The sequence below is a fragment of the Dermacentor andersoni genome, chromosome 1 (assembly GCF_023375885.2).
Source record: "Dermacentor andersoni chromosome 1, qqDerAnde1_hic_scaffold, whole genome shotgun sequence".
NCBI classification, from domain to species: domain Eukaryota; kingdom Metazoa; phylum Arthropoda; class Arachnida; order Ixodida; family Ixodidae; genus Dermacentor; species Dermacentor andersoni.
In genome coordinates this window covers 333,869,075-334,013,253 of record NC_092814.1, presented here as the reverse complement: position 1 = coordinate 334,013,253, position 144,179 = coordinate 333,869,075, and the positions used below count along the sequence as shown (strand labels likewise).

The window sequence follows — 144,179 nt, the reverse complement described above, 5'->3', positions numbered from 1 at the left end:
CTGGAAGTGTAGGTTGAGTTTAGGGTTGGTCACACGAAGGCTTTTTATGCCTTAGCAGTAGGAGTGTCAAAGGATAAAAAATGCAGTGTGTCAAGCGTGGGAAGCTGCTTATGTGGTAGAGGCTTGTGCGTGTGTGTGTGTGTGTGTGCGCGTGCATGCATGCGTGCGTGTGTGAATTCGCTCCTCACAAGGGAGTGTGTGTGTGTGTAAGTGAGCTACTTCTTTGCTGGTGCTATTTGCCAAAAATTGGCAAGAAAACACAATAATCAATATAACTTGAAATAATAAGCTATGCAAAGCATGCTGGCACAGTAGCGACAGCAGCATATGAGCATACAAACATGCAGCTGTGTGACAATCTTAATGCATGACTGCAACATCTGGAAGGAAGCTTGCTTCTTTTTTAGTAAGCAGCGCAAAGTCCATATTTTTTGCTTTTCTCGCGCAAACCAAAACGAGGCTCATTACCAGTGATCTTGTCTTTCATTCTAATAGCATTTGTTTATCTTAGAGTGTTGTTTCTCGCAGGTCATGCAGATGATAGCATCAATTTCACAATGTCCAGCCTTGGTGCCCTCTATTAAGAGCAAGCCACTTGCGTTCGCCTTCAGGCAGATGGTTGATGTCTTCTAGGAAGCAGTTGGGAAGACTACATTGTAAGTAGATATAGGTGTGTAGTTTAATATAGTAAGTCAAGTTATAATTTAAAACTCTGAGGCTCTTTGGCGGCCTAAGCTTGATATCATATGCAGTAGTGATTGTAGTGCATACTGCAGGTATGACTGTTGATCCAAAGCATACACTTGCATTTTCTTGATGGCCTTTCATAACGAGGATTTTCTTTGTGCAAGAATATTCACAGATGGGGGCATTCCAGCATGATATTCTTTATTGTGCATTCAGTGCTAATTTCGTATGACTTTCCTGCTACCAATGTTTTTGCAGGAAAGGAATATTTCCTTACTCTATGTAATGAGCTTGTTATTCGCTTGTTGCATTACTTGTCTACCTTTAATTTATTCCCGTAAAATTCTCAAAACCTTAATATTTGAGCTGTTTTTATTTCAAATACAATATTAACATACGCCGGATTGCAATCTAGACTGCAAGGGATTTGAAGAAATTACAAGAAACTAGGACCTCTCATGCGTGTTAAAAAACATTTCCGCAGGCATTGCACCTATTTCTTGTACTGAGCTAGCTGCTCATGAAAATTGCAAGCATATGTCATTTCATACAGTTTTGCAGGATATAGCAGGCCTATCATTGTCACTAAGCACAACCTTTCCTCATTTGCAACATGAAAATCTGTCTCATGCTTAATTTGGGACAAGTCTTGAAAAATGAATGCTTCATAATTTTGAAACTACACAAAGTATTGGTTGGGGCTTGGCAGTTTTCAGACTTGACCATGTTGAACCTAGCCATTACAAGACGAGAAAAAAAAACATGCACAGGAGGACTCATTCAATCAAATGCAATGCTGTGGTCATTTTCGATGTGGCAAAATGTACTTTTAGGCGGGGGAGGGCGGGTAGCCAATTTACAACCATTGCGACTCATGCGGGTAGTGGCAACACAGGATGAGAAATGGTTGTGGCTCTGAGGTTCATTGAATATGTGAACACTTATATACAATCCCTCCCCACCCCCCAAGTGAAGGGTAACCGTGCAATATATTTTGGGCGGTAAAGATTATTTTTTTAGGAGACAAGAAGTTTCAGGCTCTAGTTGAGATGCTACACAAAGGAGGACCATGTATGTATTCACAGAATAACATAAACTGCCTAGGAGGGGTATCACAGTTTACAGCATGAAGTAGAAAGTGGGAGCATGACGAAGGATCATAAGTTCATTTAAACTTATGATCTTTGAGAATACTACTTGTCACCGTTTGCCAAGCTAACCTATTGAAAGAAAGGGGCCTGCTCTAAAAAAATAGTTAACACATGCTAAATTTTCAAGGAAAGTATGCCGAACTGTCAATTCTTACTAAATTAGTAAATAAGAAACACAATAAATTTTAGGATACAGAAAGGGTCTAATAAACTGCATTGGGGAGTTGGAGATTGTTGGGCTGGATGCATGTATTGCAGGGCAAATGATAATGCCAGTGGGGGTTCCCTCATTTTCATTTTGTGTGCACTCTGTAAAATTACTCTGTGTCTCCTAGTGTAATAATGTTGTGTAAAAACAGCCATTTTTTAATGTCTTGTGCATGTCAGTCTTAATATGCCATATCCCGTAGGTTCTCAGCTGCAGTACTTATAAAGTGTAATGCAGAGATATATTCCACATTTCATGTCAATTTTATATTAAGGTCACATACACACTCTTGGACAAATTTCTGTTGTTGAGAGATGTCATGGGTAGTGTCCTTAAATTTTATTCACTCTTATTTTCTATGGTGAAAAGGCTACTGTAAATTTATTTGCTTTTGCTGCTGTATGTGCCTTGTATTCACAGTGACATAGTCGTTTAGTGTTCACAGTAAATGCAATTCCTAAATTTGCAAAATAGAAATTTCTCCTACCTTTCACCTGTCTTGCCCAGTTGCCTGAGCTGTTCATTGTTCCCAGTCACATTAATTAAGTTTGTTACTTTCAGGAGCTTGTTGCCTTATCAAATTTTCCACAGTGCACATGTGTAATTGCACAGACTGAACTCTCATGATTCTCTTCTTATTTTGCTAATGCAGGATGCAAGATTCCAGCAATGCCATGCGCTGCATTTATTGGTCAAGATGCTCAGAGAATGGAGTCCCTGCACCTCGTGGTGAAACGTGAACATTTTCTTTCTTTTGGAAAGCTAAACGTCATTTGCTGTATCAATTGCATTCTTGCAGCTCAGATGTGTACTATATTTTTTCTAATTTTGAATCGATTAATATTCACTTTTCAGTATAAAAATGACGTACAGTGTGAAGGACAAGGACTGCGAGAGATGACATACACTGCGCTGACTTCCAACAATATTTTATTGCGTTGCCACATCGTGTGTTTATACACAAGAAGGGCCATGCGCAGAAAATGAAAGGCAGTCACAAGGGGTGTTCTAACAGCAAGTCATTGTACTAAGATCATGGTCACTAAAAAAAATCACAATTTCTATCTGTGGAGATACAAGACTTCACTAGGGGTCAGCGTGATAGAGGGGGCACTAACGCACACACTACCCATTTTTCTGGTGAAATAAGCATCAATAATGTACCGGGTGAGCTGTGTTTCGCTAGAACTTGCGTATCTTCAAAGAGGGGCATGCAGCGGCAGTCCCGGCAATGAATGCCCAAGTGGCCTTGAACAGTGTTATGGACGTTATAGTGCACTTTTAAACGATCATTTAGGCACCTGCCTGTCCGTCCAACATATTTACTGAATTCTGACACGATTTAGGCGCGTTTACACGCTTATAGAGCTTTGCCAGCTTTTCCGGGGCTGAGAAAAGGACTGGGATTCCTGGAGGTTGCCAAATCTTTTTCTAGCCTATCGGAGACATCATGCACATACAGTAGCACTGCGAACCAGTCTTTCAACCGGCTGGTTCCTTGACTGAGTGCGCTCATCACGTTTTGTGCCCTTCAGAAGCTGTTCCGCTATGGCTGAAATTAAGGCCAAAGGGTAGCCAACCCAAGAAAGGCGATCAACCTGTGCAGCAAGACTATCTTGCATTTCATGTGAGCAAGATTTATCGAGGCTGTTAACGAGGCAAATCTTTACAATACCTCGTTTAACAAGCTTTGAATGTGCAGAGTTAAAGGGCAAGAGTGACTTCTTACTTCTCGGTTCAAAGCACTAGCCCGCCTGTTTATTTGTAAGGCACTGCCTGAGATCAAGAAAGCGCAAAGAATCATCAGTGGGGACCTCATTTGTTAGTTCTAGAGGCTGCAGCTCTTAAAGATCTCCAAGTCTTCCAAGCAGCAGGCTCAAAAGCATGATCAGTGCAATCAATAAATACCAGGTAGTCGTCCACAAACTTGCACACTTTGACAACGAGAGACGCATCTAGGGGACCTTAAAATATTTCAATCATGATTAGCTTGATAAATATCACTCAGTGGCGGCGCCAGGCACGATCCTGCACAATATACAAATAAATGGTATTTGTATAGGATCATGCCTGGCGCCGCCACTATGTTATATTTATCTCGCTCATCATGATTGCAATATTGAAGGTCACCTAGATGCGTCTCCTGTCAAAGTGTGCAGGTTTGTGAATGACCACGTGGTATTCATTGATTGCGCTGATCACGCTTTCGAACCTGTTGCTTCGGGAGTCTTGGAGATGTTTAAGAAAGCCTCTACAACTAACGCATGAGGTCCCCATTGATGCTTCCTCGCGCTTTGTAGATCTCAGGCTGGTGCTTCGATCTGAGAAGTAAGACGTCACTCTTGCCCTTTAACTCTGCACACTCAAAGCTCGTTAAATGAGGTATTAAAAGTGTTCCCTCGTTAACAGCCTCAATAAATCTTGTTCACACAAGATGCAACATAGTCTTGCTGCACAGGCTGATCACCTTTCTAGGGTTGACTACCCTTTGGTCTTAATTTCAGCCATAGTGGAACAGCTTCTGAGGGGCACAAACCGTGATGAGCCCGCTCAGTCAAGGAACCAGCCGGTTGAACGACATAGGTTCGCAGTGCCACCGGTGGGTATGTGCATGATGTCTGCGATAGGCTAAAAACGATTCGGCAACCTCCAGGAATCACAGGCCTTTTCTCAACCCCAGAAAAGCTGGCAAAGCTCTGTAAGTGTGTAAACGCGCCCAAATCACGTCAGAGTTCTTGCTCTGTCGGGCACAGAAAACGTTTTGCGATATGTGCAACGAATTTGGTTTACCATATTCCCCTATTTTGAGGCAGTAAATATGTTGGACGGACAGGCAGGTGCCTAAATGACCGTTTAAGAGAGCACTATAACGTCCATAACACTGTTCAAGGCCACTTGGGCATCCATTGCCCCGGGACTGTGACTGCGAGTTCCTCTTAGAAGATACGGAAGTTCTAGTGAGACACAGCTAACAGGTCATCCGGGAAACTATAGAAGGAAATTTCACCAGAAAACTGGGTAGTGTGTGCGTTAGTGCCCCCTCTGTCACGCTGACCCTAGTGAAGCCTTGTATCTCAAAAGATAGAAATTGTAATGTTTTTTTTTTTCAGGTGACCACGTACTTAGTACAACGACTTGCTGTTAGACGCCCCTTGTGACTCATTTTCTGCGCATGCCCGCTCTTGTATACATACACACAATGTGGCAACGCAATAAAATATTATTAGAAGTCAGCGCAGTCTATGTCGTCTCTCGCAGTCCTTGTAATTCACGCTGTAAGTAATTTTTTCGCATTAATTGCTAACTATCCCAAGAAAGCACCTTTTTCAGTATATTTATAATGTTTGATACGACCATTTGCTGGCAAATGTTAACAGTGTGATATTTAACTTGAACTTTTACATGACTGCCTGTGCCTGTGTTCTTTTAGTAACCAGAGTATGGCTAATTTATTAAACCATATTTGCTAATTTGTATACTCACATGCTACAGCAAGCCGTAATCTTGTATTCCTGCATCTAAGTGCAAATAATTTAGAAATTTACTATGTATTTTGAAACATTGTCCACCTTTCGTGTTCAGCAAAATTGTTTAATCAACAGTGGTTTGCTTTTATCAGGCCTTTTACTGCACCTTGCACCCACACCATAGTAAATGTGGAATACTCACTCTTGATTTATGGTAAGAAAAGAACCTATTTTCAAACTGCATATTGTATATGTACCAGTGCCTTCGGGTTACAAGACAGAAATTTATAGAAACTGGAATTGTACTTAGAAAATCTCCTACACAGCACTTTTAGCACAGAGAACTCTCGTTTCACAAAAGAGGACAAACTATGTAGGCACTAAAAAATTCTACATATTTTTCGTGCTCAAGTAATCTTGTTGGAAAGAAAAAATTAGCAGTAATACCGCTGGCTTAAACCTCACTTAAAGCACGTCTATGCTTGGAAAGTATTGTTTCAGTCCGAAAAATGTTGGCCAGATATGCTTACGTCGACTTTCCAAACTTTTCATAATGCTTTGCGATTACGTTACTGTACGAAGTAACAGGTGTCTTGTGCATTTGCTCTGCATTTCAATTACTCCCCTAATTCACCTTTGCAATGTCCCTTTTTTTTTCAAGGCTTCAAAACTTGAATTTTCGTTCATTGAGCCTTATACTGAAAATGTATTCCTTTATGTGGCCCAAAACACTGCGAAGTCAACTCAGGCTCTTTCAGTGCTGCTATACATAGTTTCTTCTCTAATAACAGATTTGATCAATACTTATATTTTAGATACCTTTGTGGGAAATGTACATGTTCTTCTACTTACCGATGTGTTTGGTGATTGTGCATGCTTATATTTCATGTGATTTATGTATATATTGTACTCTGTATTGCAGCATGCAATAAATATATTTACATTTTTCTTGAAAATGCCATATATCGTACCAGTCTGTGTTGCATTTTATGTGGATCTGGAAATCGTGATAACCGTTGGTGTTGATATACATGCTCAAAAGTGACATTTGCTAGGTTGTATATGTGCAGCGAAGACAGGTTTTGCAATATACACCGTGAATTACTAATATGTAATGTGATCCATACGTATACGTGCGTGTGTGCCCATCGAAGCTTCAAAGCCGGCTGTTCGACGGTGTGTTTGGGAGCCGAACTTGAACCTTCTGGCACACGCGAGAGTTACGCGTGGATCGCTGTACATAGTAGTAATTGAAGGCGTGTACTGCCGAACCTGCCTTCCATACACACTAGCAATAAAAGGGTGTACACCCTTCCAACACCCACATAGATGGGTGTTAATATGTACTTGCACCCCTACACCCTAAATTTATTTTGCTGGACACCCTTCCTCTAGGGTGATATAACTGCACCCCAACTGTAGGGTGTAGACAACAGCACCCTTAGGGTGTTCGTCTGGCGACAAACTGATTTACACCCTTAAGGGTGTTAAAATGTTTAGTGTGTACCTGGCTTTGATAGACGCGTTCCTTCACGTGACGTGTTCAAGAAATTCACTCATAATTCCATTAATATACTGCACCTCAATATATTGCCGACTGTAGCAACTAACTTTTTCAATTTACAGCTAAGCCGACTACCTTCTATGCAGGTTGTTCCGCAAGCAGGTGGCGTGCACATTCGATTTCTCGGAGAGGTGCCTGGAAAGTGGACTTCCACGCGTAGTGGCATTGGTTGGTATGGAAGCGGCGGGCGATGACTTTGAAGCAGCTTGCACCAAAGGCACTGACGAACACGAAAGTAAGTTCACTCCATCCCGCTGTTACAATGGACCAAGAAGGAGATACTAGCGCCCGCGCGCGCGTGAGCACACACACACACAGGCACACGCACGCACACCCACCGAGAGTGACAGAGATAACAGGAAACGCAAGATAGGGAGCGCAACCTGATCATATCTTCGTTTCGATACCCTCTACTGGGGAAGGAGAAAAGGTGTATGAAAAATTGAAAGAAAGAAGAAAAGAAAGCAAACCAAAGAAAGCAAAGAATGAATAATGTAGGATTGTCTGTGTGGACTGCCACATAGTCTGGAAAGGTGTCACGTAGTCATAAACAATGTCAATGTTCCACTGAATGAATGAATGAATGAATGAATGAATGAATGAATGAAACCACGTTTATTCCACATTAGAATGCGCCGAAGGCGCAGCGGTGGAAGGGGAGCGGTATTATGGAAAAAGGGGAAGGGTGAGGCTGCCTCCGTGTTATTAACGAACGTCCTGCATGGAGGCAGCTAAGTGGACGCCGCATGACTCTTGTGGCTGTCGTGGAGCCGATCGCCGACCGGTGGTGCCGCCGAGTCCTGGAGGAACAGCAGTGCTCGCCAGAGCTCGATGGCATGGTCCGGAGGCGTGGTATCCACTGAGATATAAAACGCCACACAGTGCACCGTCAGAATTTGTCTAACAATGACACTTGCACAGGCTAATTTTCTCGTTATACGAAGTACACACTCTGTGATAAAACGAACATGCTGTATGATCCGAATGAAAGCGCGGAACAAGCACAGGGCACTGATGCGTGCTTGATTTATTACCCATATTAATGCTGTTCTCTCTGCCATGGAGCTAGTCACAATATTTTTTTAGCGGTGCGTTTTGACAGTCTGTGGATGCAATTTATTTCGGAGTGAGTTTACTGCAGACTTCCTTGCCTAAACTTAGCTGGAAGCACTGGCAAAACAAAAGGAGGAACTTTCTTTCTTTTTTTTTTTTACTAAATACTGCAGTCACTCTACTAGCCTACTTCAAGCAGACATTTGAAAGCTCCGGTGGAATGTAGCGAAGTTCCCTTTCTACAAGTGCATCACTCAAGGAATAGTAAATTACCAGCAGGACAAATTTCACGCAAAGTACAGTTAGCTACTGGTGAAGTTGCTCTATAATTGCTTGCTCTTACAGAGCATACGGTACTATCTCAAAATCAAAGGTCGGCAGTAAATATTTCCCGTCTTTTGATCAGTAATTCCTGAAACTAGCACAAGAATTACTACGTTCTTCCTTGAAATATGTTGTCCAAGAAATCAGAGTTGAAATTATCATTACTATAGAATTCCCCTATGACACTTTTTGGGAAAATGCAACTGGCATTGTATATCGTAGCACATTCGGTGAGAAATGTATATATTAAAGAAAAACATTGACCTCACAGCAGTTTTCTTCAATGACTGTAACTTCACTCATTTACACGAATTCATCCTTTCGAAAGGTGCCAATTGAAATGCACATTAGGTAAAACACGATGCTTCAGTTATGGCTAAAGAGCTTGTTGTTGCGTGACTAGTGCGTTGGTCTTGCTTCCCTTGGTTTCTTGCCAAAATATTTAACGCATGAAAATCAATATCAGTTCACTCACCTGCCCATACTCACCATAATAACGATAAGCTGGCCATTATAATTTGGGCAGTTACGAAATGCATGAAAGCCACCTCGTAACTTTCTTCTAGCGTGTTTCCCTACGTGTGCCCTGCGGTCATTATTTCAGCTTAACTAGCTGAGCATTGTTTCTTCTATACACCACCTAATATAGCTACTTCTTTTTCTCCTTTTTTGGCATTATTTAAATGAATGAAATTCTGGTACCTCACGTGCAATAAACACGATCTGATAAGGAGGCACGCCGTAGTTGGGGACACCGGAATAATTTTAGCAACCTAAGGTTGTTTAGCGTGAACCCATTGCGCAGGCGTTTTTGTATTTCGGCTCATTATAAAGGCAGCAGCCATGGCCAGGATTTGATCCCACGACCTTGTGCAGCACTTTCTGGTATATCAACAGTCTCGCAAGACACGTGGATATGGGGTGCAGATGTGATGTGATGATGCGTACGCGCGTCTGGACATAATCATCATTGCTGGCGCCCTATCGTTCGCTGTCATTCACGCTGCTTTGTGCATGCGCAGTGTACAAGAACAGCATCAAGTGCATGAACGCAGCCGGGATCAAGTTGAACCAGTGCTTCGCAGTCCTTCGTGATGGTTTGGGTGACAGCCTTGAAGCTCCGCCAGGAAGGACCGTCCACTACACCTGCTGGTAGGTCGTCACGCATCGCGGCTTATTCTTGGACTATTCTCATTTGTGGACTGCTAAATGCGACATTGTAGTGTTGTGTGACAACCGCTCTGTTGCCTTCTTTCAAACTGATATAAGAATTGCGCCATTCCTCTGCCACCCTACGTACGCTGAACTGCTGAAGCTGGGTTGCGTGGCTTTCTTTAGAATGGCATGTACCTATATTCACCGATAGAGAATCAAAACGCGCCGTAGCTCAGTTCATCTTATTTTGCTTACTACATGAACATACATCGGGAGGTGCCAAGCAAAGTTACTGTAAAAAATACCAAGATACATCCGCATTTTTTTTTCAATAGTTTACACACTGATGCTGTAGGCAACAGCCAACGGTGATGATATATTCGGTGGCAAAATGGGACAGTTACGCGTTATCATTGTGGTCTCTAAACTCTCTGACTCGCCACACTCAGTGCTCTTCCAGTTCTCACTGTCTGCATTGCGATGTGCGTCTACTACCCACCATTTATCGTACTCCACTGAGCGTTAGAGATAAGGTGCCTCTGTTCACTCTCTACTACAATGCGGTTCTGTCTCGCTACCAAAATGCGCTAAAGTAGCCCAACGACTCATCCGAGAAACACTGTGGTGCCATCATAATGTGAAATCGCCCGATATGTGAGTTGACAACATATACACTTGCATTGCAGGGAGGGGGGTTCAGTCTACCTGCCATGAGACGGCTCTGCAAATTAAGTTTGGCCTCTTTTATGCTTAGCTGCTTTGCTAAACTGCGGCGAAACCACTCATTACTGAAATAGGACCTTGGGAAAGTGACATTTGCCGCCAGAAGTGAAAATTCAGATACCAGGGCTAGACAGAGCTTGGTCAAGCCTAGTATTTACAACGCCATACGACTCCCAGGACTACATGCGCCTACGATTGCATACACGAGGATATGAGCCCTAGCAAGTTCATACATAAATAACAGCACCTCGAAGTCCTCCAGCCCGGGACTCTCCAGACATAATGGTTATGTTTACTGTAATACAATTGTATTATTTTCTGTGTTCTTTCAGTATAACAAGTAATGTAATCAATTACTTTAACAATTAAGTGAGTCACCTAAGTTATGCGATGAATTGCATAACACCACTTCTTTTGGTAAAAACATTTCTAATTGTTTTTGCACGATCACCTGAAATTTTGCAATGCCCACATAACATGCATCGGAAATCTAAAGCTATCATTAACTGAGACGACTTTTTTCAGAACGAGCATTTCTATTAAACAGTGATATCAAAACATTCGAGGGGGAAGGCCTCCCATTAGTCTACGTGAGCATCGCCTCAACAACGTCACTATTTATGTAGTGTTCAGAGTGTTCTCGCGAAAAATCGGGATGGAAAGCTGATGAACTTCAGGAATTATTTGTTACGTAATATAAGCAATACCAACGTTCTCGGTGGATTCCGCCTGTTTTAACACAAAGATTTATTCTGCGGCGGGAGAAGACCGCGAAATTCCTTTGCATGTTGTCGGAAATAAAATAAAATTGCACGCATCATGTATCTCTTTACATTGCATTTACTGAAACGCTTTCACAAAGCTTCACCTAACGTATGTTGCAACTAGAGCGTTGAATCTGCCGTCTTCTAGAACTTAAAGTATTATCCTCCACCGTCAAGCTGAAAATGTAAATATTGGTGATTCGGTAAAACCTATCTGTGCCGAAGTTCTTCACGCCCAGGTGCCGAATATTCTGTCATTGGATGCGGATTATTTTATTATCGAACGTTGCTTCTTTCGTTGTCTGCCGAATTTTGCATAAGAAGGTCAACTTCCGAATCTCAAGGTGCTCAGATTGAGGGTCTTATATAGACTCAAAAATAAACAAGGTTCACGTATTGTGGCCGATTTAAATACGTCCACATGATGGTGAGGAATTGTTTTTGGAGCTACAGCCGGTACTGCAGGTACCGCGGAAATACGCTGCCATTCCAAGCGTTCGTTTGTCAAGCAGCGTCATGCAAATAGCACGCTGTTTCGTCTTCACAGACACCCGCCCTGGTTGCTTAGCGGCTATGGTGTTGTGCTGCTAAGCACGAAGTTGCGGGATCGGATCCCGGCCACGGCGGCCACATATCGATGGAGGCGAAATGCGAAAACAGCCATGTGCTTAGATCTAGGTGCACGGAAAAGAACCCCTGGTGGTCTTCACAGGCACCCTTATGTCTGCAGCTGAAGTAATGAATCTGCTGTAAGGCACACCTGGTCAGAAATGCTCAAACTCAAGATGTGTAAATTCAGCGGTCCAGTAATGGTCGGCTCAAGCGACATTGTGAGTGCATTGCTCCCACGCTTGGTGTTCTCGGGATTGCATAAGGGGGCCCGCGTGCAAAAGCTCGGGATGCCATCGCACATTTCATTGATTCGCGTTTCTCCATAATTAGCATGATGGCATTGTTGTTGTTTTCTAACGTCTAACATCATAAGAAAAAAAAAAGAAAGAAACGAGAGCTCTGGTGTTTGTGTAGATGGTTCATACCAAAGTTCATACCAAGGTTACGGACTGGATTCCAAGGGAATGGAAGCGTAGCAGGGGGCGGCAGAAAGTTAGGTGGGCGGATGAGATTAAGAAGCTTGCAGGGACGACATGGCCACAATTAGTACATGGCAGGGGTTGTTGGAGAAGTATGGGAGAGGCCTTTGCCCTGCAGTAGGCGTAACCAGGCTGACGATGATGATGATGATGATGATGATGAAAGCGACAGGTGTGGGCTCCTTATTACTGCCCTCCCCCCACCCTTGTTCATTAGGCGGAAGTGACATCCAGATAATAAAGCGTCAGCTCGCTCAAGATTGCACTTGAGGGTGCCCTAGAGGCAATCATTCAGTCAACAAATTTTATTAATGTCCTAAGGAACTACTAAGTCGCAGTTGCGGGCCACTCCCACGTTGAGGCCGGAAGACCATGGTCCTCCGCCCGTTCGCGAACCCTTTGGACAGCCCATAGTTGGTCCTGGGGATCGCCGCTTTTAAGGGCCTCACCCTGGAGGCAATGACGCTCGCGAAAGAGTTACCGTATTCACACAGTAGCACAGAAGCACATGGACGAAAGAAATGGGCGGGACACAGCGCTACAGGACACAAGCCATGTGCTTCTGCGCTACTCTGTAAATAATGTCCCACCGACTACACCACCAGTCTGTCCTATATAAACGTTTACCTTAATTACGCGTCGATTGTGACACACTGGAAAGCTGCGTGACTGCATGGCATCACATGACCAATTTCAGCAGGGCCATCACCAGTGCACGTGTCCTGACCTGACTACGTGCTACAGCATGTAATGACCGTAATGCTTCAAACGTTACAAATACCTTTTGCCATTCTTCTAACATTGCGTGGTTCAGTTTGCTTTTACATTGTTCCAGTGCGTTCGACAGAGGGGAAAATTTATCAGCAGCGAAGTTTCGTGCAGGGTTCACTTACTGCGTACGCATACCGGAAACCTACGGTGTTTTACGGAACGTGGACAACGTCGGCTTCGGCTAGACCATTCAACTTGTTTATTTCTTTTTTAGACTGCACGAATATTTGAGTAAACTTAAGGTCCAGACCAGCCGATAACATTTCGGTCATGCACATGGCACCAGACGATAGCAGACGACCACCTCAATCCTCGGCGGAGCGTGGAACGTCAGCCCGTGGATACGAGAAGCACACACATGCACAAAAAAAAAAAAAACATGGCTTACGTGGTACATTGCGTGGAACCACTCAGGTGGCATTTACGTATATAACTTTGAAGTATCACAGCCCTGATTTTACAGCATAGACCACTTATTTTTTCTTTTGCCTGCGTAAAGCAACATGCTTTAGAACCAAGATAAAGACGCGAGTAAACCGTTTTGTAGGCGAGAACTCGAGATGGGGGGGGGGGGGGGGGTCAGAAACATTCTTGGGCGCATTCCGAGAAACTACATAAATAATATATGGGGTAATCCTTTTCAAGTTTCCCGGAACTTTTTTTTTAATATCGCCAGTGGCATTGAGCTAATTCTTCTCCTTGAGCTGGATTTTTCCGAAGAGGTGGACATTACTTGCACTAGAAAGCGAAACATTTATTCAGCTAATTAACAAAAATTCACCAATCAACTTATTAATTAATTACTTCACGGCACATATGGCAATTTACAAATTTTAACCGGGGAGTTTGCAAGACTTATCCACTTGAAATTATTCTCTAGGATGACGTCGGTTTTGAGATATTTTTTCCCTGAGCGTGGGACAAAGTACAACGACGTTCAAGTTAATTTTGTGCTTCAATGTATAGAAGAGCGGTTTGGTAAAAAGTTTAGTGGAACAACAGCGGATTTTCGCGGCGAGTTTTATGGCGCATATCTCCAAACTGGCATCGTTCTGGAAACTCATTCCAAGGGATTAGGCCTGGCAATTGCACCGGCTAGAATTCATTAATTGCAGTGCGTACGTGTCGCAAAGTAATGAATGAAGAAGTTCATTACTTAATTTTTGGTAAATAGTTGAATATGCATTTCAATTTCTCGTGCTAATTATGTCCGTCCCTCTGAATAATCCATCTCAAGGAGAAGAAATATGCTATCGGCCAAAGGAAATATTATGAAAAAATTCCAGGAAAACACGAAAATTATCACCCCGTTTGCCGCAGCTTTGGCGGAAACATTTCGACAGCGTTCGTGTGCCTACGATAAATGTCATGTTTGTGCAAATATTCTCCATCTGCCTTCCTAAAATTTTAGATAAGAAATCTCTTAGTAATGAATTATTTAAAGTGCGCAGTTCTTTGTTGACAGATAACCTAATTGTCTTGAGAAAACAAGCGCTTTCAATATTGCGAAATGGACCGGATGTTTTCATCTTTTTTTTTTCTACAGTACGTATCATGACTTCCTGGACTGCATGGAGCTCTCAGTGGACACATGTGAACCGGGATCGAAGGCCAAAGAATACCTGGCTAACGTCATGGATCGCATATACGGACAAATGTTGAGTCTCGTGTGCGGACGGTATACCCGGGGTTCCACGCACTGCCAGGCCCTACCGAAACTACCGCCTCATGCCGGGCCAAACCAGAACCTCATCGACTTGCTCATCGAGATATCGACTGCCTTCACGAATCCGAATAACTAGGCTGCGTATCCACCAGCAATAAATTGCACCTGTTACTTCCAAGTGCGCCATCTTTGTTTCAGTTATCCATTCTTATAGCGTTTTTTTTTTCTTTTTTCTTCTAGCTCTTTCTCTTTGTTATGAGCTCAAGGCCACCTCGTGCTTGTTGGGTGTTTTGCGTAATGTGCTTGCGTGCGCCTCGAGCGTTACGCAACCACTTTTTGCGGATCGTACCCCGAAAACTGCCTTCCGAGCAGCAGGTCGGCGAGCTGCCTGGCAGGCGGCAAACAAGTTTACTGCCGCGGGCATGCCACGTGAGATGGCAAGGCGGTATACAAACGAAATGTGTTCCCAGTTTTCCTGACTTCTGCGTTTTAGCTTTTGCAGCGCCTAAGACGTAAACAAGTGTTAAACGAACGTGGGCGTGACGTGTGGGTAGTTTCTTTGAAGTTCGTCACGCGCTTTACGCGCGCCATACGCATCGCGGAAATTACGCCGGAAAGACAATTTAACATTCATTAATCGACCGCGTGGCGTCAACGTCGTTCCTATGGTGTCGTTTCCGGATGTCGGTGCTCCATTAGGCTGCGTTACCATTTTTGCGGTCGCCAGATGCAAGCGAATAAACTGTCGCTATGCTAGCGCGCGAGATGGATGAAGCCGCTGGCGACACAGTCGAGCGAATGTTTTGAAAGCGTCATACGCCGCCGCCGCCGGTCGGAGGTTCTAGCGACAGGCGTAAAGCATAACGTGTCTACATGTTGCGCGATGGCACAGCTCAAGCGCTGTTCGCCATTTTCGCAGTAAAACAAAGCGACGCCAATAACACCCGTAATCACGCCCAGACATCCTGCCATGGATATTCACCAGGGGCTGCAAGCTGCAATGCGCGCTGCGGAAACTACGCACGTTACGCAACACGAAAGTAAGTATGCGCGGCTGGAAGCGGTTCTGGCGCGGGCTTGCAGCTTCCAACTTTGCTTCGCTGGCCTCGAAAGCGCCTTTCCCGCTGGCAGGTGTCACGAGTGATTTACCGCGACGAAGGGTTTATCGTCGGGGCCTAAGTGTCTCGCTTCGCGTACGTATGGTTGCTGCAAGATCTTCACTGCTGCGCGTAGCATTTTGCCACGCTAATGCCCCCATATTGCGGTATAGGTCCCTTGGTAGTTCCGAGGGTGACGCTCTTCTGTTTGTTGTTTGCGAGGCTTTCTCTCTTTCCCGAAATTATTCAAGTGTACGTGTTGCAACTCGTCTTGCTGCTCGTCCGGTGAGTGGAGGCTCACGAACTCTAACGTGTTCAATGTGTCTCCTCACAACATTCAAGTGTAGAATATTAAAAGGGTGAAAACAATGAAACGAAGAAAAATTTTTATTTTTTACTTAAGCACATTTTTGTTTCAATGAAAGAAACTCATTTCATTTTATATTATGATTTGTTTTTGTTTGTTTATCGTCAATGACAAAACCTTTCTTAAATTTAACAGACTCGGTCCCGATACGGTAAAGTGAGAAATTTGTCGTCAACACTGTGAGTAAAATGGAATTTTAGCACCTCTTCACTTTCCTCAATTTACTTTTCTGTGCGGCTTCACCAGTCACGTACGTATAGGCGGTTATATTTCCTATGCCCGAGTCGATTGGTTTTGTGTTTCCGAATAAGATACAGCTGTAATCAAGGGCGAGTGAGACCGCACATTGCGTGGCTATGTATAAGCTCGGAGAGGGAATACTTGGATGCTGTCGCGTAATGCCGAGCTCCAGGGCGCCACATGCCTTGCCAGAGGGATCACATCTCGTGTATGTTTCGTACGTGCCGTGCTTATGTGTATATGTATAATCTGTCGCAGCCGCATTCCGGCCATTTGACTCTCGTACTACATAAAAGCTGTTGTCATGAGGTCAATAAATGTACTCTCTGAATGAAATAAACTATCGAACAATTTTTTTTTGTAAGATTACAGAAAAGGACAGACAGAATTTTGCTGAGAAATCAGGAAAACAAGCTACCAGAAAATAGGAGAGAAGGGAACATATTTCCTTTTGTAGTTTTCTTCCTTCACAAGCAATTTTAAGCGTAGGCAGAGTTCTTTTTTATATATAAAAATATTGGGAATTGATGGCATAATCTTTATTAGTACTTTATTTAGCTGCATTGGGACTGATCAGTTATGCCAATCAGCTCGAAATGGTCGTACCATCCACCACTAAAACTGCAGAATACGGGAGCTTGCCAGCTGCCTCGGTCAGGCCCGTCTTATTGAGCTTTTCACAGCGCGTAGCCGTCAAGTGACGGAGATGGTTTAGGCCGGTAGCTTTGAATATAATTTTATTACTTCTAACAATATTATAATCTCCACAATTTTTTTCATTTTTAGAGTACGCCAATAGACAAAATGAACGCTCGCTGGGCCTTCCTGTCAGCTATAGGCGGTGAATTACCTGAGAGCTGATATTCCACATTTTGACAGCTTTCTAACAATTTTTTTTTATTTCGGTGTGTAAATTTAAGGTTGTGACATACATAACACAGGATGTGAGAATGACATCGTCTTTATTATAAGAAATGACGATAGCAAGCATCGCTATATTGAACGAGAACGCAAGAAAAGGATAACGAGAGCAAAGTAAATAGAAAGAAGAGTTGTGAAAGTTTTTCTTCCAGCTTGGAGATGACCCACGCACAGTTTCTTTTAAATATTTAACGGACATGCAGTGTCATAAAAACTACAAACAGCCGCAAAAGCAAAGCCTTGAAGTCACCTTTTAACAGCGGAAGTTGTTCCCTCGCTGGTCTTCTGAAAGGCCCTTTATTATTATTGTTTTCGCCTCTTCCTCTAACTCATTGATGCGGCAACCAATGCGGAAGTCTAGTCATAAATGGGAATACAGCTTCCGCTGTTAACAGCTACACCAAATCTTGCTTCCGGGGTGTTATGTTTCTCATTTTTTTAACCGGCTTTAAAGATTACCTGTTTGCTATATCGTAATGTTCTCTTCTAGTTCTCTGCAGTTATCAGCACTGTTCAAAGAGCGGCGCAGGTGTCCCTTTCGACCGATGTTGAATTTGAGTTGTAGGCACTTTGATTATCAATTGGCGCCCTTCTATGATAACATTTGTTAGGACAGTATAGAGCAACTACAAGGTGATCGTTTTTATGTACTTATGGAATTTTTAGAAATTGCCAGTTGAAGACAACATATTTCCATTCCTTGAATTGGATCGTTCGGAGATGCGGACATTACTTGAACGATACATTGAAGCACATATTCACCAAATTAACAAAAATGACTAAATACCTTGACTAAATAATAGTTACCTTGCGGCACACATTGCAATTTACGAATAGTAGCCTGTGAATTTAGAAGACGCGTCCACCTGAAATAAATGCCCAGGATGACACCAGTTTCTAGATATTATTTCCCAAAGTGCGGGACGAAACAGACGGGCCTTTAAGTTACTTTTATGCTTCAATTCGTCTCTTTTAACAATCCAGCTCAAGGACTCGAATTATGTTAAGCAACAGGCTATTTTTGAAAATTCCATCAAACTTAAGAATTATCGCTCCGCATAATGCGGAACAGAGGTATAGATTTGCCGCCAAGGCGATGATAGGTTCGAGAGAATAGAGAGTTACAGCTCCGCAGGTTTACGGGCCAGCGGTCGAGCCGAGACAGCAGTGGGACGCCGCACGAAAGGTGTCATTTTAGCCCTGCGATCCCTCGCTCGGTCGTGGGATCGTTCGATCGATCCCTCGCTCTCCTTCGTCACCTGCGGAACAAGGTTGGAGTTACTGCGAAAATATCAGTACGCTCGCTTCAGCTTTCCGATCGCCGTCACCCACTTCAACCGGTGACGAAACGGCCTCGTTGCTGAAACCTCGCGGGATATACAGAGGTCCTCTTCAGTGGTGGAACGGCTCCGAGGGTTTTTCGCCTGCAGGTGGGCCAGCGCCCTGTTTAAGACGACGCCGCCCGCATGCCGATGTTCGTGCGGGTGGTCGCCATGTTTGCTTCGCAAAAGCGCTGCTCCGCTGCGCACGCTCCGCTCGGGAGACGATACCAGCGAGCGAGCGACTCGCTCCGTATACACGCTGCCCGCCCAGCGTACCGCACATGCGCAGTAGCGTCTTCGCTCGCCCCCTGGGCCCGTAAACCCACTGAGCTATAAGTCTCTAACGTATGCGTGGTCGCATTTTTTATGGCTAGCTTTTAGAGTTTCACAATGCATGCAAATATTGAAGAAACTTTCGGACAACCTTAGCCCAAATGCGGGAAGCAACGACAGAGAGGTTGTGTAAGGTAGATAGTTCCGTCACTAGACCCAACGATTGGCCCATGGAGATGCCAGAGTTAGACGAATCCATATAACCTAACGCTGTAGAATATGACCATAAAGCCATACGGGGCATCCCAGGTATATTTAGCGAAACTTTAAACGTGTAAGTGCCTGTGCACCATGCAAGAAGCGGAGTATAGAATCGCGTCCTTGGCTACTGTGTTGAGCAAGTCACACTTTTTGCATATTTCTCCAAAAGTATAATTTAGAGAAAGACTGTCAACAACGGAGCTCCAAGAAAAGTCCATCTCAACATTATTTATCTTTGTTCCCATTACGCCATTCTAAATTCCGAGGCATTAAGAAAGACCGTAATATAAAGAAGAAAAGAGCTGGGAGCTATCATACACGGCACGGAGCCACACGAGGTGATTATTGCGCTATTACCCTAGTGAGATGTTTAAAGGAGAGTAGATGAATAGATAAATAAATAAATTTGGCACGTATATTTTTTTATCTTTTTTCGGGTGACCACTTTTCGCCAGCAAATAAATGGTAAATGTTATCGCTCGCTGCAGGGCGCCCCGGCATGTATCAGAACATTCTCAATTATTGTAGCCGATTATACCTGTTGTGTGGGCAGTCGCCGAAACTTATGTAATCAGATTGCATGCGCGACGCGAATAATGTTGCACATTCTATTACGTGTGCGCACACTAGAGATTACGCTGGAACTTTCTATAAGTCAGGCGTTAAATGTCAACGCGTCTAACGTGGATATCAGATATGAACGATCGCCGACTGTGCTCGCCCCTATCGTTGTGCAGCAAATATAGGGGTGTGTATCAGAGGTGCAGGTGAATTCAGAATGTTGGAGGTTTTCATGTTTTTAAATTATGGGGTTTTACGTGCCGAAACCACTTTCGGATAATGAGGCACGCCATAGTGGAGGAGTCCGGAAATTTCCACGACCTGGGGTTCTTTGACGTGCGCCTAAATCTAAATACACGGGTGTTTTCGCATTTCACCCTCATCGATATGCGGCCGCCGTGGCCGGGATTCGATGCCGCGACCTTGTGCTCAGCAGCCTAACACCATAGCCACTGAGCAACCACGGCGGGTGAAGTTTTTATGTTTCACGAGTTGGTTCTTGTTTTCCCACAGGACTCTATTACCTCTATATAATTTTCACACTCTTCTGGGAACAATATAAATGGAACCTGGCTTTACTTTTTATTTTTTAAGAAAATCTTTTCAACGAAGTGTTACGAGAAAAAAAATGTGCGGATCCCACGCAGTGTGGGAATTCCTTTTGAAGCTGTCGTTAGTGTTTGCAAAGAAAGTCGTGCTTCTTTAGGGACCATTACCAATTGTGGTAATGGAAATGAGAAAATTTGCAGGCGCAAGTCGGTATGGGCTAGCGCAACACAGGGGTGATTTAAGATCGCAGAGATGTCCTGGCAGCTGGCAGGGGACATAAAAATAGGCTAATGATGATGATTGTGATAATGAAAAAAATGACCAATTATAGAACACTCGACCAAGTTGGACACATTTTCGCTCAGAAATGCCATAGTGAACATAAATTTGTGCCACTCGAACTTGCGGATCCCCCGCATGATGACGAAGAAATTATCACGGAGCAATGATAACGAAGTGATAACGACAATGAATTGACGACCACGGTACAACCCTGATGGCGTGATGACGATGACATGACCACAGATTGGCAACAATGGAATGACCATAGAATCGCGATGACGGAACGACCGCGACGGCATGACGACTACTCTATGACGACTAGGCGATGGCACGGTTGCCATGGCGACGAAGAAATAACAACGACAGCTTGCTAACGATGGAATGACGATGACTGTATGGCGACCACATGAATACGGTGGCTTGACTTAGGCTGCATGATGACCAAGATAACGAAGAAGTGACAAAGCAATGACGACGACGGACTGAACAGTGGAATAATGATCAGGGCACAATTACGAAGAAATGATCATGATGGAATAAAAGCGATGGAGTGATGCCTACAGAATGAAGACGACCGCATGGATGCGAATGCACGTTTCTGTTGGAGCTCATGTGCACAGTTGCGAACATCACCTTCTCTCGTGGGCTGCTTCAGTTCATACTATATCTGGTGGAGGTTTCCACTACGTCCACTACCGGCCAATTATGCAAGATAGCAGCTAACAGCCAGCACCGTCAAAGTCGCCGTGAAATCAAAGAAAGGTATGCTTCTCAAGCAAGAAAAGGATGGCGACGCCGCAGTCAGCGATGGCTGAAAAACACGTTGGTCACGCGATCTTCTGGTACACGCAGGAGTGTTTCGTGGGCAAATATCCCAGCCCCACGCTAAACTGAAGATAGGCAGGATGCTGCATTGTGTCCGCTTAACATGGAAGTAGCTCACACAAGCTCGGTGACTATTTGTCGGCATTCCAATACAAAGAAGATACTTTTAGAAATCATGATTGCAATCACAGACGAATAGTGTCCCATTGAACCCTACTTTGGTAATGAGCCGTGAGCGTTACGTAGGCTTAGTTTATTGCGCGAGCATTTATAGCACAGTGCTATAATGCCTTCGAAGAATACGGACGTTTGTCGGAGCTTTGACGATGTTGACCGTCACGTTTCGCTGCGCAATGATATAGACTTGCTCGCTTTGTGCGGGCTTTCAACTCTACTTTTTGGTTCAGTAGGTTGGCCTCAGGCTGCCTGCAGCCCTGTCAGACGGCTACGCAGGCAGCCGTCAGCTTGCAGCGATGGATGATGATGCTGGTGTTGGTGTCCATGTCTGCTTAGTCTTCTTCTTGTCTGTCACCGCATCTGCTCTCTGCTTTGGCTCCCTCCGCAGACACAACATCTGATGGTGTGCTCCAGTGACCAGTGTCGCTGGACACGACTTACCGCATGGTGGCGTCAGCTTGCGCTAAGGAAACGCTCGCCGACCGAATTTGAACCAGTGTGCTTGTTAACGCGCGCTTTGAAACACGGGATAGGCAAGGCTGTCTAAACAAGTTATTTCATAAACACACATATGCGCTTATATACAGCAGACACGCAAACGGGATGATGAAAGCCAAAGAGATTTTGACACCTCCATGATGAAAGCTAATCCTCGAACATTAAGTTGCATTTACATGCGAAACCGCCCGGTTCTTCGCCAATCCTCCGTGGTGGCTAAACGTCAGCGTTTTTACACCAAACAAGCGATGGCTGAAAAACACATTAGTCACGTGATCTTCTGGTACACGCAGGAGCGTTTGGTGGGCAAATATAACAGCCCACACGCGTTCACACGCGCTGACAGCTTGTTGTACGCCGATTTGGTTCGTTTTTTTTTGTGTATGCGTGCGTTTTGTTCGCCTCCACCGAGTTGTTTCATCACGCAAGCGAGTTGTTGCGCGGTTGGATGCGTATATCGTTCATAAAAAGGCAGAGGGATCAGCTTTCTTCTTTTCGCAAGAGCCGAGGAGCAGCGACAAACGTAATGGCAGGAAATGCGCCACGACAAAAATGCAGCCCTCAACGCCGACAGAGTGCGCGGAATGAACTTGCACTTCTCTCGGAGACGTGAACAAAGCGGCTGCTGCATTAATTAGCAGTGTGCTGCTGCTTTCATGCCGGATGATGTTAATTCAGAGCGCAAAGACAGGAGGCAACCGCGGAGGAAAATGTGGTCACGTTCGCGTTTACGTTATCGAAACAGCACATGGCACGTAGCCAGCTCTCTACTTAACATATTGTATTAGATCAGTGGGAACTTTGTGAACACCAGTTTGCTACTGTTGCGAACAAGCATTTGAACCTCCTGCCGCATCAACTGATGCCTCTGTCACACGGGTACGTTCGATCGCGTCAGAGCCGGATCCGGATAGAGTGTTGCTACACTCTTAGTCAAGTCCTGCATAACGTCCTCCGCATAAGCGGTATGTTCGCGGTTCAGCATACACCACCGCATGTAAGCATACTTTCACAAGTGATCATGCGTGACTAAAATTTGGAGGACGCTTAAGCTTCCAGTTTAGGAGTGAAATGCGATAGCACACAAAGTTCCCTGACTGCTTCTCACGGTTCACGGTAACGGGAACGTTTTTAATCGTAATGCTTACCGGGAAACGCTGGTCGCGAACGCTATGCACCAAGGCGGGCTTCGTGGTAGAAACGCAGCCTCTTGCATGGGCCGCGATGCGGCGGAGGCGAGCGCCAACTGGAGGTATTGCAAAGAACCGGGCGCGCCGCTCCGTGGGCCCCAAGAAAGCCGCGCGCCGGCGCGAAATGGCGGACGCGACGGCCGGTCTGTGAATATTAGAAACGCTGGAAATGGGGCTTCTTCGAGTTTTTGCGCTACAGAATTATGTTTTCTCGTATAGCGAAATTACAATCCGAAAGCTATCATGTCTGTGGGTTGTGTGAAAGTCGTAGATTACGCTTTTTCCGCGTATTTTAGCTTGAGAAATTCAATTATTTCTGTAAATTCCTTGCGTCTAATGGAGAGTCTGGGTATGCGTGGTACGAAAATCTTTTTGCCGTAACGACGTCCGACTACGGATGTGGGGCGCCGAGGCCGGATTTTCTGCGACACGGCCTGCTTGACGCTGTCGCGTTAAAACGCGACGGATCCGCAGCTCACGGTTAATTAAGGTAGCGTGAATTAGGGCACCTGATCCCACGGCCTTTGTGGGAGAAAACAACTAATAAGAGGTAACAAGGCCTTGGATTGAGAATGTCACGCGATTTAATGATTGTCTCTTTAGCGCGCATGCTTTCGCCTTCACCCTCTTTTCCATGTGCTAAAGTGACTGTCAGTTTTCCGCGAGCATTTACAGCTGATTGCTGCACTGCCTTCAAAGAATAAGGGCGTATGTCGGAGTCCTGACGATGTTCGCCATCACATTTCGCTGCGCAACCTCAAGATATAGATGTGCTCCCTTTGTGCGTGCTTTATTCTCCATTTTTTTATTCAGCAGTTAGGCCACAGGCGGCCTGCAGCCGGGTCAGACGGTAGGAAGCCATCAACCTGCAGCGATGGATGATGCTGTTGGTGCCCACCGCTGCAGAGTCTTCTTCTCGTCTGTCGCCGCATCTGCTCTCTGCTTTGGCTCCCTGCTCAGACACGACATCTGATGGTCTGTTCCGGTGGCCAATATGGGTGGACAGGGCTTTGTCAGAGTTGTCGCACGGTCCTACCGCTGTCGACCAGATGTAGGAGTCGTCAGACTATCTCGCCGCTGCCACCATTTGAAGGAGATGAAGGTCGTAGACAGGAACTCGGTGAACAGGATTTATTTACATATTAACAGTTTAAGCAGGATACATTGCCAGACTAGCGCGACTCCCATATGGAGCCCGCAAAACTAACATACAGCAAACAGTTTACGAGCACACAGCTCACTAGTACATTTCTAGTATGACAGAGCACTCAGCTCCCGACAACGAGCACGACACGAGCACACACTAGCAGCCGGCAAACGCTGCTTATAAGCCCTTGCTCGACGTCATAGTTCGACGTCATTCAAGATGACCCGCCTTTTTGGAGGATGAGGTGTGTCGACTTGGAGGATGAGGGCTCACATACACGTGCCGCACATACACACAGGTGAAAAGGCCGGACAGTTCTCGGTACCGCCCAGCTTTCAGTGCCGACGTCAGAGGGCTTCGTAGAACTCTGCTTTGTCCCGTGTGGCTCGGCCAAGTACCAATTTCCTGAGTTGATCGCGCGCCACGTGGCTGCCGGCCCTTCGCAGTTCTCCGAAGGGCGCCCCGTCTGGTGGGCTTGGAACACGTGCAGCGGGCTGAAAGCTGGCACGTTGCCACCCCGTACGGCCATTCTTAACAGCTTACAGCATGGTGGCGTCAGCTCGCGCTAAGGAAATGCTCGCCGATGGAATTTCAACCACTTCTAAGCGCGTGCTGTGAAGCAGGGGATCTGCAATGCTGCCTAAGCAAGCTGTTTCATGAACCGGCGTATGCGCTCATGTACTGCAGATAAAAGATTCGGCACAGACACTCAAAACTGCTTACGTGTGGGAATGCAAAAGCATCGTACCGCATGTAGGCCTTGGAATATCTTGAACACGCTAATTTTATACACGCATGGCGTGGCGACTACTCCTCACCATTGGTTGCGCCGTCACGTGCACAATGACGCACGCACAAGGCACACCTTTATTGACGCACAACCGTGGAACCGCAGGAATGTCGGGGAAGTGGGCTCGTCTCGCACCCTAGAGCCCCGGCTTCAATTCTTACCCACCCTAAAATGTACAAAATGTTTTTTTTTCGAAGCCATTAATTTACTTTATTCGCAGGAACCTCACAGAAAGTTCACGTCAATTCGAGCAGTTCCTTTACGTGTTCTTACTCTTTGCGCCGTCGGCCATTTTTTGCTGCCATCTTTCGGTCACGCCGACTACGACGGATTGTTCGCGTAATGAGGTATACCATGCTTTCGCATTACAAATTCTGCGGCTGCCAGAGTGTCACGGTGGCAATACTTTCTGGCTCTTCAGTCTGCTTGTCGCTATCATTTACCTCCTTGTTCGTGGCCGAGACGCAGCGCACTGGCATAAAACAGGTGTTCTTTCATGCGGCGCAGTGTTAAAAGCATTGCCATTGCCGCTGGCTAGCCTGCAATCACGTTTTATTACGATCGCAATTATAGAACGTTTTTTCGGCGAGGAGGAACCTAGCCTCAAACCAGCGCGCCGCGCCGTTCTCCTCCTCGCAATGTTATGTGCTGATCGCCATTTCACCCAGCGGCAACTTGGAACGGTACAGCGCTGTCGTTGCGAATTAGTGCGATTCCAATGTGTTCTGCTGTAATTGCTTATTTGTGAAATGACTGAAGGTAGACGGCCTACCACTATGCCATATTCGACAGCAAACAGAACTTTCCGTAGCGAACGTCTTCATCTTCAGCCCCGGCGACTCCGTGGACTAAGTCGCTGCACATAAGCGTCAGCTTTGGATTGCCAACATAAACAGAAAGGACTTGACGCCATCAGCTTTGTCGCGTGTATGTTCAGGAGCTTTTGTTTTCAGCAAACGTATGGCGATGAATTCGGCACCCATTATGAAACAGAGATACGAACGCTAGGTGCGTATTCGGGTCGAGCAAATAGTGCGATTGAAAGAAATCAACTATTTCTTCATGTAGCCACATTACAGTTATTTTGTTGAAATGTGTTCTAAGCTTACCATGTTTCGAAACAAACATTCTGGTGGGTGTTGACCGCGAACGTGTTATGAAAACAGAACGTGCCGACGAACAAAATGAAGGTGTGTTCTTTTTTCTTCTGTAAACAGAGCCATGTCTACTGTGTGCCGGTCGTCCCGATATTTTACATGGCTCTGCCATGCGTCCGAATCCTGCCAGCAAGCCGTTTCGCCGATGCCACGCATCGTGTGCTGTATTCAGAAAATGAAGTTGCTGTTATGGAGTAGTTAGTTTTTCAGCCCTCTCGAGTCGGCGAGATGCCCTTGCACAGGCGCTACCTGACACCGTGCGCATAATGTTTCAACGCGTCGCGTGCGTCTGGTTGATCGAGGCATGTTCACAGCTATCAAGGCAGAAAGCTGGGCTAGTTGGTGTGTCATCATTATTCAAAAGACTAGCGCAAAATAGCAGGGACAAAGACAGAGAAGACGACAGGACACTGTCTTTGACCTGTCTTTGTCCCTGCTGTTTTGCGCTAGTCTTTTGAATAATGTTCACCGCTACTGTCACCGGGTCGTTTTCTACTGTGACAGCGCTGCGTACGTCGCGGCTGCGCGGGGCTGCGCGGGCTGTGCGGGATGTTGAAATTGATCTACGATGGGTGCAGAGTCAGGGCGCGCCGAGGGCTGATAGCTTCGTGTGTGCTGTATTTTGGCCGATTAATTCGCGAGAAGCACCACGAATGTCAATTCGCTCGCTGCTTGTGTGGCTTTTGCTCACGCCAACGTTCCGACGGTCGTGTGTCCGCGGTCATCGAGAGAGAAGTGTTCATACTTGCCTGTTCGCGTGCGACACCCTAGTTGTAAATTTAGTGTGTAAGCGAATGTCGTCAAGTTGATACAGCCGACATAAGTGCTATCCTTACTTCGTATAGCTGTCTAATAATTGCTATTGCAATCAATGATTTGACTTTCGGGCAAAGCTGCGACGTTTTCTAAACACCACGCAACAATTTCTTTATCGGAGGTAATGCACATAATTTAGAACCTTCATTGTTTGTGAAGCATAGTCGACTAATTATAGGAAATATACCGAAATACACTGTGACTTGCTCCATAAAGTGGCAAGCAACATTTAATTTAATTTCTTGATACTGTCAGGCCAATGCGGGTCATTACAGTAGTGGGGGTTTCATATAATACGCAAATTAAGCAAGTAGCTGCTGTCAAAAAGAAATAAACACATCTGAAAACACCTCAATTATATACTACGCTACGTCCGTCCACGTCCTGTCCTTCCTTAATATCGTCTGTGTAAAACTGAGCGCAATATAACCATGAACGTTCACCAACTAGCCCCCTTCATTGCTTCACTAAATACTAGAAAAATTATTTCGGGTTACAAGGAAGGTGAAAGAAACTGACAAAGTTTTTCAAACTAAATATGTAACTTCCCAGTTCGTAATGCGTCTTAACGCAACTTTGTAAGACTCATATTGATGCGTCTGATGTTTCCTTGTTATTCAGTTTTGGTACAGACAGCGAGGATCTTGAAACTATAGGCAACTTAGCTTTGTCGGAACTGCATAAATGGTCTCACGTAAAACTTTTAAAATAAAGGTGAATAAACCGAAGGCTGTATTATATTAGCACGTAGTAGTGACGGTGAAAAAAACCCAGCAGGAAAACTGTCGAAAGCTGAACTAACTTATTATTGGATGAACGTGTGCCCACAAAAGCAGGTTACACTCAAAGCCCAACGATAGCGGAGAAGACAATCGGCGATCGACGAAAATCTGATCTGTGGGGCGAGCGCGTCGGCTTTTATACGTGAATCACGGATGGTTCCAGAATAATTGCTGGTGCCCGCATGTGCCCGTGTGTCTTCCAGAAATTACTGCGCAATTCACGTCGCATACAGTCGTATTACACAAGGTTCGGTGACAATAGGATCGTCGATACCATTCGAGAAACTTCTGATACATGCAGCCGCGTCCTGAGCAGAGCGATAACGTGTCGCCGTTGTTAGCCGGTGAAAAAGCGGTCATCCGATAAACAAGCACAGATGCAAATACAGAGAAAAAGGCTAATGCAGGGCAGCGCTAACAATGTGTAAGGAGAGACCGCTATGGGCATTATGAGCAACAAAATGTTGGAGCTAACTTACTTCGTTGGGAAATATTACTTGGTATGATCATATTAAATATCTCTGTTAAAAAATGTCTCATGTCATTGGCATGATACGTCGGTGCAAGTCATTGCCCTCGTCACTACAAAAACCTCATAATTTTTCTACTGGTATATTTACTACTACCTTCTAAGTTGGGGTACCACGACCTTCCCAAACCTGCCAAAAAATTTCTCCTTGAAGAATGTTTCCCAGAATACTGTTTAAAGTTTCCGATGACTGTCATATCTGTAATGTACTTCTGTAGGCTTATGTAGCAACTAGATTTGACTGATACGAGCATCAACTGGCTATAGCTTTTAACAGACGATTGAAGAAAGACTGCAGATTGTGCAATGGTAGTTATAGGTTTTAATAAGCGCAATGTCATGTTCCAACTGCCAGAAAAAACCTGAAAGTGGTCACTGAATTAAAGCCAACTATTTTGGGTAAAGGTTATCAAACGCGCTAACAACACTTCTGAACGAACACAGGAGGTTCGGATCAGGTGAATGAATCACTGGAACCAATCAAATGTTTAATAACTATAACTAATTAACAAGCGATTGGGGTACAGTCATGTATGTTATTTAAAAAAACGATAGCTTAGAAAAAGCTATGCCATCTGTATAAACCATTTTCCATTTTAGAAATACCAGATACTGGTGTTACCTTTGCTTTCTTTTGTTGCAAATGAGTTCTTTCTTTTCTAGGCATCTTGTTTTATTTTTCCGTCTAGCTTTTATTCTTCACCTAATTTTGCTAAGTTGTCGAGTGCATGATGCTGTCAGCGATTGTTATTTGTGAAGTGGAGGCTAGACGCTTCACTCGAGTTGCCCACTTACGGGCAGCCTTTGCCCAGTCTCCTTCATCTTTCTAATATGAAGGAAATGCTGTGTTATGACACTGAAATTTGTCTGGCGAGAAAAGAAACTAGCACGATCAGAAGCGTAAGCGGCTTATGTTGAGTTTGAATGTACGATAACTAATCCTTGCTTTCATGTGATGGTAATTGAGGTAAGCCCACGGCTTTCTTTAGTGTCGTGCATAGAAAATTAGAATTTCCCAGGTAATGACAAAATCATGTCTAAATTGAAGAAGATAAATTTTCGTAAAAGCATTTCTTTTGGACATATGTTCTCGCGTCTTAATGGCTAAGAAGCATGTTTTTTTCTTTTCGCTTCCAACGCAGTCCTTTTACACTTCCCCCCCTCTCCCCCCCCCCCCCCCCAAATTCGTCGATACCTCGCAACACGCCGGTTCAATGTTCATTCTTCGCAGCAGTGAAGTAAAATTCAAGAAACACATGCAAGAGGTACGACCGCATCTGCTAGATCCTTCTGTTTCAGTTATGCGTATTGCGGCGTATGCTCCCGCAATATACGGTTCTGGAGAAGTTGGTCGTATGAAAGAAGGGCAGTGGTAGTGGACCACATATATATGTACCTCTGCCAATGAGCCGTCACCAGCGCCGGCCAGCTGCGTCGATCGCATTAGCACATAAAACAATTGCAAGCAAGCCGGCGGTAGCGCTAATTTGACAGGCCTTGTCACACGACCACAAATGTATGAAAAAAAAAAGCAACACGCTTGCCGTGTCTTAAGAAGAAATTTAAAATAAAGAATTTCAAACTCGCTTCAGGTGAAAAAAATGAAAGGAAGCCGGCATCGACATCACGGGTCCGCGCTTAGAAAAACCGATTGTTCTGCGTGAGCCGATAAGGAATCATGACGTATATATATATATATATATATATATATATATATATATATATATACTTGCCCAGTTTCTCGCAACAGCCTTCTACTTCATAAAATTGAGAAATTTGGCAGCTAACAGGCGATAGCAGCGAGATAGACGAAGCAAGAAATATGGCATATGAGAGATGAAGCATACAGTAGTGGAAAATGGAAATATGCACAAGTAAAGGCTACCTAGATTGTATTTGCTTGTTTCTGCTTTTGCCTATGGGTGTAATGTTTCAGAATGCGTCTTGCGGCTGAGCAATATGGCCTATAATGTGTCCCTAAAAATATCGGTGAAAGGTTGTCCTCTCAGGTTACTTCTCACTTCTTTACTTATTGTTCGTGCTTTATTTCTCCATGACTGTACACTTAGGACAATAGTGACAGCCATCTGCTGCCATCTCGACAACTACGATGATCTCACTGGTCGCAGTTCATAAAGCTTGATTCTTGGGTGTTGATAGCGAACCATAACGTAATTGATGATGGGTGGGCTATACAAATTTGGCTTTGGATCGTGGTCACCGTCACCCCACCGTGGTGGCGTAGTGGCTTTTGTGTAGCTCTGGGCTGCTAAGCCCGAGGGCGTAAGTTCACACCTCGGCTGCGGTGGCCGCATGGCGGCGAAATGCAAAGCCACCCCTGCATTGGGTGCACGTGACATAACCGTAGGTGGTCAAAAATACTCTGGACTCCCGCTTAACGGCGCGCCTTATATTCATATCGGGGGTTTGGCACGTAAAACCCCCGAAATGTATGTAAAATTTTTAATGGCGAACGTCTTACAGAGTGAAAAGGTGAAGGGTAAGTCAGACAAGAACGGGAAACAAAGGGACGCTGTGTTTGTCGCCTTCTTGTTCATGACCTTCTTCTTTTTTGCGCTGTAAGGCGTCCACCATATTGCAATGGCGAATCATATTGTGTTTGCCGACACCGTAAAGAACATTCTCAGGATTACAAAAAAGCCTGCTGATAAAATGTTGCCACCCTCATTTCCATATACTATAAAACAGTCCCTAACACGTAAAGCATGTTGTAATATAACGCAGCAGTTACAGTGAGCAAACCTGACAGACACGGACTCCAGTCACTGCGCTGCTTCAAGGATTCATGATTGCGTCAAATGCTGCAGTGCGGTGGCAACAAATCAAAACATCGTGAAAGGACGACACCCGGCACTTCACTACACGTACCAATCATCAAACCTGCTCGTAGAGACAGCCACGCTCTGATTGGAATTGACTGACCCGGTGAGCAACTGTATTTTTATTTATCAATGGATGGCCGACAGTCACGTGCGTGGTAAAGCTGCACACAGGTGTTTACTGAGCCTAGTAAAAAAAAAAAACAAGAAGAGTAAGTTTTCGCGCAGCATTTATGACAAAATTTATTACCACTTCTGTAAAAATCAAGAAAATGTCTGCCATATTGCATGCAAGAACATCATCTTTATAAACGAATTAGTGAATGAACTTTGCGTTAAAAGTACGCATTTGAATACTGAAATAAATAGTTCAGTTTTCTCCCTAATATTTCGTTTTTCCGAGAAGAATTTTTGGCAGCGCTGTCGGTGTATTCCCGTGCTGCGTATCCTCATTGAATCAATTGTTCCCGGGCAATGATTGGCATTCTATCATTTTGATTACCTCAACATTCATCAGCTCTACGTACGCAAACTCGTCGCGCACACCACTAGTTTACCTTTATTATTAAAAGAAATAAAATGCATTCAATTCATGTCGTCGCGAAACGGACCCAGGATAGGTTTCTAAATTAAAGACAGAACGTCCGCTTCAGAAAAACAAGTATACTTCCGTTTAAGGGAAGAAAGGTCCGTGCAACACTCTAAGAAAAATATGTAGTAACAACTTGCCTCTAGAACTTTACTCTCGTCGTCTTCACTGAGGACCACTTTTGCGCAAGTAGAGTCACAATATAAGAATCAGCTTTTCCGCATAGGTCAATTGATTCCCAATAGCTCGCGGTGATTCTTCGTCAAAGATTGCGACTCCTGTTTGCCTCAAGTTGACTCTCAGCAACAAAAAAGATGAAAATCCAGGAGGAGAAATGTCATACAAGTGCTCCTGGTTTTACGCTTGCTTCTGGCTTAAGCCGACTTTCTGGCTCTATTTCCCGGTTTCTAATGCGGGATCTCAATCTTTCGTCCCTGTCGTGTTCTGGAATGACTTCGAATTCGTAATGTTGAGTTTCCAAGACGAAGCCTGCTCATATCTAACACGGTTAAGCGATAGCTGGTTTACAGTGCAAATGAAGTTCCGGATGTGTCACAGTAAATTCTTACCGTGAATAAGTCTTAAGGAATGTTTGGCTGCTAGATATAGAGCACAGTAACGCGATAAAAAGTTAAGTTCTATAGCCGCACTGAACAATTTCAGTTGTAAATGTATTTCTGTGATATAAACCAAAATTCCGTTGTTTCACGCTGTTTCACGCTCCGTTAGACTGGATTGCCTTCGGCACCGGCCGACTTTGCCCAGCCGTTTACTCGTAGCAGCTAACGCTACGTAGAAGCTGTGATACGTTGCACCGCCTTCATGATAGGCCCAAGGTTTGAACGCTCCTTCGCAAGAGTACAAATTCCATTGCCGTTACAACATTGCCCACATGGGTTAGGCGTAGATACATACGAGCGTATAACACGTAATCACAGAAGACGCCACAATCCACGTTTCTCTCTCTTATGCCCCTGCAGTGTGCCTATGTAAAGCGCAACAACTGACGTGTTGTAAAGTTGCGCCGAACGGCCGAAGTAGAAATCATACCGACGCCATCATCCGATCTTCGTCTTACTGCTGTCGTGACGCACAGCCTCGCGTCATGCCCACTGCTGCTCGCCTTAGATTAGTGTTCCCGTATATGCCCCCGCAGGGAGCAAAGTTGCGCATATGTCCGGAATTATGTTCCAGCTATGCAATGAAGCTACTCCTCGCAAGTGCTCAGCAAGATGGCGAGAGAGAGAGAGATGCAAATGAGAGGAAGGCAGGGAGGTTAACCAGACTTAAAACGTCCGGTTTGCTACCCTGCACTAGGGGAAGGGAAAGGGGAAGTAAAGACGGAAAGAAGAGCGTGACAAAAATGAAAGCGTTAGAAAAAAAATATGAAAAGGGACGAAATGGGGTCATTATAGTCTTTCAAATAGGCCACTGTCACGTAGAAATGTCAACAGAGCCTTGACCGACTTTTGCTGCGACGACAGTTCATGTCGGCATTCCAAAACTGACTGTTCTGAAAGTGGCCTGTCGTCAAGGCGTGCCAACGCGGTCGCTAGTGACAGCCGGTGCGCGCTGTATCGAGGACAGTGGCAAAGCACGTGTTCGATAGTCTCTTCGCCGCCGCAGTGTCTGCAAGCCGCGCTGTCGTCCATACCGACTCGGAAGGCGAAGGATCTTGTGTAGGCGACACCAAGCCACAGTCGGCAAAGTACTGCTGTTTCGAGTCGAGAGAGTCCAGGTGGGGGTCGAAGTCGAAGGGATGGGTCCAGTCGGTGTAGACGTGTATGCTTTAAGCTGGGTGTGCTCCATAAAGTTTTGTGGCTTCATTTGCAAGCACACGAATTTTCGTTGCAGCGTCTGTTCTTGAGAATGGAATGGAGTCTTGCAAGCCCTCCTCGTGTGCAGATCGTGCTGCTGCGTCGGCATGTTCATTGCCCATTATGCCACAGTGGCTTGGAATCCACTGCAACGTGATGTCGTGTCCTTGCTCGACGAGGTGGTGAAGCAGCAGTCTGATTTCCATAACTAGTTGTTCGTGGGGTCCTCGGCGTAAGGCAGAAACCAAACAATGAAGAGCAGCCTTGGAGTCAGTGGAAACGCTCCATTTCCTGGGTAGTTCTTCAGAAATTACACGAAGTGCACAACGAATAGCAGCAAGCTCCGCGGCAGTCGATGCAGTCTGGTGAGATAGTCGAATCTTTATGGTGGAAGGTTTTGCAGGAAAGATCACCGATCCTGCAGACCCATTCACCGTGGTTGAAGCGTCAGTATAAAGATGATGATGCTCGTTGTACGTCTCATACAGCAAGAGCAGTGAAAGCTGCTTGAGTGCTGGAGACGAGAATTGGGCTTTTGTTCGTATTCCTGGTACCATTAGTCGAACATTTGCTTGAGCCAAGCACCATGGTGGAAACGGAACTTTCGCTGGAGCTGTATAACCTGATGGAAGGTATGCACGATAAGGCAGGACTGTTTCACAAAAGGAAGCACGTGGTCGATCCTCTGGCAGTGAGGCTAGATGATGGGCAGGGGCTCGAGCAAGGTGTCTTACGTGTGCTCTGAGCGCTTCCATGACTATATGGGTCTTGGCTGGGAAATCGTGTGCAATGGCAATTGTTTCAGCCGTTGACGAACACCGCGGCAATCCAAGACACACTCTAAGTGCCTGGGCCTGGACGCTTTCGAGTGTACGGATATTACTTCTGCAGGTGTTGGTCAGCACAGGCAAGCTGTATCGCAAATACCCAAGAAAGAGCGTCCTGTACAGTTGCATCATTGTATGTACTGAAGTACCCCAGACATTTCCTCCAAGAAACTTAAACACATTAGAGATATCTGTCAGGCGCTTCTTTAGGTAGGCCACATGAGGACTCCAGCAGAGGTCACGATCAATTATTACGCCTAAGAATCGGTGCGTCCTGACATAAGGTATGCTTTGACCGTCGATAGAGACATCGTATGTACTCATTGGCTTTCGGCTAAACGCGACCAATGCGCATTTTTCTGGCGAGATCTTGAGGCCTTGTTCATTTAAGTATGCCGATGTTGACGTGGCAGCTTTTTAAAGCCTGGCGCGTACTTGCGGCCGTGTCACACCAGATGCCCAGACGCAGATGTCATCGGCATACATTGATATTTTAACTGTGTTCGGAAGTCGTTCCACGAGACCAATGAGTACAAGGTTGAAAAGTGTGGGACTCAAGACACCGCCTTGTGGAACTCCATGGTGCGTATAGTATTGCGAGGTTGGGCCAGCTTCAGTGTTAAGAAAGAGAGACCGCCTATGTAAATAAGTGCGAGTCCAACGATATAATGGACCGCCTAGGCCCACCGATTCCAATGCTTCAAGTATGGCGTCATGAAGAACGTTGTCGTAGGCTCCCTTTATGTCTAAGAACATTGCGACAGATAACCTCTTACACGTCTTTTGGTGTTGAACATAGGTTACCAGATCGATAACGTTGTCGATAGAACATCGGTGACGTCGAAAACCAGCCATGGCGTCCGGGTAGATTTCGTAATGTTCAAGGTACCACTCAAGTCTGGCGAGAATCATTCGCTCCATTACCTTCCCAACGCAACTTGCCAGCGCAATTGGTCGGTATGAAGTAATCTCTAAGGGAGACTTGCCAGGCTTAAGAAGCGGTACCAGGCGGCTGATCTTCCAATCTTGGGGAACGTTGCCCTCCTGCCACGACTCGTTATAGATATTAAGGAGTGCTCTTCGTGCCCGTTCACCAAGGTGACATAGCATGCGGTAAGATATGCCATCCTGACCAGGCGACGACGACCGATTGCATAGGGCGAGCGCCGCGTCAAGCTCTTGCGTCGTGAAAAGTCGATCCATGCGTGAATCTCGTGAATCTGGAATACGGTTCAATGTAAGCGAACCTGTACGAGTTGGCTGGCCCGCAACCATAGCACAGAAGTCTTCCGCCACATCAATGTCTTGTCGGCGCTGGAATAGTGCTAGGGCCTTAAACGGGAAACGCTGTTCCGGAACAGAACGTAGACCTCGCACAGTTCTCCATATTTGAGATAGCGGTTTGCGGGGATCTAGCGACGCACAAAATTTCGACCACGGCTGAGCCTCTAGTTTGTCCATGCGGCGTTGTATCTTCTTTTGCATTCGCCTGGTTGTTCTTAGATCCTAAATTGACTTAGAGCAAGATGACACCTTTTAATACAGGCTATACGCTCGAACCATTGCCACAGCCGGAGCGAGGTAGGGTTGCCACCACCCGAAATTCTTAGTTTGTATATGTGCACACACACACACACACACACACACACACACACACACACACACACACACACACACACACACACACACACACACATATATATATATATATATATATATACAGGAGGTAGGACCCGTGTATATAGGACGTAGGACGCCCCTCGTTCCACCAAATAAAAGCCTGACTACAACCGTGGCTGTGACAGCTCAGAAGTTCGCGTACAAACACGCCGTACCTTGCAACAAAAAGCGGTGCTATGTTTTTCAGCATGCAAATGAAATTTTCTCGCCGATGCTGGAGTGCAAGAAACGCTTTAAAGGATGTTTAAAGAAAACACACCCGAGAAGTGGACAATTATGCGAGCGCAATTTTGCTGCCGAAAAGCCGATTAATTATCGTCGCCAAGCGAACTATCGTGCTTGTAGTTATGTCAGGGACCATTATCAGAGCGTCATTCATCACTAACCGTCGTTCACAGCAGCTGCACGTTTTCGATATATGCGGTGCAGACACGTAGACTTAAACGCATTTCAAATGTTCACATGCATACACTTTACGAAAAGCTAATTTTCACGATTCATTCATACCGCACACTAAACAGCTGCTTCGTAGAAGCAAATCTGCAAGCAGAAAAAGATTCAAGATACAGGAGCTTCTAGATCAAATTTATTTCGTACAAGGGAATGGTTGACCAACGGTTGCTGGTAGCAGGGTAAGATAGCTGGTTTTTGGAGCCTTGGGGGCAGAATTCGAATCAACTGGAAAGGGAACAGGCTATTAACAGTAACAAGAGGTCATTTTTATTGCACTAATCACATCAAAATGGCAAACTTGCAAAGTAATTATTGACACATTGCACTCTGTAATATGAAAGCACATATTTCTTGACCTCTTCGTACCACTCAGGCAAATTTACTACAAGACAGCGCGTATTAAGCATACATTCCGAATTTTCCATTTCTTATGTTGACTAAGGTCGATCTAACAAGAAAGATATTGCGGGCAGTAAATGCTGAAGCTATCACAGCTGTCTCATGAGTGGGAGCGCGCGATGTTTTCGCTTACTACAAATAATGAACACTAGCACATCAACGTTACGTGAAAATTAGAACACCGACAAAAATAGAACAAAATACAGAGGAGGTAAAAACCAGGCTGCAGCCGGCACATTGCGTCTGCTAGTATTTACTCTGTTTTAAAAACACAGTGTTCCAGACCTGCATAGTCACAAACCACCGTACAAGCAACACAGCTAATTGGACTACTTGGTAAGTTAACGTTCTCGGCGTATATGTGCAGCGCGACACAGACGTGTCGTTCATTCTTGTCCAGCGCCTGTGTCGCGCTGCACATATACGCCAAAAACCGTGCAGCACACTGTCATGCCAGGCATACTCATCTCAGCGTCAACAGGGGTGTTACTCGAGATAAATGTTGCTTTAGTGTAAACATGCCGAACTCACCTCTGTAAACAAGGAGAACGCATCTCGCACATCCTGGTCCCTTTCGCAACCGGCTGGTCGCAGCCGACGCAGTAGCCATACTGCAAGTCTGTCTGTCCGCATGGCACCGCGTAAAAAGCTTTACCTCCGTCCGTGCGGTTTGTGCGCTTTACTACGCTGCACCCCGTCATACTGGGGCACAAGTGTCAATATGATGTGTTTCATATCAGTTCAACAAGGTCGTTGACTTTATATTGTCCAATACCGTACCTACAGTCCGGAACCGATGCATTCAACGCACGATCGACGGTCCGCTTATTGTATAATGTTGATGACACGGGCGGAAATGACGAGTCGGCGTCGCGCCAGTAAAGTTGGCTTCGCAGCGGCACAGTTGAACATTTGACGTCATTTTGCGCAACGTGATAACGCTTGGCGAATAGCGGTGCGAGCGGCGCCGTAATAGTTATGCGCAACTCTGCTCCCTGCGGGAGCATATACAGGCACACTACCTTAGATAAACACCTTGGTCCACCTGGTAGCGCGTTGTGGAACCTCAAAAGACGCGGTATAGCCTGGTATACTGAAAATGCTGCGCATGATATAGATTCTCCATAGGGCATGGAATTGATATCTGCAAGCATTTTTATTGCGATAGCAATTACATGGACACTCCAGCCGCATTTTTACAGTCGCCGTCGATGTCGGCGTCGCCATGATGCTCTACATATAAAGTCCAAGGGCGATAAAACTGTCGCCGCGCGTCGTAAGCTGTATGTATACGAGTGAAAGCTCGCGAGGGAAGCCAAGGAAGCTGACGATCGCGGCTCGATCTGGCGTGCGCGAAGAAAGCGGAGTACAAACGCGCCGCCTTACGTCGCGAGAATGGCCGTGGGGGATGGGCTGGAGGAAGGGGAGGGGCGGCGTTGTGCTCCGGTAACGCCGATCCACACGACGAACTAAATTGCTCTTTTGGACCGCGGTCCGCGCATCACGTGATAGGACGTCACCAGTTCGTGCGGACCGCCGTTGGCCCGCGCAAAACAGCGGCCCTCGCGGTCCAACAAATCTCCAAGGCTTTTCCCGCTTCAGCTTTGGCGGCGGACCTCATTCAAACCGCAGCGATTTTGGCGTAGCTAACGAATGTTGTCCGGCAACAGAGTGTCTTCAGACAAATCGAATCTAGTTTTCCACTCAGCAAAAGCCAGTCGTTTCATGTCCGCCTACACGTGCGCGCAGCAGATACCATGTCCTCTTGGAGTGACGAAGCGGTTTTTTATTTTGTGTACCTCGTTGAGCAGTTCCCGGCTTTGTGGGACTCGAGTCGGAATGATTACAATGATAACGCGAAAAATCGTTAGTGTAGCTGGTTGGTCTGCTCTGCCGTCTGCTATGGCGGTCCGCCATGCGGATGTGCTCTGAGCCAGACCGGACCACGGCGGGCCGTGACGTCACTTCACGCGACCGATCGGCCCGCAGACTTTGGTCCGTCGTGTGGATCGGCCTGTAGCAACTGCGCATTTCGCGACCGGACCCAAGGGGAACTGACGATCGCGGCTCAATCTCGCGCGCCATATATGGAGGAAAGCAAGGAGCCGGCGCGGAAGGGAGAGGGGAGGGGGTGGCTTCTACTCCGCCAAGTGCGTGTTTTGCACAGCCCCGCGCGGTCGCGCGCACCTGTCTTAATTAAAAGCGACCTGCAGAGGGCTCATTCCTTTGCATTGCTTTGAATAGCTGCTGCTGCCGCGCATGCTCACATCAGCGGTTTGACAGCGAGTGTCCACTCTAAGTGAGTGTGATGTGTTCATATGTGCTCGTGCTAACTAACACCATGCTTGTTAATTCAGTTAGTAGGCAAATGATTGTAAGTTTATACGGCCGATTAAACTACTATCCTTTCTTCAGATCATCATCATCATCATCATCATCATCATGAGCCTGGTTATGCCCACTGCAGGGCAAAGGCCTCTTCCATACTTCTCAACTACCAAGGCCAACTGCTCCGGTTCTTCATATAGCTGTCTACTAATTTGCCATCGCAATCGAAGTTTTGCCTTCGAGCCCTAATTATTAAAATGCTACTCCTCGTATGCAAATAAGCAAAGTTAGCTGATGATCGTGACACGTCGGCGTTACCTTCGGAGTCCGCTTTTCCTGAGAGCCTTAAGGGATATTTCTCTGAACTCATGAAGATGATCGACGCTAGACTGCAGTCGTGGTCAGCATGCACCCGAGTACTGTATTCAAACGGAAAGTCGGCCGACTTAATTTTATTTGTATTGGAACCTCCAAGGGGGAGGGGAGGGGGAGCGTGTGTGCACATGTAAAATGAGTGGCGGAGAAAAACTGCGATGCGAGGAGCTCGTTTGGATCTTTACATCGCGTGGCATGTGCACAATTCCCTCTGAAGCTCCCTGGGCGTCGTCACATTAGCCTCTTCACAGCTGTAATTTTCCGTGACCCCCCGCAAGAGCATTGCAGAAATTGCTGCACTTACCCTTCTATTAACGTGCAAGTCCTGAGGAGAGGTAGATAGAATGATGGAGAGGACTTGGGGAAGGAGAGAGAATTGGTCGAACCGACGCAGTCACTAAATGAGTGAATAACAGCCTTGCTGCTCTTCGTCCATGGTTCACATATATGGGGGAATGGCGGGAGAGGGAAAAGGCGACGTGAGAAGGTAAACACTACTAGACGCGACAGCGGGTGTGGGCAAGCTGAAGGTATGGTGTGGTACGTTTCTGCTATTCCTGAAGAATAAGCACCACGAAAATTGTGAAGCGGACAACTGACGATGGGCGTGCATACGCAAAGCCGAATTAAATCGCCGTTGGATCTAGCGGTCGCACGTCAAATCAACTACTATGCCCGAGAACTGTCAATCCGGGCCGAGGACGAGCCAGAGCTACCGCACCACGTGACAAATTACAAAGACATCACCCAAATGTACAGAAGCGGCAGATGTAGGCTTCCCCGTCGGCATCCGAAACTCGGCCGAAGGCAGCAAACGATCTTGCGGCGCACGCAAGCGGGGTTGCTAGCGCATCCCGTGCTCTTACACAAGATGTTCCCGACAGAGCATGACAATTCATGCCCGTTTTGCAGACGATGAGAAAGCACTCTAGCACACATCCTTGCAGAGTGCACTAAGCTCAAGAACCCCTCACCATCCCCAGCCCCAACCCCCCCGAGCGATGGGAGACCTTGTTGTCCAGCCCCGACCTACCGACCCAGCTCGCACTGGCGGTAAGAGGCCAGGAACTGCTGGACGCATATGGGACCTGAGAAGAAGGTTCCACCCCGTCTGGTGCCAGCGCGCACCAAACTTTACTAAGGGCTCAATAAAAGTTCTCTTTCTCTCTCTCTCTCTCTCTCAAATCAACGCTTCTCTGACCACCGCGGTAGTATTGCAGCTATGGCATTGCTCGACGTCGCTGGTTCGATCGCGAACGCTTAAGCCGCATTTCGGCGGGAGTGAAAAAACGTACTGACACTTAGATTTAGGTGCACGTTAATGGTGGATCCACACGACGGACGAAATCCGTCTTTTTCGCGACGGACTGCGCATCACGTGACTACGCGTCACGGATTTGTGCCGTCCGCGCGTCGTCCGCGACCCCCACGGACGGAAAATGCCGAGCTATTTTTCGCATCCGGATTTTGGGGGTCGAATGCTGCGGATTTAGCCTAGCATGCTCTACAGTCTGGCAACAAGCGCGGTTTTGGGATCTTTCTGAAACAGCTTCATCGCTGCTGACACCATTCGTGTCCAATTCGGACAAAACAACAGCCACTGCGGCCAACCGTCGTTTCCTTTCGATCTCCATTTTCATTCAGAGTGTAAACACCTATGACAATGTCTTTGTTACACCGATGGCGCCATCTAGAGTGAGTAAAAACAAGCAATTATATTAACTTACGGCCACTGAGATCCGCCCGGGCCGCCGCAACATCTTCGAGGCCATGTTCAGCCAATACAGCCACTCTAAGCCTACACGCCGAGAATCTGAGTATCGCTTTCGGAAACGGTGTCCATTCATCACGAATACATTGCTGTCGAAGCTTCTGGACACAAATTTAAACCAAATACAATCCTCAGTTTGAAAGTTACGGGCCACACAGTGGACGACGACGACTTGACAGGTTCGAGGCGGATGGGAGTCGCTTCGGGCGTAGCCGCCATCTTTATTTTTCCGGCGCGGTCGTCTACTCAGTCCGTCCGTCGTCTGGATGCGCTTCGCAGCCGGACGGGCGGCGGAATAAGCGTCCGCGGCACAGATTTGCGCGGAGCCGTCCGTCGTGTGGATACACCATAAAGAACACCAGGGATTCAAACTTAATACGGAGTCCGCACTACCGCGTGCCTTATAATCCGATTGTGGTTTTGACTCCTGCAGCCCCATAATTCCGCCATCACTTCTGTCACAATGCGATGTGCCATGTGGGGCAATCATAATTCTCACCCCTTTCAGAGGTCCTCAACAATGGAGCACAACAATACCTCAGGCGAACACGCCCCCCTGTGTGTTCTGTGCGCTAGCAGACAAACAGCAGTGGTGCACGCAAGGTAACGACTAACATCAGCTCACCACTCTCGTATTGAACATTGAAGAATATGAACAATCGCCGTCGACATCACTGCTAAATATTGTCGATCAAAACAAACACCACAGTAAGCTTCGCATACATCGGATCGCGCAGTGCGTGGTATCCGTACTGTGTTTTGTGTTCTTTTTTCGTTTTTTCTTTTCTTTTTTGCCTTTCACCATTGGTGTGCTGTGTGATTTGTTGTTTTTCTTGCTTTCTTGAGAGCGTTTCTTGAGAACACTGGAGAAACGTGATCGTGCGCTTTGCGTTCATGCCAGAAAGGCGAATTGCCGTGCGCAGGGATGGGACTGCTTAAAGTCACTTTGGAGCAATTTTTGGTGAATATAAAATTGCGTATTGGAGCACTTTGAAGCAAACAAAATTGTATTTTGGAGCATCTTAGAGCACTAAATTTCATCTTGGAGCAATTTAGAGTAGATGTCGTTTTGAAGCAGTTTGGGGCAGGTCAATCTGAATTTTGGTTGAACATACGGAATGTGGTGGCGCACTTCGAAACCACGACGGAACACAGAATAAACCAACACGAGCGGTGCCTGCCTTAAGCAGTGTCTAAAGCTGAATTTTAAACACATTTCCCGTATACTGAAACCATCTAGTGCATGCAAACTTTGGTACTAGTGCCTGAAGATTTTCACCAACATGCCACACAGGGAAGCCAGAGTTATGAACTACTGTGCTTTACCAAAAGCCATTCCTACATAACAGAAATAGTTTCGCATTGCCGCAAGCCAGTTAGAACGCGGGGAGGTAGACGCGCGCTTTGTAGCTATTAGACCCGAGAACGAACTACAGGGGCGCTGCGAGCGCCGCTCGCGGGACGTCAGGGCACGGACTCGCGCCTGTCGTCTGCTATAGTTCGGGCGGTGTCCGTATGGTCCCTGGAATCCGAGCGCCTGTTGCAGTGCTTTCGTTAGTTCGCCCTCGTTCTGTCTGCTTGTATACTTATGGCGGCCGTCTCAAATATATTTTTGCGACGTCTTCGTTCGCGAAAATTTATTCAGAGAGCTTATTTCTTAGACGACAATACAGTTCTGAATTGCAACGCTACAGTACCAGCCGAAAGAGCGCAGACCAGCCCATTGCGGGCTTTTCATACGCGAATCGACAACCGCAAAAACATAGCATATAAAAATCCACTTATTATACCATACCTGCCGCGGTGCAACAAGTATGTCACAAATGATGGCTATATATGACTTCTACAATTGTTACTTTGGTTTTAATCAGTTGCTTAGTGGCTATGGTGTTGGGTTGCTAAGCACGAGGACGAAATCCCGGCCACGGCGGCCGCATTTCGATGGAGGCGAAACGCGAAAACACTTGTGTACTTAGATGTAGGTGCACGTTAAAGATCCCCAGGTGGTCCAAATTCCTCAAAATCAGAAAGTGGTTTTGGCACGTAAAACCCCATAATTTATTTTTAATTTATTTTAATCCACTAAAACAGGTTTGCTCACAACGATTAATTTATGGCATATTTTGAATTTTTGCATCTCTTCATAGAAACGCTCGGCAGTAACACGAGGACTTAACTAACACTGTAGTTTAGATTCTACCAGCACCACTTGCTTTTGTAACTGCTTCTCAAAATTAGGCATTTATACGCATGTTTATTTTAAATCGCGGTAATTTGAAGTAAAGCTAATGGAGGCCTACAGCTGTTTGCAGAATACGAAAAGGATTGTACCAATACATATTCCCTTTTGCGTGCTACATGTTCAACTGACTTGAGCAATTTACTATTGTTTGTTGCTTAAGGAATATACATGACGAATCTGTTTGGCGAACTGATACAGGCCGCTTGGCCCAAATATTTTAGTGAAATATGCCTTTTGGACCGTATCACTGCAGCCAGAAAGAAGCCGAAGTGTCATTCATTAGTAGTATGGGACATGTTGAAGATATCATTATTCCCCGGTGGAGGGCCAAAGATCACGTGAGATATGTAACGCTTGTGCTAAATCCCTTATGAAGGTTTGCAAGTTCTCTTTTATGTACCGACGAAGCTAATACTTCTCCGTTTGTATAATTAAAGAACGCTTGATCGAGACATGGTGAGGCAGAAGGTGCTTGAATTTTCCTTTCCTAGGCACCGTAAGCTGCGCCGTAGTACCTCGAGTACTTTTTAGGCATTGCGATTTACGCTCTAAAAACTGCTTCATGGTTTCAGTTCGAAGTTGTAGTGAACTGAAGGGTTTCGCGAACAATGCGTGCCTCGCCATAACGACAGTTGGTTGCTACCGTTGCTTGAGGGGTGTGTCATATTGCCGGTAAAAGCTACTGAGTGCCACTTTTTTGCACCACGAAACATTTCATCGCTTGCATTTGATGGGCTCTTGATCTTAACCACGAACCTTTTCTTTCAAGTAATTACTGCAACGGTACTTGTGAATTATTCATATATGTAAATACTCTACATATGACGCGCCGTCGTGTTAGCAGCCATGAACAATTCGTCTTATGGGGGCGTTTCAGAGAGCGGTAAAGGTAGGAGTAAACTTTTTCATATGAAATGCGCGCCTAACTATTTCTTTCACACATCAATAAGTGGCCTTATTTGACTAGAACATCTCATCAAAGTAATAAGAAGCATGATGACAGCTTCGCTGGCCAGTGTTTTTTTAATACAGATAACATGTTGACAGCAATTACCATGATTTTTCTTCCATGTAAAATGCAATGTCTCTCATAGCTAACTACTGTGGGAATGTTAAATGTTTAGCGAAGCATCATACACAACTTCGACATTATTTTTACGCAAAATTTATGGACCGACACGGCGCATATATGCATTGCAAAATCAGTATACCCCTTCAGCGCTACATAGCTTGCAATATCCAAGTCGCAAATTTTCATGGCTCGCAGGATTTTGAAGAAGAAGCTGCAGTTAAGGCATAGCAGAAATAATCCGAAATATTCTTCTGTAAGTACGGCTCAAGCCACCAATACCCCAAGCACCAACAAAGGGAACACGCGCTCGGCAGCCGAGCGAGCCGGAGCGAGCAGCGTCCTGGCCGTGAAGTCACTCGCGAGAGGGCGCCACTCCAAATTCTCTCCGCTAACAGTGTACTAGTATGTGGAAGAAGTCCGTCGAGCGACGGGACTGCGCCTGCTTTCCTGTAAAGCCGAAAACATCGTTGGCACTACAATCGAACTGTACATTCCCACGCCGACGCTCATGATGATAACCCGAAAATGTCCTCAAATTATGCAGTGCAGTCGACACGGTAACACTTTCCGTGTCGCCATATCTCATCGCTGTTACTGTTAGCCGACGGCGTAGTGAGCTTCTATGCAGTCATGCTAGACTTATGACACGTAATGTTCTGCACTCCTCATGTAGATATTGTAAATAAACCCAGTACTCCGAGCTCCTTCTCGTTGAGAACATGCTCTTCCCTTCAACAACGTCCTTAGCGTGGATCAGTCGGACGACGGCATGGGCCAGCTACCCCTTTTAACATGCCCGACCCCAACTCTTACACCACAGACCCAGAGAGGCGCAACCAACCCTGGGCCGGTATAACGTAAAACTATTTCAATCTGTTTTTATTCCAAATCCACCACCAGCCCTTCGTGGTAGGTCAGGCCGTGGTGGCTCAGGTCTCTCCCGTATGGGCATGAAAACAGATTGGAATGGCTTTATGTTATACCTGCCCAGGGGATAGAGACGCCCACCCGCTGAATCCGCTGCAGCGCGCGTCTCCATAATGCAGGATTCTTTCGAATTCCACCAAATGAAATCTTTGGCTGGCACATAATTTTCATTATGCAAGCAGATGTACGGTCACGGACAAATGAAATGCGAATAAGAAATCACAAAGCAGAAATTCGTTCTTAACGATTAACTTGATAGCAAGATCTCGTACCGCTACGTAACAGGTTGACAAAGGTAGCATAGGGCTCACACTAAGCTTGAAGCCAAAATTATGCCGACAATACATATGGGCGAGAACCGATAGAAAATAATGCGTTCTAGTTAGCCCAAACTTGTTTATCTACCATACAACCTTATCATTATCTTTCTAGGTATTGGTTTATGAGGTGGTTTTACTCTACGCAGGAAGTAATCACATGAAACTAGCTACCAGTCAACGCTGAATTTTTCGGGCTGCCTAGGGGCTGCGAAAACATCCGAAAAAATTTATGCATACTCTTTACTGCCCCAAAAGCTCTAATCTTCACAGGCACGTCCGAAATAGCTCTGAAGGCTTACCAGTATAATTAGGCGTATCGTAGCTCGTACTTCGACAGGAGACGGTGGGTGCTTGAGTGTGTGATTAAAGAATACTTACCATGCCCCGTCACAGTTGTCCCTTTAAACTCTTAGTATGCTTCACCGAAATAGACTGCATAAGCTTCATCCGTGTTGCATTGCTGTATTGCGGTGAAACTAACATTCGGGAATCGGCATTATGCATTCTGGCATGATTACTGCGCTTCAAAGCCATCGGCCAAGATTACAAAGGTGGAGTCGGCGCGTTTGCAGACAGCGGCGAATTCCTGCAATGAAAGTAACGCCACCGAACAGCGAAAAGCTAGGCAGTGAGAAGCAGCTAGGCGCAGCGTTCCCGTGGTAGTGGCAGCTAGCGTAACCAAATGGCGCCGCCGTCACGCAACCGAATGTTGGCTATTCGGCTAGAACGCACGATCGAGCTGCACCAGCAGCAGACGGCAGCTTCGATCAGGAAAGTCCGAGGCAGTTCGCAAAGAAAGCATTGCTTTAAAAGAGCACCATGCTTAATGTGCCCGCCTATCTGACAGCATAGCGAACTCTTCCTAATTCATCGGACATGTTGCGATGGTTCAGTGACTACGGCTGTTTGCTGCTGAGACACGAGGTCAGCTGTCCGCAGTGGCCGCATTTCAATGAGGCGGCGAGCTAAACCTTTCGCGTACTTTGATCTATGTAAACGTTAAAGAAATCCACATTCAAGGAACCGTTACTGTGGAAAAGAACACGTACTCTCGATTCGTTCTTGTTATACCTGCAAATAATGAACATTGAGAACTAACTTACATGTTCAGACGGCAATTCCTTTGCCAACGTAACAACGAATTTCTCGGGAAGTTTAGCCACGTACGACGTGAACCGCAGATGGTCACAAGCGCTGCACGCAAGTCGTATGGGTCCTTGAAGAAATGTTTGCTGAAGTAACGATCCGCATCCGCGGTAGAAGCCTGCTCAGGAGCAAGGTCGCGGCGTCCTTCGCGGCGGCGATTGATACTTTTTTTTTTCTTTGTGCTGCACAGTCCTGCCCTCATATTCAGAAATACGCCCTAACATGATTCCTATGCTAGACTTGATCTGGATTACGCCTGTCGTGACCGCACCGAAGGCAGCGGAATGGCCGTCTTGAGCACGTTCATGCCAGGTGTCATATAGTTCAAGTCAAGCATGGGCTTGAAGCTAGGGCGCATTTCTTAATACAGGGTTTAGAAGCGCCACGTTCACGACAACCCGCACTGCAGGGTAGCAGACCAGAAGCTCTTCCGGTTAAACTTCCTACCTTTCCCATCCTGTTTCTCTGTCTCTCTCTCTCTTTCACGACGAGACTGCCGCATTCTGTCTTTCTCTTCTTCACTTATCGCTGCTTTACGTTTTTGATTAACGTTTATGTCTATGCCGTAGACCTTGCTTCTTTTCTGTACGTATGTTGTCAGGTTGCAGGTATGTTGTCAAGCGGCTTCGTCAACACTTGCTTGGGATTTTACCACAAATGGTACCATACGTGCGCAGAGTGTCGGATAACTTGAATGTTGTGAACGTATACGGATCGTCATGGCGTTCTCTGCACCATGAAAATTCGCGAGGTTGTGTACGGGTATTTCACGCTATGATCATCATGCTAGTGGATCCGGTAAGAAGCATACAAGGCCGTTTGTGTGCTGAAGGTATAGGAGTGGTGTATGAGATCCCGCTGACATCTGGCAACGTTTATGTAGGTCACGCATGATGCGACGCAAACTACAATGCACGGGAACATTAGTCGACTATCAAAAATAATTAAATGTTTAATTTGCCCAGTCAATGCTCTTTCTACACTGCCTGTCTGAACCACCGATTCATTTGATCAAGATATTGAAAGGAGTGATAACGCATGTACCTGAGAAGTTTTGGAACCATATTGTATTAGGAAAAGAAGTATTGTATGCGTCATCGACACAGCTATATTGATGTTTTGATGTTAGGCGAGGAAATGTCCTTTCTGGTTAAGGTGCCTTTTCCATAAATTCCGCGTGTTTGTGTGTGTTGGTTGGGCGCATCCCTATTCATTATCATTGTACGGGCTCGTGCTATAGGTTTTGACCTTACAGTTTTTGTGACAGCACAGGTAACCTGTTAACAGCCCAACAAGCCACCTAAAATGTTTGATCTCATCCTGACAAATTTTCTTCACTTACTCACATGTCCAACCTTAGCTTTCACTCTATACTTAGTGCTTTATTTAATTCTGAAATCCCTGCTCCAGCAAAAAAAGAACAAGGAAACTAATACACTTTGTTATCAAGGAAGTTATGCAGATATGCATATAGAGCTCGATGCTTTTTCCACGTGGTTTCTTTGACTTCTCGAACTCTCTGTAGAGACTGTCTTCTACATGCAAACAACAATGCAACAATACAACACGGAAGGGATTAGCGAAAATGCTGCCACGAGATCAGACGTGAACAGCGCACGTTACTGGCCACCTCTACCACAAAAATGAGGCTTCCTTCTTAGCATCACAATGTTGCGCTTCTTCCAGTCTATAATGATAAAGTTAGCGTTCTTTGGGGACCCGCTGTTGTGGCGCAGTGACTTTGGTGTTGCGCTGCTAAGCCGAAGGGCGCGGCATCAAATTCCGGCAGCGACGGCAACATTTCAAAGGGGGCAAATTGCAAGAACGTCAGTGCCAGTGCACACACGTATTTGCATTGTTACACGTTACTGAACCCCAGGTGGCCAAAATTAACCGGAAGTCCCCCATCTAACTAACCTCTCTCACGCCAACCTGGGTCACAGGATATCAGCTGCTCTTCAGGGAGCCTCTTTTACGCCATCTTGGGTCACAGGGTATAACAAAACGAAGTCCTTTAAAGCTTCTCCGTTGTTCGGTGCCAGCGAAGCCTTTTTACATACGATGGTCAGGCAAACTTGTCTGAAACTCTCAGCCTACCTGATTAACTCAAGCAGGCTAGGCGGCTATTTTTCACCGCCCCGTTTCAAAGGGGATGTCAAAAAATCATCATCAAAGTAAGAGAGGAGCTAGGCTGCAGTGCCTGCCCCATATACATTACGCATTTCGGCGGTGTCAACGCTGTGTGTCGCTGCCTTGCTTGAATGCCAATCGCATTAACGTTGACAGCCATCGTGAGGTGCAAACATGACTTACAGCGGTTACATAGATAGATGGGCCGAAAGAACGACGAGGACAAGCCCTCTGACAAGGTCCCTCTGTCTGTTGTGATGTTTGTGATGGAATACCAACTACATATACCCAAACCCTGCTTCAGAATTGTGAGGTGGTTCCTGCCTAAATTTTTTAGCGTTCTTTTTCTTGCTCCAGGTCATCTATTATGATGTATAAACAGCCGCAGATGACCCGAAGTTGTGTACTATGCCGCTTTGCATTAGCGACTTAGGAATAACGTGGTGGACGACACTGACGGCGAGTACGAAGGGATGCGGTGGAGGAGGATGTCCTTATTTTTTCAAAGCACGCGAGTATATTCAGGAACCTTACTGCTCTCAAGATGGTGGTGACCATGTTGATTTCTACTGGCATCCCGTTTCAAGCAGGGCTGTGACAAATATTCGTCTAGCCTGCTTGAGCAAATGAGGTTTGAGTACATCTCTTATTGCCTAGCATTTGCCTGTTTATCGATGTCCTCCTCTTCATTTATTAAAAGCTCTATCTCTATATTGGGCAGTTAGCTGCCTCTGCCTGTAATGACCCCCGCTCTATCAATTTGTTCCCTGTTTTTTTTTTTTCAACAATATTCTGAATGTTGCTCATCTCCACCGCTGAACACTTATTGCTACAATCCACTTTGAATGCCAGCGCTTCTAGAAGGCGGACGTTTCCTGCAGTTGCTGCTGGGTAAATATCTTATCACCCCATTACAATGGGCTGAGTAATCTCTGAAGTTTAGCTGCAGCAGACACATATGCCTCATCCTGTTACGAGTATTTGCCTCGGTAGATATTGTTCTCAAGCAATCAACTCGGGCCTCAAATATCAAGGCGCTGGCTTTCTTTGGTATCGTACAGATTTCGTCTCACAATTTCTTTTTTTGCCGTATCTTTCACATTTATGATTTTTTATGTGTGTATCCTTTGTTTCTCTCACTGTCTTTTTGATGAATCTGTGTTGTCTATTTGCGCTTTCAATTACTGTGTAGTTGGTTGCCAAATTTCTTGACATGGGCCTAACCGATGTCGCCCTGCAATGTCACGGCCGCTGCCGCTATCCGGCACACACACACACGCACACACACACACACGCACGCACGCACGCACACACACACACACACACACACACGCACACACACACACAAACACACACACGCACGCACGCACACACACACACAAAGACACACACAAACACACACACACACACACACACACACACACACACACAAATACGTGTTGGTTTCAGTTCATTACTAGGTGCGTTTTGATCCTCCAAAGAAATTTATAATTGAGAAGTAGGAGACCATGTTTGGAAGCTATTTTTCTGCCTAGTACAAGCTATCAGATGACATCAAAGACTTTCTCGAAGGACACAATTGTTGTGGTCACCAGCTATTTTAGGGCCGCCGGCTTTTGAACATCTGAGCCATGATGTGATTTCTATTGCTAGGAAACACCATCTAGAGAAATAAAAACGTCAAAGATCAAGCTTCTCGTCTTGGACGGTTTTTCTTTGCTTGATAGGTGAGAACGCTTCTGTTACCTATGTCGACGTGGCTTTCCTGTACTTATTGCATGTGCCACCGTCAAGACTAGACTTCGACATTCCGAAATATCTTCATGGGCTGTACTACACGTTCATATGGTTATTGTTTCCACCAAATCACAAAGGAAATACGCCCTCCACTAGTCGTTTACATGAACTCAGATGCTCCCGTAGCACAGTCCTAAGACTCAATGAAGTGCTACTTCAGCGAAATTCAGTCACCGTGCGCCAAACGCAAGCACTGTCGCGTACGTATCAGAAATGGCCAAACACCCCTTTTTTCAAGGATATAACAACAACAGTTACTTTATTGATAAAAACAGCATATTATACTTACGTGTGGGCAAGGCAATTGACTATTAACATTGAGATAATTTTTGGTGTCAGTGATAAAGTTTTCACACTTAATATCAACAATCAACAACTGAAATCACAAAATATCCTCTTGAGCAAATACAGGACAACTTGCGTGGCGTAAATAATTGTCTGAGCTGTTGTAAGTGTATAGTGAGCATCGGACACGATTACGTGTAGGCCGTCACATTACAGAGATATGTTTTATATTAGAAGGAACAACATGTGAATCATTTGTTTTAGATGCGGAACAAGAATATGCGCTTATAATGAGGAGTGTTACATAGTATGACATGCGGTTATTCTTTTGCTGACAACACACGCCAAAAATATCGCCTTCTACGAGAGAGCCGCAGCGTTAACACTAAGAATTATGCTGTCAGTTGGTCCCTGGAAGGCAAAAAGGTTATATGGACGGATCTGACCGGTGAGTGGTGGTCATGCTACGCTTGGCGAGAACGACAAATGGCAGTAATTTGTATTGCCCGTGTTTCCTCCGTCCCTAACTTTATAGTGGACAGGAGCTGCACAACGCTCATCAATTCTATTTGACCTTCCAGTCGAATGTAGACGGAGGATTATTAGGCCTTAAAAATAACTGTATTGCTTGTGCACGGGAGGGTAGTAAGCCCGTGCTCGTAAATCCCTGTAGAGGCCCCACCGTTACCCCATCCATCCCTGCGTTACATGCCACCATCGTAGAATGCCTCTAGAGATCTGCAAAAAAAAAAGATATTCTAGGGTTTTCTAGTGACGAAGCCTTATGGTGAATATCAAATCGGGGTTTTAGGACTGTTTGGAGCTATGTAATAATGAGGCATGCCATAGTGAAGTACTCCGGATTATTTTCAGCACCTGTTTTTCTTTTTTCTTCTTTTTTAGTGTGCCCCTAAGCCTAAGCATATGAGCATGTTTGCATTTCGCCCCCATCGAAATGGCTGCGGCTCGGACCGAATTTGCGAGCTCGAGCATAACAACACAACGCCATGGCTACTAAGCTACCGCGGTGGGTATAGGGATAGGAAGGGGCGTCGCACGCGACCGTGTGGTTATAGCTAACATCCAATCTTAATCTGGAATTAAATTCTGTCTGGCCAATCGAGTGCTTTTTGGTTCCCACCTTCTCGTCAACGTGAAAAAAATACTGTACCGTTGCTTTCAATGCAAATTGAAAGCTGATCTGGCACAAATAATTGCCAGGAATATTATAATCAAGTTTCCAACTCACAACATTTTCCCAGGTGTTTTTTTCCTCGTGTTAAACATTGAAACATTGTTCGGGGGCGCTGCTGTCGCGTGCGTAAAGCGCGCCTGCCCACCTTTACTTCGCATTCTCTTAAAGACAAAGTCTTTCTCAGTGAATTACCACCACTTTTCCATATCGGGTATGTTTCTGGCCTCTATCCTGGATAGATCCCGGAAATAATGCACCCCCAAAAATGTGGGCCCATATGCGCCAAGGTACCACGGGTCACTGTGACGTATCGGTTTTATATATATATATATATATATCTTTTTGGGTGAAGGCAACTGGTCATTAAACCCACACATGCTACCTGAAGGCGTCAATAGAGCATCGCACGCGAAATGCGAAGGTTGTGGGTTCGGTTCCCACCTGCGGCAACTTGTTTTTTCATCCACTTTAATTTCCATTAATTTATAGTTTCTTTCTTTCCTTTATTAAGCACAAGTAATTTCCCCTCTGTTGTCCTTGGTGTCAGTTTTTGTTGGCTTCTTATGACATGACTAATAAAAATCGGGCCCCTCGGTTAACCCACTTTCTTCTGGTTTATATATATATATATATATATATATAATCTACATTCGCCAGCAGCATTCGTGCATAGAAGCCCGCTACTCTAACCATTACGCCACACTGGCATGCCAGACAAAAACAGAATACAACCGTTAGAATTTCCCACATGAAAACCAGCGCGTGGAGATGCTTGGCGCGTTTTCCGAAAGCGGAATGTTTGCCGTTAGTTTCAACTCATGTCCTGTCGATGTGCGATGTCGCGTGCAACAACACTTACGGCGCTATTCGTCATGCCAGCGTTGTCAGACGTAATTAGGTAACGGGGCGCCTGGTACTTTTATGCAGCAGCAGTCGCCTTAATCGCTGCGTCGCGCCAAGATGTGGCCGCCGCATACTATACTTTGAACGTCGTCCGAGCAGTCCATGCACAACGTTGAACTTTGCTGTCGATGTCAATGGTTAATCGTCGTTTTCGCATGTAAAACCTCTCAATTAAAAAAAAAATTACCACGTTGAATCGCCTTCAAACGTTTTGACATTTTAGGCCGAAATTAGAAACGCTGAAAAATAACTGGGTGACAATGTAGACTGTTGGAAACTGTTGGATATGAAGTTTTCGAATACGATGCGCAATTTCGCATTTGAACTTACGCAGTTGTGCAAGTAATTATGCGAGCAGGCAATTAATTTCGGCTAATAAGTTCATCAATGATAACAGAAAAAGTAACCAGCGCGCGAAAGCCGATTGCTAACGAAACACCGTTGGTCAATCGCCGTATCTCGTAGCTTGTGTTTTTTTTTAATTTTTTTTATAAAGCTTGGTCCGCATCAACTGGGACACAATATACTACATACATACTTTGCTTTTTCTAGAATAGCTGTTAGCTACGCCTGTGTCATGCACATGTGTTCTTTCCATATTTCCGCATTCGCGATGCCAGGAACGTTCTGAAACATCTTCTGGGTGCTGAAGAAATCTACGCGTAATCAGACAATCAGCATCACTGAAAATTTAAAGAATCGGGGAACCATAGTATGAAGCTAAAGCGCATGAAGCGGAGTTCTGGACATCGACGCCTCATTAGAGCAATCGACAAAGTGCTGAAACGCTGGTGCGCTGCAATTTTTGTGCTTCATAAAGGAACGTGCACGGCTACGATTCTCATTCATAACCATCCAATCTGCGCAAGAACACAAACTCGAAGAAATAAAAACTTAAAACGCATTTTTCATTTGGTATTTTGTGACTGTTCAGAGTGTTGACCCCGTCTTTTTTTTTTTAGCGAGATAGCGAGATAAAGAAGCACAAAAAGCGAGCACTTTAACTTTAGCACACATCTAATGTCACCTGTTCCTTTAATCACCCCCCCCCCCCCCCCATAGCGGTGGCTTAGGGGCTATGGTGTTGGGCTGCTAAGCACGAGGTCGTGGGGTCAAATCGCGGTCACGGCGGCCGCATTTCGATGGGGGCGAAATGCAAAAAACGCACGTGTCCCGTGCATTGGGGGCACGCTAAAGATCCCCTCATGGTGAAAATTAATCCGGAGTGCACCACTACGGCGTGCCTCACAATCAAATCGTAGTTTTGGCACGCAAAACCCCAGTATTCATTCTTGTGCCACGCCATCAAGCCTCAGCAACTGTCGGCTTCTGCTAAGTATTTCTTGTGGTCACAAATATGAACCCTTCCTAGATTTGCACTTTCGGAAGGGGCGCTTTGAGCGTCGTCGTCTGGTGGGCGCCGTGGCTTCCTCCGCCTTCTCTTGAGGACACACACCAGGTAACCCGTTAGCCATGCCACCAGAGTGAAGGCGAAGCCACTCGTCAGCACGACGATGCTCAGGGTCAGCGTCCAACGCCTCCGTTGAGTCGACTTCTGGAAGTCTGCGCACAAGTTTAGAAATTTTCGTTCTTTGACAAAGTCATCGAGTATGCCGCGGAATGCACTGCGTAACTAATTCGACCTATGGCCTTAGTGACCAGTGTTTTATAGAGTGGAATAAAACGTATTGTGGTTGATCTCCGTTTATTGGCAGTTGATCCGTGCGTAACCAAGAGTGCATCCTGTGTAGGTTGTTTGGCAAGTTATCTTGCAGTGAATATACTGAGCTATTATTAATATTTTACCAGTGTCATTTGCATACCCCAGAGACATTGGAATGTCTAACAGTAGTAGTCGCAATTATACCAATTCACAGATAATGAAGCTACATAAAGCACACAGGGAACTTAATTATGTTTAACTTATATGTACAAATAATAATGTAAAAGAAACTGAAAGTGGACGAAAAGATAACTAGCCGTATGTGGGTACAGAACCAATATGTCCGCATTACACCTATGTGTGTATATATTGCAAAGTTAAGCACAGACAGGAATCTATTTACAAGATATATATACAGTGTCGCTGCAAGCGGACTCAAAATGAAGACTGACAGAGATCAGCACCCCTTCCTCTTCCTCCTCTTCACTGCAGCCACAACAAGAAGAAGGCCATGGCCATCATGGTGAAAGCTACAGTGGTATGAGTTCCCATCCTTGAGGAGGGACATTCGGAGGGAGAAACCACCAGGCGAAGACGTGAGCCGGTCGATCAGATCTCGTAACGATGGATAGTAGCGTTGCTCGTGGCTGATAAGAAGCAACTGTGACGCAGAGAAAACGCAGAAGGCTACGTCGGTATCGGCATCCGATTCTTCAGGGTAGAGGGACAAACAGTCTGCATCCTGGCGCTGGCGGCACGACTTGTATGCAACTGAGTACGTACAATCTTGCAGGCTTAAAAGCCAGCGAGCTAGTCGGCCTGCCTTGTGATTGAGTGAGGAAAGACAGCAGGGAGTGTGACTGTCTGTGATCACACAGAAGGGACATCCGTATAAGCATGGGCGGAACTTAGCGACTTCCCCCACAAGGATGAGGCACTCACTCTTAGTGATATAATAATAGCGCTCAGCGGCTGACAGGAGCCGGCTGGCGTAGGCTATAACGCGGAAGTGGCCTAAGATTAGCGGTGTGATAGAGAGATTAGTGAGCTGCCAAAAAGCGGCGGTGTGACCAGGACACCCCAAAAACGGAACGTCTTCATTTAAAAGGTCGGTAAGGGGGCGTGCAATGACCCCAAAGTCTTTCCCAAAACCGCGGAAATAAGGGCACAGCCCTTGAAAGCTGGGAACGTATTTGATGTACTTCGGGACTGGAAACTTGGTGACTGCAGGAATTTTGTCCGGATGGGGAATTACTCCACTTGCGTCCGCGAGGTAGCCAACGACGGTGACTTGGCGGCGGCCAAGGTGACCTTTGGTGGAGTAACAACGGAGACCGCCCCTGCAAAATACATGAGGAATTGCTGATAGACGATCTAGATGCGTGTACCGAAGGAGAGAAAACAATCTCGCCGACCATTTTAACCCTTGAATCATCATTCGTTCGAAGCTTGCTGGTGCATTAGATAGAACGAAGGGCTTCACCTTGAACAGATAAATGCCGTTAGGTAACAAATGAGGTTTTCTCCCAGTCCATGTCGTCGACGGGAAGCTGCCAGTACCCGGATCATAGGTCTATAGAGGAAAAATATGTTGCGCCGTACGCGCAATCTAGAGCGTCATCAATGCGTGGCAAAGGGTAAACGTCCTTGTTTAAATTTTCTTTAAGTGGCGATAACATAAACAGAAGTGCCACGTCCTCTCCTTTTTCACGAGTGCGACAGGAGTAGGCCAGGGATTACAGGAAGACTCGCGATAATGTTCTTTGCTAGCATCTTCTTTACTTCCCGTTGTATAGCGAAGCACTCCGACGCAAAAACACGAGAGGGGCGTCGGTGAGTGGTGTTCGCATTGCCGATATTTATTCGATGGCGCACGACAGAAGTTTGGCCCAAGGATTGATAGTCAAGGTCCAAAATGTCGTGGTAACCTTTAAGAACGCGGCAGAGGGCTTGAGCTTCAGCACGCGGGAGGTCAGTGGCAACCATGTTCCGAATGTCGGTGCCACCACAACGCGATGACGTCGACTCATATTGTGATCGGCACGAGTCCTGCACGTAAAAGGTATCCATTGGGTGGTCTTCAGAGCACAAATACGGGCCAGTGATATTCCTTGAGGAAATCACAGCAAGGCAGGTGCGGTTGCTTGTGAACATTAGGACTGTGTGCGGAACGGTGAAATCGTGAGTAAGCATAACGTCCGTGATAAGTGAAACCACGTAGTCGCCATGAGGCACAGCAGACGCGGAGCACAAATCGACGTGTTTCCCAGCTCCAAGGGGCAGGCGAGTGAAGTGCAGGCAACTTAGGTGGCTCTGAGGTGGGTCACTACCGTCGGACGCAAGGGGCAAGGCAAGGCGAAAACAGCCTGGTGAACAGTAGTTGAGAGCAGACTGGGTCGCAAGAAAATCTATGCCAAGTATCAGTTCGTGAGGGCAGTAGACTATGACAGTAAAAAAGAGGAGCGTGTGTCCACTGGTGACGGTCACTCGTGCAGGGCACATGCCAATAATAGCGACTGTCCCGCCGTCGGCAACTCTTAAAGATCGGTCCAGTGCAGGCGTAAGGACTTTCTTGAGCCGACGGCGAAGAGTGGCACTCATAATAGACGCGTACGCGTCAGTGTCGATCAACGTTCTTACAGGAATGCCGCTCAAATGAACGTCCAAGCAGTAGCCGGTGCCAATTAAAGGCGACAACATCTCTTAAATACCATATAATAAAGAAATGAACGTCGAAGAGGTTGGGCTTAGTGGGTAAAGCCCAGCGAGGATTTGTCGCTACGTCGTCAATGTCGCTCCCTTCTGCGGGAGCGGCAGTGACCGGATATATGTCTAATTTGGCGGCAACTGAAGCAGATCGGTCTGTCATCTGGGTTCTCCACTCAGCTGGGTGGCGGAAATGGCACGGAAAGTACGGGTTGCTGCGGGCCACATTAATCCGGTCCGGTCCGGTGTCAGGTCGGGAGAGAGAACAGGCCGAAGGCAAACCCAGGTTGACAAATTCCTGCCGCACAACTGCTTGAATAAGAGATATGGAAGGGACAGAGTGGTCAGCGGCATGGTCGTGTGGTTGGAGACGAAGTGGGGCACGATACGCAGTCTCAAGCTCACGTCAACCGACGCGTGTCTCATTCTCATATAAAGGGGGTGTACTGACAAAGTTGGCTCAAGATGACGTCACAGCCATATTATAGAGACGAGAAAACTGAGCAGTTACACAGCGACTGTTGGCCTGTTCGAAGCGTTGGCATTCCTTGATGATGGCGTCGATATTGTAGAGGTTGGTGTAGATGAATAAGCTGAATGCATCATCCGCGATACCTTTCAATATCTGGCCAACTTTGTCACGTTGAGGAATTTCTCGTCTAGTTTTCGACAATGATCGAGGGAATATTATATGTTGGTTACACATGACTCGGTAGAAGACTGCGCGCCTCTAGCGAGTTCTTTTCTTGCAGCCAGTTGGCGACCTGACGAGTTTACAAAGAGATTGCGGAGCTCCTGCCTGAAAACTTCCCAGGTGGGGAGTTGTTCGTCCGTCTGGAACCACACACGCGGTGTTCCAGCCAAGTAGGTCGCATTAGCCAATATTATAGTAGGGTCTCAGTGGTTGTTCTGACTAGCACGCTCATACATACTGAGCTAGTGGTCAACATCGAGACCAATCCGGCCGGAGAATATGCCACGATCACGGGGTTGAGGAAGCACGAAATACGTGGTAGCTGGGACTTGAGTTTCAAGTGGCGACGAAGTGCCATCACCGGGAGCCGAGGCCGAAAGCTGGACGGTGCGGCCGCTGCGGTATTCCGTTGTGAGGTATATGGAGCGTCTACCTCCAGCAAAATGTTACGTGAAGCACAAGCAGAATGTTAGTTACAAGATATATTTACAGTGTCATTGCAAACGGGATCAAAATGGAGATCGACAAAGATCGGCACCACTTCGTCTTTCTACACTTCACTGCAGCCACACTGAGGCAGTATCTATATACGGTGGTCCCGTATTAATATAATGCACAAATGTTGGTTCGGTCCCCGCCGGCGGTGAATTATCTTTTCGTCTACTTTCATTTTCTTTTACACTATTATTTCTAAATTTCAATAAACATTACAGTTAACTTCACCTGTGATTTCTCTGGCTTCATTATCTGTCAATTCATATGATTGTGACTGAAAGACGTCGAGCCCTTCAGTTCCCTCTGTTATTGTCGCTTATTAAAAGTAGCAGGTAACTGATTAATATACGGTGAAAGAAAACATAGCTTCCAGAGCATACTTCTGTGTTTCGTCACAACTTTCTTCTCCTTATTCCGAATAAAATCATAAGCAATAACGTCGTAATATGTTCAGATTGCATCTCACTATAAAATAACTCGTTTAATGAGCTGTGAGAGCCTTAGCTTAGACGCTTGTTTTGCAGCACAGAGTGGCATATGTACAGTGATTTCCTTATATCTAAAAATACAAGGGCTTTGTAACCAACATGTAACATCGGGCTTATCAGGACTGAAAGAGCTGTCACGGCTGTTGTCCTACATCTATTTCAAAATCCCGTTCATTGTCATGGGCATTTCATTTGTCTCTGCCATGGACGGCGGTGCGTGTTATACACGCCATCCCGAGCAAACGGGATGGAAAAACGGGAAAAAAACTACCAAGATAGGGTTGTGCTTGTTTTCTTTTCCTGTAGAGGCTGCAGCTCCTCAACGTGTCTTGGATACAAAGAGTGAAAAGGGGAACCACAATTGCAACTTAGGTGCCTCCTTTGGCACAGCGGGCTTCTGTTAGAGCAGTCACTTCGCGTGGAGTATGCAGCCACTTTATTAAAGCGGATCAACTCAAACAAGACGTGCGCCCGATCATGGCGTGTGCGAGGCTTCTGACGCGGCGCAAACGAGTGCGCGCTGTTCCTATAATTTTAGCGCTAACAACACTGCTGTAGTCGCGGACAACTTTCTTGGCTATGAAGCGAAGGCTACGGAAACTAAGCGCACCTCTTTCATCACTGCTGCAAGTAGCCCCGCAGTGTTGTTGACGTTTTCTTAGGTGGAAAATTGAAAACAATATTATTTTTATTTTTTACAGCACCTAGTTTGAAATGATACCTAACCTTCACCAGTCAGCTATTGGTATTTTATTGTATTTTTAGTTTGCTCTTTCGAGTTTTCACACGCCCGAAACCGTCGCACCGTTTTACACATTCATCAAACGCGAAATGGCGCCCGTGTTTTCTGGCATAGAGGTAATATAACCAGTATAATAACTGTGGCTTGCTGCCCCGTCAATCAACTCACCTGAGAGGCCGTTGACCAACCTCAGCAACAAAAGACTGTTACAGCACACACACACACACCCAAAAAAGCGCTTGCAGCGTCTGTGCAGAAACCAAGCGAGCCTATCTGGAAATCCCAACCTGCGGCATGTGCAAACGAGTGAGCGAGCGAGCTGACTGCTGCGCCGGCTCTACCAACGCCAGCGTCGGTTGCGCGACCAAGCCCTCACCGACGCCATACGGCTGTATGGGAACTCCGACGCAGGCTGCGATGATCACTGTTCAGAACTTGGTACGTATCGGAAGCGAATAAACATTGATTCACGCCGAGTTAATTGCATCTGCCGTCACAAAAAGGTTGTGCGAGGTTGGCGAAACCGAAACCGGTGCCGAGCGCGCCCGGACTGCATTGCGTACGAATACAGTCACGTGCAGAAGCTCCGCCCCCATAGCTTTCGCTTCATAGCCAAGAAAAGCCTGCGAGTATAGTAAACACATTCTCACCTCCTTGGCCAACCAGTGTCTGGGCTGGGCTGAGTGTGCGGACGTAGGTGCGGAATGTTGCCTGCGAATGCATCCGAACCGTGACCAGGTAGTCGGTGGCAGGGCGCAGCCGAGTAACAATTATAGGGCCCATAACTCGGCTCCAGAAGCTGCGCTCGGAGCGGTTGCCCTGCCCAGTGTCGAATACGTCGACCCGCAGTCGCCGTGAAGTTGTATCGCTGACAGCCACCGCCGAGCAAGTCAGCGAGAACGAGGTGTCTGTGTAGTTACCGACGCTGCACACTAGGCCGGGATCTTGGCCTGCAAAGAGCGCACATGTGGTTGCCACTCCATGGTTAGCCCGCTTGATTTGTCGCTGCTGTTCATTGAGCGATGAAAAAAAAAATGTTGTTCCAGAATATTCGTGTCAAAAGGAGAAACCGTTACCATTACATGGTGGCTAAATATTTCATTTGTCTTCCCTTCAATAAAATAAAGGAGGCGCGGAACACAAGACAGGAAACGTTCAACTATAATATATGGAGACTTCAGGATTCGCCGGCGCTATTGCGCAAGCGCATCCCTACGCCATCCCTACGCCTCACCCTCTTCTCACTCCGAACCGGTTATCAGTAGTGGCACTAACGAAACGTTAATTTGAGGGATCGCCAGCCGTTTGTACGCAGGCGCGAGTAAGAGGGGGCGTGAGGGAGAAGATCTCGGGCTTTTTTTCCTTGAATATATGACTCTGCTAGGCACTACGGAGGAGGTTTCTTAGCGCGTTTCTTTTCCCCTAACGTGCCGGCAATGCGGAGCGCGGTCGAGTTTGTTTGGCTCTGACGGTGGCTGCCCGCGAGGTGAGCCAGTGGGCACGGACGCACCATTTGAGGATTACTGTGTCTGAAGGCAAGGTTGTGACTGGTGTATAAGTCGCGGGTCGCTTTTTTCGTCGCGACGATAGATTGGATTTTTTGCAAGCACTGCTCCAGGATGGCACATGTAACCGGCAAACGGAGGCTTCAGGAGAGCACCTGAAGTTATAATAAAGCAGACGGCGCAGAATCTCCAGGGGCCCCAAGGGGTAGCGGGAGGATCAAAGCTGGAAGCAGGGCGGCCCGTCGGTTGGGGTCGCGGCGGCCGAAGCGTACCAGGGGCTGTTCGCATAAAAAATGGCTCTTAAGCCGATCTTATACAGCTCTGGCACGCACAGGCCTCGGCAAGGCCCAACCCACGGACCAGTCCGGGTTCTAGCTTTGGTGTCCTAGAGGCGCCGCCAGTAATGCGAAATAATGACACGTTGTTGCAGTTAGTAAAAAACACGATTTAATAAATATAGTTACGTCCAGTTGCTAACTTGTGAGGCTAAGTTCAGCCCTACCGCGCCCCGCGACTTCTGCAACACCAGTCAGAACTTTGCCTCTGAAGGTACGTCGGACAGACTTTCTCGCACCTGCAGCGCTGGTGCTGAGTCAGTCATTGTCACCAACGGCCTTTCACCCACTTGCGTTCAACCGCGGTTGCTACGCCGCTCTGTTTTCTAGATTTCCAATATATGCGGTCCGGGATCTACTACCGTCACTACTGCTCCCACAGAAACATCTGTGATGTTATTTACAAGGTACATCACCGTAAGGCGCGAGAAAGCTATGATCCGCCACGACTGACTTAGCAGAAGCACCGGAGGTGCGAGACACGGGCGTCCGACACAGCGGTCGTCAAATCGGGCGTCAGTGCCCGCTGCTTCACCTATTTTACCGCGCCGGTAGCCACCGCCCGAGCGTAAGCAAACTCGACCCCACTCCGCAATGCCGGCACGTCTAGGGACAAACGCCTACAACACGCGCTAAGAAACCTCCTCCGTAATGCCTAGGCAGAGTCATATATTCAAGGAGCAAAAGCCCACAGATTTCTCTCGCGCTCGCGCTTACTCGCGCCTGCGCACAAACAGATGGCGATCCCTCAATGAACGTCTCGTGTGGCAGTGGCACTCCACTCGTGATATTTGCGGTAGGGTGGCCACCCTATTTTCGGTGAGTGCGGGGGTTCTGAAGTCACGAGGTGGCCGCTGGCGGCTGCTCTACTGGCGGGAGCGTGTCCGCGTCTGCCTTTGGACTGCTCCGTGTTGCATATTTCCAATTACTAGTAGGTACAGTGGGACGTGGCACTTGCGGAGACGACGGACGTTTGCGCGCATGTGCGAGTAAGAGCGGGTGCGAGAGAGGAAATGTGGGGAGGTTTGCTCCTTGAAAATACGACTCTACCTAGGTACTACGGAGGAGTTTCTTGGCACGCGTTGTATGCGTTTGTCCCTTGGCGTGCCGGCAGAAGTCGCGGGGCACGGTAGTGCTGAACTTAGCCTCACAAGTTAGCAGCTGCACGTAACTATATTTATTCAATCGTGTTTTTTACTAATTATAACAACGTGTCATTATTTCGCATTACTGGCGACGCCTCCAGGACACCAAAGCTAGCACCCGAACTGGTCCGTGGGTTGGGGCTTGCCGAGGCCTGTGTGTGCCAGGGGTGTATAAGATCGGCTTAAGAGCCAATGTTTTTATGCGGACAGCCCCTGGCACGCTTCGGCCTCTGCGGCCCCAACCCACGGGCCGCCCTGCTTCCAGCGTTGATCCCCCCGCAACCGCTTGGGTGCCCCGGAGATCCTGCGCGCCGCCTGCTTTAATATAACCTCAGGTGCTCTCCTGAGGCCTCCGTTTGCCGGTTACATGTGCCCTCCTGGAGCAGTGCTTGTAAAGAATCCGATCTATCGTCGCGACGAAAAAAGCGACCCGCGACTTATACAACACCAGTCCGAACATTGACCCTTCAGACACAGCGATCACCAAGCGGCATGCCCGCCCACTGCCTCACCGCGCGGGCAGCCAGCGGCGGAGCGTATAAACCAACTCGACCGCACTCCGCAATGCCGGCATGTCTAGGGGACAAACCATGGGACAAACGAATACAACGCGCTCTAAGAAACCTCCTCCGTAGTGCCTAGGCTGAGTCATATATTCAAGGAGCAAAAGCCCCCAGATTTTCTCTCTCACGCCCGCTCTTACTCGCACCTGCGCAGAAACGTCGAGCGCCGTCAAAAGCCCCACGCCCCGCTGTGCCTACTAGCAATTGTAAAAACGCCGCCGGGTACATGCTTCCTCTAGTCCGCTGACACCTTTGTGCCTAGCACTTGAACTCACGCACAGTGAGCTAAGCCGAAGAACGGGCGCCTAATGCTGTCACGAGGTCGTACCACGCCGAGCCGCACTTATCGGAGACCCAAGCTGAAGGAAATTGCCGAGCTCTCACGAGTTGTTCCGTTGGTTATCGCGACAGCAAACAGCATAGCCGCCGGGACTTGTCTTAGCGATGTCTCCCAGCTTGACCCTGTGACAATGAATGGTTTCCATTAACTCAGGGCAATACTGTGTTCTTGCGCGCGTTGCTCGGTAGGCCCTTGCGGTCAGAGATCGCGCGAAGTGGCGTGCTAGAGGCTCACGGCTGACGCGGCCCTGTGGCTTTCTGAGCTTGAATCCGCAGTGATCGGTATTCCTGTGAGACCCGAAGTTCCCACAAATATTGTCATGCGAAATGAAAACACACATATAATATGGACAGAGAGCGGAATAGGAAGGGAGCATGCTGGCAGCTGCCACCCAGAGGGGCACAACGCCTGCCTATTCTTTAGAAACGAGGAGATAGAAATAGGAGTTGAAGACAAAAAGACACATGATGCCACAAACACACGTTCCACTATGTGATCGCCATACCTTTGAATGCCAACAGGTATTGTTATAAACCACAAGATTTAATGCGCATGAGTGTTTGAAAGTACCATGATAATCTCAGCGGTAGATTTTCGGTAGACATCACTACTATAACTATGCGTTAGTGAACGAAATACGACCATATTGTACACAATGGTGAAACTAGAGACGCTTGACGCATTCTTTGTTTTCTTTGATGGTATCCATTCGTGCATCTCTCCCTTAATATTGACTGGCAGACACCACAAGCTTGAGCGAGTTTCATTTATAGCCTTCAACCAAGCACTGAGAACTGGCAAATAGAGCACCAGCGTAACACAGAGTACCCTATAACGTAAAGCTATTCCAATGTTTTCCATTTCAATTCTATTAAAATTCCAAGCTATTCTGATTGTGCAATCAGTCCTCCGCAGTCGGTCAAAAACTATTTTGAAGCACTCCCCCTTCACCTGTTTGTCATGTGAAGTCGCGAAAACCGCGCTAGCTCCCAATCTGACATGACGTGTACAAACTAATTATGTATGATTCGTCCGAACAAAAGAACAATAATTATTTCTCATTCAACACCGTTTCGCTATTAACCCCCTGCTATTGGTCAAAAAGTTTCAGGCTTCACCTACTTCACCTGTCTGTCACTAGACGTCACAAAACCGCGTGAACTCATTGCGTCAAAGTGACGTGTACGCGGTGAAGATGCATTAATATGCCAATAAAAATGGCTTTTTTTCTGAATAGCCGGAAGCTGCCCCATTCCGAAAGGAATAAAAGATGGCTGCCGCCGATAGCTCAGGCACTGGCTACTCGCACCTGCCTGAGAGCATGGATTTATTTGCGTATAATAAACCTTTAAGCGCGGCAGTATAGCGCTATCGAGCACTTTCTGTACATATACGACATCGCTCTGCCAAATATTTGGTGAGGGACCGTTGAGCGGCTTATTTAACTGTCCGTTGCACGCCGCCGCGATTTTAGACAAGCCACTGCTAGCTAAGTACGGGGAAGCGGACCAATCGCAGAAGCCGGCACTTCCCTCTTTATCTGCAATTTTTTTTCCAGTGCGCTGGTTGGGCCCCATCGAATCCCTCTCCACTTGAGCGTGCTCCCCGCCTCTTGTTAGGCAATTAGATAAGCAAAACCGTTCAATGCAGGCAGTGCTATTCGTTTTGAAAGCAAACAAATGTGACCTCCTATAAACAATGGCAGCGTTTAATTAGACAATTCAGGGGACGCTGCGGCTCACCGCCCGATGCTTGCGTCGGCGCTTGCGTAAATTTGACGTCAGGGTATTAGAATAAAACATATTGGAATAGTTTTACGTTATAGGGCCCCTGGCACGCACTATTCGGTTTCAGACTGAGCATGCCGGAAAACGCGGAACAGCAGAATACACAACTTTTCACCTATACAGATCCACCTTGTTTAAAAGCGTTCTGTTTTAATGCACTCCTAATATTACCTATGATATTGCAAGAACTCAATAATGTTTTCCTTATCTTGCCAACCTGTTCATTGTTAACCGGAACCACTCATATCACGTTGTCTTACGTTATCGATGTTGCTCTGAGCCCCTTAAGATAAAGCCATTTGTGCACAAAAATAGCGCCGTCACTCATGGTTTGATGTCTATATATATATGAAGAAGTTTGTGGCACATTTTTTTACTGACCTTCCGGCCGAAATGTCCGTAAAAACATTTGCCACAAATTTCGTCTTTCTTTTTCGAATGTTATATATATATATATATATTTATGCATGTGTGTGTGTGCGTAAACCGAAGATAACCGCGAAGTTGTGCTTCTCACATTCTCTCACCTTTATATATATATATATATATATATAATATATAATATATATATGTCTTTACTGACGTTTCGGCCGGAGGTGCGGCCTTAACTTCAGTAAAAACGCGCCACAAACTTTTCGTTTCTTTTTTTAATGTTACACCTTCGGGTCTAGCGTGAAACCCTTTGTCTTGTATGCATATATATAGGCAACAAATAGTGGCACCAAGGATAGCATAGCGAAATTATCTGCTGTTCTGAATTATAATTGGCTCCGGTAGTATAGTCGAATAAAAAAAAACGGGGATAAGACGTAAGTATATTGTCGTGTACAGTATACTTCTCTAACGTTTCGGTTGGTGCAGCCTCCAATATATGTATATATATATATATATACAGGTACACACGCTGTTCTTTTGCTCGGAGTGACATCGATTTACGTTATTCAGTTGGCACGATAGCCTCCGCGTAATCCAGTCACGTTCCGCATGGTCATGTTTTCGAAATGCTGACGAAACATCTTGTTACAAGAAGCAGACGTGCAGGGAATAATAAATGTTACCGGTCTTAAACAACCTAGGAGCCTTGTGGATAGTTCTCAGCGCCGTGCAATAGCTGAATGCTCCTTATGTCCTCAAGAATGTGCGCCACAGGCGTTGCGTGGAATTGTAGCGCGCTGCAGGGACAAGGCTTAGCAAACACGCGCGACTCGGGATTATTAGTTCGTAGGTGTAACAATCCTAAATAGCCATTGGGTGCGATTGCATTGCATACACGTCGCATATATCGCGTCTTCACTGAAGTACACGTGTAGCGAATACATAAGTTTTGTTTAAACGTACGTCAACGGCTGTGGGGTGATTCAAAGGCTATGATGCGCAAGGCATACGTAAACGTACGCTACGTACAAGTGTGGTGACTCTCCAGTAGGCACTACAAACACTGGTGTTAAATGATATGCTCGGCGATGCAATTATCTTGCGTTGTGGAACTGCTCTAGCTTATGAAAAACCTTCAAAGTGTTGCGTTTGACGACAGCGCCGCAGTTATACACGCTAATTAAGAAACTTATGTCCGGTGTAGGATACCTACCCTTAGGTGAGAACTTGAAACGACAGCGCTTTCTCTGTGTCCCCACAGCATTCTCTGCCCAGCAGGCGAGGACAACGTCGAAAATCGATGCATTGGCGACAATTGCTAGGCGTTCAGAATAAGTAATCTGTGGGCTCTTTTGGAGAGGTTTCCCTCTTTTCTTGTTCGCCACTTGTGCGGCCTCCGTGTCGTCCTCCAGCAGCCAGAAATAGCGCAGTGGTTCGCTTGGATCGGCTCGGACGTCGCAGGTGACATTGACAGGCTTGTCTTTTTCCACGTGCAATGTTTGGTCACCGTCGGACTCGCATCTCGGTGAATCTGCATGGGGGTAGAATAAACAGATTTTGGGATATAAAAAGCTGAAGGTATGTCCTGTCTCTCGAGCTATCTGATGTACTGTGCACAATACGGAAGAAGAGCCTTTACCATATGTACTCCACGGTGCTGTCCGACACTCAAAAGGTTTAAAACATGACTGGGGCTTAAAAATACATTAAAAAGTGGGTTATTATACTGTCACCCAAGATAAACTAAAGATGCCGTCAATGCCCGAAAATTCTATCTGCGGCCTTTGCCTGACGCTTGTTAAGACCACCTGATCATGCTTTATGACATATTTATAGTTTTAGTCCACTGAGGAATGCGAACCGTTATGCAGACTGGCAAGCCGGCGATGAGGCTTCATTGGTGACTGCATCAATTACAGGCGCTGCCACAGGAACAGATTTTCCTTTTACCACTTTTTTTAGGCTTGCTAAGAAGTCAGTTAAGTTCGTTGAAGTTGAAAGAAATACTGCGCATGGCTATTTTAATTATTTTCGCTTTTACAAATGAAGCTGCGAACAAAGAATCACGTTTTTCGTGCATCCAGAAACACCGCCACAAATATCGAACCTGCCATACCATGCTCACCTTACAGTTGCACCTTACAGTTACGGTGGTGGCGTATCGCTCCTGTTTTTCTATTGCTTCACCAAAGGCAATGCTTGTTACTGCGCAGTGCGATCCGTTATAATATAATCATCATTAACAAGCATGCAGCGATTATTCTTCCAAACTGGAGAGTGGTTGTTCGTTTTCCATATCTGGTAAGCTATCATCGTGTTGCAGCATCAAGCACCGGACTGCCTTTTAGGCACTTATAGCTTTCAGTCATGAGTGCCGTTTCCGCGATCCTTGTTGTAATTCACAGTACTACTATTGGCACTAGAGCGCACAGGTTGCAAGCGTTTTCAAACATGTGCATTCATGCGCATTTTAGCCCAGCTGCCTGCTAAATATGGGAATGAAGTGTTGATCACACATACAACATGCACGGTGTCCGAGCTAAGGTTAACGAGAGTTTATAAATATGCGAATGTTACGTAGCTAGACACAACCAAGGTAATGCTGTTTGCCATCGCTTGCAGGTACCCATATTATTTTGTTATTCTGCGTATTAAATAATTAGTCTTTTATTTAAGCAATTTCTCAAATAATAGCATTAGATCAAAAGTGTCAATGATAAACTTGTAGAGCGACATGAAAAACTCCCGATACAGCTTTCTGTTGATCAATACTAGCTACATAATAGTGTTTTTGCAAGCGCGAAAGGAGCCCGCAAATGCACGCAAAATTGCCGCGTGACTGGCAGCTCGAGGCATTCTGCGTGTATTCGCTGGCTTCTTTCATCCTCGGAAAAAAAACTTTATATAGCACGTATTAAGTGACAGAAAGCTGTAAACGGGATTTTTTCATGTCGCTCTACAATTTTCTCATTGACTCTTTTCATGGAAACATACTACTTCAGAAGTTGATTAATGAAATGACTAATTATCTAATAGGCGGCATGAAAAAAACATAATTTGAGTATCTCCAAGCGACGGCAAACACCATTACATTGGCTCTGTTCAGCTACGTGGCATTCGCATATTTTTAAACTCTCGCTAAAGTTAGCTGGGACACATTATTAGCTGTAAGCAGCAAACGCTCAGTTTTTTGTAAGATGGAAAACCTAGATAGCACTCCCGAAACAATGTCACTTGAAAAGATGAGCTGCATTCGCAGGAGAAATTGACTGACTGAGTAAGTATTTAGTGATAATGATGACCCAAAGCTTATTGAGGTGGGAGGTTACAGGCGGCTCAGGGTGCCCGTCTCTTCAGTACGTGCTAGGAGGGAGTCTAAAACATTTCGATGCACTCAGAAGCGCTTGAAGAGTGCCGGCACTCAGCGCGCAGAAGAATGAACATGTGTCGAAGGAAAGGCATTCAAGCAGGATGCTTGCTGGATCTGAGTTTGCGGTGGCACCGATCAGATACAAGCGCGAACCGCGAAGCCACTACTCACACCTGACGCTGAGGAAGAGCGGTGTGCTCTCGACAAACTCGCCCTCAGTGCTGGTCACTCGGCACGTGTAGCTCCCCGTATGACCGGGGCTGACGCGACGAATCACCAGGTAGCGCGACGTCAGCACCACGCCTTCTTCCGGTTGGGCCACCAGCTCGCGCCCATCGTGACTCCAGGTGACGTCGGCGACACTCGAAGCCGCCAGCACTGAGCACTCCATGTACACGTCGGCTCCTTCGGTGATGTAGCTGGCGTTGAGGCCAGCGCCTAGTCTGACATTCACCTCAGGCTTATCTGCGTGACGAAGCAAAATTTTGAAATCTTGGAAATAATTAACTGGTTGGACGCATATAAAGTTAGCGACACATAAAGCAGATGTGTGGTAGGCGACTGTATTCCTCTAGTCTGAGCGTTTGCACGCTCAGACTAGGGAAACACAGCGTGGAAAAGCTCAGGCTAGGGCGAAATTCCAGGGAGAATTTTCAGTAATTACAGTAATTCCAGGACGAAATGTGGTAACACATTCGCAGGGCTGCGTTGCATGTCATTCAGAGCTGTCGAAAATACAGTCATGTCCTTAGTTCCAAACATTTTATGTATGACAAGGAGGACACCAGCAAAAAACTTTCCATAAACTGGAAGTTAACTTACTCGAAATGTTAACCCATAAGACTCCACTGAGAACGCCCCGACTGTCCGGCATGTTGACGTTGGTAGCGCGGCACTCTAGAAGCTTTCCCGCATGCTCCAAGAACGGCAGGAGCAGTACGCTCGTTGTGGCGTTGCCCTCGACGTGGGTGTAGCTTAGGCGATCGTCCAGAGGCCGTCCATCCAGGAACCACGTGACATTGGGCTGCGGGCGGCTTCCGGTCACCTCACACTCGAAGCTTCTTGGGGTGTAGAAACCGGTGCTCATAGCCTGTTGGGATTCATCCGCAGCGGACCAAGCGGCTGCGTGTGAGTCATGTGACTTGTCCTTCGCTTCCTGGGCCGAAAGCTCCGCTGCAACCCTGCCAGTGGAGCGCGTGGGTGCGGCGAGCATCAGCCAACCGGAAGCTTCCTGCTTGTCGTAGGGCCAGCTCCAGACGGACACCTGCGTTGGCGGCACTGAAATGAAAGTAAATAGCATTCGTGCTCCTGCAGAACTTTCTGACGGATCCTTAACCCAACAGTTAACATGAGCAAGATCCTGGAGAACATTAACATTATTGTCATATGATCTGGCAGATATCAAACTATCACAACGACTAAAAAGAAAACTGTGAAACAAATAGCCTATAGCAAATGCCACCAGCACGGGCTCAAAGTCTTTCCAGAAGAGCAGAATAATGAATGATAGAGAAACAAAACAAAAATGTAAAGAAAGGAAAGCGAGAGAAGGAAGGAAGGAAGGAAAAAGTGGAGAAGGAAAGGTAGGGAGGTTAACCAGTTTAGCTTAACCGGTTTGCTACCCTACACATGGGAGAAGGATGGGGGATATTAAAGATGGGGAAGGGGGAGAGGGAGAGAGAGCACATAGCACAGCACACGCACATCGTCCGTTGGAGTCCATCAATCTGGCATGGTACGTGACATCACTCTCACAGCCGCTTGTCCAATCCAGTCTCTTTCAAAAACCGAAATAGTCCCTTTGTCGCCTTCACCTGCGATGTCTTCTGTCGGCGGCATGTGAAAATCGTGTCGAGGGACAATGGTCTACTGTCAAGGTGCGCTAGAACAGATGCCAGGGACTGTTGCTGAACATTATATTCAGGACAGTCGCACAGAATATGTTCCAGCGTCTCCTCGCAAAGACAGGCATTACAGAGAGCGTTGTCGGCCATTCCAATGCGGAAGGAGTAAGATTTCGTGAAAGCCACCCCTAGCCATAAGCGATAAAGCAGGGTCGCCTCTCTTCGGCGGAGTCCAGTTGGCATATAGAGATGCATCAACGAGGGCAGATGGTATTGACGGTTGCTCTGGTTGTTCTGGCTGTTTGGTGTGCACCATAGAGATAGCGTGATCTCCTGTGCAAGCACTCGAAGTCTGCTAGCTGCGTCGGATCGTGAAAGCGGTATGGCCTCTTCTTGTGCGTCTTCAAGAGCTGCCCGAGCGGCATTATCCGCATCTTCATTTCCAGTGACGCCGCAGTGACTTGGCAGCCACTGAAACGTCACGTGGTGTCCTTTCTCTTGTGATGTATGTAGTAGGCATCTAATGTCGAATACGAGCTGTTCGAATGGCCCGCGACGCATAGCTGATAGTACAGATTGTAGGGCTGCCCTTGAGTCGCTGAAGATTGACCATTGTCGAGGTGGTTCCCGATTGACGAAACGAAGTGCAGAGCGAAGAGCAGCTAGTTCAGCAGATGTCGATGATGTTGGGTGGTCAGTCCTAAAGCTGATGGTAATAGCTTTTGCTGGGACAACCACAGCACCGGACGAACACTGCATGTTTGTGGAACCATCAGTATAAATGTGTTCACTGTCCGCGTACCTCTCGTGCAGAAGAAGCAGAGACAGTTGTTTCAGCACAGGCGACGACAGTTCAGACTTTTTCCCGATTCCTGGTACACTGAGATGGACTGTGGGGCTGATAAGACACCAAGGGGGTATCGATGGTTTAGATGCAGCGGTGAAGCCCGATGGAAGTTTGTCGTTGTATTTGATGATAGTTTTAGAGAATAATGATTGGTGCCTGTCTGAAGGTAGTGCTGCAAGGTGGTGATAGGTGGCACGTGCAAAATGTCTGATGTGCGTTCTCAGGGCTTCCACCGTAATGTGAGTTCGCATTGGATGGTCCCGAGCAATCGCAAGAGTTGCCTCTGTTGACGTGCATCTGGGCAAACCAAGGCAGACTCTGAGTGCTTGAGCTTGTGCTGCCTGCAGAACACGAATATTTGTCTTGCAGGTGTTGGTCAGTACAGGTAGACTATATCTTAGAAAACCGAGAAAGAGAGCTCTGTAGAGTTTAAGCATTGCGTCTACTGACATCCCCCACGTCTTTCCTGTCAAGTATTTAAACACCTCGGAAGTTGCTGTCAGGCGCCGTTTCATGTAGGCCACGTGCGGGCTCCAACAGAGGTCTCGGTCAATAATTACGCCATGGAATCTGTGGGTTCGGACATAGGAAATGGTCCGCCCATTGATTGAGATGATATAAGGCGTAATCGGTTTGCGAGTAAATGCTACTAGTGCGCATTTTTCTGGTGATATGCTGAGACCCTGTTTACACAAGTAGTTCGCTGTCAAAGTGGCCGCTCTTTGAAGTCGCGCACGTATCTGAGGACGTGTGACTGCCGAAGTCCAGACACAGATGTCGTCAGCGTATATTGAAATTTTGATGGTAGTTGGCAAGTATTCAGCAAGTCCAACAAGAGCGAGGTTGAATAGCGTCGGGCTGAGAGCACCGCCTTGAGGAACGCCCCTGCTGGTATAGCGTCGCGTAGTTGGGCCATCGTCAGTTAACACAAAGAATGATCTTGCAGATAGGTAACTTGCAATCCACAAAAAAACTCGACCACCGAGGCCCACCGTCGCAAGGGCGTCGAGAATGGCCTCATGTAATACGTTATCGTATGCCCCTTTCACATCTAAGAATAAAGCTGCAGATATACGCTTACGGGACCTTTCGTGCTGGACATATGAAACGAGATCAACTACATTGTCGATGGAAGAGCGGTCACGTCGGAAACCAGCCATGGAAATCGGATAAATCTTGTAGTATTCAAGGTACCATTCCAGGCGGCCAAGGATCATCCGTTCCATTATCTTTCCTACACAGCTGGCCAGCGCTATTGGGCGGTAAGAGGTGAGTTCTAATGGGGATTTGCCCTGCTTTAAGAGTGGCACCAGGCGGCTTACTTTCCATTCGTCAGGAACATTTCCCTCCTGCCATGAGGAGTTGTAAAGGCTCAACAACTCTATCCGTGCGGACTCTCCGAGATAGCACAAGGCCCGGTATGATATACCATCCGGACCCGGAGATGATGAGCGCCTGCAGAGAGCTAGAGCCGCTTCGAGCTCCTCCATTGTAAAAGGAAGGTCCATGCGGCAATCACGGGAATGGGGGACGTCAGCTCGGGCTGGAGGATTTGGACGAGTCGCTTGGTCTGCGATCCGTGCACAAAAGTCTTCTGCGACATCGATGTGTTGCCTCCCTTGGAAAAGCGCTAGCGCCTTGAATGGGAAACGCCGTTCCGGAAGGCAACGCAGACCTTGCACCGTTTTCCAAATGTGAGACAGTGGCTTGCGGGGTCGAGTTTCTGGCAAAACGTTGCCCAACGTTCCGACGCTAATCTATCCATACGACGCTGAATCTTCTTTTGCATCCTCCTGGCTGCCCTAAGGTCATGGATTGATTTTGTACGCCGATATCGACGTTCCGCCCGGCGACGAAGCGCTCGAAGTCGCTCTAATTCTATGTCGAAGTCATTTCGCGTGGAAGAGATCGTCATCATGCGAGTGGCGTTTTGCACCGTCATTTTAATCGTTTGCTCTAACCCAGATGGTAGGCCCTCGCGGCAGGCATCTTCCATCTCAGATTTGAAGTTGGCCCATTGAATCGTCCGAATGGTACTCCGTAAGCCTGATCTAGACGACAAGCCTTTGATGTTCAGATAGGTGGGAATGTGGTCACTCCCATGTGTCTCAATGTCTGGAAACCACTTCACACATCTGGCGAGAGAGTTGGAGACGAAAGCAAGGTCGAGGCAGCTGCCGTATGTCACGCCTCGAAGAAAGGTGGGGCTACCATCGTTCAGGAGAGTAAGGCCATAGTTGTGGGCGATGCTTGCTAATCTTCGTCCTCTTGCATTTGTCCTTGTACTTCCCCATGCTGGATGGTGTGCATTGAAATCTCCTATGATGACCCATGGGGCGGGACAAACACTCAAGATATCCGTAAATCTTTTGGTATCGAAATTGCTGGAAGGCGATAAATACACGCCTATGAGAGTAAACAAGAGTTTGTTCTTTTTAACTGTGATGCATATATATTGATTGCCGTCGTGGGGCGCAATTGGTTGCAAAACATAGGTGAGTTCACGACGAACAAAAATGATGATTTTGCTGCATGCACCATTTGTTGATGACATGATAAATTCGTATCCTGACAGTCTTATTGATTTCGACATGTTGGGCTCACAAATGACGATGAGTGGAAACAGATTGGTGTACACAAACTGAAGAAAATCTGAAATTCGGGATTTTAGCCCTCTGGCGTTCCACTGGATGACGGACGCTGCCTTGACTTCTTTCCGGAAGGATGGGGTATGGGTAGCCATCTTTCTAGTTGAGGGATGCAAGCACTGGGCTTAAGGCGTCCAGCACTTTAAGTGCGTTTTGAGCACAGGGTGTCCCGATGTCCACTAAAATTGCTCGAATGGCCTCCATGAGAGAACGTAGCATCGAGATGACTTGGCGGTCTGTTTTAGGTGAATCATCCATGGCCGGAGAAGGATCAGGTGGGGCCCCGACCTTCTGAGGTTCCTTCGCAATGGAGCGGCTCGGTAGCGTAGGCCACTCCTCTAAAGATAGAGTCTTTTCTGCTTCCTTCGTGGAAGTGGTGGGCCTTTTCGCGGCGTGACTAACTGGCACCGCAGTGGAGTGGGTACTGTCACTTCGCGCATGCGCCTTCTTCGAAGACGTACGATGGCGCCTACGTCGACGCCGACGCCGGACTACTTCGGCTGCCTCCCTGTGGGCCGAATTGTCTCTTGCCATTTGCTTGAGAACCGCGCGCTCCCTCTTGATGCGGGGACAGTCCTTCGACGAGGCCGCGTGAGGGCCGCTACAGTTGACGCATTTCAGGACCGTGGCACCGCAGGTCTGTTCTGCATGAGGTTCAGCGCAACGGGGACACAGTAGCGAGTTGGGACACACGCCTTTGACGTGTCCTAGCCTGAAACACTCATGGCATTGAAGCGGCTTCTGGATGAATGGTCGAACCGGATGTCGGAAATGTCCGACTTTAACGTGGGATGGGATACAATCCCCCTTGAATATTACTTTTACGCAGCACGTATTCCCAAGACGGCGCACTTGCGTAATGATCGTGCCTTCGTATGCCGGCTTGATGAGGCTAGGTAAGTCATCATTGGGAATGGCAATGTCAATGTCGTAAATCACACCGGCTATGGATGTGTCGTCGATCGGAATAAAGGGGCGCATTTTGATTCCGTCTAGCTCTGTGATTTCTTGAAGTTTTCTAAGCGCACTCGCGTTGTACACGTCTATGGCGAGTATATTCTTGCGTGGATTGATTCTTATGTCTTTAATTTGATCCGGCACCGCACATTCCAGAAAAATGGATAGGGCTTGCCTGTTCAGCAATCGTAGGTTGCTTGACGGTTCTTCCGGCATAAAGATGATGACTTGTGGCCAGCGCGCAGGCCTTGACTTCACAGTCGTTGTGCTCGCAGGAGTTGACGGCGCTGTGTTGGCGATTTTTCTCCTCGCCCTCTTACTCCGGACGGGTATGAAGCCGTCGTCGGATGAGTCGTCTTCCGACATAGAGTACAGCTCGGTGTCTTCGGTGTCACTGGGGGAGCCAACTCGCTTCCTTGCGGTTGACGGCCATGATGACTTCTGGCCAGGCGGGCTTCTAGCATGCTCCGCGTCCATGGCCGCAAGACGGGGAGGCGAGGCACCTCGAATAGCGAAGATTTCACCAAAAATTCACAGAGCACAGAAACAAGTGTTCTGCCAAGAAGACACTTCGTCGTCTTCCCAAAGCGAGAGAAGAAATCCTGAAATTGTGAGGGACGATAATCACTACTATACATTACACATGGTAAATAAGCAACACGGCCTGCAGTCTTCTACTGACTAAGCACAAGAGCAAGAAAGGAAAATAAGAAAGAAACAATGTGAGCTACATTGAAATGATGAGATTGAAATCAGAAATAGAAATTGAAATATGCCCCTTTCGGCTGCAGTAAAAAAGGCGCAATATAAGACGCAAGGCCACTTAGGAAGACAAGTTTTCAAACGAAACGAAAACGAACCTGAGCAGGTGCTGGTGCCTGTAAAGTGCACCGCGTGTGAGGGAGATTGATGTTAATGGCAAAAAGTCTGTGGGACTGCAAGTAGCGCAACTTTGGTCAGGACCCCATACTCGTGAGTATAATATGCAATTGGCAGCCATCACGCTCCTTACGTGTGGTTTCGCTAGCTTTCACAGGCTCGATTGCGATGGTATATTTAGGCTGGAGTAAAAGCTTGCTGTAGAATGCATAGTCTTCCAATGTGGTAAGATTCTAAGAAGCCTTATAAATGATACACTGTAACTCTGATACACGCCAATATGCCGCGATCAGAATCGTAACCGGAAGCGAAGATAGAAGATGACGTCGCGTTTAGCGTCATTACTAAAGGTGGTTACGTGTACTTACGAAAAAGGTCTAGGAACACCGAGCTCGCAACGGGCATGGAGATGTCACTGTTCGACGAACAGGTTACGTTCGCGAACAAATGCTCTCGAAGAAGCGGGCCCAACTCGAGAGTGTTCTCCCAGCCCCCATCGGATGTCGGCACTGTACCGAACGTTGACCTCAGCGGTTCTTCCTTTAGCCACCAGGAGAGTGTCAACTCGTGGTCCACTGCAGATACGAACAGCAATTTCCCTTAACGAGGTAATCACACAAAAGTCTGCAAAATGTTCGTGAAGTTGCTTGTTAAACCTGGTAGAAAGGAACACAAAACGAAGGAATTCCCTGGAAGAGCTTCTCCGTACTCCACAGAGCCGGATGTAGCTACGGCTTGATTAAGTATTGGATTCATTTAGTCAGAAAGCAATTCTCACTTCTCCAGAATAAGGTAAATATTTAGAACGGTCTCGGCGCCTTGGGCATTGGTTTCTGCCCACCCCCCTTTCTTTTTCACGGCTTAGCGCCTTTACGAAGACTTCATTTTTTATCGCGAAATGCACAGGAAGTTTCGCCCTTGTTTCTTCGTATAGCCGAAGCAGTCTCGCAAAACGTCTTCGCGCAGAATTAATCCCACATGAATGAAAGTAATAAAAGGGGTCGGTTGGTAATTACCACGACGCGTTCTGGCAAAAACTCTGTAATATTCTAAGTAGACACAAAACTAATGACATGTAAAATCATCGAACGGTTTCTCATACCTGGAGGAACTCGGCAAGTGAGCCGTACAACGTCACCTTCAGCGTAAGGGCCAGCCGTTGAATTTATTACGCTTCCCTGATGATCCGTGATTACTGGGGGCTGTAGTGGAACTGCAGACAAAAAATATTAAGAGCAAGTGTGATAATGACAAAACTATCAATTTCAATGTTGCAGTGTTATCGTGTTCGCTGCGTATAATATGAAAATTTCGCATATGCGCTTCAAAAGATGTACCATATGCGTAGGTTTTGTGTCGTCATGTATTGGTTTATTATGCGGAAGAGTTGTGCTGTCACTGGCACAATACGGACGGTCGAAGCCCGCCTCGCTTGCCTAACAAGCCGGGAACAGACGACCAATGCCAAACAGTGGAAGACTGGCGAAGAAGGTTATGCTTTAGAAAGTTCAGAATAACTACACCTGATTGGACTAGCTAGCACTTTGCGCTTTTCGCGAGCCGATGATGGCCACATCCCACATCATTTCGTTCGTTAGCAAGGGCTACACAAAAGGGATAGCACGATAAACAGAAGAATTGTACACAGCTCCGTATCTGGTGCGTTCCTTTGCTCGATAGTCCACCTCGACTCAAGAAAGTGGGTGGAAGCCTCTCCACTGGAACGGAGTAGTGGGCATGGTTCAATGGCGCTCCGCGGCGATTCTTGAGCAAACCTTTGTAGCCAGACACTCCAGGCGATTGCACAAATGCACCTGACTTAGGTGCAAGCAACTCCTCGTAGCGGAAATCAGCGAGGAATGTTTATTGTGCGCAGCGTCTTCTTCATGCGAGGTGCGGCACTGTCCTCTACTCGGTAGCCTAGGGAAATTGCTTCGAGTCGGGGCTTGTGTTAGCATACGGGAGATAGTTCGCCCTAAAGAAAGCGAACCTGAAGAAATGGAGCAATTTAAATGATAAAATAAGCGAAAGAGAAACGACAACCCACTCCGGAGACTGATATTCAAGAGCTTTACGGAAAACTTTTACAAGCGGACATCCGTCGTTTCGCCGGTATAACGGTGACGCAAAAAGAGCATTTTTCGAGCGTCACTATCGCGGACTCGCAGCCACCGCAAATGCTTAATCAAGCGCGAGGCTGGTGCGGGCAGCGAGCACGCGTGGCCCAACGCTCAATTTATAACCGTCTCGCCGTCTGGCCGTGCCCTGCGTTAAGAGCGTATAGAACCATTCAGTGCGCAGTTTTTTTACCCCCGCAGCTTTTCTTTCTCAGTGCGATACAAGCGATGCTCCGACGAAGTTGGATGCATGCTGCACTGGATAGGGATTTCATCCGCCCACACACTGAGTACACGCTGCACATTTACGAGGAAAAAAAGTCTGCAGGCCGCAGCTGGTTAATTTGGATTCGAAAGATCTGTCCAAGTGCGGGACGTCCAACTGCCTTCTCCTCCTAATGCATTAAGAAGCGGGGATTCACATCAAAGTGGAGTTATTCAGTTTTGAGCTTTCTCTCTCCATACGTAGCGTTTTCTCTGCTGCTACTATGAAAGTTTCTCTGCTTGCTGGTTCATGCCGAGGAAGAACTTAAAATCCGTCCGGAGCAAAGGAGTGCAGCAGCACAATGTGGGTTTTGGTCGCTTACTTTATTGTACCAGTTCGGACCCGTGAATATTATTAATTTTTGCTTTTTAGGTCTGCGCTCCCTTGTGGGCAGTCTAAGACCAAGAAATGAGCTTTCTGCTCCGTTTAAGAGAGGCCTTGGTGTATGGACAAGGCTTCGGGATGAAGAAAGTAAGGCTTGGCTTACTTTCGCTAACTCCCTCTCCCCTATTGCCGTCGAAATGCGCCAGCGGCCGCCCGTCTGGCAATGCCAGCTTTTCTCCAAGACAGTGCAAACACCGGTCGGAACTGGCCACAGACACCACAACCGCAATCTACACGAGTGCAAAAGGGGATGCAGGCACAAATAGAAAATAAAGAAAACCAGCACTGTCTAGAACAGTATATTGCAGTGATTCACTTCCTTCCCCGTTATTATCTCTTATCGAGAGGTTGGCTAGCGCCCCGTCGCTATCGCCGGGATCGACTATGGGTGTAAGCTGTGATAGTAGATGCATATAATCAATCATAAGAAATGAAGTCTTACGGAAATGTGGCTTCTAGGGTAAGAAAAGGAATACAATGACATGTATTTTTTTGTAATCAAGCCAACTGCACGTGTTACAAAGTCCAGCTAAGCTAGTCTTTTTTTTTCTCTCCTACTACCATGTGATTACCTTCTGTCACAAGTATGTCTAACACAATCCGCCATCAGAAAGTTTTGCTCGAACGCAGAGTCCTCCAACTAAAGTTCTAGCTGCTATTAGAGTTAGACCTTGACATAGGGTATAGTTACTGTTGCCCTTCTACCGCGATAGCGGACACACAAGCAAAAGTAACGTCACTTGTGGTGACATCGCCTGAAGCCATAGTTTACAAGAAGGTAAAAAATTTGCCAAATTACCTTTTAGGCTTGAAAAACTTATGGCGACGTGTAGGTCCGAACAGAGAAAACGTTTCTCAAGCATTCTGGTCGCACACTACACCGAAAGATGACGCCACTACATTTACTGCTGCTTTCTTCATTCCGTTATGCTCCACTTTCTTCATTTTCTCCACTGTCTTCATTTTGTTATGCTCCATTTGGTTATAGACCTCCCATTATAAGAACATTTTTCACATAGTTTGCTCTCAGTGTTTGCCCACCTTTCACGCAACAAGCCGGCTCGGGAGACTCAATCGCGTCAGCCACACGCAGTGGCATTCACTGTACGTATTCGGTAAAGAGATGGTGTCGGTAAACGATTCTTTGCTTTCAGTTTGCCCAAGGTAATTATTTCGACAGTAAAGTAATTCCATCATTTTAAGAGTGCTTACAGAAATGTGCAGGAGGGCTGCCACGTGGTGTTTTTCATTGAGGGCCATAAGCAAAACCTACGAGGAGCGCACCGCGTGATCCCTCATACTACGCAAGGGAGGCGCTTCCAACAGATGGCGACTCCGTACGTCCTCGCCCCCAATAGGCTGTTGCGAATAGTATGCGTTCAGTTCAATTCGCTTCCGACGCGTCTTTCATTTTTAAATTCTTAGCTCAAGTTATGTTAGACACCCTGTATATATATGTATGTGTGTTTGAATGTGTGTGTGTGTGTGTTTGTGTTTTTGTTTGTGTACGGGCATGGGCACGTGCGCGTGATTGCATAGAGTAGGATTACAGCGCGGAACACCAATCATACACCTCATGCTGGAACCACATGAATCATATGAGCTCGATCACCGATCATCGGAATCACTCCACCAGGACTGAGTGAATGCGTGTTCTCACGAACATACCTATATCTAAGTGAAGTACTGCTGTACCTTTTTGATTAGATGATCCACAACTGCAATCTTAATGCGGGGTCTTTAAAAACGGAACTCTGCTTGTGGTATCCTATAGATCTGGGAGACTTCCATTTCGCCACGCCTTCGACAACAGCATTAAAAAATATTTAGAACAAATTAAGGACAGCTGACGGCGTGCTCCAACTATGTACCGTACTATTCTCGGTTTGTCTATTTCGGGTACATTGTTTTCAGTGCGCGTTGCATTCACTAGATGCTAGCAGACACATCGACAATCCCACCAAAAGGACGCCGCACCACACAAAAGCGAAACTATCTCACAAAAGCGATCCACCAGTAATCCGACGTCGATTAATATATCACCCTGTCTTTCTTTCCACTCCATGTTTTTTTTTGTGTGTGTGGCAGCATTAACCAAGTGTACGACATATCACTTCCTCATGTAACAAAATTTGTAACCACTCGCGCGTAACCCCTTCGAGCGTAAAAGTAGATAGATACAATGAAAGGAAGCCATGCTGATTACTCGCTTACACAATCTTAACGATCACTTGTTCAGGGAAATGAGCTGTGCAGAAGCCCGCAAGGTGGGTAAATGTTAATGAAGGAGAAAAAGAACTTATCATCCACTCGACTGTACCAGACAGCTACAAAAAAAAAGAACTCATGCGGGTTTCTCAGAAAGAAATCTCCTCAGTTGAGCAAACTTTGTCCGGTCCCGGACCAGGACGAATTTTTCTTCAACTGCAAGAATTTGTTTCACAGAAATCCCCGTGCGTTTCCTTTATAGCTTTGTGGTAAAATCGGGTGGATGATAATTTTTCCCTTATCGATAACTTGTTCTCTATTTCCTGAGCATTTAAATTTCCGTATTTTCTTACGGACTATCCCACACTTCTAGGCCTATATCTCCCGCAGTGAGATCATGTTATTTTTAATGCACAACCACTCTGTTCATTGCATAACAGCGTATGAAATGGACGGGTTGCAATAAAGGAGAGTAAACACAGTAGGCCATCATAATAGAATGTGGACGCCACAGAGGCACTGCGAGTGACGCCCACTGCTGTTAAGACAAAATGTCTATCGTTTGTCGCTGACGTCTTTCACTAGGGTTGCAGCTTGATGTGGTAGGTAACATTCACTTCGACATAAACCAACAAGCCCAGTTTATTACCCTCATTGCTCTTAGCTTCTTTTTCTGTACAGTGGCAGGTTAAGTCGGGCGCATCTAGAAACTCGGAAAAGTTGTGAGCTGTCGAGAGTCGATGGCCTCGCACCGCTTGTGTGCAAAACTGTGTGCGACAATGCTTGCTCATCTTTTTCTTTTTTTAGATATTGCAGTCGCGCCATGGGGAGTACACAGGATTTCGTAAATTAGTGCAGCGTGGTACTTCGCACGAAGTTGGCACAATCAGAGCAGGATTTGAATCGACAACCGCCGCATGAAAGACGAGTACTCTAACCACTACACCGCAAATCCGTATATATTTAGACGACCATTTTAGATGGTTAAATCAAATTCTTGTGCATGTACGTGCGAGAGCCGCTATATGATTATGAGGCACGCTGCAGTGCGGGACTGCAAATTAATTTTTACCACCTGGGGTTATTTAACGCGCACCTAGTGCACGGCTTCATGAGCGTTTCCGCATTTCACGCCCATCGCTACCTGGTTTATGCATGCAGAAATAGTCCATTGAACTTTCAGTGGATGGAGATGCTTGCTATATGGACTGGACACATTTTTCTTCCATCAGAAGTGGCTTTGCATCTGCGTATATGTCCCACCGACAACAATTGCGTGCACTGTATGGATTGGGTGTTCTACGTAACCTGTTCCAAAATTTTAAAATTTGCAAGTGCGACGTAGCTGGATATAACCATGGTAATGTTGTTTGCCGTCGCATGGAATAAGTCAGAATAATCTTTTGTATTTCGCCTCATTACATAATTACTTATTATTAATAGCGTCTCACATATAGTCATAGAAAAAGTGTCGGTGAGAAAATTGAAGAACATCCAGAAAAATTACCGAATCAGCTTTCTGCTGCTCAATACGTGTTACATAAAGTGTTTTTCTAATCCTGAAAGAAAGCCTCCAAAACACACACAAAGAATTTTGCCGCCGGACAAGTCGCGCAGAAATTTTTTGTACGTGCACGTGGGGAAAATGGTATAAATCGATGTTGGCGTGTAAACACATTTATTGCTACAATGTGGTTGTGCAATAGGCAGGGTGTTCATCGACTGCTGAGCGCTTACTTCTTTAGTTTTTTTTTTTTCCCGTGGTACAGCAGCCTCATTTTGATGAAGGCCGAAATGTAAACACGCCTGTTTGCTGTTTGTGTGTGCTCGTTCATAGCGCCCATTAAAAGCCTGGTGTGGTGTCGCTATATAGTGTGACCCGAGCCTTGGTTCGGGACGTTAAACCCCAGAAATCGGTCTCTTCAAGGTTTCGTGTGAGGGCGCTTCAAATGTCGGCGATACCGACGCATGTATATTTCAATTGTGATTAAAATGTTTAGGGTACTTTACGCACTTTTCCGTGGTTGCCTGTCATTTTATCTGTATGTCAGTGCTTCTGACCGTCTTCCCACCAACTTGGGTCACTGGATAGTCCTCGGTGTGCTTGGTCGAGCGTCGAGCTGCCTTGATGAGAGAACCGGGTTCGAAACCGGTGGTGTGGACAATTTGGGTCATGGGTATATGTGACATTGCTTATACGCCACTCTTGAGTGGAGCCTCTTTAACATAACTTGAATCACTGCGTTTGTGAAATTATAGGCACAACCTCTTTGATGTGATCACTGGGTATGTGCCACTGGGCGTGTGCCTGTTCAATGTATCTCCTTCAAGCCAACTTGGTTCCGTGGGTGTGAGCCACTGTGTATGTGACGCGCTTCCCACTGACAAAAAAAAATAATTACATTTTTCCAGTGCAGGGCGGAGTCGAACACCCGTCACATACACTCAGACAATCTTGTCTGAATATATACTTACATACGCGTCAAGCGTGGCCCTCGAGGCACGGAACTGCATGGCGAAACATGTTCAGAGAAAAACACGATAGTGGAGCCCGGCTGCACATATGGAGCATTCATGACGCGTTTTGGCGGTGGCAATACAGTGCTTCACTACGTTGGTTCATTTCTAATCGCATGAACGTCGACATTCATCGTGAGACGGGTCCTGTAGGTTTTTTTTTTCCTTAGGTCGAATGTTTGCCTAGTGGAATATAAACTTGAATCGCGTCATTTGAAAGTATAGTATACGAGGTTTTACGTGAACTAGACGTTGGTGGCGGTGGTGCCCCTGCAGTCGGGGCCAGCCTGGAAATGCTGGCCGGAAATTGCTCCGCCTCCAAGCGCGAAGGAGCTGTCAGCGCTTCATGCTGTGGAGCTTATCGTTCGATATGTTTTGGACGTAATGCTGCAGCCACACTGTCCAAATAGCGACACAAAGCAGAACAAAAAAAACATGTTTCATTTAAAGGTAGACGCGAAGAATCACTTCATTTGTGCCACGGCATGAAGCTGAATCAACAGGGTCACACTGATTTTTACGCCTAATTGGTTCGTACGGCTACCTTGTTCATGTGCCTATTTGCCTGTGTTCAATAACTGCATACGCGAAGTGACGTAGAGACTACTTATGTCTGCTGCCGATCTAAATTCAGAGTGCGTCGGTGCGCGTTAATTCCTGCAGCACACTTATCACACTTCGCAAATGAACCATTTCAACCATATCGACCCCATATTTTAAAGCAAATCCATCTGTCTGCACTCCCAGGTTTGCCGTGGCGGCTGGCTGCTGTTGAATCGGTCGGTATCTCAAGGATACATTTGGGAATATACACGGTGTTAGAGTTAGGCTTTCCGGGTTTTTAAAAGAAATGTGAGGACGAGTACACAGAAGCCATTTGTGTACCTAGGTTATGCGGCCAGGCGGTCACAAAGTGTGCGGAGAATTGTCGTCGTAATCTCAGTATTTAATTATATTCGATAATTAACTTTTTATTTACTGCAGTTAGCTTTATGTTTTTAGTGAAAACTCACAGGCGGTGCGATTTGGTGAATATTCCATTTTGTACAATTTTAGTAACGCGCCTGTGTCCTGAGATATGCACGTCTGAAATTTCAGCCCAAGCCGTCTAATTACGCATGCGAGGCCCCTCCCTAGTGTGACGCAGCTGTTGCGTATGGCGCTACGTCTGAAAAGAATGTGGGGTGATAGGCGACGGTGATTACTTTTCGTTGTCGGCCAGCGTATCCGTTCTTGGCCAGTGAAACCGAAGAAAGACTGTGCGGGCGAGGTGAGACGAGCCCTGTTTCTTTGAGCGATTGCTATTAGAGTGGGTGACAAGACGCAGTGTCACTTAACATTTCTTATGCACTCAGGTGCAGCGATACGGCTCTGCTTATTTTTATAATAATGGGAGCTTTGTTTGCAGAATTATTGAAATTAATGCCATCTCACAACATAGAGCGACAGCGTCAGCTGCCATATATACAGCACATTATTAACCACTAAAGTTTCCAGGGCGCCTTGCACATGCGTAAAGAGAATTTACGACCCTGCATTGTCTGCGCCTAGGAAACGCGATTTAATGGCCCGTATTCTCTATGTCACCTTTTTAAAATTAGAACACATCTACCAGTCCTCCTGACAGAGCATGAAATTGTGTCAACATAGTCAAATTCATTTTTATTTAGCTACACACAGCTCCGATTCCGGCATTACTTTGGGAGAAGGGGGAATAAAAGAACAAGAACAAAAACAAGCACAGTGTGAATCAACGATCTACATACAAACAAAACCTAAAAACATTTTAGAAATTTGCTTCAAATATACCATTGTTCACACAATATTATTTTCGAGTGATATGAAATAATACTCAACTTCGAATTATGACAATCGCCAAGAAACCAAAGGTTAAATAATGTTCGAAATGCTTGCCTTCCACCGCAACAGACCACATGAACTGCTCTCGCGTCGACTCGACAACTCTGCGCAGCATTTCCGGGTCGATGCTTCAACAGCCAGTAACTATTCTCATCTTCATGTCGTTGACACTGGTGGGCTCAACTGCGTAAACGCGATCTATCAAAGAGCCCCACAAAACGAAGTCCAGTGGAGAGAGCTCAGGGGATCTCGGTGGCCAAAACATCTCTCCTTCGCGTGCAATCCAATGCCGTGGAAAATTGCAGTTTAACCAGTTCTTTGCAGTGGAGGAGAAATGTGGTGGGGCCCCGTCATGCTTGAACCAAACTTGCCGCAGTTCGTTAAGAGGGAGACTCGAGGCAAATTGATCGGCGACCCCAGCAAGAATTTCATGCGCATAATTCTTTCCATCGAGGTTCCCTTCGATGAATTGAGGGCCAATGATTCTGTCCCAGTCAATTATCCAGTCATGGAGGTATTACGGAATCAGGGTGTAGACGAGCCGTATGTAAAAATACTGAAATATATCTATAGCGGCTCCACAGCCACCGTAGTCCTCCATAAAGAAAGCGACAAAATCGCAATAATAAAGGCGTCAGGCAGGGAGATACGAACTCTCCAATACTATTCACAGCTTGTTTACAGGAGGTATTCAGAGACCTGGATTGGGAAGAATTGGGGATAAGAGTTAATGGAGAATACCTTAGTAACTTGCTATTCGCTGATGATATTGCCTTGCTTAGTAACTCAGGGGACCAATTGCAATGCGTGCTCACTGACCTGGAGAGGCAAAGCAGAAGAGTGGGTCTAAAAATTAGTCTGCAGAAAACTAAAGTAACGTTTAACAGTCTCGGACGAGAACAGCAGTTTACGATACGTAGCGAGGCACTGGAAGTGGTAAGGGAATACATCCACTTAGGGCAGGTAGTGACCGCGGATCCGGATCATGAGTCTGAAATAATCAGAAGAATAAGAATGGGCTGCGGTGCGTTTGACAGGCATTCTCAAATCATGAACAGCAGGTTGCCATTATCCCTCAAGAGAAAAGGGTATAACAGCTCTGTCTTACCAGTACTCACGTACGGGGCAGAAACTTGGAGGCTTATGAAAAGGGTTCCACTTAAGTTGAGGACGACGCAACGAGCTATGGAAAGAAGAATGATAGGTGTAATGTTAAGGGATAAGAAAAGAGCAGATTGGGTGAGAGAACAAACTCGAGTTAATGACTTCTTAGTTGAAATCAAGAAAAAGAAATGGGGCACGGGCAGGACATGTAATGAGGAGGGAAGATAACCGATGGTCATTAAGGGTTACGGACTGAATTCCAAGGGACGAGAAGCGTAGCAGGGGGCGGCAGAAGGTTAGGTGGGCGGATGAGATTAAGAAGTTTGCAGGGATGACATGGCCACAATTACTACATGACCGGGGTAGTTGGAGAAGTATGGGAGAGGCCTTTGCCCTGCAGTGGGCGTAACCAGGCTGATGCTGATGATGATGATGATTATGTCCCCAAGTATGCCACACCGTACATTTAGACCCCAGTGAATTCTGTGGTTGTGTTGGCGCAGCCAGTCAGGATTTCCTTTGGTCCAGTAGTGAGCATTGTGAATGTTCGATGTGCCGTTCCTGCAAAATCGAGCCTCATCAGTCGAAATCACTCTTTGTACGAAATCCGTATCTTGGTCAACTTTTATTAGGGCCCAATTACAAAAGTCTGCCAGTTTTTCAAAGTCTGCCTCACTTAGGCCCTGATGAAGACTCACATGGTATGGATGAAATTCGTGCTTTTGTAGAACGTTGTGCACGGTTCGCACGCTTTTCCCGCATTGCACGCAGGCAAGGACATAAATTTCAAAGTCCTCATCAATGAGGCTCTTCTTGGGCTGTCTTTTTTGGTGAACTGAGCCTGTTGTCCGAAAACGTCTCAAAATGCTAACAAATGTTACTTTGGTTGGAACTCGCCGATCTGGATGGCGAAAGGCGTACAGACTCATTGCTAATGAGGCATTGCCGTTCATCTTCGCCACTGATAGAACTACATCATTTTTTTCTGCCGTAGAATATTACCTCGACCCAGACGAAGCAGCCATTTTTCAACGCAGAAGGTCCCCGCGCAGGGCTTGCTTCTTCCAACGGCCCAGCTTAGTAGATGCAATCAGTGGCAAAGGCAAACGCACATAATCGAAGCTCAGGGGTTCACTCGATGCGCACGCAAGGCGATGCCTGATCTGTTCGGCACATTCGCAAAACCGCGAAGAATAAAAAAATATTGTCAAGCATACACCAATGAAGAGCACTGCTCACGCCAGTTCACAGTCGCCCTATTTCACAGTCGTTTTTCAGGAGTAGGCAATGCATGGCCCTCAAATCACACAGGACAGGTACAGCGTTCCTGGAATACCACTGGCAACTAAGGTGCTGCCCGGCAGCTGCCACCTTTGTTTCATGCTTATCGCTTGCATGACTTTGAGCCTCCGAAATGCAAAAAAAAATAAATGAAACCAAAGCTAGTATCGTAATCCTGCACTTGATTTCTTCGACAGTACGTGTATGGTGGCACCGCGCTTTGTCGCCAACTCTGCAAGTCGTTGCTTCAGAAAAAGAGCTCTGTCAAGCCGCCACGCATAGTCATTCCTCGGTTTCGCTGGTCACGAACGAAAGCGGTGGCAAAGAACGAAAATTAATCACCGTCGCCTGTCAGCCCGCATTCTTGTCAGACGGAGCGTCATACGCAACAGCTGCGTCACACTAGGGAGGGGCCTCATAGCGGGTGCCGCCGTCTCGCATGCGTGATTAGACGGCTTGGGCTGAAATTGTAGGCGTGCATATCTCGGGACACAGGCGCGTTACTAAAATTGTACAAAATGAAAGAGTCGCCAAATGGCACCACCTCTGAGTTTTCAATATAAACATGCATGCTAACTGCAGTAAATGAAAAGTTAATTATCGAATTTAAATAAATACTGACATTACGATGACAATTATCCTCACAGATTGCGACCGCTTGGCCGCATAACCTACGTAGAAGAATGGTTTCTGTGTACTCCTCTTCGCATTTTTTTTAAACCCGGAAAGTAACTTTGAACATCTCGTATACAGGGTGCTTCAGCGAACACTCAAAATTTTTTGAAGGTTGCGTGTAGCAGATAGCTCAATTCTAGTTCATGAGCTGGCCTACTCGAAGCGGCGGACAACACTTGCACGAAAAATTGAAATGCAATATCGACTAACAACAATTCACTAATTAACTTTTCAGCTAATTATCTTGTGACCCATATTGGAATTTACAAAGTCTAGCAGTGGACTTCGCCAGGCAGATCCACTTGGAACGAATTCTCAGGACGACACCACTTTCGAGATATAAGTTCCAGAACTTTGTGGAGAAATGCATTGGCGTTCCAGTTACTTGTGTGCTTCAGCGCATGAAACGACGTTTTGTTAACAAATTAGCTGGAACGCCAATGCATTTTTCCACAAAGTTCGGGAATTTATATCTCGAAACTGGTGTCATCTGGAAACTCCACGGCTAGAATTTGTAAATTGCAATATGAGCCATAATGTAATTAGCTAAAAACTTAATTAGCGAATTTTTATTAATTCGTCGATCTTGCATTTCAATTTCTGTGCAAGTATTGCTCGCCGCTGCGAGTAGACCAGCTCATGAACTAGAATTGAGCTATCTGCCACAGGCAACCCTTAAATATTTTTGAAAGTGTTAGCTGAAACACCCCGTATATAGGCAATTTATTTTTTCATTTAATGCTGGTGGAAGCAAACGAGCCTGTGTTGAATCAAATCAATCTAATCAATTTTATTCTCTAGTTTACGTGCTGGATGATCATTTTGGACTAAAAGCAACATACCTAGCTTGACGTGACCGAAAAGACAACGCAGCGGTACAGCAAACAGTATGTGTACATGCACAATAATTCACGTATAATTCCAGCAACAGCTGAAATTCCGCATGAACGGAAATACTGAAACATAATTTCCATCACGACGAGTTACCAGCATTGGAAAAAAGTTTTAGCACAATGAATTTCATACAACACTGCCATACCAATACTAGATATACAAAACAATCTAACAGGAGCTGTACAGCGCAGCATGAGATTGATTTTTCGAAGTTTAACATTTGCTAAGAAAACGAAACAGGTTGTGCAATATATACTCATAACTATACACAAAGGCAGAATAATATACTGTAGAAGGATCGACATTAATCATGTTAATCGACATTATACGACTTAATAATAATCACGTCGGGGACGTTACAAAATAACAAAGTATGAGCGGAGTTCTTTCCTACCTAAATTCTCAATATGTTTGTATTTGTTCGGTCATGTATTAACAACTAAATTATAGCTAGAGCATTCTCAAGTGCGGAATTGACCATATATCAGGATTTCTCGTATTCACATTAATGCGATGACACTCTAAGGAGCCTAATTGTTTTATGTAGTTCCTAGCAAATTCTGAAGAATATCGTGTAATATGTAATAAACGAAAAGTGTATAGTTGATCAATTCTAATAACGTTATACTTAGGGAACGCCTCCCTGGTGCTTGAATTGTAACCAATATTCACAACATAGCGAATTATCTTCTTCTGTAACATAAGAACTGTATCTATGTTGGTTTTGCTGGTTGTACGCCATACTAAAGCGCAATTATATAAGTGTGCGTTAACTAATGCATCATAAATCTGCACTTTGGCTACACTACGACATCGTGATACAACCCTTGTCCCAGTAGAAAGCTTTTTACAGAGATAATTTACGTGCATGTCCCAAGATATGTGTGCAGAGAAATAAACGCCAAGAATTTTATAACTGACAACTATTTCAATATTTTGACCTTCAAATGTTATGGCATTGTTTTACTGGAGTAACTTATTCTTGGAGTGAAAAATAAATATCTTAGTTTTAGTTGCATTAATTTTAATTTGATTTAGCTGGGAGCATGTAGACCATCTTTCACGCGGTTCATTACATTCTACTGTTAAGTTGTGCACATCATTTCCATATAATATGATAGTGCTGTCGTCGGCATATATAATGAATTGAGCTTAAGTATAATTTTTTACAATATCATTGATGTAGACAACAAGTAAAAGCGGTCCTAGTACGCTTCATTGTGGTATGCCAAATCTGTTCATTAGGAAAGGCTACATGTTACCATTCACGCTCTGGAATCCGTCACTTACATAAGATTTAAGCAGATATAAACAGCTACCACGTATTCCGCAACACTCCAGTTTACCTATTCAGACGTCATGCTGAGGTAGACAAATGCTTTACCATAATCTATAAATAACGCACGCGTATAGATATTCCTTTCTATGTTTTATTATGTTTTCCTTTATCGACAGTAGGGCTGTTCCTGTTGGCCTATGGTTCCTAAATCGATGTTGCGCGTGAGTTATAACATCAAATTTATTGAATAAATTGACCATACGACAGTGTACAATTTTGTCGTTGGCCCTCGAAAACACAGGCAACACCGAAATTGGCCTATAGTTGTTCGGATCATTAGGACTACCGCCTTACAATATTGCCGAAACTTTAGCATACTCCATTGCTTGGACAAAGACTCCCGATTGAAGCATTAAGTTGAATATATGAGCAAGGGCAGGGCAAATGAAAGTTATGCAGTGATTAATGGGCCCTAATTGTAGGTTATTGATGTCTAAGGCCTTTCTGTTATTTAAGGAAATAAATGTGGTACACACTTTACATTCTTCGGTAGGCTGGAAGTAAACGCTAGTGGTAATAATACTAGTATTTGCCGTTCCCGAAGCTGCTGCGCGAAGGAGGTAAGCAGAAGAAATGGGAGCGTTAATGAGGTCTTCATAAAGAGTATTTGCAAGGGTCTTACCCCTTAATTCACTACCGTCATGAAGTATACTGTGTGGAATGCTCGTTTTGCTCCGACGGCCAAGAACATCACTGATTATTCTTCATGCCTTATTAAGGCGCTGCCATGTGGCATTTAAGAAAAGGTGCGCATAATAAGCCCGTCTTGCACGCCTAAGTCGAGAATTTAATTGGTTTCGAAAATGTTTTAATTCTTTCAAATGCAATGCAGGACGTGATTGGAAAAACGAATGATACATGAAATTTTTACGTCAATTTTACCCGCGTATGCTGACCAACAAAGTGTGACGGGTAGATGCAGCTTTCTCGTGCGTAATTAACAAACTGAATTCGAAAGCCTCTACAATAACGAAAGTTTCTACAACGAAATGGCACGCATAACGAAGAATTCGTTATGTACCGGCCAAATTCGTACCTTTGTTATCTATTGTGAACGGATCTACAACGAAGACCGCAACAACTAACTTGCCTTCACCACTAAATAATTTAGGTCTCCCTGAAGTCCGATTTGTTCATCGACAACGAACTCCACTGCCCATCAGGAGAGGACACTGAGCTGCGCTCTGCTCCATAGCGCCAACGGCAGCACCAGCTAACGCACAAGTCGAGGGTGCCGTTGCCAGCGAGCATTATTACACTCCTGCTGCACTTCTCCAAGAGTCGCCCACTTCGTCCGCTGCTTATAACACGGCAGCGGATGCTGACAAACAGGCCGCACATGCAGCTTGCACATGCCACTTACTCGTTAGCGTTGATTCGAATAAATTATTTTTGACTGAAGCCTAGCCTAATGACTTACGACGTACGATTGCGCCTAATTTACAGGAGCCGGTCTCGTACATACTGATCGCACCAATATTTTTCTTCCCCGCACAAAGTTTAAGTCGGTTAAACACAACGAGAATCAATCACCTAATGAAACTTGAACAGTGGCTGAACACCCACAGACTAACTTTAAAGGTTAAGAAAACTAGGTACATTATTTTAAACCTCATAACAAACGATGCGACTCTGAAGTTACCCTGAATTTTCAAGGAACTGCTCTGTAGCGCGTTGCATCAGGCAAATTTTTAGGTGCTTGGTTCGAAGAAGCAATGTCTTCGAACGCAGACGTTAATAAGCTCACGATTGAATTAGGCAGAGCTCTTGGTTGCCTCTGCGAATTGAAAAAAAATACCAGTTAGGCTCAAGGGGGCGATATATTATGCTAATTTTTATTCGCGTCTTTCATATAGTACTTTAGTCTTGTGTACTACAACAACCACAAGCTACTACTACCTACTGGGCCCCTATTCATGAAAAATAATATGCTTAACGCGTCTAAATTATGCCACTGTAAACTCACTCTCTGTAGGCCCCCAGGTTCAGTCAAGCTGTCTGCTACAGCTTGTTGCCTGGGAACCCCAAACTTGTGTGCTGGAAATAAAATGGATCTACATTTCTAATTCCATCATTCGATATAATAATTTTCCACCATGTCTATTCTCGTATGGGTTGCGAACATGTGTTGCGTATATCTCATTTCACTAGCTGTCCGCTAATATAATAAACAATTTACTAATAAGAATCCGCATTTCACAAAATGCCTTGAAATCGTATCACATAAACACGCCAACAGAACTAGCATAACAAACACCAGACCTGCACTTCCTCCGCTATCGCTTTCCCTGCCATAGCCACAGTTTCGTCCAAAAGGCAAAGCATGAATTGCGACAGGAAATCATTAGACAGCTGTACGACGTAAGGTTAATATAGTTTTACCGGCTGTATAAATTGCAGTAAACATTCGCTTACAAACTCAATTGCAAGGATGCTGTCGCGTGCGCACAGGCAAACACGAGCGATCTGTGCTCATAGATTATTTTGGTGTGTTGCAGTTAATGAAAAACTTGAAATTGCTTCCGTCATGCGGAACGGACGGAATAAATTCGAAATTTTTGAACAACACTAGAATACATACCCGTATTATATTAACAGAACTTTTTTCTCAGTCCATCGTTTCTGGCCAGGTACATGGTGATTCGAAGGTGGGCAAACTGGTACCGCTTCAAGACAACTGACGTTCATTCATCATATAATTACAGACCGATATCATTTATTAGCATTCATTGCACACTATTAGAATATACTATTTACTCATGTTTACTTAATTTCTTCGAGTCTAATGCATTCATTACGATGAAAGAACGTGTGTTTCGTCGACTGTATATTTTTGAATTTTTAGAAAGTGTTTGACCTTATCTTTCTCCCTCTACCTCGTTTAAACTTAAGCAAATAAAACATCGACCCTAACATTCTTGCCTGGATTGAAAATGTTCTTTCTAATGGAATGCAATGTGTGACAGCTAACAATTTTGACTCTTCTTCCTGTCCAGTTACTTCCGATGTGCCACTGTGTTCTATACACTGTCTTCCGCCCATTTTTATTTTTAGGCTACGTTAACGACCTGGCTAACGTAATGCAATCATCCATCAGGCTATATGCTGATGATTGCGTAATTTATCGCATATCATCTTACACGGATCTTACAGCACTGCAATCTGACCTCAACGCTATAACTGATTGGTGCAACACGTGGCAAATGCATTTGAACGTCAAAAAATGTAAAGTGATGAGTGTCTCCCGGAAACCTTCTACTTGTAACCCTCGACTTTATCCCACTGATGGCTCTGTACTATACGAGGTTACTACGTATGAGTATCTTGGTGTTTACTTAACTGATAACCTTTTTGTCAAACCCATGAATGTTAACTACGTCGTTAAGAAGGCTAATCACACGTTAGGTAACTTATGCCCGAACTTGTAAAAGGCACCATCCTATTCTAAATTAACGTTATGCAAACACTTGTAAGGTCTAAGCTTGAATATGCATGTGCTTTGTGGGATCCCTGTAAAGAATTTCTTATTAACCAATTAGAATCAGTACAAAGCCGTAGTGCGCGTTTCACTGTGTCAAATTATACCCTGTTTTGAAGTCTATTATCGACGAAACACATTTTCACACTTCCTAATCTTTCTCTGCCCAGAAGAGTATTTCATATTCCACATCTGAAAAATGAACTTCGTAATGAGTCACCTCATTTGTTTTGTACTTATCACCATCATAAAGTTGAAGTCCCTTTTTTTGCCATACTACCTAATTTTCTGATTCATTATTGCCAAGGACATCGAAGGAATAGAACCACCTGCCCACCTCCCTATTTACCATTACAGGTGCTTTGGCGTTTAAATTCGCTGTCGATTATTGTTATTGTGTGTACTAGCGGCTAAAAATCATAACAATATGTCGTTTTTTTCCTCGACTCCCTTCTGTAATACCTACAGACACTGTGTGTAAAGAAATAAATAAAAATAAATAAATCTCAATCAACAGTCGCGGATCCTCGCTGTCAGAGCGCTCCATGGCGTGATCAACAGCCCGAGAAGCGGCGAGCTGCCTTTAGCTCGCACGCGTTTTGAAACTTGACATTACGCTACCTCCAAAACTAAGTGTGCGAGAACACAATGCACACGAAGCCACAAACCCTCTCGGCCCTTGTGCCTTTGTAACCGTCGCAGGTTACCTCCTACATCAGGCGCGAGCGGCCGTGATTGGCAGGGCAAAGAATAATAGCATTTTGGGAAAACTTCAGAGTGGCTTCAGAATAGGTAGGCGTCTGGACGATAACTTATTTGTCCTTACTCAGTGTACTGAAATTTCTAGAGTAGAAAGGAGACCGCTATATGTGGCCTTCTTAGACATTACAGGAGCGTATGACAACGTAGACCGCAACATTTTGTAGGATATTATGGAAGGGGAAGGCTTGGATGACGATTCTATACAACTTTTGACAGCAATTTAGCTAGAAAATACCGTTTGCATTGAATGGGAAGGGATGAGGAGCGAGGAGAAAGTATATATCAAAAAGGAACGGAGGCAGAGGTGCCCTTTATTCGCACTGCTGTTTATGGTGTACACAGTGACGATGGAAAGGACGCTAGAGGGAAGCAATATCGGGTCTAATCTCCCATACAAACAGGCGGTTAGAGTAGTAGGACAGGAGCTTCCAGGTTTATTTTATGCGGATGACATTGTGTTGCTAGCTAAAAAGGAAAGTGATATGCAACGTCTGGCTAATACCTGTGGACAGGAAGACGAGAATTTAGGTCTGAGATTTAGCGTTGAAAAATCAGGTGTCAGGATATTCAATGAAAACAGTGAACAGACAGTGTCGATACAGGCCCAGGAAATACTTCGCGTAAGAGAATATAAATAGCTTGGTATATGGACAAACGGAGGCAATAGATATATGGAAGCACTGGAAAGAACAATAACAGTAAAGGAGAAGAGAAATACAGCCATAATGAATCACAGAGAGCTATGGGGATACAAAAGGTACGAGGTGCTCTGAGGTAAGTGGAAAGGTGTAATGGTACCAGAAATCACATTTGGCAGTGCGCTTGTTGCTTTGAAATCAGAGGTGCAATCAGGACTGGATGCAACCAAAGGTCGGTGGGACGCTTCGCCTTGGGCGCTCACGGGAAGACTACAAATGAAGCTGTGCAGGCTGATATGGGCTGGAGAAGTTTTGAAGTGAGGGAAGCTCATAGTAAAATTGATTATCAAGAATGACTGAGGAATATGGAAGAAATTAAATGGGCTGGGAGAGGATTAAGGTATATAGAAAAACATTGAGTTACACTGGAGGATAAGAACTAGGAAACTTACCAGCAAGTATACGACCTGTATGGTGAACAACATGGCAACAAAGAATGTCAAGCGGAAAATCAGAGAGGCTGAGATAATGTCATGGATGGCACCAATGGAAAGGAAACCTGCCATGAGTAACTAAAGACAAAAAAAAAGCAAATCATGGAAAAAATCTATTTATGATAGCTCAAAGGGGAGCTCATTACTTTCCGAAGCGAGATGAGGATACCTTAGAAATCGAGGTATAAGAAGGAAGAAGAAGCATGTGCTTCCATGCCGTAAAGCTAGGGAAACGATGGAGCATGTTTTATTAGAATGTGATGATATCTGCCCAGTGGTCTATTTAGGCGCCACTGGCCTCCTTGAAGCTCTTGGGTTCAGTGAGAGCAAGGGGAAAGTAAACATGTCCACAATAGGGATTAGTAAGAGGCGACTGGAAGACAAGTGGAAGAAAAGTAGGGAAACGACAAAAACGGAGGCGTTCAAAAACAAAGTTCACGATAGGGGTTCAGAAAATTTGCTTTGGGGAATTCTTCGTGTTTTTTTTCTTCTTTTCTTTTGCCTCCTTTCTTTTTTTCTTTCCTTTTTCCTTCTTTAACATAGGTAGGACATTAGGCAATATAGTAACAAGAGCTTGGTGGCGCAACCCACCACCCCGTTCCAAGGGTGACGCTGATAGCATCCATCCATACATTTAGCAGGGCTAGCCCGCTCCTCTGCCTCCCTCCTTCCCGCTTAGTGCGCTATCCCCCTACCCCTCCCCTTTTGCATACAACAATAGGTGAGCGGGAAGACGGCGTCCATCAAGCCACCATTCTTCTCGGTACACCCTTTCCCGCTTTCCCTCACACTACAGTAAACGGCGCCACAGGAGGCGATAGGATTTTATCGCACTTTGACTTTACACGGAAACTCACGGTGACGGCGAAAATTTGCCTAGGGTACCCCTCTAATTGATATCGCGATAATAATTCTTTTATTGATAATATCCGCATTCCACAAAATGTCTCAACACTGTATCAAAAGAACGCGCGAATACAACAAAGCGCTACAACGCGCACCATATGTGAAGGCCATATCTTGCTGTACTCCCTGCACGTCTCATTTGTAGTAATAATACTATTACATTTTGTTCTGGGTCAAAGCAACACACATAATGCTGGAGACCAGGGGAAAAAAGGTGCCGAGATTGAAACTTTGACGAAGCCGTAGGCCCCCATAAATGCCTTCACCACAATTACGACACCATTCACAAGCTGCACTGAAATGGTGGCAGCAGTAACGCGCGAATGCGCACTGTGAGGACGTCGACGCAGCACCGACGTCACGAGAACGAAGGCGATGTTTGTCGAGGGAAGAACGGCGACGACAGGTGTACGGACGTGAAAGCCAGTGGCAAGGTTGACTACTATTGGACCCTTTGATTCCTGTGCCTGTTTCGACACTGAAACTGCCACGCGCGCATGTGCTTTTGCGCAAACGTTCACCCAGGTGCACGTTGATGACGACATGACGCACGCGGCTATCGTCTGAGGGACCTCCTTGACGTTGGGACGACCGAACTATGCGTTTAGTTGCGGTCTGGTGCGAAATCATCAACTTGACTGCCTTAACTTCCGACTGTATATATATATATATATATATATATATATATATATATATATATATATATATATATATATATATTCAAGCGAAGCTTTCTTAGCGAATTGCTTCGGACTTTGTTAAACGTGGCTGCAAATGTTGTTTTGTCCGATGGCTTACGCAGAAAACAAAGTAATTAGGTGTCCCATAGTGCAGTAATACCTCGCTCTGCCAGCACAACAGCCCGATGCCCAACCATCAGGTCGCAACCGCAAGCATAATTCTCTCGCGTCAAGGGCAGGTTAGCGCGTTGAGATGACTGTCGGCCGCGCCACGTCTCGTGCGGGCTGTTTTCCATTCGACTTTCGTCCTGTAGCGCATCAACTATGAGGCGCGCGATGTTTAGATGCCGTTGTCGGTGGTGGATAGTCTTGTGCGTAACAAATTACGTGCAACTAATTACTCGTGATCAATTACAGTTTTTTGGTAAGTTCGTGATTTAAAGATAGCCTTTTTCTTCTCGGTATTACTTAGTGTAATTCAGTTACTCTTTTCAGTAACCAGTTACATGTAACGAGTTTCATTGTTCATGAAACAAGCTATAACAGGTTACGCAGCATTGACCACTTAAATCTGGCAGGAGCTGCAGTAAAGGGATGAAAACATGTACGTTGGTTACGCCCTTCTCTCAATCAGCGTTGTACAGCAACGCCTCCATCCGCTGAATAAGGCAGGCTTACAGATTTCTACCTCCCGTGGAAGTTAAACCTCCAAGCTCTTATTTTATTATAAATTTATCTCTCTCTCTCTCCCTTCTTGAAGCGCTTTTCACGCGGCCTTCGTAGGCCGGGATGCCTGCTTCTCAATTCTCCTTCTTCGCTTAGCGCACTCTGTGCCTTTACTGCGCAGAAGCGAGCTCTGGCGAAGCGATCGGCGGCAATGGCGCCACCCGCCACAACGAGTCGAGGACCAGCGGCTTGCAGACCTTCGGCGACAGCACCCTCCGGCAATGTCCACAATAACGGTGTTCTTTCTCCCTCGGGGTGCGTGCATAGCGTGCCGCAGTCGAGCCAGGGTGAGAGCGATGACCCACGCCCTGTGAAGGAGCGGCTTTTGACGAAATCTCCCATTCGCGTAGCGGCGCTGCCCCGCTTACAGAATGCTACCTCATTAAAAGAAAGTGCAGGCGCAAAAATGTATTTGGAACGAAATATACCATAGATCAAGGATAGCCTGCTGTACAATTATGTGGATAGTCAAAAGAGCCAAGTATGTATCACTCACACGCAAACGTCCTATCGTGACGCGCGGAAGCAGAGCCGTACAGTATAAATAAAGAAATATAAATAAACAAATTCCGATTTTCAACGATAGAAGCGCATTATATAGACTGATAATGCGCGATTCTGAAAGTTGCCCATGCAACCAAATGTTTAGAAATGTCCGAGTCGCTCATAAAGAGCGGTTTTGCTATTCGTATGGCACGTTTTATGCATATGCAGATGTACGCCGCTGGGGGCGTTGTTAAAGAAACGCATGCGGCCTCGTTCTAGAAATAGCGGCTTTCTCAAACGGCCGTCAGCAAAATGCAAATTTCGGGCTAAATCGGTACGACCCAGCTGCATTCCTAAATAACTTCTAGCCTCCCCAAGGGCTTAAAAACATGCAATGGCGTTTCAGTGAGACTTGCTCCTTGTTATAGAGTCACTAGAAGAAAGGATTCGTACAGGAGCTCGGCCGACTTCCGAGTGCCCTAATTGAGTGTAGTGAGTTTTCTAAGAACCTAAAAGAAGGAAAGTTCACCTTAAACAAGACCCCGCGTTTCAAAGGTGCAAGAGCTCATAAGGTACTCCGAGAACACTAATTAGGTGGCGCGCAGAAAGAACAAAGCCCGATCAATCACTTATGCATGAGTTTTATTTTGTACAGCGTTGTTTTCTACCCGTTTCCGTAGTTTCACCTCTATTTCAACTTCTTCGGAGGCTGTTACTTTTCGCTCGTGCTCTGCACATTATCCAAGAATTTAGGTCAACAAAAGGAGAGAACTCGTAACCACAAGCAAACGCTTCTCAGCCTCCCTCGATTCACCGCGGTGCTGAAGAAAAAAAGAACGGCATTTTTTTCATAAGGCCTGTGTCCGCCTTAGATACAGATGGGGTCTTCGGAGCGCAACAATCACCAGGCTAACTTTACGTTTAGTATACGGTCAGGCATAAATAACTTAATTTATTTATCGTATTGTTATATTGAATGAAGGATTTTGGAATGACATAGTCCTCCAGCACGAACGCACGAACGCACTCACTATTGTCGATGTGATATACATTTTCTAAAGGGTTAAATTGGATATGTTTTCAGAAGGACTATTGGAAACAAGTCCGTTTGACAAAGCTCTTTGTGAATAAGTTAAGTCTGCAAATAGGTGATCGGAACTAATGTTCCCAAACGTACAACTTTAATTAATTTTGAAAGAATTGTTATTCTAAAAGGACATGTTCGTTGTAGATAACACATTGATATTGCCTACACGCCAAGGTGTTTTGGTTGTAGAAAAATTCACTGCACAGTGCTATGAATACAGTCGAACCTCGATATAACAAAGTTGTAATTGTGACAAAAATTTGGGTAAATCTCGCATTTCGTTAATTCGAGGTTTGAAAGTTTGAACACTAAAAACAACTTCACAAATTCCCACAACATTCATAGTGGGTAGTATCTTGTTAGCAAGCGCTTATAAACAAATTGCAGGAAGGTCGGGCCATAATGCAAATCGCACCGGTAGCGATGCATCGACGGGGCTCACGGCGTCCCAGATTTGCGCCCGTTGTGTCTCGCGCTGCCGTAAATCTTGGACGCCGTGCCTGACCGCGCTTAGCGCGCCCAGTCTACGCCCTCCTCAAATTAAAAAAACAAAAGTGGAAAAAGATGCGGGTATTCGTCCTGAGCCAAAACAACAACAAAAAAAGTCACAGTTTCGACAGAAAAGCGCAGTAATTGACGACGATAGCAGAGGGACAAAGGTTAGCTAAGTTCGTAGTTTTATCGGTGTCGCGCATGCTCAGGCAAACATTAACAGATCGCACTCGATCAGTACGAACTTCGCAGTTGCAACTCGAGCGCTTCACACCGTGTCTTTGAAACTTCAGATTATATGCGACCGTCAACACTAGACGCGTAGGAACAATAAAATGCGCGTGAAGGAGGCATCAACCATTTCGGCTCGACACTTGCCGCGGAGGGATTACCTCCAAGATATAGCCTGTACTCGTCAGAAGATGAGACGCCCGCATTGATCCCCCCCCCCCCTACCCCTCATCGCGTGCTTGAGTGCTTGAGCACGTCACCATGCGTTCACTCCCTCCCCGTCCCTGTTGCGTAGAAGGCATCGTCAGGTTTCACGTTTCTCCGAGTGCTCTGAGCTGCCGCGCGCCCTGCTGCCGCTGCAAGTTGTTTAACAATGCGACAAATGGGTCAGAATGTTTCCTGCCTGCCGCGTGCCAGCACGCGCGCTTTGACGGTGGTTTTGCCGCTCCAGCTCTCCATGCAGAAGGACACTTGAAATAACTTTTGTCTAGGCAGGCATTTCTTATAGTTTTTTGCTAGGTTAACAAGCCATACAGGCTCCAAGTTCATGCTTGAGATGGCCGAAAGCTTCGTTAAATCCAAACAGTGTAACAAAATTAGTTCGTTAAATAGCAAAAGAAAATACACGGTTTTCAATGCAACTAAGATGGGGAAATGAAAATAGTTTGTTACACAGCGAATTTCGTTACGTCGAGGTTCGCCATATCGTGGTTCGATTGCATCCCAAAAATTGGGGCTACATTGAAAAAGAAATAACCGGAGAATCACTAAAAAGCTTTACTTAAATTTATTCGCTTATTGAAAGAAAGGTTGATTGATCCGTTCATTTACCGTAATGCCCTAGTTAAGCAACACGGGCTTCATGAGACACGCCACAGTAGAGGTCTAATTAATTTTTGACTACCAGAGTTTCCTTAACGTGCACCAGGAGCTGGGTAGACGCACGTTTTTGTGCTTCGCCCCTCTCAGATTCCGACCGTCCAGGAGTCCGATCCGCGTTAGTGTTGTCAGCAGCAGAACGACATACTCAATGAGCCGCCACTGATGGCGAAAGCAGGCTTAACAAACAGCAGGGTAGGCAATGTACGCACGTATCCTTTTAAAATGTCATGATGATATAGCGTTACGGAGTATGGTACAACATTGTTTCAAATAAAGACAGCTCAGCCTCCTAACGAAGACCATTGAAAAAAGAAAAATGCTATAAATCTCGAGCAAACTTCCCCATAATGCTTGCTTGTGAACACTATTTAGGGTAGCGTAGATACAAAATGATATTGTAAACTGCACTGTGAATGTCTCTTACGAGAGCAAACAAGCAAAAGGGGCTCATGAAGGGGATTTAGCGGACCTCGGTGTCACTTTCAAAGAATTCCATCGAGGCTGATGCCTCACCGAAGGAGACAGTAACGGGAGAAATAAAATGCAGTTGTTAAGTCCCAAGAACAAGAGGTATAGGATGCAGAGCAAGATCAAACAATAACAAAATAAACGAAAAAAAAAACTCCACGTAGCGCCCACTCGCGTCATCCGGTTCAGCAAATGGTCTTCGTTGTCTCGAAAGGAATTTCCCCATGTAGGTCGTTTTCACCCGAAAGAGGCACGTTCATCTCTTTAGTCAGTCGGAATCGCAAATCGCTACATGGAGTCCGTGATAAACCTTTTAGAAGACTAGAACCTTCTCCTACGCGTGCCATGAAAAGTGGGGGTATCTAAAAAATTGGAAAAAGAGACGACAGACTTGAGTGCACGTGAGCGAAGGAAAGGAAATGTCATTCTAGCCTGCATTATTATTTTTTTTTTTCGCGTTCTGATCCTGGAGCGACGATTAGTTCGTCCGAATGAAGCAGGAAGCATTAAAAGAAGGTCTTCTCTCATGCCTCTTCTTTTTATCTTCACTCAGCTTCGTCTGGATGGAGAGAAATTAATCTTTAAAGAGAGATAAAAGAAAGAAACAAGGCAGGGATGTTAGCTATAGAGGTGTCTGGTTTGCTACGTTACGCTGGTGAAGTGGAATAGAAAAATAGAAAGGAGAGAGATAGAGAGAGGAAGGTAGTCATTGTGTTCACGTGCGCAAACAGCGGTACGTAGTCAAGGGCACTTATACAAGGTAGTGATTTTCAAAAAGCACAGTGTCTTTACTGCCTTCTGGTGCCGATGGTCAGTAGGCACGGTCTTCCAGCATTATCTGAACGCTCAGTGGACGATCATCTAGTCGGCTCTATTACATGATTGTCTTTGTATGCATAACTGAGGACAGTGGCACAACAGATGGTCAATGTTCTCATCGCAGTCCCAGACATCACATGCAGGTCTTTCACCCATTTCAATGAGTGATGAATAAGACGAGTTCTTGAAGGCAGCTCCCCACCACAACCGACACAGAAAAGATACCTCGCGTCGGTGCAGTCTGGGTGGAGGCATGAGTTGTATTGAATGGTTTAGTCAGTGCAGTCTGGTTCGGCCTTATATGTGCGGTATTCCACTCAGCTAAACAGTGCGTGCCTGCAACAAGGCGACGCTCTCTCGCAGCGTCTCTCCTAGAGGGTAATCGAGAGGCACTGCGCTTCTTCATGTGACGCCCGAGAAGCCTTGTCTGTGTCATCAGCTTCAGTAATACACGAAGGGATGGATGACTCGTGAACAGAAAACAGGCCACGAGTTTCATCTGCACATATAAGCTGACACATAGTTGCTGTTTGCCGCTTGGCCCGTATTACCACTGAGGTGTAAACAACCAAAACCTCCTACGCACGTTACAGCCTGGGCTAATATCATAATGATGGCATTGTGAAGAATGCAATGGCAAGAAAAAAAAATAATGACTTCACCCAACTTTCGAGTACGTTTCAGACGCAGCAATTGAAACACAGGTTCTGATTTTCTTACAGCATTAAAATCAGTTCATATGGACGTGTAAAATGTCTGTGGCGAAAGCCCTCAATTAATTAGTCTTTTTTGTTAACATTGCTTTGCGAGGCTTCTTCACTTTCGGCTGAGTTACGTGGTACTGATATGCTTCTTTCCACTTGGCATTATTGATTAAAGCTGTTGTACGGAGCATGTTGTACGCCTCACCATTCCGGTCATTCAATAAACGGCCGAGATGACTGCCTTGGTTCTAAGGCGAATGTGTATGCCTATGCTGCAAGAAGGGTACGGCGACTGCGTGCATATTTACACTGACGAACAGACGAACTGCTTCACCCTAAAAGCTGCTCGGGTGTCATTATCATTGCTCTGAAATTAGTCACGACAACTTTTGCAGCGCCCAGCACCCAGAAACTCATCGGCGAGCGAGTTTGGTGCACTGCTGACCACGAGTAATTACGTCCCGCACGAGCTATCAACAAAAGCGGCCGTCGTTTGTGATGAGTCCAAAACTCTCGGGAGCCTTACCAACATGCTCTCGACTGGAGCCACAACGTCGTTTTTCACTGGCTGTCGGGTCATTGCATCATTGTTGGTAAGAATTAGCTGACGGTGCCGCTCGGTCCACGCGCCCCGTTACTCAGGCAGTTTGAACAACTCTTTCTAGAGTGGACGCTGCAAGAGAAATGACTTCATTGGCTTGCAACAATGTAGGCTGGATAACCGGGACTCCCCCGCCTCTCGAACTGTTCCCTGCGAATTGTCGACCGTTGGGCCAGTCTGCTGCAATGCATTGTATCTCTTGTGAGTCGGTGTGGTGTTCGCACTGTCCATTAGTTGTTCACTGGGATGGGAAGCCCACCTTCATGCAAAAGTTGCGGATGTGAGGGGGTCTCGGACCAGTCTGCACCTGGCACCGTTGCGACGATCCTCGTCATCTACTATGCCTCGTGTTAGATCCCGTTGACGTGAAATGATTTTTTGCTGGCAAAGATCCTTGAACCGCGCTGCCACATCCGTCGTATGCATTTGCCCCCATTTTCTCTCCCGGTCTTTCTCCCTCCCTGCGGTTGCTTACAAATGGTTGAACATGTACAGGCGCGACCACTGTTAGAGGTAACACGGAGCGGGTGGCCGCGCTCCGCAGAGTGCCACGACGGGGGCCGCGCGAAGTATTGCGGCGCAAGCGCAATCAGTGCCAGAGGCGGAGTTAGCTGCGCGTCGTGTGCTACGGTTCCTCCCGCTTTACTTATAGCGTCCTCGATCACCCGCACCGGTGCGCACCGGGGCGCCTTGGTGCGCACTTTCATCCTCGATCAACCGCACCGGTGCGCACTGACCATCCTCGATCACCGGAAGCACACCCTGTTGGAGCGGTTTTCCGTTGCCCCGTCTCGCACCGAGAAAATCGGCGGTGCGCCGGAGTGCAATCCCAGCAAGCACTGCGGGACGCGCGACGTGCGCGCGTACTGCCGACTGCAGAACCGCGGACGCTCTGGCCCGATAGCTGCGGTACGTTGCAACGGAGTTGACGGAGTTAGCCAGCGGATTTGTCGACAATGAGAAAGGAAGCGCTGCTAGTTGCCGCAATCGATGAGCATTCTTCAAGTTCGTCTGACAGCGAAGACGACATGCTGCTCGACCTCGTCCAAAAACAGTGTGGTGCAGAGCGGCCGAAAGTGGACAGGTTCATTGAACGGGTCGTCAGGATTAATTATAAAATCCATTGGTGTTTGCTTGCAACCAGGTATGTCGGAGCACGCAGTTTGACAAGGTTCGAGCGCTTGCCGCAGATGCTCAGCATCTGCAAACAATAAAATATGCGCGCGCGTGTTCGCGCACGTTTTGCGCGCCAGGGGCACAGTAGCGCTGCATACAAGCACCCTGCACAGGGTGCAGTTTTGTCCTCGATGTTGACGCTCCGCAGTGCGGCACCACGGCGGGGCAAAGCGCACCATTCTGGTTTCGAGGCAACCCCGGGGCAAGGTGATCGAGGACGCTATTAGATTTAGGTGCACGTTAAAGAACCCCAGGTGGTCAAAATTTCCGGAGTCCTCCACTACGACGCGCCTCCGAATCAGAAAGTTGTTTTGGCACGTAAAACCCCAAATATTTTTTTCCTCCCACTTCGCCACGAGCGGCGAAACCTAGATTGCGCGGGCGCTTTGGAATACCCAAACCCTGTTGCAATGGTGCGTCAACAGGTAGTATTCTAAATCAGCTATGAAAGCACGCAGGCACGCTGTACACCTAAAATTTTAACTGCACCTCTTACTTCTAAAAGGTCTCTTTTGTCACAGAGGGTCGATTTCAGAATTCTCTTGCTAAGGAAGTAAAAAATCACACAACAAACAAGGCATATTTATAAATCTATGCTTCAGATTTATTATATGGTACGCACGAAGAAGCCCAGACCACGACTGCAAATGAAGCTTCATTCCTTTCGAGTACCACGGCTACACTCTTTTGTACCAGAGCGCATATGGCTCAGTGGGAGGAACTGTAGCAGACGACGCGCAGCTAACTCCGCCTGTGATTGCGTGTGCGCGGCAATACTTCGCGCGGCGCCCGCTTGGTGGTCCGAGGAGCGCGACCACGCGCGCCATGTTACCTCTAATGCCCCAACCACTGGCATGCGCCGGAAAGCTTCGGCGCGCGCCGAAGGGTCAAATGCGTCAAAGCGTTGGTCGGGAACTCGCCGAAGCGGAACGTCGCGTAGCGATTATGTCTACTGCCGATGCTAGAAGTTTGCCGACGCGCGGCGAAGCAGCGCCGGCGTGCACCAATGAGAGGCTGCGACGCCTCGCAGGCGTCAACCAATCGTAGGCTGCGGAGCCTCCGGCTGCTAGGCCTGTAATGGCCGACCGTGCGAAGGCGCCGGCACCGACGATCGTCCGAGTTTTTTGGATGCACGACGCGCGCGACAGTGTTCCTGAAAGACAGTGTTGTAATAGTAGGCCGACAACGACACGACCGACCGACCGACGACCGTGGGTTGTGGCAGTGCGACGTGGATCCGAAGCGACTTCGAACGACGCCGACTAATCCAACCTGCCCACTGGGTTCCGCCGGGCTCGGTACGATCGTCTGCTAAAACAGCCAACCGAATCAAGATTGCCGCAACGTCTGTGCTTGTTGTGTGTGTGCATTTTGTTGTGCTCAAAACGAATGGAAACACGTTTACGAGCTCCGAAGTCTGGATCATCAACACTCGCCTATCGCCGATGTTGTTTACGTTACGCGTAGGCCTAGCGCGTCCATCGAGTTCGTAACTGGCGAGTGAACGAACTCACCTGAGAAATTCTGTCGAATGAAATGAATTTTCAGGTCCGTTTGGTGCTGCAGTGATTTAAAATATGGCACTCTTGACTTCGTGTGACCTGTGATATGTTGAATGAACCGTGTGGAAGTTGGGTTGGTCAACCACGGCGTGTTTCGTGTGGTGTCGGTTGACTCAAGTTTAACGGGCAAGCTCTGCGCTGTTTCCAGTGGTAAAGATAACTTCCGAAAGCGAAATACACTAGTAGCCGAACTATTGGAAGTACTTACATAATCAGCCGTGCCGCCTGTTTCAGCTGACACTGCGCTCTTCTATTCGGCATGTGAATCCAGTTCAGTACAAGTTCACTGTACTCATTCACTCACTTCTTTCTAGTGCGTCCGTCTTTTGGGCTAGTTGGGCATAAATCGCTCGTGTAGCAATCAAGAACACTGACGCACTGAAGCATACGTGACAACGCAGTCATGTTTGAGTCAGTGTGTCGTTATAGTTGAGCACTGCAAAAGAAATTATCTGTTTGCAACGTGTGCCCTGTGTGCAGTGCATAGCAGGACCTGCATCATGCAAGACCTATGCATGTAGCAGCGTATACCACGATTGCTTCGATGCCCGCTTCAGAAGCAGCAAGTACTGAGTCAATGAAACTGTAATTGATTTTTTATCTCACTTTTTGCTTATGGAAAGTGTAGATGGTGTGAGTGTATTGTGGGGAAGGTGAAAAGGTGTCATCAGTGTTTTATTCAGTCAGTATGCTTAAACTCCTGGAATCCCTTCAGCCTCTAGTAAAATGTTTCTTGCTGCGATACTATAAATTGTAGTCAGGACAAAGATCTACTCAAAACCAAGTTACTAATGCATCTGCGCAGAATGTGTTTGATTAACAAGTTAACGCTTCCACAACAACAATATGCCGATGCACAGCATATGTGCTTACAATAAATACATTGCGTAAAGGTGAACGACTGGGCCTACAATATCAAACTTTGTAGTAGCACCGTAAAAAGTGCTGCCATGCGTATCAGCCACAACGAAACTGCTGCACGTCCAACCTTCTTCCTTGGAGGCACTTCTATAAAGACTGTTCGGGCCCTTCCCATTCTGGGTGTAGCATTTAGCTGTTCTCTCAACTTTTCCGCATATGTCACCAGCACTGTATGTATATAAGCACCGACCCTTTCTTGGGTTTGTGTCCCGTGTCTCCCTTCCCTGATGACCTAAGGTTTTCCGAGCACTCTACACTTCTATCATTCTGTCACGACTTGAGTACTGCTCATCAGTATAATTCCCGTACCAAACTCGCGACGCTAACAAACTTAAGCTTGTTCAGCGCCGAACAATACGCACCCTTTACTCCCGTCTTTTCGGTTGTCACAAGCTCATGCCAGCCTTAGAGGGTTGCCTCAAACCCATCAAGTAGCACACCCTGCAATACCAACGCAACATTGCACTAGTCTATACTGCAAGGTGTTTGACGTCTCTCTGGACAGCACTAATCTTTCTTCAGTTCGTCTGAACAAGTGGTCAGCACAGCCTGAGCCCTCATCATGCCTCTATGGCCCGACACCACAACTCCATGATTATATCTGGCATGCAGAGCTTTCTCTCCACCCCCCTGGCGATTTGGATTCTCCTTCCTTGGAACCAGACTTCATTGGCACTCCTGTGTGTTGTGCACCTGTCGAATGTGTGCGTGTGTGCCGTGCTGTGTTATTGAGCAAGTGTGTGTGCACGTGGAGGGGGAGAAAGTGTCTTCTGCATCCTGCAAATTCCTGCTTTAGATGGCTGGTTATCAGATGCTCTAACATACAGGCATCAGCCTTCTTTTTAGTCTAGTGTGCCAAGTTACCACTAAGATTATTATTATTATTATTATTATTATTATTATTATTATTATTATTAGAATCATCACTTTGACCACATTGATTGCGTTGAAGCCAGTGTGACACATAATTCAAAATATTTCTGGAGCTTTGTGGGCACTCTCTTCTAAAAGGAGTGCCAAAGATGTACGTCTTCTTCATGAAAATAGTGGTGTTGTCTCGAACACTGCTGATGCCTTTGCAGAACATTTCTGTTTGCTATATGGTGTGGAATATGCTTCAAGTAACCTTCCTTCTCAGTCTGGCGCAGTGTATGCTAACAGTCAATGAAAACCTCGTTTCCAAGTATATGAAGTGCCTTAAACTTTGCCTTAAACTTTCCCTTTCTTGTGGTGTTGATGGTATTTCCTCCACACAGCTTAACCCTTTGAGATGCTGTCTACACAATTGGGCACAGCAGGAGCGTGCATCAATAGCAAAAGCACTGATGAAAGTAATGGTATTTAAAATGTGTTTCATGCATCTTGAAACACTTATTATTGGAACTGTGCTGCAATTTTGAATAATGTGCAGAATGTTTTAACAAAATGAGTGGGAAGGTAGACGGCTGGGTGTTGTTACTCTGTGTCAGTATGTTGTATGTAGCGGGTTCACTTCTTTCATTGTTTTTTACAATGTCGTGCACCAGGCATAATTGTCAAGTGGCTGGATAAGTGCTTTTCAAGCTTTTCAAAACACGAAATAGTACATGTTTTCATATTTTGTGTTCCTGTAGTGAGTTTTCGCATGGAGTCGAAATTTTGTAAACTTGACAAAACTCGCTAAACAAATGAAAATTCTTAATATTTGCTGCAGCTGTACACTTTCTACGATTCTGAGGATGCAAGAGATGTGGTGAAAGCAACTTTTCAATCAACGGGATAAAGTGGTGTCTGAAAGGGTTAAGACGTATGGAAGCATACTTGTTCCTCGTTCTCACAAGCATCTTCAATAGTTCCCTAAAGTCTAGTACCTTTTCTAGCACTCGGAAGGTAGCATGAACATTGCCCATGCACAAATCAGGTGCTAGATGTGCAGTTACTAACTGCCGACCTATATCTATCCTCTTCAGTGCGTCAGGTGTTTGAATCGATATGGGATTCCTCGCTTTCTGTTAGTGCTAAGAGCATTTTAATAAATGAACAGCATGACTTTGTGTGCCGACAACGTAAAACTATTTCAGACTGTCAAGAGTGTTCACCACTGCATCGACTTCCAAAAAGACATTTTTTCACTCTCAAACTGGTGCAGAAGCAATAAGTACTCTTAAATGCTTCCAACACTATGGCATTAAGTTATATGCACAAAACGCACCATGTGAAATTTTGATACACCCTACGTGATGCTCCACTCCTTAGGGTCGATGAAATGAAAGATCTTTGTGTGTACTTCGACAAAATGCTAAGCTTCTCTTCACATAGATGATTACACAAGATGCCCTTCACGCTCTTGGAATTGCATGCCGTATATTGCATGATTTCCACTCACCTGTTGTGTTTCTGAAATTCTGCTGTGTGCCTCCAACTACTAGAGTATGCCTCTGTAGGAGAGGGGTGCAATGAGCAAATCTAATTCTGACCTCATTGAACGCATCCAGAATAAATTGATGTCTATCTTCAAGCACCACTTTTGCCATTCTGGCGACCACAGTTGAGCCTTCTCAAATATACTTCAACTCGCACCTCTAGATTCAAGTCTTAATTGCACCTTTTGTTCCTGTATAAGGTGGTCCATCACATTATACATTCCTTAAAGCTTCTTGATCATATGCATTTGTTTGTGCCGCAACAGTATACCAGGTAGCATTCCACATTCGTTGCCTGGGCTTGTTACAAGATTGTGCTAATAAGACTCGACTCCAAAACATACTTCAGAGTTGATTTCCTGTGTTTTGTGTATCTGTAGATAATCACGTAGGATTAACTCCCTTTTACTTTTCCGCGTTTCCTTTTTTCCCTATTTGTTTCTCTATCTTCCATTTTTTTGTCTACTACATTCATGTTTTCTCTACATTTTGTCTCACATAGTGCTCGTTAAGTGCACCAGTACGAAGGCTCTCTAGCTGTTCCTGGGCACTACAATAAAAATTTGAATGATTGATTATTATCGTAGTATAAAATTGTGCTTTTTAAGTATGTACTAGTATACTATTTTAGTGAAGTAGCTTTCGTGCAATTAAAAAAAGGGCATGAATTAAGAAGAGAGAGAGAAAATGATAAATGAAAGATAGGAAGGTTAACCAGGACTGAGCCCGGTTGGCTACCCTACACTGGGGAAAGGGAAAGGGAGACGGAAAGATTAAAAGAAGAGAAAGTCCACTGGGGATATCAGTCGGTCACTCAGTCTGGATCACAGACGCTGACTCAACCCTGTATCTTTCAAATATCGCAGCAGTGCTTTTGTGGCCTTTTGTAGCTGCGATATGCGAGGCCATGGTCCCAAGATCTTGTTCAAGGTGAACGGCTTCCCATCTAGCTGATTGAGAGCTCTGCAGAGGTCTTGCCTTTCATCTTCAAAAGATGGGCAGTAGCACATTAGGTGTTCTATGGTTTCCTCGACACCGCAGGCATCGCACTCGGCGATATCAGCCATTCCAATAAAAAATGCATATGCACTGGTGAATGCGACACCCAAATGTAAGCGGCACAGCACTGTTTCCTCATTTCGCAGAAGACCTGGTAACAGCCGCAGTTGCATAGAGGGATCGAGGGAATGCAATTGATGTTGAGTGAATTCAGGTGTGTGCCACTTTTCCAATGTCAAAAGAGTGCGCTAGCTTGCCTAAGTGTCGGGCTGCGTCGGCCCGCGATAAAGGTACAGAAACAAGGGTTGCTCCTTCGTGGGCTTTCCTAGCAGCTTCGTCAGCGAGGTCGTTGCCGGAGATACCGCAATGACCAGGCAGCCACTGAAACACGACGTCGTGTCCTTTCATGATCATGTGATGGTGCATTTATCGTATCTCCGACACGAGTTGTTCACATGACCCGCGAGGAAGAGATGACAGAAGACATTGTAAGGCCGCCTTTGAATCGCAGAATATTGCCCACCGATTAGCCGGTTGGTTATTAATATAATCAACGGCACCTCGGAGGGCAACAAGCTCCGAACCGGTCGATGTTGTCAAGTGAGAAATATTGTATTGGATGCTTAGTGATCGTGATGGTATAACCACTGCGCTGGTGGAGCTGGTCTGAGTGGAAGAACCATCCGTATATATGTGGACTTGATCAAAGTAGAAAGTGTGCAAACAATCCAGAGCTGCTTGCTTCAAGGCCAAGGTAGGCAGGACGGTCTTCTTTCTTGTCTCTGGAACCGTAAGACGCACTTGACGTTGTTTTAAACACCACAAAGCTGAGGTTGAACGTGCTGAGGGTGTGAAGCCCGATGGTAAGGAGGCACGATGGATGCTGACCTTGTTGGAGAAGGACGCCTGTGGTCGTCGTTCTGGCATGAATTAAGAAAGTGCAATAATATGCTATGTGCCTGATCATATGTATTGTGCTATTAATTTCTTCTGAGTTTTAATAATGGCTGGCTACTGTATGCAGTGTTGTGCAATAAAATAATATGCCACAGCAATTATTGCGTGCCTAGCAGAACAAATTGAATATATCTTTCTCAGTCAAAACATCATAGCAGGCTGAAAACAATAAACTGCAATCTTTCTTTTTGTGGTGACGAAGTGTATAAATTGTGAAAATAACCTGTTTATATATTTCTTATACTATGCAAATGAGCTGCTCCCATACATTCGAATAAGTGCTTCAATAGTACGACTTGGCAAAGGGCAACGAAATACTCCTATTAAAACCCTCTAATTCTCAAGCTTGTATTATCTGACGGTATGTCATTTCATTAATGTAAAGAAAGGCAAACTTGATATGTGGAAACCAGTTACAATAGAACATGGCCCTTACACTGTGAAAATGTTTTGTAGCAATACACTCAATGTGAAGGCCTCCGGATGCGGTGTTGATGCATCAAAACAACCTAGAATAATAGAGGTGCTCCATGGGCTAGATTTGGCAGAATCCAGAATTGGGGGGAGACAAGATACGAATTACATACATTTTAGCTATTCTAGTTTTTTTTTTTTTTTTTGTGAGTGCTACAGGTGTTTCAATTCTGTTTTGCTGATTTTCTCAGAACCCACTTTTTCACATTTCTCTCATGCACCAACAAGCATAATTATATTGACACGGATGCTTTATCTGTATCCGGTTACCGTATTTCACCGGCTAAAAAATGTTAAACGTTATCGCTCGGTGCAGGATGCGCCTGAACGTATCAGAAGTTTCGCGAATGTTGTCGATGGTTCTGTCTGTTGTCGACGAACCTTGCTAATCTGATTGCATACGCGACACGAATTGTGTTGTAGTTTCTGGAAGGCGCGTGGGCACCAGCGAATAAGCTGTAACTTTCGACGACTGCCGTATGCAAACCGACGCGCTTGACCCGCAGATGAGATTTTCTACGATTGCCGACATTGCTCGCCGCTATCGTTGCGATTGAGCCGGCACTATTTATTTACAGTCACTACTTCGTGGCAATATTTCCAACACAGATTTTTTTCAGTTATACATTGCACGCCTAATTCTTACATAGTTGGCTGTGCAATAAGCTACCAAAAAATGAAATGGTGCAACAGTTTTTGATATATGGCATCGTCGTGCAGGTGTTTGCAAAGCGATCTTGCAGACAGACGACGCGCGAGCGCTGATGTCGATATTTTGTACACTATTGTTACTTCAAAAATAAAAACAAACTGTTGCGGCAGGTGTATATTCATTATTCAAACGTGTTTTTTATATCTAAAAGCACATACAGATCACTAACTTATTCTTTCAAGCTTAGTTTACAGCAGGCTGTTTTAGGCCGGACTTTGACGGATGAAGACGGAATAGTCCAGCAACAGTGCGGCGCAGCCGAGGAGCGAGCTTCGGCGCGCGTCGGAGCTTGTCTCCAGTGGTTGCGCGCCCTTTCCCTCCAGCCAAAGCGAAGCGGCGCGTTCGCTTGCCAGCGCGCGCCGAAACTTTCGGCGCGTGCCAGTGGTTGGGGCATAACAGTGGCCGCGCCTGTACACAGGTGTTATTAATACAATTTTAAAACATAGTTTTTTGAGCTCGATTACTAAAAGAGGTGGACATTACTTACGCAAGAAATCGAAACGCATAACCTACAATATAAAAAATTTCAGTAATTAACTTTTTAACTAAGTACTGTAGGACCTATTTTGCACTTGTTGAAATAAAACCAGAGAGGTCTGAAGACACGTCCACTTGGAGCAAATTCTGAAACTGGCACCAGTTTTGAAAGAGGAGCTGTCGACCTTGTCGCAAAATGCACAGTTGTTCCAATTAAGTTTTTAAGCGTAGAAGCATAACAATAAATGGAACACCAAGGTATTTCGTGGCACGCTTTGGAAACGCATATCTCGAAACTGGTGTCGTCATTTCTCAAAATTCGATGCGAGCGGACATTTCTTGCTCATTCACCGAATAAAATTTCCTCAGGTGCAACAAAATATCTTACGACATTCATTTAGTTTAGAAGTCAATTAGAGAAACTTCAGTAATCAGTCGAATGTGCATTTCGATTTTTCGCGATCATCATGTTCATCTCTTACGGGTACATCTCATCAGTACATCAGCAATTGTGCTACATGCCAAAGGCGTTTTTGAAATAACCTATTGACTCTAAAAAAAAAAAAAACACCTTTGTTTCGCAGGTTATTCGCTGCTGCCCACGAAGGCGAGCTCTAAGCACCTGGCGCCAATTCGCATTAACTGCTGCTGTAGTAAAACCTACCTGCATACGCAGAGCTAAGTGCACGACTGCCGTCTATAATGCGATCGACAAAATACATAAACATAGCGTCATCTATAGAATACGTCAGTTATTAGCTATATTTTGCAGCTGTAAGCAGATTCTCAAACTCGGCACACGTCGACTTTTCAGGCATCTTTATTTGGCAGCGTATCGGCGAATCATCGACAAAACTCCACGGACGGCACTGCCGTCCCATTTCGTGATGTCTACAGCCAACTTGCGTCTTTCATGCTGAATATTACGCAATAAATCGTGTTGAGATGTTTCTGTAAATTGTCAAAACTGTAAGTAAACTTTAGCAGTTGCCTACGATGACATGACAGCCAAACGTCACTCGTGGACGCTCCGACACATGTCCACATCTCCTCCTAAGAGTCAGTTGCAAAAGTAACAAACGGCTGCGCAAAATTAGGGGTGAGTGTACAACATTCCTTGTGGAATTACAGTGTTGTTCACTTTAATGCACGATAATATACATCCGCCCCGTCATGTATGTACGTACGTTCACTATCGCGCTGACTTCATAAACATTTTTTTTTATTTTTTTTTTACGTAAGCCGCCCAGTAATACCAGTCAAAGGTGGAGGCTTTTGAATCTTTAACATCGTGCTCAACAGACGAACTCAGGCAAGCGCCATAATCACTGAACGTCCGTGGCGTGCTCGAAAAAAAAAACTGTGCATAGAAATAAGTTGCCAGGCGTAATCACCTGATTGAGTACCCTCTGGGCAGTTCTTCGTGCGAAACTTGGCGTTATCTGTTGAGCTACATGTCGACTTCAGCACTTTACCTACAGCGTCTATAAGTGAACGAGTAGAATCCCGTTAAGACGAACTAATAAAACGTTGAGCTGAGTTAGCAAAGATTTTGGTTCTTAAGTGTTCTTTGCCATTGGCCGGTCGCCTACACTAGTGAGACATCCAGCATGATCATTGACTGGAATTTTCTCTGATGAACAATTCTATTGTAAGATATTTTCTTGTGCATACGGTGCCCTCTTCCTCAACTTTGTCGTACCAGAAACCACGAAAGAAAATAAATTGACGCTTGCAGCTGCACTCAAATATTAAAGTCAGCAGACATTTTTTTTTATTGAAATGAAAATAAAAGAAGGAGACGTAGTCACCTTATAATGGTAACGGCTACTCCTTTTCTCATAGCAGAAACAAGAGTATAAAAAATTATGTAGGAAAATGAAAAAAAAAATTCCCTTCATACGGTGGGAAAGCCACAGTACAGTCCTATACGCCTATGAAAAAAAAAAAAAGATGTCAGCAGACATCTTCTTTTATTCGACTGGGTGGCCAAGCGGCATAATGTGGGAAATAAATAAATATAAGCATGGAGGAGCATTTCGTGCAGACACTGCAAAAGCGACTTGTGAAATGCATTGTCCTTGAGCCATCGTTGATACAGAGTGTTTTCTTCAGACCATACAATTTTTTATTAAAAAAATGCTTGAGTGTAATGAACAAGTCTGTTTGCATATAGGTTCTTCGGCGATTAGGACATATTTCGCCTCTAATAACGTGATGATTGGAAGAATAATTAACAAAACATCGTTAAATAACTTTTGTATTTGAACCTTGAGCGTGGTTTAAATGGTAAATTTGCACGCAGTGACATTTCGATGCACTCAGTCTTTTTTTTTTAATTTTAAATATCACGCCTAGGTAAGAAATTTATCATCGAATTTCAATGCTCAATCCAGGCAATATTGAAATTGAGCGCGCAGTGAGCACGGAGAAGACGTTCCTGCTATCGTATCTGACGGGTATGCGCCGTTACGAAAAGCGCGACGGTGTTTTACCCTGAACGTCGCAGCCAGTCTCAGCAGATGCTGATATGATATAGGATATGCTCCGTGGTCTTTCTGCTTTAAGCAAGCATATAGAGTCCGTTGACTGAGGAAATACAGCACTGAATTTTGCGTCACGTTGATGATACATTCAGAACAAACTATAGCATTGTCCTATATATGCACTGAAACTGAAGATGTAGTAATAAATGAATTTTTGTCGTACAGATTGCGTGGAGCTGCTACCAGACCATGTCACCCTTTACGACCGTCTTAGATAGTTTTTAAAATTAAGTTACGCAATCTGATGAAAGAATCCTCGCGTTTGTATATTAATATAGTTCAATGAAAAACAAATATCCGATGTGTGTTGTTTAATTCATTGATATGTTTTTCTCGTAAAGCATTTGACAACTGCCCACGATACCAGACTAGCGACATCCGATGGTAAACTAACGACAGACCTCCTTCTGTGAGGATGGGTCAGGCGAGCTTTCAGAATCGCTTGCTTCCTACATCGACACTTCGCGTCAAGGGGACTTGAAGGGATCCTCACGTAAGGTTACGAAGCAGTCAAAGCAAAGGAGTGTCTCAGAATTTGGGCTAAACAATTATTCTCCTGCATAAAATATGTATACTAAAATTATCTTTACTTTATTGAAAGGCGTTATAGTGGCTCCCGTTCCATCTTGTTAATCCCTTCCGTCTTCTCTTATCGCAGCACATAATTGAGATTTTTCATATGAATACCTTCGCATATTTCGCCCACGATTCCCTGTATCGATGAGACGAAAACTCCTTAGTCCTGCTAGCTTCTAAGCTTACATAAACAAAAGTTCTTTTGTAAAGCTTGCCACCAGCCAAAACGAGTTCTACAGATTACCTCGATAGATGCGACAGAAAGTTGATGTCAAAGCCACAGGCAAATGGAAATTTTCGCGCGTCAAATCTTGCCCTCTTTTGGCTCTTCATATTTTAATGACCACATGCGTAAACACTATGCAAGTTGACAAGGAGCACTCATTTTGTAACAACATTTATCATTTTCCGTTATATTCGTCATTCAACACTTTGACATCACCGCACCACAGCTATCGCTCCGATTGGCCACCCGGCACGATGCACGACAACAAAGAAGAACGGAAAAGGAAAAAAAAATATTACTGGCTCTCCCGCAATCGAGAGTAGATGTAGGCATGAAGTCGCTACCGGCAAAGCAGATTGGCTGGGGAAGATACAAGCCACAATCTTAAAATGCGCGTACTGCATGTTCGCAACCGCGCACCACACCGCACCCCGCCATACTGTGCAGTGGTCCACATGGAGGAAGTTGTTTCCCGTCACAGTGACAGGGAACAATTTCGTTCATATGGCGTCTTTTGCTGCCCTGTGGTGCCGCCGCCTTCATCCGCTTTTCTTCTTTCGACAGTGCAGCGCGCTCAGCGTCTGTCGCTACTTCTTCTTGTCGCGTCGAAGTGGTCGGCTGGAAATGTGTGGCCTTATCAGAGGCGCACCGCAAGCTATTGGCTTGGTCACGCAGTGTAGCGCCATCTCTCGAGGCGAAGCAAAACCCGCCACGTGGAACTCACGGACCGCTGGCATTGAAAATAGCACTGGCAACCCTGTCTGAGCGGCAAAAGATGACAATCTAGTGTATGGTGCTTTGTATCTGCCTTTTGAACGTCGCTATTGGAAATGAGGAGTAGAATTTCGGTGTACTAGAAGTTACAGCTTGAGTGGTATTGTGAACAACCATTAGGAAGAACTAGGAAGCAATATTTTTTACAAGTTCTTTGGGCAGTAACAAGCCTATGTAATGCGGTCCTGTACAAACAGTTGGGGGCCACAGACCACATTTTCGTGCGTTTTGACTGGTTTCCAGGATGATCTCTTTTTGTTCCAGCAACGATCTAGTCTTGAGTGCCCGGATAACGGCTCTGGCTTTTGGCTCAAGGTTGCCGACAACGGGAGCTAAAAGCAGTTCATGCTTTTAAAAGAATGTTGGAATATATAGGTCTTTTTCGACAGGAAGCTTGGAATCCGGAGCCATCTACTGTAAGCTCACATTTCATTATATTTTACTTTTTGCTTGCCAACTGCCCAACAAAATGGTCAATGCCCACGATAGCGGAGGCCATGGCTTCGTGCGAGCCAATGACGTAAGGCAAAAGAAGAACGGATAGTGAAAATAATGCCGACAGAATACGACCCCTAGTTAGACTTGGTATCGAAGGAATGAGCACACTCACCGGCGACGAAGAGTTGGACGCGAGCCGCGGTAACGGTCACGCCACCGGTAGTAAAGTTCTCGCTTCGGTATGTCACGTTGCAGACGTAATTTCCGCTGTCGCTTCTTTCCAGCCGATTGAGAAGCAGCGCCGGCGGATCACTGAGGAGCGAGAGGAACGCTCTGCCTGACCACGAGGGCTGCTTCCAGTGGGTGCCATCAACCAGGCCCCTGGTTCCGCCGAGCACAGCATTTGAGGGTGGTTCCGGTGCCACCAATGCGTAAACTTTCGTCCATTCGTGGCTGTTGTCGAGCAGTGATGAAGTAACACCTGCGCGCACGTGTGTGACGCCAGCTGCCACGAGAAACCACATGGCGGAGACGGGTTCCCGCGTCCCCAGGTCGATGGGGCAGGGAAGTGACGTCTGCTCTCCTTCCAGAACGTTCACGCTTCGCAGCGATGACCAGGACTCGTCTGCAACCCAAACCGACGAAAGGTTCGTCAATTCATCAAAGAATCCGCTGTGAATTTGGGGGTGAAACTACACTCGAACACGAAATACAATGTAGCGCGGATCAATGTTCTTGTCACTGAAAATGAGGTAGGTAGTGCACACGGCGTAACCACCGCCTGAACTTAAAGAGATAATACACAGATTGCCTGGTTTCAGTTGTGCGGAGTGGTGGCACAATTCATTACTAACCACGAAAGACCAGACCTCTTGATCCACATATTACCAATCTCTGAGGCCAACGTAAAAGGACACCCCTACAAGGAGAGCCCATCTGCCGAGACACTACTCTTGGATGCAAACAAGTCAAGGCAATTCAACTAGACTGATGGCAGGACTATAAAAGATAGACAGTCGTGCACAAATAGAGATTTTAATGCGAAGCATTCTTGTCGATTGTACAGCGGTTTTTCTCAGCGCGTAGCTGATCCCTTTCGTTGGTTTATCCCGAAGGCAGTGCCGTCTAACACAGCTTATCAAGCAGTGGCCTAATAGTACCAAAATGTGCCGGTGCATTTCAAGCCCACAGCTGTTATCAAACGCCTAGACCGCGCTCAATTTGACCTTCAGACCCAGCAGAGCGCCGATGAAACAATGTGCAATCACTATCGCTTGAAAGGTCGACTCTCAGATTCAAGGCATAGTACGCCTGGGTACTTCCACAAATGTACATTCACGTCATGGATGACACATTGGGCTTGCCATTGCGTCCGAGAAATGTGTCGTTACGACCTAGGAGGCCACGGGCTTGGTCCGCTCTAACCAGTGAAAGAACAAGTGACCTTACTGGTCAAGGCACTGTGGAAGCCACGATCAGCGAACCTATGGACATTGAGTAATTATGTTAGTGATTATGAAGTAAAATTATGAAATTATAGACAATCAAAATTTCCAGCAGTGCAATGCGTTATAAACCTTTCACGCTCAGAACCTCATGTGTAGGTATCTCTTCAGAAAATTACCATTGTGCGTGAATGCCTCTCTACTACCAAAAAACAATGTTTCAAAATACATACCGCTGGATCTGGCATTTCTTTTTTATTTTGAATTTTTCACCTGATAAGGATTTGTGTGTCTTCATTTATTGCTACAAAGCTAATAGTACTTATTAACCAACCCTATATATATAGTTCATTTCATGTGCAAATGCACTATCTTGCCTAATGTTCCTCATGCCCCCTCCCCCTTAAGATGGGGAAATATACGTTTTTGGTAGGCTTTCATCTTCAATTTTTGTTTGTTTTCAGACAATACAATGCCTTGCTTAGGGTACAGTAGATTGTATTCACATAATCGGTGCCCTCGCCTCCTCCCCCCCCCCCCCCTGCCCTACTATATCACATATACTCGTAAATCAAATATTTATGGCTGAAAAAGTCTAAAATTACCACTTATCGCCTCTTTTTGTGTTTTCCAAGATATTACACTCATGGCACTGTCTAACTATGGCGGCACGGCAATTTCCATTGTTTCGTGTAGGCATGATCAGCCACGTTAGGTCAGCACTAAGCCTCAGTGAGCCGCACTGCGAACTCAATTATTCTTTTGACATCGACCATGACTGCAGTGCATTCGGCATCAATTTTACTTCTTTGCGCACTTCTCTTTTGACTACAGCCACTGGACGGTAGCCCGTTGGCTCTTGCGTTGCGCTGCCGAGTACGAGGTCTCAAGGTCGATTACAGCAGCGGCATTTTGATGGGGGCGAAATGCAACAATGCTAAAAGGGACGAACACACGGTGAAAAGACGACACGACGACGAGGGAGCGCTACTTACGACTGGTTTATTATTGAAAACGGGTTCAATATTTAAGGCAATCACAACACATGCGCCCAACCAAACTGCGCCAGCCTTCTTTTACAAATAATTATATCGCAATATCGCAAGCAGTCACGGGAAGTGAAATGATAAAACACCCAAGGAGAAAGAAGTGAAACACATGAGCAATTGATGAAAAGCCATATGTTACGGTTTTTCAGATCTCTCCATAAGTGTGCACTCCGCCGAGTACAAATTTAGCGAAACATCGCTGATGCCCAGACGCGCCTTTTTTGTGTGTGGAATGCTTCCAACAAAACTCTAGCTTTTGCGGTGAGATACACAAGATGGCGAGATACGTTTTTTAGACCTCAGGCTGAGGATAACTAAGGGACGCACCTGTTGGGCGTATTTCCCATGTGCAAAGAAAGAGCTTTTGCCCTATGAATCATCTCATTCAAAGACCGTGAAAAGAGCAATTGCATCGTTCTGCATGGAGAGGCGCTTCAAAAGTAGTGCCCGCACAAAATGCTTCATAGTTTTGACAATCAGGTTCGCAGGCTTTTGGCCGCAGGCTTCCCTTGCTCGGTCCTTGTAGCAGTCGCTGAAACCCTCCTCAAGAAATTTGGTCCCCGACGAATGAAGGCTGCCCTGAACGCGTGAAGACCAAACCTGAGGTGATGCCTTACATTCATAAGGTTTCACACAACCTCAAAAAAGTGGCCAGCAGGCACAACGTGCCGCTTGCTTTTTCTGCGCCAAACAAGTTGGCGAAGCTGTGCCTCCGCATCTGTGGTGAAGGTCAGCGCGGTTGCAAAAAGCAGCATGAAGATGTTTTCGTCAGGTGTGCCCAAGGAGTGGTATACTTTATTGCCCTGTCCTGCGGCAAGTGCTATATCGGGCAGACGGGGTCTTGCCTCAATGACCGCTTAAGGTAACAATCTAAAAACTTCACAAAATAAGACAAGCTTGCGAATTTAATTTCGCATGAGATGGTTTGCGAGTGCGTGCCACGTCTATGCTATGGTGGGGGGGATCTTCATAATGCGCCCGCAGCGGACGCAGCGCGGCGCTGGTGCTCGTAGAAAGTGGGCTCGAAGAGACGCCGAATGGACGCCACAGGCGTTTTTTGCGTACGCTCCCTATTGGGCAAGGGCGGACTGCCTGTATTGGCGTGTGTATTGGCGTGTGGCGTGTGAATATTATCGACACATCGTGTGAATCGACGCCCTGCTTCTGTACATTGTTCAGAAACTTAACGCGACTATTTCGAAACAACTACAACGCAACCTGTTCCATTTGCGGGTTCAACTGCGTTCCCAATAGCGGCTTAATTCAAAATTGTACACTTGCACTACGCCATCGTTAGAAACCGACTAAAGAGCGAGTTCACGTCGAACTTTTATGTAATTGCGCGTAAAGAACCTGCGTTTCAAGCGAACAAAGCTAACTGACTCATTAACTAAGTTATCTAACTGAAATAACAAAGTTGTTCACTAATAACCTACCTAACTATAATAACTAGGCAAATATAGTTAACTTACTAACTAATCAACTAATAACTAAATAAGACACTGAACTAGCTAACCAAATATAAGTGACTTATCCAACTAAGTAGACAAAGTGCAAATAGAGACAGCCGAACGAAACCGCTGGTGCAAGGAATGATACTAGGGGGGACGTGGACGACGTCAATAAAAAAATGGTGCCGTGTATCATTTAAACACAAAAGTATCGCGCATTTAGATATAGTTTGCTAAAAATCCCCGTTCTATATTCACTCTACACACATGCTGAAATAAATGTGCGAGAGGCGCCTTTCCTCGTGAAAGATTTGCATGATCGCGCAACCCGGCCCTCTGGCGCGGCCGACTGCTCACCTTCTACTTACACCAGCGCCTCTGGAGCCACCTTCTGTGCGTATCTGAAGCTCTCGGCGAAGCTTCGTGACCAGATTAAAAGAATTGAAGGACCCTGGTATACCACAGTGCGGTGAATGACCGCGTCCAAGCAAGCTATATCGAGCCGATAATCGATATCATTGCTGGCTCATGAACTTTACGGCAAAGCTGCAAACGCTCTAATAAACACCGCACAGCAGCAACTACTGAACGCCCACGAAATGAACGAACGCCCGACACCATTAATTTCATATGCCCGTTTAGAAAAAGGCTTAAGTATAACTGGATTACATACAGCACGGCGAAAAATGATTGTCTTCCAAAAATATATCGCGCCCGTAAGTCGGTCGTCCACGTGGCTGCAATTCAGTGCATCGCCCCAGGCGCATATATTTTTATCCAATATCGATTCACGAATTCGAAAGAAGCACTGGGTCGTCTATACAACGTGCTTTCTGACAGCGCAACTGCGAGTCGGGTGCCACTTTTAACTGAGACCTTTTTTTAATACCAAGCCTATGATCCTGTATACGATCTTTTCTCGTACAAATGAAATTTGTGCTATGAATGGTCACCTGCTTTATTCTACTATCAATATAAGCTTAAGCGCTGTATCAAGCAATATGGACGGCCTTCCAGACGACGACGCCGTCAGTTATGTTTGATTTTCTCTTTTTTGCTACTCACGTGTAACGTCATCTTTTCAGCATTTTCATGACAGTCTGGGTCCTCGGAGACCATGGAGGTCACCCTGCCGAGTCAGCGCTGGCAGCTTTATTAAAGTGCCCGCGGCGATCGCAGAGAAACGGCAAAGTGAGGAGAACTCGGACGATGACATGGCGCCCCTCTCTCTCGCATCGTACCGGCCGCTTCGTCGTCTCGTGGCTGCCTCAGCGGAAGAAGCACGTTACCGGGAGGTGTAAACGAATCGCGGCAGATTTCTACACTCTTGTTCGAATCGACGTCCTACGCAAAGCTTTCTTGAATCGTTTCAGTTAAACGCTATGCAAATAGGCACACTATGTCACGCAATGTGTTTTATTTCCATCACTAATTGTTTGTTAGCGTGACAGTGGCGTGAAAGACCCCTCGCTACGTCTATTCGGCGATGCAGCAACGTCAAACCCGTAGACAGAGGCCTGGAAGCAAGGTCTCCATTCTGCACAGTCAGATAGGGAACATGAAGCGCACGACACGCTTAGTGCCCTCTCTCTCGGTTTTCGTTCGCTCATCGCTGCCTCAGTGAATGGACACCACAAGTTAAAAAATTCAATCTCTTGAAATAAAAAAAAAATGCTTTTGTCAATTAGGATTTGACTTGCATAAAGATACCCTTTTCGAAACATCTGCTGACAGTTTGAGCACTGCCATAATAAAGCTCGTGGTTCCGGAGCAGTTGTATTAGTCCAATAAGGTCCCACTGAAACAAACTGCGAGGGACCTAGAGCTTTATCATCACATAGCTCGAAGCCTGCGTGCCTCATGCCCCGAATTCCTGCAGGGGTCGCACCTGAGATAGCGTAATGCGGTAGCAGCAATATAAATACCGGGAGTGTAATTCATCTAGCATATGCTCGCTTTGCAAACGACATTAAAATAATGGCGAGCACACATATCGTGCTAATGTGTCAGGATTGACCCACACACGATACCACCCCGTTCGGCCCACTTTTTATTACAGTATCTCGGGGATCAGCCAAGTTTAGCATTATATTGTCTCCGAGATTGGTGCAGTTTACTCGGTGAGAAATAGAACAGCACTGCCAAATTCCGGGCAAGTAGTCAGAGAAAACTTCGCTTTAGAAATAGAATACTAGGTCAGTATTCACCGTGCAGTTCAGCCGCTAAGCCGGTTTTTAAGAGCAGGCGTCGGTCGATCGCAATATCGAGCATAGGCGAAGACTTGTGGCATGTGATAAATAGTACAAAACTTTGTGAAGCCAATTTGGAAGTCAAATTTACCTATATATATATATATATATATATATATATATATATATTTTAGTAAGTTAACTATTCGCTCTTGGCTTGTGACCTTCGCTGAAAATACGCTTGCTACGATCAGCCATCGTTTCTGCTTATGTACGCACCTTTATAGCGTACAAACTGTTTCTTAACCCGCCGTGGTTGCCCAGTGGCTATGGTGTTAGGCTGCTGAGCACGAGGTCGCGGGATCGAATCCCGGCCACGGCGGCCGCATTTCGGTGGGGGCGAAATGCGAAAACACCCGTGTACTTAGATTTAGGTGCACGTTAAAGAACCCCAGGTGGTCGAAATTTCCGGAGTCCTCCACTACGGCGTGCCTCATAATCAGAAAGTGGTTTTGGCACGTAAAACCCCATAATTAAAAAATAAATTATTAATTAATTGTTTGTTAGAATTACGGGTCCAGATTAACAAAAGTTTTGTTTATGCGATATACGGCTCATAGATTCTCTGCATTGATGAAGGACAAGATTATAGAAAAGCTGGCCACGGATAGTAAACACACATTATGGACGGTTAAATAAATGTGTGGCGAGTCCTAAAATTGTGTCGTACAATAGATAAGCAGTTCTTTTCTCTCTAACCGTATCAAATAACAGTCGAAAACCTTTTCATCCGTATTCATTCAGTGTCGCGCTCACCGACAGACCAGGAATTACTGAGCGCACTCCGCGGTCACGGCAAGAACAACGTTTTCAAGCCGAATAACTCGCTGTTCACGCACTTTTCTGTGTGTCTACCTTGAGACCATAGGATGCAATGGTTTTGCTTCTAATAAGTGTGTTAAAGCTGTCAAGAGAACTGACGCAGACGAATCGCTATCAACTAGTCTCTTCTGCTGTTAATGTTCTGACGCGAAACCCTTGCACGAAGGTCATCCTGAAGTAAAACTTGAACGCGGTGCGCTGGGAATACCGCATAATCGAAGGCTGGGCTTTCTCTCTCTTATTTTTTTTGCATGCGCTCTCTGCTTCCTATTTGTTTCTTTTCTCGTATGTGTACTTGTCTAATCACTTATTTTATTAACTCAGCGACGTATACTCACAATGATTTTTTTGTTTTGTATTTAGTTTAGTGTTCTGTGACTGTTCATTCTTACTGTCCGTTTCTCAGGTGCAGCGGTCTTTTTGAGCACACATGTTTCTGCGCGATAAACTTCCACAGAACGTTTATGATTGCCTTTATGCTCCTGGGCGTTGGCAGATTTAATATGCCGGGGCGCTGGCCTTGTCATCGCAGTAGGCATTTTTCTCTGTGTTAATTTATTTTGCATGTTCTTTTTTAACGTTTGGTTCTTGCTGAACATGCTAAGTGGAATATTGCAAATTGGTTCTTCCTTTTATTTTTGTTATTTTTTAAAACCTTGTTCTTTACGGACGTTTTATGGCTGATGTGAAGAATTCCAGATGCAGCTTTCTGTTGCTGAATGCGTGCTACATCAAAGTGTCTTTCCAAGCATGAAAGCAGCCCGCGAATACACGAGAAATTGCCGCGCGACTGGCTGCTCGAGGCACGTTGCGTGGGTTCGCGGGCTTCTCTCATGCTTGGAAAAAATTTTTATGCAGCATGTATTGCGCAACGGGAAGCTGTATCGGGAGCTGGTCATGCCACTCTACAATTTTTCTCACTGACACGTTTCATCTAATTATGTTATATAAGAAGGTGAATAATTAATTAGGACTATTCACGTAATTATGCGGAATGCGAAAAATAATCTGAGTATCTTCAAGCGACAGCAGACAGCATTACCTTGATTCTGTCCACCTATAGGTGGCATTTCCATATTTTTAATGTTTGATTCAAGCTACGTGGGACACCTTATCTGGGGCTCAAAACTTCGTGGCACTCGGAACTCAAAAAGAATGCGTTGCGTCGAACTAATAACAAAATGATCATGAGTGGCAGCGTTGCTTAGAGGCGACCGCTAAACCTGGCGTCATGCATGCACAACTTCACCCTGTCCTTCAGATTGCTTTCGTATTACCTTCGGTGGGCAGCGAAGTGTAACAGGCCCCAATATGGCAAAAAAAGAAAGGCACACGTGCAAAATGCTGCTCTGCATTATGTGCACTTCGCTGCGCACTTCAAAACACTGTTGCGCTCGATCACGAACCAGCCACCTGAAATAATTAGTAAACATCACTTTGTATCACACCGCATTTTCTGTTTAATGAGCTTTAACATGTTTGCCTCACTGTTTAGTTCTGGAATAAACAATATTGTTAGCAGAAAACGCTTGTTCCCTTACCTTCTGATTCCTTCAAGATAGAAAACGGTCATAACAAAGTTAAGAAAAAGAAGTTGGCGCGTTAAGGGTAGATTATCGTTTTAATATTATTTTTCGAAAAATGTTAAACGCACTGAGAGCGAGCAGACGCCCGCGGCTAGGACATCAGAGTGTGGGTTCGGCCAAATATTTACTCAAAAGTCTTCGCATAATTCTCTGTTAATCTCACGAACTCTCATTAGGACGAGTCCCATATATCGCGAGTCAGCACCTTGCTTCCCTATGCGAGGCCCAATTATTTCTCGAGTGAACTGAGGTCAATGACCCGGCAACTGCAGCTGGACATCTATAGCCCCAGAAGCGTAATTATAGTAATGCTACTATATTTTACGTGAACGGAGTGACTTAGCCGTTTGTAAATCGGTGCACAGAAAAAAACTATATGATTCATTTAGACGCATAAATGCATAATAGCACAGTTCTTGCAAACCTCGTCAATAAATTTATATTTCTGCGTCAACAACGCGCACACGAGTTGCACAGAGCCCTGAATACGACGCAGTATATAATTCACGCACGAGGATTAGCCGGACAGGCTCGAGCGAATGTCGCGAAACCACCACCCCTGCGGCACACATATCTTGTCATATTAAGTATACATAGAGTGGAGACGGCGTTAAAACCTTGCACGTTCTATCACTGACAGCACGTCGGTGTCAATGCGTAATTAGCGATAGAGACAGTGACACACACACACACACACGCATATATATATATATATATATATATAAATATATATATATATATATATATATATATATATATATATATATATATATATATATATATATGTATATATATATATATATATATATATAATACATTACTCGTGCGATGCTCATCATCGCACCAGTCGCACGCGTATAGCGAAGACGTGGGAGCGTGCACCCCCGGCGGCCAGTTGTTTTAGATACACTTTCATTTCTACAAAGTTATCATTTATTTAATACGCTTAATAAGTACACTTAATTTTCCTTAACTTGTACTTGGCGCCATTGTTTTCTAGCTTGTTATGATATAACTCTCTCTCTCTCTCTCTCTCTCTCTCTCTCTATATATATATATATATATATATATATATATATATATATAATGCATTACTATATAATGCATATATAATATAATATGATATAATATATAATGCACGTATAGCGCAACTGACGGTTGTCTGCTCCGGACCACCATTAGCTGCACTTCGCTCCTTGAACCAGCAGGACGTCTTTCTTTCGGGCGAGCTCCTGAACAACACTTTGCAATGTGGTGTGCGCGGTTTAAAACACGGATCCGGGACCTCAGAGAAGTGGGACGCACTACCTAACAGCCTTCTCTCGCATTTACCGCTAAATCGGCACTGAATGTTTTTATCTCTCCTGGTGACAAACCCTTATTTGACAATGGGCTTTACTACGATATCACGATTCGCATGCTCACAGCGCACTTCCACCAGCGGAATGGTCACTATTTTTGCCAATAAATAGGAGTGACTCATTGCCTGGTTGCTTGGTGTTTCAAAGCACGCAATTCTAGTTGCGTTATATGAAAAAAAAACATATTTTGTCTAGCAAAGCCGAGCTGCAGCGATTGCCGAAACTTCGCGATGTCCTTCGCCCACGTGACCACCTTCTCTGCCAAGCTATTGCGAAATACGTACCGCCTGTGATATGAAACTAAAGACCGTTTCGTAAAAAAAAAAAGAGTAAATTATTTCGGCCGCCCACGGCTTCCAGTATGTATTTTATTTATGTATTGTTTTTTTATTTTTTTTAGGGGAGAGGGGCTTCTAGGGTCGGGACCTGCATATAATGAAAAAAAGAAATGTGAAAAGACAGAAACGTCGTGTAAATACTACCTTAAGCGATCGCGGCAGCCACCCTCCCACCAACATTGCTGGTTATTCGTATATGTCTATAAAACGATTAGCCCCTAGGAGCGCTATTGGAATGCATTACGTAACCGCGCAAACGACAATGGACGAAGAAGGAAACACGCAGGACACAGGACTTCGTCCGTTGTCGTTTGCGCGGTTACATAATGCATTCCGATGTCGACCACCAACTAGACCGCCTCTCCCTGTTAACTAAGAGCGCTAGCCAGCGCCCATCATGCCCATGGCACCGGATGTGGGGCATATTGACACGTGCGCTTGTTTATGTTTTTCGGGTGACCGCTTTTTACCGTCTAAGAAATCTTATCGCTTAGCGCGGGACGCGCCCGTATGTATCGGAAGTTTCTCGAATGTTATCGATGGTTCTATCTGCTGTCACCGAAGCGTGCATAATCTGATTGCATGTGCGACGCGAAATATGTAAAACTTTCTGGAAGACAAGCGGGCACCAGCGATTACTCTGGGACCTTCGATGACTCATGTATTAATGCCGACGCGCTTGACCGGCACATCAGATTTTCGCCGATCGCCGAGTGTGTTCGCCGCTGTCGTTGTTCCTTGAATGTAGCCTTTTCCTAAGGGCGCAGGTTTCCCCAATAAAACGATAGTTTCGTCAGTCACAGTTTTGCTGCTTTCTTACCGTCACCACTAGGCGACAATATTTTCAACTGCAAGCGTCCTGCACAATACTAATAAGCGCTAGTATATGAATATGCTGCTGCTGGTAATTATCGTAATATGATGTGATTGGCTGATTCCTCGAAGTGACGCTGCGGCTACGTTTCTCTAGACTTCATTACCCAAAGGTATCTCGTATAGGTGCCTACTTCCGCGCATGTGTAGAATAAACGAGCCCGCTACTTTCCCGCCGATGCGTGGGCACGCATCAAGCTGACAAGTAACTGCATTCCGTTTGTCGTGGTCTTCAAACAGTACCGAACTCGTACTTGAGAAACACGCTATAGGACAGAGTCCGATAACTTGAAATAACGTGAAATAAAACTACACGGAAGAAAAGTATTTGTCAAATGCTGCCCGAGGTATCAGATCCTTCGAAGTTTGCTTATAGAAGCAGCTAATTCGCAAAGGTGACTGAGCCGCTGGGATGACTTGCTGCTATGCACGAGGTCGCGGGTTCAATTGCCAGCAGTAAGTTCTCACGGAAGCGGAATACAAAACATGAGTAACTGAATACCTGTAGCTGCATGCAATTTTGTTACTGATTACTACGTGTGGTTTTGCTTTATTTTTTTTTTACAAATCCAAATGCTGATATATGATACCAAGCCTTTGCTTCTCTCCCTACATCCGAGGTTAAGAGGCGCTGCACTTGTGCATGGTCAGGAAATAAATGTCATCTGATATTAGGTATCTCCGTCAGTTTGTTGATTCACCTTTCGAGGCGCTGGGATCTCGTGTGAATATTCTTGAATGAGTTCTGTCCACAGATAACTCTGCGCAAGTACGAAATGAAATGCGTTCTTTGGCTGAGAAAGTTTAAACTTCCGTCTCAAGTATAAATGCATGACAAAGATAAGCAGCTTCGGAGTAACTTTACTGTTGCAATTAATACGCTTGTTATGAGCCTGGACGATTTGGAAACTCGGTTGCGTATAAATAATGCCAGCTTGCATAGATTACATGAAGTACAAGACGAACAAATCACGCCCTGCTTTCAAGCGTCTCTTTGTTGTTTCCGAATGTGCTCAAGATGCAGTGCCCACGCATTGAAAGGTAGCACAGAATTGATATCACTCGCGGAACTAACGCATGTCCTGTGATCATCAAGTTTGTAGATTTTATTGAGAAAATACAGGTTCTCAGGAATTCACCCAGGCTCAAAGACACTTGCTACACCTTTAGGGAAGGTTTTTCGAGCCCTGTGCGCATAATCCGTAAAAAACTACAGGACGCTACCACATCCTTTTGTGACACTGGTCTTCTGTACGGATACGATTTGATCATGCATTTATTGATAACGTACGTTAAAACTGGGATGAATATACTAACAAATCTGTTGAAGCATTCGGGCGCACATCAGGCGCTGCCATACATAGTTCCACCCATAACGCTGGATTAAATTTTGTTGCTTCACATGACAATCTACAAGTTCTTAATGTCGAAGACAAAGGCTTGCTTAATAAACTTACTGACTTTTTAGCAATCGTTACTTGTCACTCTCCTCATATTATAGGCGTCAAAGAGACGTGGCTACACTTTGACATACACGATGAAGAAATAGCACCACTGGGTTTTAACAGTACTGACTGTTGGGAGTGTTGGTAATCCATACTGAAGCAATAATGGCGCAAACGAAAAGGGACGAGATAGAAAACATGGGCGAGCGTAGGCGAGCAACAATGGTTTGTTTCAAAAAAAAAAAAGAAGAACCACGCAAAATATATACCCTGACATAAACGCGTGTCTCAGCTTAAAGTTTAGTGGTTAAATAATCAATTTCTAGTTCATACAGACTCACTGATGGCCTCGCTTGACGTGTTTATGCCAGAGTATACATGTTTTGCGTGTTTCTTTTTTTTTTCAAAATAAACCATTGTTCCTAGTCTGCGCTCGCCCGTGTTTTCTATCTGGTCCATGTTCGTTCGCGCCATTCTTTCTTGAGTTGGTTTTAACGCTGTGACAGGAATCACGGCCGCGGAGGTGGTGCAGCCCTTTTCGTGAGATGCGACCTACAATATTCTGTAATCCTAGCTCCGACCGAACTAGAATGTACTTGGTGTGAGGTACGCACTGAAAAAGATCTGTAATATTCTGCATCTTATATCGCTCTCCAGGTTCATCTCCTGACCTCTTATCTAGTCTGAACACGTTTATTATTTTTTTTTTGTACGACCCCAACATCCTCTCTTCAGACATAGTGCTCATGGGTGATATTAATGCTCCAGGTATATCGTGGTTGTTATTAACCCCATCTGGTGGCAAGGTTCGCTCATCGAGGGAGCTTCTTGGGCTGTCACAGTCTACTGGTTTTAAACAAAGGAGAGCAGCCTACCAGAGGCGAAGCACTCCTAGATATCTTTCTCAGCCAACGCCTCGTGGATGGCGGTGTAGAATGTGAAGTTACTGAAGGTATTTCGCATCATAGAGAAGTTTCAGTATGCATTTTTCCTCCGGTAAAGATGCCCCGAATTTCGTACACCTCATTCCCAAACTTTGATCGTTCGAAATATGCTTCCATTGTTGATACCTTGAGTGAAAATATCGATACCTTTGTGCACATTAATGCTGGTAATCATGTTAGTAATTTAGTTTCTCTTTGCGAAAACCTTTTTTATCACATGTGTTCACCGTTTGTAAATGTCCATGCTAAAGCCAAAACAAAACATTAGCTAAGCTATGTATGACGAGAGATATTTTACACTTGTCATTACGTGTAAATATTCTACGGCAGTCAAAGCGGAGCGGTGATCCCGCTAAAACCGCCGTGTTTAGTCAAGTGAAGGAGGAACTTCAAGCTAAATTGATATTAGCGAAAGACCTCTATATTACAGTAACGTTACCTCAGTTTCTGAAAAGCAATAAAAAATATGTTGGCAATCCATCTTACCTTGTGGGACTGATACCAGTTTTGTAAATAATTATCTCATATTTTCAATTCGTTTTTACTCAAGATAACCTTTAGCTCCTTTCCGATACGGTATAGCGTCCGCTATTAGTGACCTCTCTGTATCACTTGATGGCGTTCTTAACTTAGTGTTAAAGCGCGATAGTGAGAAGTGTTGTGGTCCTTATGGCATTTGCAATGCTTTCCTTGTTCGTTCGTTACTCCCTTTGGACTAGTCGTTATCTTACAGTTATAGTTAACAAATCATTAGCAACCGCATTTGGTCCGTCTTCGTAGTGACGTACTAAATCTCTACTTTTGCACAAATCTGGTAATAAGCAGACGCTAACTAACTGCCGGGCGATTTCTCTGCCCTCTCATTCTTTCAAATTACTCGAACACATAATTTACAAACATTTCATGGGCTACCTGGGATAGAATAACATACTAAGTCAGTCAGCATCGTTTTCGTCGTGGTGTTAGCACCTTAACTCAGCTGAGGAAATTCACTCACGACATTGCTAATGCACTAGGCCTTGGTACACAGGTTGACACAATTTTCATACATTTGTACAAAGCGTTACGCATGGTGGTTCACCATTAGCCTGATTCTAATTGATCCTAAATTCCTATACTGGATTGTTAGTTTTCCCTCCGACCGTTCCCAATATGCGCATTATGGTTCTTCGTCTGACTCCCCTATTGCTAATGTTTCCTCCGGCAGGCCGCAGGGCGCAGTCCTCGACTCGCGCCTCTTTCTGCTTTACATGAATGACGTGCCACAAGATATAGATATATACCCTATCACTGCCGCTGTCATTTCCACTGATACGAGAAGCGCACAAGCCAGCTCGCCCTCTGCCGCTATCTCTGCCAACACTTCCTAGGGACGAGTGAGGGGTAGTGGCCAGACATCCTCGGATTCAGTATCGCTTCTTTTTACTAATATCAGAAGCGTCCTTAACAAGTACAACTCACTCACATCATAAATCGATACATGTTCTGCTAAAATAATCGAGCTAACGGAAACATGGCTCACTGCGCATGTCTGCGACGCTGATATCTTTGTCAATGCTCATCGCTTCTCATTCTATCGCTGTGATCGTAGCACGCAGAGAGGCGGCGGCGTGCTTCTCCCAATTTCCAATGATATACCAACGTCATGCGTACACGTGCACACTGAACTAGAATTAGTATGGTCAGCAATAACAATTAATCATCGGAAAGTTGTAATAGGGGTATGCTACCGTCCACCTTCGTCGTCCCCAAACTTTAGTAACGAACTTTATGACGCTGTTAACACCGTTGCAACACGCTTTCCTTCATCACCGCTGTTCCTACTTGGCGATTTTAATTTACCAAACATCACATGGAATACCGACCCCCCTTTAATATCCCCGCTGTCACCTCGAGCTCGTGACTTTTTAGATGTGTGTTCAGTATTCTCACTCGTGCAGATCTGCGTTCAGGCAACTAGAATAACACCTACCATTGCGAATACACTAGATTTAGTCTTCACTAATCAACCCGATATAGTATCGCCTGTATTTTACCTGCCAGGAATTAGGGACCACTTGCTTTTACAGTTCAATATTAAACTAGACCGTCCGAAAACTAAGAAGAAAAAAATAATACGAGACTACTATAGAGCAAATTATCAGGCCATAAATAATGCACTATCCCCTTTTATTGGCGTTTTCCTTGGTGGCTTTGAACACCGTAGTGTACAAACTAATTGGAACATGTTCACAGCTATAGTCAACCATCGAACTGAACAGTACATTCCTCAACGCACCATTAAAACTCATACAAACTCTCCCTGGTAGAATAATCACATTAAGCGTTTATCAAATAAAAAGAAGCGTCTCTACCACATTGCAAAGCTTTCACCCACAATTGAACGCTGGGCATCGTATACTGCGGCGTCAAACGCATATGTGCAAGCGCTCAAAGACGCCAAAAAGCACTTCGAATCACAGGTTCTCCCTTCAATGCTTACCACTAATGTTAAAAAATTTTGGCGTGCAATTATTCCTTCGACTGACAACAGCCTTGTCTTAACCTACTCTTCTGGTGTTCCAATTCGTTCCGACCTTTCTGCCACCATACCAAACCGTACATTTTCAGAAAATTTCACAGCCACATCTAGCACACATATGCCAAGTACACATCACCGTAACTATGTTACCATGCCCTCCATAATTGTTGCTCTATCCGGTGTCGGTAAGCTTATTGATGGACTATGTATTCATTCTGCTCGCGGATACGATTGTATTAACGCGAAATTCTTAAAAAGCACTTCATATTATTCTTCCATCATACTATCCAAACTTTTCCAGCAATTCCTTGACCATTCTACGCTACCTAATGAGTGGAAGATATGCAAAGTGATTCCAGTCTATAAATCCGGCAGCAAAGCATCCCCTAATAATTATCGTCCCATCTCTCTGACCAGTACATACTGTAAGATGCTCGAACGTAATATTTTTACCAACCTAGTTAATTTCCTTGAATTGAACTCATTTTTTACGTCAGCACAGCACGGTTTTCGGAAATCTTACTACTGTGAAACCCGATTAATATCATTTACACATGCACTACACCCTATTCTTGACAAATCATCACTAGCTGATTGTATATCCTTAGATTTTTCAAAAGTATTCGACAAGGTGCGTCACAAACTATTACTTCATAAACTAAAGCAACTTAACATAGACGGTAACCTTTTGAAATGGATTAGGTGTTTTCTTCTCAACCGCTCGCAATTTGTTTGTGCTAACGGCATTAACTCCGGTTTTACAGAGGTCCGTTCAGGTGTTCCACAGGGTTCCGTCCTTGGACCCCTACTGTTCCTAATTTACATTAATGATCTTCCCTCGCTTAACAACTCCCATATCCATCTGTTCGCTGATGATTGCGTCATATTAAGAGAAGTTGCCAATGCTAACGATATTGAATTACTTCAGTCGGACCTTACCACTATAGGGAACTGGTGTAATGAATGGTTAATGGAGCTCAATATTAACAAATGCAAAGTCATGCGTGTTTCTAGGAAAACATCTACAATACCGTCGTACTACATTATCGACATGTCGTTGGAATTAGTTTCTTCATATAGATATCTTGGTGTTTAGATCACTTCTAACCTAAACTGGTCTCTTCTTACTGAGAATTTAATTAAAAACGCTAATCGCATACTTGGCTACCACGGTCGCAACTTTTTCAACGTACCTAATATTTTCGAGAACTTTGGTTATATAAAACATTAGTACGACCTAAACTCGAATACACGACTCCGGTATGGGACCCTGCTCATGAAAACGTAATTACTGACCTCGAGATGGTTCAAAATAACTCTGTACGTTTTATTCTTGCTAACTACAACCACACAGCGAGCATAACAAACATGAAATCTAATCTTTGCCTCCCATCGCTGGCATCTCACAGAAAAGTGTCGCGTATTGCCCTCTTCCACAAGTTGTACCATCACCATACTCTACGAGATCACCTCAACCTCATCCCCCATCCAATTTGTGTATCCCGTCGCATTGAGCATCAGCACAAAGTCGGCATTTTGTCATGCAACACTAAAGTTTTTCAGGATCATTCCTGCCGCGAACCTCGCGTGACTGGAACCATCTTCGCGCCGAAGTTGTAGGCTTTATTAATAATGAACAGTTCCGTGAAGCCTTAGCTAATGTTGTATATACAGGTGCCATTTAAACACTCATCTAACCAACTGTCTTTGTCTTCTTCATTCTTTTGTATTTACCACTCCCCCTCTGTAATGCCCTTGGTCCTAAGGTGTATAAAGAATGAAATGAAATGAAAATAATTACTAGCATACTGAATCATATATGCTGATCATTGGGACCTCTACCACAATATTCACTCTCCTGAATATCATATTAATCTTGATGACGCATTCTCACACTTCTGCTCATGGTGTGACACCAGGCAGGTGAGTATAAACTTCGCCAAAACCGTTTCTATGACATTCAATAGCTGTTTGGCTCCTTCTCTTTTCTCGTACCTTTTCGATACCTCCTTGCTTTTAACAGTGCCCGAATATCACTGCCACGGAGTTCTATTCGCTTACAATTTATCGTGGAGCAAGCATATTGATGTAATATGTAATACATCGCTGAACAAGCCAGTTATCTCCAACGCGCCCTTTGTGTGGCTCCTCAAGAAACTAGACTGCTAACATACAAAACAATAATCCACCCAATCCTTGAATATGCGTCTATAGTTTGGAACCCTTTTCATAAAAACGATAGTAGGAAGCTTCAGTGTGGACAAAAAAATTACTGGTCGTTTTATCTACCGTAGCTACGATAGGTATTTTATAGCGAAGCCGTATATGGCTAGCCGCTGCATCCCTCCGTCTGTCACCTCCACGCCGAAAACTCCTCCGGCGCAACCCCATGCGCATGCACAAAAAAAAAAAAAGAGAGGCGCGCGATTAGCTGCGTCAATAGTGACGTCGTTGCTCTCCGTCGGAGTCGAGCGCGCGCGCAGCTGTTTCTATCCGGCTCCGAAATGGGTAGGCCACGCGTCATACGTACTCCTGAGGAGCGGGCAACCGGGAACGAGCTCGCCTTGGCCCGGGCACAAGAACAGGCTCGTACAGCCGAGCACTAGGAGAAACGGCGCACCGAGGATCCGGTAGCCGGCCTACGAAGCCGTCGTTTAACGAACCGTCGGGATTAACCCAGTGATAAACACCGGGGCCGCGCGTTTCAACTTCGCTCGTTAGCCATCTGTACGGAGTGTTTCAGCGGTGATTTTGTCAACTTCTAACCTCTCTAGTCTGAACTTAAGAACTCTGGCAAGACGTCGCCACAATGAAAGCATAAAGTTCCGGCACACCTAAATTAACTCTTCACGTTGTACCGGCTTAGATAAAAACGTGAAATATTTTTAACTTTCCTGTACTCGCAGCTCTCATAGCCTGAATATTTTGCCATGGCCGCCTGCAGGACTGACATGTACAAACATTTTTTTCCACTCAGCAACTGAACGTTGAAATTCCCGGAAACATTTGCTCTTTGCCCATGACCATTTTTTTGTCTCTAATTGACATAAGACGTTATCACCACTCCTGCTATAGCCCAAGATGGGCTGCAGCATGTAAAAATAAGAGAACGAAAATTTTCGTTGTCTTGGTCGAAAGGCGGAGCATCGATTGCGATAGCAAATTACTAGACAGCTATACGAAGCAAGAACAGTAGTGTTATTGGCCGTACAACCTTGTAAACATTCGCTTACTAACCGAATTAAGGAGTACGGTGTCACGAGCACACTGGTAAACATGAATACATCTCACTAGACGACTGCGGAAACTCGCTGTGAAAACGCTGAAGTGAAGAAGCGCGGCAGTAGAAGCGAGCGAATTGACCTTCGTGCTGCGTCTCGCTTTAACGCGAACTGAGCGTCGAAAACACGGCGCACGCGAGGCTACCAGCACTCGGCGCACTTTGTACGCATCGCCGATCGCAATAAAGATGAGGCCCGCGCGACCGCACACTTAGTCCACATTGCAGATCGCTGTCAAGATATGGGCGTCCGCATGGCCGCGCGCACCACACGCGGCAGCCGCCGGAGTAGAACGCCCCCTTCCACTTCCCCCCGGTGCTTCGCGCGCGGCGAAAGACGGCGTGCTTCCACCCCGCTTTCCTGCCTTGGGCGTGCGAGATTGTGCCGCGATCGTTGGCAGGCACAAGTTTCACTCGCACATACACTAACGGCGCGCGGCGACAGTGTTATTGAGCTTGGACTTTATAGGGAACATCATTATAGGGACGGTATAAAACAACATTATAGGGACGGTAGAAATGCGCCTGGAGTGACCATATAATTGCTGTCGCAATAATAAATAAATGAATAAATGAATAAACAATAAGAAATATCGTTCCAGTCTTTTCACCCCGCTGCTGTCAAGTGCGTCGCGGAAGCGTGGCGAGTCTACGGAGCGAGAGTGTGAATATGAGGTACGGCTACATTCAGGGCATGAAAGTGTCTGTTGTGTGCGTGCGTCTTCGTTGTTTTTTTTTTTTCATCTATTCCCGTAGCCTCTAAAATTAAATGCTCTCTATGCATCAAATAATACGGACGCGAGAACTTGGGCTACAAAATGGGAACGTTAATCGTCAAACTGGAGCAAAAGTAAAAAAAAGAAAATACTAGGGCCGCATTTACAATGCTTTTCGTTCGTAAGTACCATTTGCCATTGGCCGGCTGCCTTCAGGAATTATACGTCCATGAACAGTATTTGCGCGGTCGTGGTGGCATCAACAACCTTCGAGACTGCCTCTGTTTTGAAGAAAGCAATTTATCGATATGCATTCAAACACTGTTTCCTTTGAAACAGTTATCTTACACATTAAGACAGCGTTTTCAGCGTTCGTGCCACTTTGCGAATATGTCCTGGAAGTGTTCTTTCTGGAAGTAGTCGAACACTTTTCTGCGATTTAACCCATTGTAGGATGGCGTTTATTTTAGCAAAACTCTTTAAACGTTCTGCATGGTATAAATGGGGTCCTTCAAAATATTTTATAACTAATTTCATTCCTCTACCCGAAGCCGTTCATTAAAAAAAAAAAGAAAGAGGGATGCATTTGTTCCACTGACCCTTTTGCGTCTCAATTAAAATTGTTTCTGACTATTTCCTTCATGAAAGAAACCTCTTGAAATGTTTTATGTGGTATGCTTAAATGAGGTGCTTAGGAGTAGTTTGCAACTAATTTCACTTCTATACAACAGGCGATTTATTTTTAAAAAGTGCAACGGACATGTGTTGCGTATAATAAATGGCGTTCTTGAAAAGTGATGTCTATTTGTTCCGCTCAACTTCTAGTCTCTCAATGAAAAACTATATGTAGCAACTTCTCTCATAAAAAAAACCGAACCACGAAGGGCAAAGTGGCACAGGGAAGACCACACACAAAAAGTTTGTGCGAACTTCTTGGCCATCCGTTGAGCACGAATGGCATGAGCGATTTCCTGCATGTAGATTCCCAAGGATGAGGTTTGCGGGCTAGCTATCGCCTCAAGATACAAAAGTGGGTGCCTGTTGTGAGCTAAACGTGTGAATCTAGACGCAGGAAAGAGGAATAACTTACCGGGCATCTTGACAACTTTCCGCTCGTGAGGAAATGTGCGCCAAATTTAGGAACCAGTCCCACAATGAAAGCAAATTTTCTAGCTCTTGCCCTCTTGCCACGCCCCCTAAGCGCCCACTCCCAAAATTATTCCCGCATGAAGTGCCCCCCTAAACATTTACATAGAAGGCGGCACCAAACAAATAAGCTAAACGCTCGCGCACATCACGTGAGACGTCTATGTCCCACTGTCCTGTAATGGGTAAAGCTGGATTAAGGCAATCACGCCAGAATGGCCACTTTTCAGCGGGAGCCAGATATGACAAGTAGGGTAGAAACCATGTTGTTTCCGTGGGAAACTTGAGTGTTCGGAACAATCTCTGTCATGGTGCACTGTCGTTGTGCAGCTTCCTGCTCCTGGTGCGCCCCAGATCGGGCTGCTTTCTCCAAACGGCCCCTCTCAGACTCCCTGAAAAACTTGGCTGCAAAACTCGTCGTTCACCGTCCGCCCAGGCTTTTCTGAAAATTTACTTTCAGCAAAGGTGCTTTGGGGCATTCGCATAGGTTGAATTAAATTCGACAGAGATTTCGCCTAGGTCGGTCGTCATGGCCGCTCTACCAACTAAACCACATGCCAGAAGACCCACTCTTTTTCTCTTTTCTCTCTCTGCCTCTCTTTCTTAGCGCTTTCATTTTCACAAGCGGTGGTATTTACGGCAGCGAATAAGGGCTGCACAACGTACAGTTAGCTACTGGGAAATGAAGGCTGTAGGGTTTCTTCCGTTTGGGTTTTTTTCTTAATGGGACGCTAAAGAGAGAAACAACTTGAGCTGTATTGGTAAAAGATCCCTACGCAATGCCGGAAATTCCACCCTTGAACCGTGAGTAGAGGCCTGGCATGTCAGAAAAGACGCTAAAGATTGATACACACTGGTGGGGACGCCACCTTCAAGTTCCCGCATCACCTAGCCGCGACATCATGGATTTTGACGGCGTCTGCTTCGGCTTAGTTCATTCTCTTTTTTAAATCTGTGAAACAGGATTATACATCTTATTCTAAAAAAGGCAGAGACTGAACTTAGTAATATTCACCAAGTCATACTGGGCCGCAGTGAACCGAATACGCAAAAAAAGTACTTTGAAACAAGTGGCCTTGAATTGATGTACCGGGGCTCGTATACTTCACGGTGAAATTGAAAAAAATAAGGGACTTTCATTTGTCTTCTAGTAATCAACCTCTTACCGCCGCTAGATTGTCTAGAAAAATGTGCTGAGGGGTACTCTGTCAGTTTAATCTGATATAATGTTTCTAGTTATTGCCCTCTATGTATTAAAGTGCCGATAATGTGGGCCAGTCAGTTGTGCTGGTGCAAAAAGACATTCCTCGGAATCACGCTTCTTTTCCTGCTTTTGCAGCGCTGATTAAGGCTTACCTTTCAGACAGCTCTAATCCACCCACACTCCGAAGTACTTTCTAGCCCTTTCCCATTCCACAAAGAAGCCGATTAACGTTATCAAAATAATTTGCATTGTCCGGTCAACCCGAATTTACTCTTCCGGACTGTAGCTTCGATACAGAGCTAAGTAAACAGCCAGGAAAAAGAAGGGGGGCAGCTACGAAAAGGCGGACATCCGTAAATACGTTGGTCATTTTCGCAGAACTTGTACGTCGTGCGACAGAATAAATGGTTGAAAGTAAAAGTAAAAGCAAAAAAACGACTGGCGCAAGTACACAGGAGAGAAAACTTCAAGAGAAAACTGACAAAAGAAAAGTCCATGAGAAAGGCTGGGCAGACTTTTAAATAAAAGCATAAGAACGAACCAAATGCTCACAACAGTTTTCGATGTCAAGCGAGCAAGGAAGTACATTCGCCCTCCCTTTACGCAAACAGGCCGTGAAAAGTGAGATGGGCCGGCCATAGGCGGCTGCCTTAAATAAAGACGGAAAGACAAGAAGTACGCTAGTCTTGTTGCCTAAGTCCCGAGACATTGCTAAGATTGAAAGTGTTCTTGACGCTTGAGAAACGCCCGAAGAAGCTACGAACTATGATAATGCAAAGAAAAGAAAACAGCATACATTCGATGGCCTTTTTTCCTTTGGCTGCCAGAGAAGTAAAGGTAGATTCAAATCAGCCTGAACCATCTAGAGGATAAAGATTAGGTGCAGAACAGCTAGATTCCTAGAACACAGCCCGTTCCAGGTAGCATGTTCCGGAAGTGTTGCGGGTTAGCAGACAGAGAGCTAACTTCAGAGTCGCTAGTTGCAAAGTCCCTAGTTGTAATCACTGCTCGAGAAAAAGAAAGAAAAGTCGCGCGACGTTTGCGCAGCAATACGCGGAAAGTCCCCCCCCCCCCCCCCCCCCCCATCAAGGTTTTGTATTCAGGGAGATAGTTCGTCTCCGTGCACGTTTACCGCATGCAGATCTCATGCAATGATCGAGGTATCGAGGGAAAAAACCTTTCTCTAAAAAAAAAAGAGAAAATTACGGAAGCCCGTTCACTTCATGCAGTATACAATTTCATGAAACACTCCGAAGTAGTCACCATGTACGGTAAGTAACGTAAGTTGCAATTTTTTTTTATCTGATACCAGCGATGTTATCTGATGAAGCATACCAGGGTAACCAGGCGAACACTCATGTGTGCAATCAGCGACCAAGTGGAAGCACCTAGAGACAACGCACTAGAAATAAAAGATTACCCTATTTCAATTGCGTGATAAATTAAAATATTTACGAAGAAATAAACGCCCTTTCCATACTCGCCTACAAACACTCACTAAATAAGCATTCAAACGGAGTGAGATCTATCCTGCACATGGTGCCGTTGACGCACAGTTGGTGTCGAATGTTTACGGATGACGGGATCCGATATATTCGCAACCCGAGCACGCAGGCTGGTCTTAGAAATACTGACGGGTACCGGTAGAGCCGAACAACGGGGTGTAGTGCGTTACCGTAGCTTGCAAAGGCGCACGACACCGAAATTCAACGTCTCCTCAGTACACCCATTAGTCCACAAGCAGTGGGCACACTTGCGCGTACACTCGACGCGTCGGGTGCGCCTTCGTGATGTCGCGCTTTAGTAATGCGCAGACGCTACACGCCTCTGCGTTTGCCGCGCTGCGGCACAGCGGAGTCATCTAGCATGCACGAGGCGAATGACGGTTGTTGCCTCTGAGCTTGCTGTACACAACTTTCCATCGTTCCTGCCTTCGTTCTATTCTTTATCGATGATCAGACATATGTCGCACAACGAGCTTTATAATAATAGCGAGTCAAAACATTATGTATAACTTGCTATCGGAAGTAACATTTTTGCTATTAATTGCGCATCCCGAAGGCTCACGTGAGACACGGTATACAGCCTTGCTCTCCGATAGCGACTGGCTTGTGCGAGCGCCTTCGACGGGCGTAGTGCCTGTTCGTTCACGCGCTCACATTGGCCGCATTCCTCTCCCTCCCCATCTCTCTCACCCTTCTTTGTACTGCCATTTTCCTTAACCCCAGCGTAGGGTAGCCAACCGGTCTCTTGACTGCTTAACGTCCCTGCCTTGTTAAACCTCACTCACTCACTCACTCACTCACTCACTCACTCACTCACTCACTCACTCACTCACTCACTAACTCACTCACTCACTCACTCACTCACTCACTCACTCACTCACTCACTCACTCACTCACTCCACGAACCTGTGCAAACCCACACACATAAGCGTTGGCCTATTCCGTGCGCAGTGTGTAGGGAATCTTTGATTGCCCGCTACAATCGGTCTCTGAATTGAACACGGGTAAACTGAACGAAA

The 144,179-nt window shown here is 45.6% G+C and overlaps 2 protein-coding genes across 2 annotated transcripts; one reads left to right on the top strand and one right to left on the bottom strand.

Annotated features, from left to right (window-relative positions):
* Positions 1 to 7,164: 7,164 nt before the first annotated feature.
* LOC126516958 (uncharacterized) lies at positions 7,165 to 15,120 on the top strand. The gene is made up of 3 exons (XM_050167035.2): positions 7,165 to 7,312; positions 9,477 to 9,606; positions 14,505 to 15,120. Exons 1-3 carry the CDS (start codon positions 7,252 to 7,254, stop codon positions 14,758 to 14,760), a joined length of 447 nt encoding a protein of 148 aa, XP_050022992.2. The 5' UTR covers positions 7,165 to 7,251; the 3' UTR covers positions 14,761 to 15,120.
* Positions 15,121 to 54,561: 39,441 nt separating this feature from the next.
* Positions 54,562 to 140,402, bottom strand: LOC129381271 (uncharacterized). The gene is made up of 7 exons (XM_055064001.2): positions 140,396 to 140,402; positions 119,398 to 119,850; positions 70,535 to 70,990; positions 69,884 to 70,177; positions 67,556 to 67,873; positions 60,943 to 61,242; positions 54,562 to 55,067 (listed from the first exon to the last, which is right to left on the bottom strand). The coding sequence occupies exons 1-7, from the start codon at positions 140,400 to 140,402 to the stop codon at positions 54,817 to 54,819; spliced, it is 2,079 nt and encodes a 692-aa protein (XP_054919976.1). The 3' UTR covers positions 54,562 to 54,816.
* Between the last annotated feature and the right edge of the window lie 3,777 nt (positions 140,403 to 144,179).

What these genes read in the sequence shown, in the direction of transcription:
- LOC126516958 (XM_050167035.2), top strand. Translation starts at nt 7,252, where the DNA reads ATGGAAGCGGCGGGCGATGACTTTGAAGCAGCTTGCACCAAAGGCACT. An exon ending in AGGCACTGACGAACACGAAA is followed by an intron (nt 7,313 to 9,476) that starts GTAAGTTCACTC and finishes GTGCATGCGCAG; the next exon opens with TGTACAAGAACAGCATCAAG. An exon ending in ACCGTCCACTACACCTGCTG is followed by an intron (nt 9,607 to 14,504) that starts GTAGGTCGTCAC and finishes TTTTTTCTACAG; the next exon opens with TACGTATCATGACTTCCTGG.
- LOC129381271 (XM_055064001.2), bottom strand. An exon ending in CTTATGGGTTAACATTTCGA is followed by an intron (nt 70,178 to 70,534) that starts GTAAGTTAACTT and finishes TTCGTCACGCAG; the next exon opens with ATAAGCCTGAGGTGAATGTC. An exon ending in GACACTGGTTGGCCAAGGAG is followed by an intron (nt 55,068 to 60,942) that starts GTGAGAATGTGT and finishes ACTTGTGCGCAG; the next exon opens with ACTTCCAGAAGTCGACTCAA.